The 143,165-nt window shown below is 45.2% G+C and overlaps 3 protein-coding genes and 2 pseudogenes across 3 annotated transcripts; all 5 read left to right on the forward strand.

The window, feature by feature from the left end:
* The first annotated feature begins 963 nt into the window (after positions 1 to 963).
* Positions 964 to 41,096, forward strand: CSNK2A2 (casein kinase 2 alpha 2). Its single transcript, XM_030796188.1, has 12 exons — positions 964 to 1,431; positions 2,219 to 2,330; positions 12,146 to 12,247; positions 14,724 to 14,774; positions 24,520 to 24,579; positions 30,374 to 30,457; positions 31,274 to 31,384; positions 31,764 to 31,865; positions 32,388 to 32,488; positions 33,373 to 33,521; positions 34,943 to 35,036; positions 40,650 to 41,096. Exons 1-11 carry the CDS (start codon positions 1,328 to 1,330, stop codon positions 35,017 to 35,019), a joined length of 1,053 nt encoding a protein of 350 aa, XP_030652048.1. The 5' UTR covers positions 964 to 1,327; the 3' UTR covers positions 35,020 to 35,036; positions 40,650 to 41,096.
* Positions 41,097 to 48,358: 7,262 nt separating this feature from the next.
* Positions 48,359 to 48,538, forward strand: LOC115830883 (embryonic testis differentiation protein homolog A-like). Its single transcript, XM_030796195.1, has one exon. The coding sequence runs from the start codon at positions 48,359 to 48,361 to the stop codon at positions 48,536 to 48,538; it is 180 nt and encodes a 59-aa protein (XP_030652055.1).
* A 10,448-nt stretch (positions 48,539 to 58,986) lies between these two features.
* LOC115837041 lies at positions 58,987 to 74,171 on the forward strand (annotated as a pseudogene).
* CFAP20 (cilia and flagella associated protein 20) lies at positions 73,901 to 88,381 on the forward strand. The gene is made up of 6 exons (XM_003263110.3): positions 73,901 to 74,295; positions 84,992 to 85,071; positions 85,791 to 85,902; positions 86,493 to 86,681; positions 87,030 to 87,140; positions 87,936 to 88,381. The coding sequence occupies exons 1-6, from the start codon at positions 74,212 to 74,214 to the stop codon at positions 87,939 to 87,941; spliced, it is 582 nt and encodes a 193-aa protein (XP_003263158.1). The 5' UTR covers positions 73,901 to 74,211; the 3' UTR covers positions 87,942 to 88,381.
* Positions 88,382 to 109,318: 20,937 nt separating this feature from the next.
* Positions 109,319 to 110,254, forward strand: LOC100595485 (annotated as a pseudogene).
* Positions 110,255 to 143,165: the final 32,911 nt, after the last annotated feature.

Raw genomic sequence — 143,165 nt, forward strand, 5'->3', positions numbered from 1 at the left:
TGTCGATAAAGGATGAGGGATGGGAAACGAAGACAGAAGAAAGGCCTAGATGATCAAAGAAGAAGGGTGTTCAGGGCTGCAGGCAGCCCTGGAGGCCAGGCCAGCTCAGTTGACCACCTACTCTCGGTACATCCCCAACCCCAGCCTGTCCCTTCAGGTCGGATTTGCAATTCTCCTGCTCTCCCTCCTCCTAAACACAAACAGGAGATTTACAGTCTCAAAGTCTCTCCCCACGAATGACTTATTAATCACAAAGGGAAAAATTGTAACTTTGCAGTGGCACAACCTGGCCAACGCCAGCTTAACCAAGTGACCAAAGTGGATATTCAGGGAAGGCTCTGGAAGGGCATCTGGGGGAAGTGTAGAAAGGTTTTGTGAGGACCACTCTGAATGACGGGGGTAGGAAGACTTGGGGACTGAGGAGTCTACCCTAACAGGGCAGGGTCCAGAGTGGGAAGGAGGGGTATGTCTCGGGGGAAGGGAGAAGTATTGAGGTGGGGAGGTTCTGAGGTTTGAGTGAGGCCCTGGGGAGGGACTTGACAGTTTGGGTGACAGGAGGGTCAGAATAGGGTCGGTATGGGAGGTGTTGGGTGGGTAAAAGCTGGGTGAGTGCAGGGCTGGGGGTAGGGTCTCCAACGACAGTGAACTCGCGGGACTCGCGGGCGAGGGCTCTAGGGCAACGGCCAGTGGAAAGGGGGCTCCTGTAGGGTGAAGTCAGGCCAGCCCGAGGATGAGGCGATTTGGACAGTCCGACCTATGGCGGCGGGAGGGCGAGGGTGGCGGAGGGCGCGAGGTAGGCGGCGGGGCGTGCCGAGGCGGGGCCGGGGCGGGGCCGGCACCGCCCGGCGGGTCCCCCCGCGCTCCAGGGGGCGCTGTGAGCCTGGGCGGCCCCAGGCCGGGCGGCGGACGCTCCCAGTGAGCGCGGCCCCTTTTCCGGGTTTCCTCCTCCTCCTCCTCCTCTCCTCCTTCTTCTCCGCTGCCGCCGCCGCTGCCCCTTTCCCGGCCGGTGGCTGCCGCTGCCGGTGCCGCCGCCGCCGCCTCCTGGGGGCCGCGAGCCGAGCGGAGACCGCCGCGGAGCGCGAGCGCCGCCCGCCCCGCCGTCCCGCCGGCCGCTCCAGGGCCGGGCCGGCTCGGCCGGCGCCCCCCGCGCCCCCAGCCCGCCCGCCCCCGCGGGCCCGGCCTGGCGCGGCCGCCCGCCGCCGCGCTCCTCCTCCTTCTCCTCCAGCGCCCGGCGGCCCGCTGCCTCCTCCGCCCGCCGCCCCGCGTCCCCCGCCGCGCCGCCGCCGCCACCCTCTGCGCCCCGCGCCGCCCCCCGGTCCCGCCCGCCATGCCCGGCCCGGCCGCGGGCAGCAGGGCCCGGGTCTACGCCGAGGTGAACAGCCTGAGGAGCCGCGAGTACTGGGACTACGAGGCTCACGTCCCGAGCTGGGGGTAAAGCCGCCGCCGCCCCCCGCCGGGCCCGCTGACCCCTGCCCCCCCCCGCCACCCCCTGCGAACCGCACTCGGGCCCGGTGGTGTCTCCCGCCGACCCCTCTGCGGGCCCGCAGGGAGGCAGAGGTCCTGCTCTCGCACATGTCCTCGTCTTCCTCTTCCCTCCTCTTTACCCCCGTTTCGTCCCTTTCTCCCCGCTTTGCTCACCCCTTTCCCCCAATGAATGCTTTTTTACTCGGGGAGAATTGTGGAGTCCAGGGATCGACGCCGGGTGGAAGTGAGGGAGCAGCCCTTCCTCACACTTCTGGGTTTCCACTGGGGTGGGAAGTCAACAGCTGTCCTTTGGAGCTATTAAAATTCCCTGCCTTTTAGGTTTTCCGAGATGAGGTGGTGGGAGGAAATTTCTTAAAGACGTCCAGATTTTTAAAACAGGCACTGTCTACCTTTAAGATGTGAAACGGGAAGCAGGTGCTGGGGAGCCGCGGGGCACAGGGGGCACCCTCTAGGCCTTCAGGACGGGTGCTTTGCTCGCCCCTCTGGATTGGCTCAGAGCGTTGCCTTCCTGCCCCATCTTCCCAAGTTAGGAGAGACCAATTAGGTTAGGAGCTCTGCAGAGTGAAGGGAGCCAAGATTACGTCGTGGCTTTCATTTAGGGAATGAGTTGTGACGTGATGTATAGACACTTCCAAGTGTTTGCCTGGTGGAAGCGGCTGAATGACGTGTACAGTGGGCATAGGCTTGGTTAACCCCCAGTCCTGGCATTTATGTGTGTGTCTTCCTTTTACAGTAATCAAGATGATTACCAACTGGTTCGAAAACTTGGTCGGGGAAAATATAGTGAAGTATTTGAGGCCATTAATATCACCAACAATGAGAGAGTGGTTGTAAAAATCCTCAAGGTGAGTGTCCTATGAGTGGTATGTAACATTTTTCTCCCTACAGGGCAAAAGGTTGTAAGCTACCCCAGTCACATTCTATAATGGGCAATGCAAGCTTGAATTGAATTTATTTTATTTGTTTGGAGTCAGAGCCTCTGTCACCCAGGCTGGAGTGCAGATCATAGTTCACTGCAGCCTTCAACTCCTGGGCTCAAGTGATCCATCTCAGCCTCCCAAGTAGCTGGGACTACAGGTGCACGCCCAGCTATTTTTAAAATTTTTTTGTAGAATCAGGGTCTGGTAATGTTGCCCAGGCTGGTCTTAAACTCCTGAGCTCAAGCAGTCCTCCAAAAGGACTCCTTGCAGGCCTCCTAAAGTTGCTGGGGTTAGAGGCATGAGCCACTGTGCCCAGCCCACGCTCAAATTTTATTTATCTGATCCGATGTACCTTCATTACTTCTTTTTCCACCCCATTTTCCTGTGAACTTTCAAGAAAATGTGCAGACATCACAAATCTAAGTTCAAATCTAAGTTCAGTAAAATGTTTGTTCTAAAATGTAAATTCCCTAAAGCAAAAATTCCAAAAGGGCTCCATTTGTTAGAAAATAAATAGGTATTCAAAAGACAGAAAAGCCATTCTCAAATTAAGAGCTCCCTGAGCACTGTGTTTGTTACTCTTGGTGCATGCTCTACGTTATTCCAGAAAGAAAGTTGGAAAAAATTGGAGCGACTTCAGAAATGTATTTCAAGCCCAAGTGGAAGGAAATTCCTTAGCGGATAATCACTTGTTTTTTTCCTTTGGCAGTAGTTTCAGGTGGGATGGATATAGTGCACCAGTAGTGCGGAGAAGCCTTGTTGGGAAGCCAGAGAGCCATTGTTGCTTATCAGCTAGTAAAAATGTAGAAGAGTTCATGTATAATTACTAAAGTAATAATTGGAACAAAACTATCTTAATGTGTGGTTTAGCAATCAGTTTGATAATGATATGCCTTTTGTTATCTCTTTGATGAAGATGATTTTAATGAGCATGAAGGGTCGGCCAAATTTTCCTTCTGGTAACTGCTTAATTGTGTAGCTTTAATAATGTTTCATAGGGTATAGTAAAAAGTAGTTCTTAGAATCTGTGATGAGTCCTCGTTATTGCCGGATCATTTCATGTGGGTACATGTCATTTAGTGAGAGATTGAGAAGACGGAAGAGTGATGTAAGCACTTTGCATACATGTGATTTCCAATGTGGCCCTTCTGCAGAGGTTCTGTGGACTAAGAATGTGGTATTGAAAAGCTGTTTCTGTGTGTTAGGGCAGCTGGTGTAGGTAATCCCTGTTTAATGTGAGGGGTCAGGCTTATGCTTTCTGGTAATCATCTTTCAGAAGAAATGATTAACTCCATCACTCAAAACATCCTAGCCTAGTGATGAAGGAGCAGAATTGCAGTAAAGGGAAATAGACAAAGTTATTTGTGTTCTCAGACACACTGGGGATGAGAAGTGAGGAATTGATGTTGAAGATACTGAGTGTGACTCCTCTCTTCCCTAAATATGAATTGCATTTATGAAGTCACAAGGTGGTTTTTTTTTTTTTTAAGTTACAGGGGAATTACCTTAGAAAGCCATACATTAGCTTTATGTACATAAGCATAAGTTTTTAATAAGCTGCCTCAAATCTAAGAAATAAGCAAAACGTAAATTGAAGTTAGGAATATCCATATTCCACTGCTGTATATTCAGAAGAATGAATTGCTGACTCTAAAGCAATTCCAGAAAAATGTCTGAACTTTTGTGCTATGGCAGCAGTTTTAGAATAAGTGTACGATTTTTTGTGGTGCTTTTTTTTTTTTAAAGGAACAGCATTCAGGTGTATGTATAAATACCAGCATGTTCATTTAGGAGAGCATCACATTGCTGCTTCATCATCCAAAGAGCTTCATAGGCTCTAGCTTTCCCCCTACTCTAAGGATTCTTGGCATATATTAGGAAACCCAGTATGTAAGCTCCTGCGGGTTATCTTTACAAATGGGAGACCTAGGCACAAAGAAACTTACCTAATGTCATTATGTTGAATGACCATTAGCCAGAACTCCTGTTTCCTATTTCTTCATATCTCTTACTGTTCATTTTAGCATTGGATTGTAGGATCTGAACGTTGAGCACAGAAGCAGGTGCCAGTGTCCTGGAATCAGACTTGGGAGGCCCCTAGTTAATGAAATGTTTCTTGTTTCTTCTTGACGTTGTTTGTTTTCACAGTGCAGCCTAAACCACTAGTGAAAACTAGACTCACTCCTATATGTTTTTTAAAGCCCGGTGGCATTTCTATCCAAATTTTGTTCCTGTCTGAAGGATGGAGTAATATATCACTAATGGCATGATTGTGGTTTTGTTGTTTTGTGAATTAAAAGTATTACTTTTTAAAAAGAACAGGGTCTTTAGCCAAAGTTGTGTTTCTTTATTCAAAAAAGTTGAAGTTATGACTAATAGCTACTATTGTGGTGCTTGGTCATAGGAAATTAGGTCCTTAACAGACTACCAGCTGCTCATAACTTGGAAGAATCTAGAACAGCCTTCCTTTTTGTATAAGCCTGCTGTATTTTAGCTGCAGGATTGTATTATGCACATAGTGACCAAGATAGAGGGTGCCTTTCTTGAGGACAAGCGGTCTTACTTTTGTAGTCAGTAACATTTCATATCAATTCTTTCCAATATGTGAGAACAGGTGGATGGTGAGTGACTACAGAGGAATTTTATATCGTTTAATTTGCATTAGTAGATTTCCAGGTATTGATCAAAAACGAGCCACTAAGAAGTTTTAGGAATTTAGAAACTGGTGAGCAAAATTATACTGTCTATCCCCAAGTGGTATTCTGTGGCTAAAATCTTAAAAAGTTTCCAATCAATAGAGAGGTTGTATCTTTTTTTGACAAATTGTTTTGAGGAGAAGAGAGAAAAAGGAGGAGGAAAACGGTAAGGGTTTATATGGCAGGGCAGAAAGCTACATTAGTGCCAAAAGTTTCATCTTTTGATTTTGAAAAATCAATTCTTCATTTCCTTTGTAGTACCTCTTAGAAAAGTGTACACAGAAGTAAAAGTGGCCACCTCTGACAACTTTTAGCATTTTATGAACACTGCCTGTGTGTGTAGATTTCAGTACTTCGTGGGGTCCTTGGGATCTTTCAAATTAAACTGCTATTTCTTGAATAAGAGTTAAGAGCAACACTATTTTTAAAAAACAGCATTTTGAACCAGTGCTAAAATGACTTGGAAATTCCCATGTAAGGCTTCCTCTTAGAGGTCTTATTTTATAAACAGATTGACTATCCATTTTCCCCCAGATATTATTTAGCTTTAAACAAAGGATGGTGGTATTAAAATTTTGCTCTTTAAGCATGTTTAGCATATTTGCAGATATTTTTTAAGTTCTGTGTTGTCAGTAGGTAGTGTTAAAAGGATGGGCGTTGGTTATACATCTTCGTTAGTAGCTTCATCGTGAGCTGGTGATCTTTATATTATATCAGAGTGGTGCTTTCCTCTTTATTTCCTCTTTACTTCTCCTGTGGTAGGTTTTTTACCCTCCTAAATTTAGGCATGTGTATGAAGACATCTTCCTGAAACAAAACATTAGTGGTATTTATCTAAGTTTTTGGTACATTCTGTTTTTCACTAATGTCTCATGGTATAAAAGTAGTGAAAACAGTATTACCAAAGTATTGCTAACATTAAAAATAATGTTAAAAATTGTATGTGAACTAGGCCGTTTCCAGCATTGTAGTGGGGAGTCACAGATTAAGAGTGTAGTTAACCTGTGTCAAACAGAATCACAGAGTGCGGGCACTTAGAAACCATTAGAACCCAGGCCCTTTTACAAGTCAACCAAGACCCAGAGAAAGGATGTGTATGCTCAGCGTCATGTAGTCTGGGTGGAAGCACTCGGTGTAGGACCCTGTGTACCTGTCCTGAAGTCTTGGTAGATGCGAGGAGCATAATTAGGACATTAGCTGGATATTTGACTTTGTGATGTACTGATCTATACTGGAAGAATTGAGGAACACTCACCAGGAGTCAAATGAAGTTAATTCGTTTCTAATGATTTTTGGAGTTATTTTTCTCAAAGGAAGTGTTTGACTTTGGTAAGTTGCTAGTTGAAGTGTGGAATCCAAGAGTCCTAGAGGGCTACAGGGACCTAGGCAGGTGTTCTCTGTGATTAGTATCCACAGCAGCATGTTTAATGCTTAAATGAAATGCTACTTTATTCTCTTGAAGCCTCAATAAGTAGTGTTTTTATGCTTTTTTTTTTTTAACCCATAGAGTTCCTCCAAGTCTCAGCATGATCACTTGGCAGATTTGGGGATTAATAGTTTAATAGTTTTATCCCTTTAATATATGAGTTTATTTGAGAGCAAACCACGTGTGAAAAGAATATATTGATATAGTGTGCCCATTTTCATGTATAAAGCAGGGCTCCAGATAGTTTCTAGAGTTTAATTTCAGGATCTGCCATCTCATCATCAGGGTGGTGTAGTGTAAGAAGTGCTGTAAATGAGAGGGCAGAAGACTTGAGTTCCAGAACTAGCTTCTTCATTGATACCCACTTGACTGTTTTCTCATCTATGAAATAAGCATCCATTTCCTGCTTAAGTCACAGGGTTGTTAGGAAAGTCAGATAAACTATACAAAGATGGGTAGAGAGATTGATTATCATGTTTTATTAATCTACAAAATGCTTTTCTTTCCTGAGAGAGTATGGCCTAGGAAGTGGTCTGCCTGGTTTCACGTGTTAGTTCCAACTATAGACGCTCTGTGATGTCGAACAGTTACTTAAGTTCTCTGTGCCTTGGTGTCCTTCCTCAAGTAAAACTGTTAACAGTGCTCATCTAAGACAATTAAATGTGCTTAAAACAGTGCCTGGCCTGAGAGATCAATAAAGTATAGTAGTAATAACAATATTACATTTGGGTCATGCGAATGATTTTAGAGGCAGAACCAATAGTAGAAAGGGTTGTAGTGTTCTGTTAAGGAGATTCAAAGGGTCTGCTCTATGCCTTGCCTTTTAAAAAAAAAATTGTGTTAAAATACATGTAACATAGGCTAGGTGCGGTGCCTCATGCCTGTAATCCCAGCACTTCGGTAGGCCGAGGTGGGCGGATCACCTGAGGTCAAGGAGTTCCAGACCAGCCTGGCCAACCTGGTGAAATTCCATCTCTACTAAAAATACAAAAAATTAGCTGGGCTACTCAGGAATCTAAGGCAGGAGAATCGCTTGAACCCAGGAGACAGAGGTTACAGTAAGCTGAGACTGCACCATTGCACTCCAGCGTGGGCAACAAGAGTGAAACTCATCTAAAAAAAAATAACATAAAATTCACCATCTTAACCATTCTTAAGTGTACAGTTCAGTGGGTAATGCTGTGCAACCATCACTACCATCCATCTCCATAACTCTTCATCTTGTAAAATGGAAACTATCCATTAAACAATAACTACCCATTTCTCCCTCCCCCATTTCCTGGCAACAACCATCTTACTGTTTCTGTGAATTTGACTACTCTAGGTACCTCATATAAGTGGAATTGTACAGTATTTATCCTTTTGTGACTGGATTATTTTGCACAGCATAATGTCCTCCAGGTTTATCACTGTTGCATGCGTCAGAATTTCCTTCCATTTTAAGGCTACATAATTTTCCATTGTATGTATATACCACATTTTGTTAGCCATTCATCCATCAGTAGATGGGTTGCTTCCATGTTTTAGCTATTGTGAATAATGCTGCTTTGAATGTGAGTGTACAAATACCTCCTGAAAACCCTGCTTCACTTCCTTTGGGTATAGACCCAGAAGTGGAATTGTTGGATCATAAGGTAATTCTGTGTTTAATGTTTTGAGGAACTTTCCATAGTGGCTATACCATTTTACATTCTGACTGCAGTGTACAAGTGTGGCTGTTTCTCCACATCCTCGCCAACACTTCTTTTCTGGTTTTTTTGATAGCAGCCATCCTGACTTGTGTGAGGTAGTATCTGATTATCATTTTGAATTTATGCCTTGCCTTTTTAAATAATTTTTTAACTCCTGAGAGTAAACAATTACCCTTAAGGAGTAGATAATGTAATTGGGGTGATGAAACTTGAAAAATGAGAGGAAAAGTTTTCTGTGATGAAATAACATTGCTCAGATAATATTTTTATTTAGGTCAAGTGCAGTGGGTTTTAGGGATGCCACCAGGGTAGTGAATTACATGCCATCATCCAGGGTGAAATTTCTTTTTACTCTGTCCTTCTACATTCCTGGCAACCATTGTTTATTGTAGGTGATGATATTAATATCTTGGTGGAGCAGTTGTTAGTTTGGTAGTAGAGTAAAAGTAACCCCAAATTTGAGAGCTAGGAGCTGTAGATATGTTCCTGCCTGTCTTGAATTTGTCAATTCAGTTGTTGTTTTTTTCACCACTTTGTCTACTAGACTTCGAGTTAAAAAAAAATTTTTTTTTATTGGTTTGAACAATAGCTAAACTGATTGAGTTTGAATCTTTTAAACAGATAGTCTCTGAATTGGAATAAATGAACCCCAGATGGAGACTTTTTCTAGCATGCAGAGTGAAATTGTGAGATCGTTGTGGAAGTATATGTATTTTCTCCATTTTGTGTAACTGGTGGTGAACGGCTACAGGCTCTGGACAGGAGAGTCAAGGCATCCTTATTTCTGTAAAACTAGGTTTATTTTCCTTAGGATACCAACAATCCTCCCTCATAAATCCTAACTTTTTATCTCTGATTCACATTAAAAGGATCACTTTCAGCTCCTCAGAGCTATTGGTTTAGTTTCTCAAGCGTCTCTCCAGTTCAGAGGAATAAACTGAGGCTGAAGGGATCTACCTGTAGCTTAGTTTTTGATGGTTTGGAGGAAAGTGTCCTGGACTGTGGGTGTCACCTTCCTTTTTTATCATTTCTTGGTCTTTTGTCAGCATGTGAGGACTCTAGCTGCGTTTGTGACTTGGGACTCCTTTGTGCCACCTTCAGAGTTGCCTTGCTATTCCCAGTCTCTAGTTTGGGAAGTTTAAGTTAGACACCTGCTGGGCAGCAAAATACGCTTCAGTTGCTGTGCCAGATACCTTTAGATGTGTTGAGAGATAGGTTCATCTTAACTGGGTTGTCCAGGCCTGACCTGTTGCCGAATAACCGGAGAGCAATGCAAGACTTTGCATGAGGCAGCGTCATAAAGGCAACTAATGGGTTGTCCCTGTAAGGAGTTAGGAGTACTGTTAGGATTAGAAGAGGGTTTTTGGTGGATATAGGCCTCTGGCTGTGGGTTTTTTTCTTCTCTTTTACCACTCTCACAGATCTATAGCTGCTTTCCAGTATTGGATGACAAATCTAGAATTTTCTTACATTGAAAGGCATTGACTAAATTGGTAGCATTGGCTGAATTTATAAGATAGCCGGCTTTGGCCAGGCACAGTCGCTCAAGCCTATAATCCCAGCACTTTGGGAGGCTGAGGCAGGCGGATCACCTGAGGTCAGGAGGAGATCACCCTGGCCACCATGGTGAAACCCCGTCTCTACTAAAAATACAAAAAAATTAGCTGGGCGTTGGGGTGCACACCTGTAGTCCCAGCTACTTGGGAGGCTGAGGCAGGAAAATTGTTTGAACCTGGGAGGCAGAGGTTGCAGTGAGCTGAGATTGCGCCACTGTGCTCCAGCCTGGGCCACGGAGTGAGACTCCGTCTCAAAAAAAAAAAAAAAAGCCAGTTTTTATTTTTCTTTTAACTTCTTAACATAATTTTGGACTTAAAAAAAGTTGCAGGAATTCCCATATCTGTTTCACCCAGACTCCTCAAATGTTAACATTTGCTTTATCCTTCTCTTTCTCTCTCATATACACACACATATATGTACATATATACACACCTATATAATAACATTTATGTTGTGTATTTCTTTGTGACGTGGCTTGAGAGTAAATCATAGTCATCCCTAAATACTTCGGTGTGCATTTCCTAAAAATAGTTTCTTATATAACCCTACAATGCCATGTTAAAAAATTAGAAGGTAACCATTGATGCATTGCTGTTAGCTAACCTACAGCTCTCATTCACATTTGCCAGCTATCCTTATAATGTTCCTTATAGCAAAGGAAAATCCCAGATTACATGATTATATTCAGTTGAAGTCATGTGTTACATTCAGTTGTCACATTTTAAAAGTCTGGAACAGTTGCTCAGTTTGTTTCGTGACATTGACATGTTTGATCTTACAGGCCGGTTATTTTGTAGTGTGTCCTTCCCTGGCTATTTTTTAATCGGATTGTACAGTGCTTTTTTTCCCCAAAGTTTGAGCTCCCTCGTTAATGAAAAAGGGACTAAGGAGTAAGGTTTCTAAGTGGAGTCGGGGAACATGCACAGCAGCCACATCTGCTCTCCTGGGAACCCTGGCACAGTGGGCGGAGAGCGGGTATCATCGTGGCAGCTGGCTCACAAGGACGCAGCGAGAGCCCAGCCTCTCAGTCGAGCCCCCTGTTATAGGTGATGCAAGTGCTCTGTGTTTCATAGTCCTCTCCTTCTCTGTTTTGTTATGTGTTCAAAGCTGTATCTTAGTGACCAACAAAAGATGAAGGTTTCTCTGGCATGTGTGTATGTTAATATTTTCCCCCTCCCCTCCCCTTCCTCACCCCACACACAGGCAAAAAAAAAGTCTTGCTTTATTATTTTTTGGCAAATCCATTGGCCTCTCTTTGCCTCTGCTATTATAACAGTGTCTCAGTGATAAAATACTCTTTTTCCTTAGTTACGTTTCTCCCGTTAGCCACACTTGGGGAACAAAAGCACTGTGGCAGGAGTATAGCATGCAGTTAGACTGCCCAGCTTCCGGCTTTGGTTCCTGCCCCTCTCTGCCATGGGCTCTGTGATCTTGGGCAGATAGCTCAACTCTGCTACATAGGGACTTTGTGAGGATTCACAATGACTTATTAAATAATAAATTACTAAAAATATGAAAATAACACTATCATTTATTAGGTGCTTACTGCGTTCCAGTCACCATTCTGAGTGCCTTATAAAGCATACTTGATTATGATAGGCTTGCTTTTTCAGAACGGTTTCTATTCTTCAAACTCTTTAGCTCATTTAAGATAAAGAGTAATATGTATAATGAGAGTAATTATTTTTAAAGCCTTTAACCTTTACAGCAGACTGAAAAGTTAGAAGTGTTCAGTCACTGTTGTATCAGATTGATTTCTCCTTTCCTGATTCAACATTTCTTTCTTCAGGAGTGGGATCTGTTGGAAAACATTAACTGGCTCTGTGCTGATTTCGGATTCTAGATATTAAGGAAATGGGAGTGGTGACAGGAAATGAAAGCCAGCAGCTGGGAAGCAAGTTTGTAACCTGATGTCAGTGAACTGGTCTTTCACTCCTGAAAGACAAAATTACATGTAACTCATTGGAAGAGCAGGTGTCTCACCATTTTGTTTCAGTTTTTCCATTTGTGAGTGCGTGATATACAGCTGTTCAGAGCTATATTTTCCACTTGGCAGTTATCTAGTAAGCACAAGTTTTATTTTTAAAGTGTGATATGGGTATTCAAAATTTTTAAGTGCCCTCAGTGTAACTACTTAAAGATCTTGACACATAAGCTGTATGAGTCTGTAAATTATTTAACTTAATGTTAAAGGTTCTTATGGGCAAGCCCATTCTATTTCAGTTTTTTCTCTTCAAATTTAGGCACACTCTTTAACACAGCAGAGTGTACAAGATAGTGTACTATCCATCTGATTGGCTAACATTGTTTTAAATTTTATTTATTAACTTCAAAAGGAGTCTCACTTCTGATTACTCTTGTGTATTTAAGCCAGTGAAGAAAAAGAAGATAAAACGAGAGGTTAAGATTCTGGAGAACCTTCGTGGTGGAACAAATATCATTAAGCTGATTGACACTGTAAAGGACCCTGTGGTAGGTGCCAAATGGTTGGGGGAGTATACTAGTAGACCGGGGTGTGGATATGGGGGCTGTTTAACACACAGAACCTCACGTAATGATACAGTGGGGATGGTGGTGTTTGTCTTAACTACTGACTGGTTTGAAAACCAGAAAAAAATCATGGTGGCCCAGTGATAAAACAGCTACTACCACTGCGATGGAACCTAAAAGTGTACAGAGAAAAATCCCTTTTCTGGGTTTGTACTTCACTATTTTGATTCAGCCCACAAATGTTTGCTGAATGTCTCCTTTAAGCCCCAGCCTCTTTCCAGTTTTTAAAGTTCGTTACTGCCAATTTGTGTTACTCTGCCACACTTAAGTAAGCATGACATTTGAAAATCTGGGTTTACACAAGGAAAGAATGAATATCTCCATGTGGACACCTGGCATAAAGGCCTGAGCAGGTCCCAGCTCCACTGACCCTTTGAAGAAGCCTTCTTCTTTCCCTTAAATCAGCATGTGCCATTAGGGCTTACGTCGCATATGTAGATAGACTAAAATATTTTGTCAATGCTTAGTTTTTAGCCATTTTAAATGTACTGTTTAATTTCGTTTTCTCTCCCTAGGGAGTAACTTAACCTTAGGTGTTTTTGATTAGCTAAGGTTGGAGACACCTCACGTCCCCACTTTTGTACCCCTTCTTGTCCCATTGCTGTTCTCCACCTGCTCTACCTCAGATATTTCCCTGTTCTCCTCCCATGATAGTTTTGTTTATTAAAGAAATAGGTTTTTGCCTCTGGCTGCTAAAGACATCCTCATAATAATATAGTAGCTAACATGCATTGAGTGCTTACTATGTGCTGGGCACATTCCAAGTGCCCAACTGTGCCATGTCACACAACAGTCTTCACAACAGTCCATTGAGGTGGGTACCATTTATTGTTTACATTGTACAGATGAGAAAACCATAGTTTGCATAGTTTGCAGAGGTTAAAAAATTCACTCAAGATTACACAGTATTGTTGAAGCATAAGGAAAGTTTTTCCTTCTGGACCCTGAGAAGACTGAGAAGGGAAGGGATGGTTGTATGCCAGATTGTAACTAATTGGCCTTTCAGATATCCTGTCCTTTTAGCACAAATTGATTTTATAATGACTAGTTCTAGACTGCCTCATGTTTGAAAATGGGCTGCATTAGAAATGAGTACCCATTGAAAAAATGAGCACCATGTAAAAATAGGAATTTCAGAATAATTTTTAAAATGTGAGTCAGTATGTGGTATACCAGGAACATCGTTGTTTTGCTTTTTCTTTTTTTAAGTTAGCAGAACTTAGTGATACATCTTATTATTTTTGTAATTTGTTAAAGTATGTGTATGTTTTACATGGTATCTAAGACAAGTAAATTGAAGTTGACAAAAATCAACAGGGACCCCTTGTCTATTAGAAGGTCAGGCTTACTCCACAGCCTGTAGAGAGATGTGGTAATATTGATGAAACCCTTACAGCTTCGGGCTGGTGAAGAATTTTTAATCATGGCTGCTACTGGGGCTGCTGTTTGGACTCTGAGTTGTCCTCACAGAGATCTGCATGCTGCCCTGTGACCTGTTTCCTAGGTAACTTTCACATGGTTCTTGAGCAAAAGATTTCTAGATGATTTTTTTTTCTATAACCCCTTAAGTCCCTACTTTCTCCCAATTTTGAAAGCTTATTACTGCCAGTTAGCGTTATTTTACTTCAATTAAGGAATCCTGTTATTTGAAAATCTGGATTTACACAAGATAATATTGAACATTTTTGTACTCATTGGATTAAAGATTATAGTGCTTTAAAAATATTTGATTATATATGAGATTTTAGGAACAGATCTGCTTGATAAGAGGAGACAGTCTTTAATGGTCTCTAGCCAAGGCAATAATATTATAGTGTAGCTTATTAGTAATATCACGGATGGTTATATTTTCCTTTTGGACCCCCAAAAGACCTATGATACATTCCCACAACCTATGATAATTCTGTCAAGTGCAATTCTGGCTTGCTAAACTAAGATGAAAATGTGTCACTTTTTTTGTATATGGCAGACTGGAACACTGCAGGGTGTAAATCCTCACATAACCTTTGAAGATTGGTTAAGGCCATTGGTAGGTTATTTGAAGAATACATTCCTCTTAAAACTTTTTATTATGAAAGTTTCGACCATTTTCAAAAGTAAATGAAAAACGTAATGAACCTTCCTTCACACATTACCCACCTTTAGCGGTTAATCAGCTGTGGCCAACCTTGTTTCATCTATACTCCCACCACTTCCCACCTCCCACTATCCCCAGTTATTTTGAAGCAAATTCCAGACATCATAAAATTTCAAGAGAATACTTTTCTTGATAGGCTGTCCCTGATGAGTGAATCCCTATGTTACCTAAGTAGGATTTGGGGATAGGCCATTTTGGCAGAAGCAGATTACATTGATTATTGTTTGGGTACTTAAAAAGCATTAATATTCTCTTTTACAGTCAAAGACACCAGCTTTGGTATTTGAATATATCAATAATACAGATTTTAAGGTGCGTATGCTTTTCTTTCTGGCATGGGGTTAACGGGGTGAGGGGGAGCTGGTGGTAAATACTGTGTACTCCAGAACCCAAGGGGCCAGGGCTGTCATTGGTGAGAGGAGGAAATAACAAATTGGGTTCCTTAAAGCATGAGTGCAGGATGCAGAAAGTGGCTAGGGTTCTTGCATTAGGTGAAATTACTCATCACCCTTTACCTTGCCTACTCCAGGAGTAGCTGCTCGGCTGGGTCTAAGCTAATGCCTCATCTGTAACACTCCTGTTTTAGACAGCATAGCTTTAGTTGTATGTTAACTTTGACTTTTGTACGAAATCTTACTTTGCCGAGAGGAAGGGATAGACCGATACAAGGCCCTTGTGAAAAGAAGCAATGCGTTGGATTCAGTGCTGTCAAATAACAAGTGTGTGTTTGTGCATGTGACGTACAAAGAAATGATTCAGAAAAACCAGAGTCAGTGCTTTAGAAGAGCCCTATCGGGTTTTTTACATTTTCTTACAATGTAAATTATTTTAGACGTTGAAGTGTTCTTTTAAAATCATGGTTTTAAACTGGTTTTTCACAAATTTTATTGTCGAAACTTTAAAACCTCAATATCAAGGTTTTTGGGGTTAGGCGTACTAGACATGGTAGAAAGCTTTTTTTAGCGCATAATTTAAAAACCAATATACAAACAAAATAGTAGTGTTGATTTTCAGGGGCATTTGGAGGACTTGTAGTTGATTGTAACTCTGAATAAGAGACTTGTGATTTTGTTGTGATGGGCTAGAGACAAAACTAAATCAGCAGTTGAAAGATGTTGGTATCAGGACGAATGGTTCTGGGTGAAAGTAAGAGAACCTTATTCTCACACTTTTTTTTGAGAGGGAGTTTCGCTCTTGTCACCCAGGCTGGAGTGCAATGGCATGATCTTGGCTCACTGCAACCTCTGTCTCCCAGGTTCAAGTGATTCTCCTGCCTCAGCCTCCTGAGTAGCTGAAATTACAGGCATGCACTACCACCCCCAGCTAATTTTTTTTTTTTTTTTTTTTTAGTAGAGACGGGGTTTCACCATGTTGGCCAGGCTAGTCTTGAACTCCTGACCTCAGGTGATCCACCCGCCTCGGCCTCCCAAAGGGCTGGGATTATAGGTGTGAGCCACTGTTGCGCCCGGCCTAATTTTTCTTAATCACTCTAAAATGACTAAAACAAGGTTAATTAGTGAAAAGTAGCAAAAGAAGATATTTTGACTTATAAAACAATAAGGAAGTTTTATGTGTAGTATAGCACTTCCCACATGTGACAGATTTTCTTGTTAATGTGACTCCTTACAGGTGAAATTAGCAGTGAACTCTAAAAAACGGGGTGTAAATTTTTTCATTCAGTAGCATAACAGCACTTAGCTGGTAGGGTACTATGCTGGTATGTGTAGCTGATCCTATGAATCACCCAGATTTATCCTGATATATGTGAGTGGGAATGTGTGTGCATGTCTTAGAAAACCAGATAGACTTTAATGAAACCAAATATTTTCCTAATGCAAAACTTGAAAGGCTTATCTGAGTGGAACTTCATAGTGTAATTCCCCAAGTTTTAAATGCCTGTGCCTTGTTAATGAGTTTTTACCAATTGTCTAGTAGCTACATGTGCAAAATTTCACCTCAGCATTTTGTGTTTTTTTTGTTGTTGTTGTTGTTTTGAGATGGAGCCTCGCTCTGTCGCCCAGGCTAGAGTGCAGTAGCGCAATCTCGGCTCAGTGCACCCTCCGCCTCCCAGGTTCAATCAATTCTCCTGCCTCAGCCTCCTGAGTAGCTGGGACTGCAGGCATGTGCCACCACACCCGGCTAATTTTTTTTTTTTTTTTTTTTTTGTATTTTTAGTAGAGACGGGGTTTTACCAGTTAGCCAGGGTGGTCTTGATTTCCTTACCTCGTGATCCACCCAACTCGGCCTCCCAAAGTGCTGGGATTACAGGCGTGAGCCACTGCGCCTAGCCCATTTTCTGTTTCTTAAAGTGTCATCTGCTCTGTTGATTTAACAGCTGCTGACGATCAGTTAGTGGGAATTCTGATTTCTTAGATAAATTCTTTCTGGGGTCTTAACCCTCAAAGGGGATGTTTCATACATTCTCTCGTAGCTTTCTTTAAAGGGATTATGGGAAATTAATGTTTTTTTGAAGCTTGCATACCTGAAGTCATTTTTATTTTGTCCTGCCAATTAATTTGCCAGGGTATGGAATTCTAGGTTATAATTCATAATTTCCTTGATTTTGAAGAGATTGTTCCAGTATTACCACTGAAGCCATTCTAGTTTCATCTTATGTGACGATTTTGTTTTTGTTTTTTTCCTCTGGAAGCTTTTAGGATTTTCTCATTTCCAGTCTTCTGAAATTTCACAATGACGTGCCTTCGCATGGGTCCCTTTTATCTTTTGTTCTGCATCCTTGCTGGGCTTTTTCCCCTGTGTTTTGGAAAAATATTTTTAATGTTCTTTGATTTTTCTCCCCTTTCTTCTTTGTTCTCACTTTCCAGAACTCATTCAAATGTTAGACTTCACATCTTACAGCTCCATTTTGGTCTCAGAACTTTTTAAAATAGTATCCTGTTCTTTTATGTTTTATGTAATACCTTCTATTTTCTCACTAAGAATATTGTATTTTTTCCCTTCATACTTTTTCTCTATTTTTCTTTGTGTGTGAGTTTTTGTTATTTTGTTATTCAGTCTCTGAAATATCATGGTTTTTGAATGTCTGCTTATTGCTCTAAAGAACCATCAGCCCCTGTCTCAAGGATGCAGGCTTGGCTGCTGGTATTTTAGCCTTAAGTTGAGGAGAACCATGGGGAGTGTTGTGCAGACTTCACCTAATTCTCCAGTTTTCAGTGTGGTATCTTAAACTCATTTCCCGTTTCCAGTGCACTGTGTTTCCTCTCTTAGACCAACATCGGAGGTCCCCTGTCCTGAGCCTTTCTGAGGTTGTTCAGTTGGAAGCTGTTTGCTTCTGGCCCCCCTTTCGCTGTTGGCAGAGACATGTTTTCTAGCTTCACAATGTTGTTTCTCCTATCCTCTTAGTTCTTACGATTTAATCTCCCTGCTCCTTTTACGGTTATTTTAGAGGAGTTTCAGGTAGAGCAGAGGTGTTTCATCTGCCTTGTGTAACTGGAGGTCCCCTTTGAATGTTCAAGCCATGACATTTTAATCAAGAGATCATTAAATATCAGGTGGCAGATGTGTATTTTTGAAGAGCAAATCATGGCAGGAAAATTATATTCTTTTCCAGATGGTATGGCAGGCCACAAACAGAAGATCATTTAGTTCATCGTCATGGTGTCCTTTAGTCTTTTTATTTTGTCCTGTGTCCATCTTATTAGGAGAGTTTGTTTTATCTTTTTAATTTTAGTGTAAAGTATGTTAATAACTGGTTTTAAGGTTATCACCCAGAGAGTGTTTGTCCCTTGTTAATACCAGGGTGAATTAACAGTGATGCAGCCCGCAGCCCATTCTTTTCAGTGTTTTATATTTGTGCAATGGATTATAAATTTTGATCTATAATTTTATTTTGTCATAGGGTCCTTCTTTAAATTTGCTATCAAGGTTATGCTATATAAGATAGATTGAGTAGCTTTTCCTCTTCCTATTCTCTGAAAGTTTATGTAAGATAGGTATTATATGGGTAGATGTCTTTCAAGGATGGGAGGAAGACTTTGAACTATACTTTCCTTTTTAAAACATAGGTTAAAGTTTATCCAGGTTTTCTGTCTCTTCTTGAGTCTATTTGGATAATATATATTTTATTCACCTTCAATTTGATTGACATAAAGAATTCTGTTAGGACTTAGAAACTATACTGTTGACTGGTCACAAAAAAAAAACAAAACTCTGGCATATCTGTAGTTATCCTTTCCTTCACATTTTTAAGTAGTATTTGTGCCTTTACTCTTTTTCTTTTTAAATCAGTCTTGCTAGAGATCTCTCATTAATCCTTTAAAAGAACCAGCTTTTTGTTTTTATTGCTCAGTTATTGTTTTTGTTTTTCTCTTTCTGCTCCTATCTTATTTTTCTTCTTTCTTCCTTCAACTTTGTTGGGCTTTCAGTGGTTTTCTTCTTTATTTCTTGAGTTGAATCAAACTCATTGGATTCTGTTTTTCTGTTTTTTTTTTTTTTTTTTTTTTTTTTTTTTTTTTGAGACAAAGTCTCTCTCTGTTGCCCAGGCTGGAGTGCAGTGGCGCAGTCTTGGCTCACTGCACCCTCCACCTCCCGGGTTCAAGTGATTCTCCTGCCTCAGCTTCCTGAGTAGCTGGGATTACAGGTGTGTGCCACCATGCCTAGCTAATTTTTGTATTTTTTGGTACAGATGGGGTTTCACCATGTTGGTCAGGCTGGTCTTGAACTGCTGACCTCATGATCCCACCTACCTTGGCCTCCCAAAGTGCTGGGATTACAGGTATGGGCCACCGCGCCTGGCCTTGATTTTGTTTTTCTTGACAATACATGTGCTTAAGTTTGTACAACCCTAAGCATCATTTTACCTGTATCCCATGGTTATGGAACTCACTTCTGGATAGTTTTCAAACTAGAAGTGCAAACTGCAACATTGTGAATTTGAGTTTTTCTCCGAATACTTTTCACTTGGAAAATTGGAAAGAGTAGCACAATCAGTATATATCCTTCACCTAGATTTACCAGTTGTTTTGCCACGTTTGCAGTTATTTCTCTGTCTGTCCCCTAACCCTCTCTTTTCTTTCTTTTTTTTTGAGACAGAGTCTCGATCTCTCACCCAGGCTGGAGTGCAGTGACCTGATCTTGGCTCACTGTAACCTCTGCCTCCTGGGTTCAAGCGATTCTCCTGCCTCAGCCTCCTGAGTAGATGGGACTACAGGTGTGCACCACCACACCCAGCTAATTTTTTGTATTTTTAGTAGAGACAGGGTTCCACCATGTTGACCAGGCTGGTCTTGAACCCCTTACCTCAGGTGATCTGCCCACCTTGGCCTCCCAAAGTGATGGGATTACAGGCGTGAGCCACCATGCCCAGCCTCTCCTTTCTGTTTTATCTTTTTGCTGAGTCATTTTAAATTAAGTTTCAGACATCATTATGATACGTCACTTGTAAATATGCTAGCACTGAAACTAGGCTGTTTCCCTGTGCAAACCGCAATACTCTTAGTACACCAAAGAAATTTAATATTTATACAATAATGCCATCTAAGATAAGTTCATACTCAAAAGTTTCTCTATAATCATTGTTTCAGTAATGTTCTTTATAGCTGTGGGTTTGTGAATGTATGATCCAGGATCCAGTTGAATTTTTTAAAAATTTGATTGCACTATGTTCAGAGAACATGACCTATATAATGTTAATTATTTGGAATTTGTTGATGGTTGCTTTGTAACTTTAGTACATGATCATTTTTTATACCAAGTGTGTTAATTTAGTTCAGAATTGGCCTACCAATTTTTTTCCTTGTATTTCACTTTATGGTAGAGGTATTGGTTTGGTCAGTTTCTCCTTAAAATCAGCAGTTTTTATGCTTCATATATGCCAAAACTGTAATAAAGATATTTTAGAACAAGACAAAACTTTGAAATGAATGAATGAGAAAAGTCAGTCTCTTAAGAGTTGGAATGAATAATTGTAGCAACCTCCCATACTTTAAAGTGTCTCAGGTCGGGTGCGGTGGCTCATGCCTCTGTAATCTCAGCACTTTGGGAGGCCGAAGTAGGCAGATCACCTGAGGTCAGGAGTTAGAGACCAGCCTGGCCAACATGACGAAACCCCGTCTCTATTAAAAATACAAAAAAATTAGCCGGGCGTGGTAGTGCACGCCTGTAGTCCCAGCTACTCAGGAGGCGGAGGTAGGAGAATCACTTGAACCCCGGGGGATGCGGAGGTTGCAGTGAGCAGAGATCTTGCCATTGCACTCCAGCCTGGGCAACAGAGTGAGATTCCATCTCAATTGAAAGGAAAAAAAAAGCGTCTGAAGAGAAGCTAAGGTACTATTTTGAAATACAAAAAAAAAAAGATTTCGATAAGACACCCCAAATGGGCTCCATCCTAAGAAGCTGGTAGAATCATATTGATATTTGGAGAATTTCTAAATCACTCACATAGAGGTAAATCACCACTTAGTAAATAATGTGAGGCCTTGTTAATTCTGTTAGAGGTTGAGTTTACAGACTAAATAGTTTCCTTAATTGGGGAAACAAATTGTACTTTCATATTACGTCATGTGTGTTATAGGTCATCAACATTATTTTATCATTTCCTTGTAGGAAAATAAGTGACATTTTCAGGGGATTTGTAATAACTTTGATCTGCTTGATTAAAGATTTATTCTACTTCCTTAAATTTCTAAAAACGTTGACCTAGGTTTTATTCTGGAACTTAGAGGTTACATGTAAACAATTCTTAAACTGGCGACTGCTACAGTAAATACCTCTTTTGCTTGGACTTTATATATCCCACCACTTTTTCTTCTCTACACATGACAGGGATTTATTTATAGGCATAGACTGAGCTGTGTATATCAGGGAATGTGCACACACTGTGTGGCTTGAGAGTTTGGTGTGTCGGTGATTCCCACATCTGGCAGGTGACCAGAGCTGCCTAGGAAGCTTTCTTATAAAGTGTAAATCTTCCTGAAGGTCATGGTTGGGAATGGGGTCTTCGAATCTGTGGCTCATGGTGATGCAGCTGAATCACACTTGGAGTCTGAACGGCTGTGTGTATGCCTACCGTAGCAGTGAGGCCCACCTGTGGCCATGCCTTTGTGGGTGTCTGTGGTTTTACACCATGGAGGCCCTGAGTCTGATGACCAAATTACAATTCCTGCCATTCTCCTCCTCAGACTTTTTGTAGCTAATTAAAAGGCCCAGGAAATTTCCACCTTTTAAGTCATTTATTTTTTGAAAATGTAACCAAAGCTGACTTCCTGCCAGCATTTTGTAGTGAATTGTTTAATAATGTTCTCCCCATAGCTGGCTAAGAAGAAGCGAGGGAAAGTGTGGTTCTTGTGACATTTCTCTTTCTAATGTGTCATGGACTCTTGGTACTTCTGTTTCTTGGAAGAGTGCTTCTGTTTTGTTCCATTGACTGTGAACATTGTAAAAACATGTATGCAAGACAGAGCTGCCATACATGGTGTTTGGTGTATGAAGCACTTGCTCTTCTGCTGTGTGAGGACTTCATATGTGGTTGGAGTTCAGTGTAGGAAATGGGTGTGGTACTGAGTGAGTTGTTCAGTGGGCCCTTGGCATACTTGGGTGGTGGGGACAGTTCAGAGATCTTTTATCACCAAATTTGATGACTCTGCCACCAGCCACTGTACCCATTTCTCCCTGTCATGTGTATGCCACGAAGCGCAGGGAATGTTGGCATGAGTCTCTTGGGGTCTGGACAAAGCACATAGCAGAATGAAGAGTCACCCTGAGAACCTGAGGTTACCACCAGTCCCTGTGTGAGGAATGTTAACTCTGGGGACGCTGTGTTCTTAATGGTGTCCTGTGCACATACACGTTGGAGAGTCAGTGGCATGGAGATAGAGGAGGGAGGTATCATTGTCAGCTCTATAGAAAGCAGACAGGTTGGTTTTGGCTTTACAGGCTAAGGTGGAGTGGGGCTAGAGAGGGAAGAGTGGAGGCAGGAAACACGGGCTTGTTTTGTGAGAGTTGGGGACGCCTGGGGGTGCAGTGAAGAACAGAGCTACAAAAGTCGGAGGAAGCCAGACTGTGGACCCTGCATCGTCTTGAATTTTAGGCCCAGGCGGTTAAATGTTACAGATGTAGTTTGGTCTCCTCCTACCCAGAGATCCTGAGAAGTGAGGGTGAATGGCAGCCAGTCACTTGGAACTTTGTAATATCTTAGTCCTATACACTAGTGTACAACTGGTGTCTTTTGAATTAAATTGTTAATGGTTTTTGTAGCTAGAAATACTGTGTTAGCAGTCCAGAGACATTTATTTGTATGGCTTATACCATTTATACAGATGCATGGTGTAGGTACCACATGATAAGGAAAGCCTTCTACAGATAAAAGTCCTAATAAGATAGCCCATGTTAGTTTTCTGGAAATAAAATATTCCAGCCCTCTAAGGGTTAGAAAATTAGATCTTTTCTCTTACATAGCGTATTTATTGACTTGAAGTTCAATTTAGCATAGTCTCTGTGAGTGATTTCCTTAACTCACGGAGGAGCTGCTTTGACACTCAAGAGATGGCATCTTAAGCCTCTGTCTTTACATTCAAGCTGTCAGTGTGCAGCCAAGTCCTGGCTAAGAAGCCTTCTTGCAGCAGAGCTGGGAGAAGAACAAAAAGCTTGGGTGTGTGTTATGTAGCTGAAGCTCTCCTGAGCAGAAGTGGTGGCTTGTTGGTGCTGTTCTGCCTGAATGGGGGTCGGCTGCAGCCAGGGCCAGCCACCCAACCCCACAACACCATGTACTGGCCTGTGCATTTCATTCCCTGCGCTGCCCTGAGGTTGATGAGATCAAATATTTTTCTTAAGCTGGAAGAGGGAATTACTCTTACCTAAAGGGGGAAACTTGAGAAAGCAAAGACCTGGTATTCTTAGAAAATGTTAAATTTGGTTCTCGGCAAATTTGATGTTTTTATTAAATTTTTTTTAACATTATATGTGGATCAAAAATATAAAATGGTAGATAGTGAAAAGTCTCTTTTATTCCCCTGTATTCCAGCTGCCTATTCCTTTACACATCTATACGTGAAACCAGTTTTTATTACTTTCTTCTATATCATTTTTGCAGATACAGAAAATATGGATGTATAGTTTTATTTTCCCCCCATTACACAGACACATTGTATACACTGTTCTGTGTTCCCTGGAGAGATTCCCTACATTGCTTGAGTCTCTCTTCCAATAGAAGAACAAGAGAAGTTTAATAAAGGTGTGTTTCTTAATTTTATAGAAAGCGTGGCTTGGATGGGAAAACAGATTTACGTGGATTTGATTGGATATCAAAGATAATGAAAGTTCCTGGCAAGGGTTTATGATGCTTTTAATGAAGCTTGTAGCATTAATGTATTCTGACTCTTAGAAATTTTTTAAAAACTCTCAGTGGGTCTTTGGATTATCAATAATGAAAACTTCCATTTGCCTATCAGTTTGGCCAGTGATCATTTTTGATACCCCTGTCTTTTTTCACTCCTAAGACATCAGTTGTTGCCTGTGAAATGTACTTTTTTTCCAGCCTGGAATTGGTTTCCGGGGAGCAGAGGGTATAGATTTTTTTTGTAAGCTCTTGCCATCTGCAAATGCCATAGCACCTCCTTTTTCCTTTTTTTTTGGGAACAGCCTGTCTCGCCACTGTTTTACCACAGTAGCCCATGAAGTTCTTCAGAGCTCTGCCATCCACTCAGAACCCACTTCTCTAGAGTATACTGTGGTGTTACAGTGGGGTTAGTTTTCTTGATGTTCAGTAAGAATGTGAAGACAGACAGTTTAGACTTCACAGTGGTGTAATTGTGGTTAATAATTGTAATTGGCAAAATCACAGAGCATTAAATAGGAAAGATCTGAGTTGGCTTAAATGTTTTTCTCCCTTGGAATTCCTTCCTTTTTTTTTTTTCTTCTGATGATTAAAATATAAAACCTTCATCTTTAGTCTTCCCATTTATTTCAGATCAGGTAGTAAAAAAGTCATGGGATTCCTTAGTCACTTAAGTATCAAATAAGCTTAGAGAATGGCCTGCACTGAGGATGACAAGATGCAGTGAGACTAAATTAACTTTCTGTTTTCTGGAATCTGTTTCAGCAACTCTACCAGATCCTGACAGACTTTGATATCCGGTTTTATATGTATGAACTACTTAAAGTAAGTGGTATTCATAAACCGTTAATTTTTTTCAGGCCTGTTAATTAAAAGATAAGTTTTTGAGAGAACAAAGAGAACTCAAGCAGAATGTTTCTTGATGCGCAGAGGATTTAATGAAGTTTTTAAACTTATATTGAGGCCTCCATCAAGGAATCTTCACATAGAAACTTTCCAGTGGAACTGGGAAAAAAGTGGCCAAGTCAAGGGGTACAGGGACATTATACCTTAGAACCTCCCATAGCTCTTGTTGGGCCATATGTTTTCTCTTTGCTGCTTTATTAATACCTACTGTGAATATAACAAATCACCCCAAACCTAATGACTTTTAAAGAATGATTATTGTTTCTTATAATTGAGTTAGCCAGGTGATTCTTTAGGTCTCAGTTGACTTGACTGGGGCAGGATGGTCCAGGATGGCCTCATTCACAATTTAGGACCACAGGTCTCATCCTCCAGCCCGTGAAGTTCATGCTGCTCCCCATGGTGGTCCTCCTGGGGTTCCTAGCGGCAGAGAGAGGGAAACCTCAATGTATAGGCACTTTTCAACCCTCTACCTGTGTCATATTTGCTAATAACCCTATTGGCCAAAGCCAATCACATGGCCAAACCTAGCTTCAAAGGGTGGAAAAACCAACTCCACTCTTGATGGGAAAAGCATTGAAGTCATATTGTAGAGAGATATGCCTACGGGGTGGCAGGCATTTGCAGCCATCTTTCCTTGCCATGTGTCGTCATCCCCTTCTTGCAGGAGTCTTCCTACCCTACCCCTGTAGCCCTGGCTCGTTAATGCAGGGAGAAGTGATGGATAGAATGTCTAAGAGACTTACTAATCCCAAGCACAATGAAATTTGAAGAATTACTGATTGGTGGAGGAATGATCATTTTGTTTGTCTAGATAAACACATAAAGGAATGCTCAGTTTGTAAAATGGAGTACACCCATGGGTCCTAGATTTTTTGTGTCCTGGATCACTAAGAACCTAATGAAAACTATGAACTCCCTCCAAAAATGCATATATTAATATGCAGTCTTGTGAAAAGTTTTAGGGTAGTTGTAGATCTTAAGAACAGTTCTATGAAACGAATGTGTTTTTATAAGAATTTGTACGAACCACTTTTTCTTAGAGAAAGCTGAGGTGGTGGATTTAAGGTTCACTCTTACGACTAATGGGTCTTCCTTTTTGTCAGTAAGATCAGAAAGACGAAAAAGGTCGAGCTTGATTTATCCCACGTTTCTCCATGTCTTCTCCAGACTAAAATTGAAGCATTGGTGTGGATAAAATTTGCAGTGCCATGATCCTGTGAACTGTCAGGCTAGCTGCTTTTCTGGAGGTGCTTCCCGAGTAATCCCATGCACTCTCACCCTATGAGAGCTACAATTCAAATCTCACAGTTGATTATTTTTAAGTAAGATGGTATTGAGATTTTGTGTTATTTAACCAAATAACACAACTAAAGTTGTATAAGCTTGCCTGCCCTTAGGTCCCATAAAGACATCCAACAAATGCAGGTCTTCCCAGGTGGACATGTGGGTGTCACTCAATGTCTGATGTCCTTTCTGCTTTCTGGAGGTAGCAGCTAGGCAGTAAGGGCATATACTTATTTTTGCTAATGAGACGTAGAATCCCAGATGAAACTTGAAAAACGTCTTTCATGCTTAATGGTCAGAAACTGTGCCAGATTTTAAAACTGAAATAATTCCCCAAAGAATTTCAAAGCATGTCAGTAACTCCATAAGGAGTCCAACTAGGAAACTTGGCAAAAGAATTAATTACCTTGCTGTATTTGTTCAGCCTTTGCTTTCATTGAGTATTTTTCACATGCCAGGTATTGTGGTCTTAATTAGTTTATTCCTTTGGACAAAGTAGGCAATATAGCAGAATCAACACTTGGTAAATTTTCTCTTTGAAAAGAAAAAATAGGAGCGGGAAAGAGTAAATATTTAACTCCTTTGAAAATGTAGAAGCAACTGAGGCTGAGGGCTGCAGTGTGATGACTCAGTGACTTAACCTGATCTCCTGATTCAGATTCAAGGAGGTCTGCCCTCACGACCCCTGGTTTCATAAAGCACTGCCACAAAGGCACTTGGAATCTTGCTACAGTTATTGTAAAACAGAGGAAAAAAATTGAAGTAGAATGTAAGCTAAGTAAATAAATCTTAAATGTACAGTCTTTTGGATGTTTGTGTATGTGAAACTCTCAACCGGATTTACACAGAACGATGATATCCAGTATAGTTAGTAACCACTGCCCATAGGTAGCTATTTAAATTAAGTAAACTTCAAAATTTAGTTGCTGGCCAGACTCGGTGGCTCATGCCTGTAAATCCCAACGCTTCAGGAGGCCAAGGCAGGTGGATTGCTTGAGCTCAGGAGTTCAAGACCAGCCTGGGCAACATGGCAAAGCCCCGTAGCTACCAAAAATATATATATATGTGTGTGTGTGTGTGTGTGTGTGTGTGTGTGTATATATATATATATATATATATATATATATGCATGCGCCAGGTGTAGTGGTGCATGCCTATGGTTCCAGCTACTCAGGAGGTGGAGGTGGGAGGATCCACTTGAGCCTGTAAGGCAGAGGTTGCAGTGAGCTGAGATCATGCCACTGCACTCTAGCCTGGGCGACAGAACAAGGCCCTGTCCCAAAAAATAATAAAATAAAATTTAGTTCCCTAGTCACACTAGGCACATTTCAGGTGCTCGGTGGCCTCATGTGGCTAGTGGCTACCATATCATAGAGTGTAGGAATAGAATATTTCCGTCATTGCAGAAAGTCCTATTGGACAGGGCTGGTAGAGGATATTGTGAACATCCTGCAGGGCTCTCTTGTGTTCTTCTGTTCAGTGTCTCCTCTGAAGATTATATCCTTATATGTATCCCCATAGTTTAGTAGTGCCTGTTCTTGATCTTCAAGTAACAAGCATTCTTTCTTTCTTTTTTTTTTTTTTTGGAGATGGAGTCTTCTGTCGCCCAGGCTGGAGTGTGGTGGTGCAATCTCGGCTCACTGCAACCTCTGCCTCCCAGGTTCAAGCAATTCTCCTGCCTCGGCCTCCTGAGTAGTTGGGATTACAGGCGTGCACCACCACACCTGGCTAATTTTTGTATTTTTAGTAGAAACGGGGTTTCACCCTGTTGGTCAGGCTGGTCTCAAAACTCCTGACCTCGTGATCTGCCCTCCTTGGCCTCCCAAACTGCTGGGATTACAGGCATGAGCCACCACGCCTGGCCATAACAAGCATTCTATATTGTATACTCTTGGTTCAGGGAAAAGCACAGATCGGGGGAGCTTATTCCTGGAATGCTAATCCTAGGGCTCATTCTCTGCCTTGTGTACTCCTCCAGCATGAAGAAGTCCATTCCAGTGTCCTCGAGAGTCTAGTTTGTTGCTTCTCATCCAGGTCAAGCTTGTCCCCCAGGGGACATTCGGCAAAATCTGGAACCATTTTTGGTTGTTAAAACTGGAGCTCTACTGGTAGGTAGAGGACAGGGATTCTACTTGAGGAGTATTTCATTGACCTTGTGTAGGATTCAGGTGTTTGCTAAGATTAGCCAAAGGTCCTGAATTTGAAGTTTATGAAGATAGTTATTATGTTAGGCAAGGGAGATTTAGAAGCAAATTTTTACGTTAAAAAAATGGAGCTTAACAATCTAATAAATGATTGAAAGAGTTGAATCAGCATTTCTCCAAAGAAGATTTAGAATGGCCAATAGACACGTAAAAAGATGTTCCACTTCATCACTCATTATGGAAATAAAAATCAAAACCACATGGAGATACCACTTTATACCCACCAGAAAAGCTATAATCAAAAAGTTGAACAATGACAGGTGTTGATGAGAATGTGGAGAAACTTAAACCCTCAGGTTGCTGTTGGGAGTAAAAGTGATGCAGCCACTTTGGAAGATAATTAGGCAGTTTCTTAAAAGTTTAAACACAAACTTAGCATACAACCCAGCACTTCCACCCCTAGGAATCTACCCAAGGGAAATGAAAGCATGAGTGGAAACAACCCAAATGTCCATCAACTAGTAGTGGAATACTACTCAGCAAGGAAAAACAACTTGGATGAATCTTAGAAACAGTATACTGAGTAAAAGAAGGTAGACAAAGCACTATACATCTATGATTTCATTTTATGAATGTACAGAAAAGGCAAATCTATACCAGCAAATAGCAGGTCAGTGGTTGTGGGCAGGGCACGGAGGGGTTGGGAGAAGTTAGGAGAGAGGACTGACTACAGACAAGCTCAAGAAAACTTTTAGGAGTGATGGAGATGTTCTAAAACTGGATTGTGGTAATGGTTGCACAGCTCTTTAAATTTATGAAAAACCATTATATATGTAAAATCTTATCTGCATATCAATCATCTTATACAAAGCAATTTTTTCCTTTGGAGTAATAATGTAATGATAATTCTTTTTTTTTTTTTTGAGACCCACTTTGTTGCCCAGGCTGAAGTGCAATGGCGCCATCTCAGCTCACTGCAGCCTCCGCCTCTCAGGTTCAAGCAATTCTCGTGCCTTAGCCCCATGAGTAGCTGGGACTAGAGGTGCCCACCACCTCGCCTGGCTAATTTTTTGTATTTTTAGTAGAGATGGAGTTTTGCCATGTTGGCCAGGCTGGTCTTGAACTCCTGACCTGAAGTGATCTGCCTGCTTCTGAAAGTTCTGGGATTACAGGCATGAGCACCATGCCTGGCCTCGTAATGTTAATCCTTAAAGGCTAGCTGGCTCAGCAATTATATTAAGGAAAATACTAACGCTTGGTCATCTAGAAAACCCATGTGGGACCCTTGTGTACAAAATAAGCCATACTGAAAGATGTATTTGAATGTCATTCTTCATGTCCACATAGATGCTGGTCTGTCCTTTGAACCATTATGAGAGGTGACTCCAGTGAGGTTCCAAAGTCTGGTTTATCATCCCACACACACACCACACCCCTCCCCACTGCCCGCCTTTTTTGCCCAGGCTGGAGTGCAGTGGCACCATCTCAGCTCACTGCAGCCTCCATCTCCCAGGTTCAAGCAGTTCTCCTGCCTCAGCCCAGTCGAGTAGCTGGGATTACAGGCGCGCACCACTACGCCTGGCTAACTTTTGTATTTTTAGTATAGCCGCGTTGCCCAGGTTAGTCTTGAACTCCTGACCTCAAGTGATCCACCTGCCTCGGCCTCCCAAAGTGCTGGGATTACAGGCATGAGTCACTGTGCCTGCCTTCATCCCCTCCTTTTTAAAGAAATCTTCCTCATCTGGGCGCAGTGGCTCACACCTGTAATCCCAGCACTTTGGGAGGCCAAGGTGGGCGGCTTATGAGGTCAGGAGATCGAAACCATCCTGGCTAACACGGTGAAACCCTGTCTCTACTAAAAATACAAACAATTAGCCGGGTATGGTGGCAGGCGCTTGTAGTCCCAGCTACTCGGGACCCAGCTGAGGCAGGAGAATGGCGTGAACCCGGGAGGCGGAGCTTGCAGTGAGCCGAGATTGTGCCACTGCACTCCAGCCTGGGCGACAGAGCGAGACTTCATCTCAGAAAAAAAAAAAAAGAAGAAAGAAGTCTTCCTCATAGCCCTTGCCATTCCCTTCATACCCCCTTTGTACCAGCTGTAGTGTGCAGAGAGAGCAAGGGGTGCCTTCTGAAGCACGCTTTTTTTCTCCTTCATTACAGCCAGCAAGCTGCCCCTTGGGGGACTGTATTCAAGTCAAGGTGTCACAAACAATAAGACTATGCTTGTGTTGGGGGATGGTAGAGGGGTTGCTTACTATTATCTGTGCTTTCTTACCTAATAGGCTCTGGATTACTGCCACAGCAAGGGAATCATGCACAGGGATGTGAAACCTCACAATGTCATGATAGATCACCAACAGAAAAAGGTACCATTACAGCCAGGCAGCAACAAGCTTGATTAAAAGGCTTAGAGCAGACCAAAAAGCTGTCCAGTGCCATGATGGTTTCTGTAGACCCATGGTGGGTTTTTTGGCAAACTTTTCGTTACTGTGATTTCTCTCATCTCCATTGTTGATTTCTACTTTGTATAGCGTAGTACACAAGGAAAGTAGACAGTTTAACTACAGTAACTAACTATAGTCACTTGTTTATTTTGGTCATAGTTTTCTGGAGGGCCTCAGAAAGAAATTACAGCTGGTGGTTTCTGCTTCATTTCTTGATGACCTGCAGACCAATCTGCCTGGCCTTAAAAGAACACTTGGGTCCCTCCTATTTTTGATATCCAACTCTGTTGGCCCTAATCAGTGAGTAAATGGATCATCTAGTATTAGACGAATAAATCATTAGAGCAGTGCTTCAGTCCTGGAGTGGGATGTGTGTCCCCAGCCCTTTCACTGACGCCTGGAGCTTATAACAAAAAGCTATGAATGATGGGAGAATGTGTTACCAAGTGTAACTGCCTACAGTTTCTGAATGTAGGCAGAAAAAAAGGTTGAGCTCTGTTGATCTAGAGAAGAGAGATGAACCAGGATAATTTAAAATTTTTTCAAAAAGTATTTCAAGTGTTCTGCTCTAAAAATGACCTCTTGCACAGTTGCTGAAAATGTAATTTTTAAGCCAGTGCACCTGCTCACATTTTTTGTGTGGCCAAATGATCATTACCTAATGTGATGTGGCCTTGTTCTAAGGCATAGGCGTCTAGAAACACTCCTTTCACATGTGTTTTTCTGTCCTATTTGTAGCTGCGACTGATAGATTGGGGTCTGGCAGAATTCTATCATCCTGCGCAGGAGTACAATGTTCGTGTAGCCTCAAGGTACTTCAAGGGACCAGAGCTCCTTGTGGACTATCAGGTAAACTTGTTAGCAGAGCTGCTCTGGGTTATTTATACTTGCTTACGGCTTTTTCTGGTTTGCTGTTTATCTAGTCAGTTTGGATAACACTCAAAACCCAGCCATTATTTCACCCTAAAATGCTGATTTTAGTTTTTTCTCAGCTAGTTTTTTGGGGGGACAGAGAAGTTTTTAAATCTAGAATATCTGCAAAGGTTAAATGAAGACTAGAAATTCAGATCATTTCCAGGAGCCAGGAAGTTAAAAAAAATTTTTTTTTAAATAAATTATCTATGGCCATACGACCCTGAACACGCCCAGTCTCATCTAAAAAAGAAATTTATATCAGAAAAATGGATTTCTAATACCTTTGGCTAATGGGTTATCCTTATTGCCTCAGATGTATGATTATAGCTTGGACATGTGGAGTTTGGGCTGTATGTTAGCAAGCATGATCTTTCGAAGGGAACCGTTCTTCCATGGACAGGACAACTATGACCAGGTGAGCAAACACTATCTGGTTCTTATTTATTTGGGGGTGAATGCCAAGAAAATAGCATCCTTAGATAGGAATACTATCCTTGAGCCACTAAATGTCACTCAGTGTCTGCATATGAGCTTTTCTTCAAGATAAAGATTGCACAGAATTTTGTGTTTACCAGGTCTGCAGAAGTAGAGGCAGATAATGCTATCTATGCCAAACTTCCAAAGTGAATCTGTGAAGAAGTCAGGCACCTCCTTGTCTAATAAAACTAGGTTTTAGTCATTAGATTGTGATGTCCTATACTGGTCCACCTCTAGAAGATTATTATCATAAGTTGTGTTATTTTAAAGGCAGTTTGGAAATTTGCATTCATGTGAACTTCTTGTCCTTGGGTCTGTCTGCCTGCCCTGGACTCGGGTTTGTATCTCGTTCCTAGAGGTTTAGTGGTGTGGAAGTCTTCTGATTCCTTGGTACAGTGTCCTCATGGGCTCACAGTGTGTTCTGTGCTCAGTGATTTGGTCAGTTTGTTTTGTGTTTCAGCTTGTTCGCATTGCCAAGGTTCTGGGTACAGAAGAACTGTATGGGTATCTGAAGAAGTATCACATAGACCTAGATCCACACTTCAACGATATCCTGGGACAGTAAGTAAGAGAGAGAGAGAGAGAGAGTGCTTTACATTACCCCGTTTCAGAAGTGGAAAGGTTAGCCAAAATCACTTTCTTTTCCTGTTCTAATTATAGTAAAATGGAAATAGCCGTCTTTTTTCCTATGCATATTTTCTTTTAACTTACTGAGATATTTGGACTTTATGTCTTTTAATCATTTTACTTCTCTGAGAGATAACCTATTAATAGAAAAGATAAAACAGAAATCATGATGTTACAGAAAAAAGTTTTCTGGTACAGCATAAGCTTATTTTTAATGGCCAAACTTGGAGAGCGATGATTCTTTGAATAAGAGACTTTGTTTTTTATTATATTTTATTTTATTTTATTTACTTCATACCTCTTCAAGGTGGAGAGACTTACAGTTTCTTCTTGTTCTCTGTAATGGATTTTCTATACATTAGCAAATTTTAAAGCACATTGAGTTTTCAGGTACAGTGCAATAATGTTGAGAAGTAAACATTTTGTTAACAGTTTTCAAACAGTATTTTATGGAACCTCCCTGTTTCTGAGGCTAGCCCTGGGAAATATATCTGCTGACCAATAAAAATTACCCACTCTTCTGCATGCCACCCAGAATTGACTAAAAGTCTACAGCATAAAAAATAATCTAGAAAGGTTCCACATATTCTAAATCAGATACAGAAGTTTTACCTAGTTGTGTTTATCTAATCACAGAGCACCATTGTGTTTCAGGATGCTATGCGGTAACTATGGGGCAGTAGGGCAGGCACCAGTTAGAGATTTAACAAACTTGTAATCAGTACATTATTCTGAGATTTTGTTGGCTTTAGCCCTAGTAGATAAGGATTCTTGTTGAATTTAGTCTCTGATTACCAATGCTTCATTTTTCTTCTCAGACATTCACGGAAACGCTGGGAAAACTTTATCCATAGTGAAAACAGACACCTTGTCAGCCCTGAGGCCCTAGATCTTCTGGACAAACTTCTGCGATACGACCATCAACAGAGACTGACTGCCAAAGAGGCCATGGAGCACCCATACTTTTGTGAGTCTCCAGGGACTGTGTTCAGGGAGTAATTCATTCAAGAGAACAAATCTTCCACTCTTTGAGACCAGTCAGGAGAATTCTAGGGTGTTTGGATTGGATTATTCCTAGAATTTGGCCTCATTTATTGTAGATGATTGAGACAACTTTGCAGATCCGTTTCTTGATCACCAAAGGTGTTTGCTTATTCACTGAATGATCTCCCTTGAATTCAAGCTGTTTGACTACTCCCTGTTACCCTGAGTTAACAGATCACAAGTTTCTAAAATTTGTTTTCAAACATACATATATATGTGTGGAAACCTAACTGAAGATTATTTCTCCCCTCAGAAAACTAGTAATTCGTTAAAAGTAGTAAGATAACTATTGTATGTTTTGAAAGAAGGAGATGAACAGATGGATGGATGAAAGGAATTTAAGGAAAGGGAAGTAGGTGTGGAGAGGCCTCACTGAAATCTTGAGTGAACTTGGCCTCACTGAAATCTCACTTAGAAGTGTGTGCGCATTCACTTTGCATGGTTGCTTATTGTTCTGCATGTGTATGGTTCTTTCCACTGATAACGTGTGTTTCAAATAAACTTCCTGCTATTATCAGTCTCCTTCCTGGGGAGCAGGGAGGTTGAGAGACTTACCTCAGTTCGCTTTCTGAATCAAGATGGAAACGTTCAACCCTTAAAGTCGTTGTCTCTGGCTTAACAAACATGCTGTCTTTCCCTCTCCTTTGATTTCCTCTGGAGATGAACTAAATTCTTGCCTGAAGAATATGTCGCTGTGGTCTTGAGCCTGTGGCCAATATGCATAAGAGAGACTGCAAATGGAAAAGCCTTCAGCCTCCTAGACCTCAGCCCCAGGGAACTCAGATGTCCCCGCCCCAGTGTCTGGCACAGAAAGCTGTTTTTACCCGAGTTAGATCAAATTAGGAATACTGATGTTTATGACATGTCATTAATGATCTTTCTGCTTTTCTGAATATATGTCATACTTGAATTTTAAAAATTTCAAACTACGGTTGCTTAAAATGGATAGGTCTTCTGATGGCTCTTTTTACTCACCTTTCCTTTGAAGTGCTTATTATTCTACATGCTTTGAAGAAATTAGGGGTTAGAGATGATATTAATATTGAAAGAAAATGAATGTAGAAATTTGAACAGTGGGAAATTAGGGTTTCTATGCCTCTTAGCAGTTGAGTCTGTACTCCGAGGAAGTATAAGAGTTGACTGCAATAACAATTTCCCTGATCATTTTTCAGTGTTTGGTTTTCATATGGCTGGAATTCCGTGATTTCCGTCTCTCCTGTTGCCCCCCTGACCCTGGCTTGCCCATCAGTCTGTCTCTCTTTCAGTTGAAAGGGTGGGTTTGCCATGGGCTTCTCTTGACACTCACCACCCTGATTGCCTGACTTTCCTCCTGCTTTCTTGCAGACCCTGTGGTGAAGGAGCAGTCCCAGCCTTGTGCAGACAATGCTGTGCTTTCCAGTGGTCTCACGGCAACACGATGAAGACTGGAAAGCGACGGGTAATGCAGCATTGATGCTTGCCAATAAAACCAACCAACCAAACACAAACCTTGAAGGAAAACTACAGTGTGATAAAAAGAAATTCTTATCATTCCTTCTAAATGCAAAGAAGAGTAAAGACCTAAAAGTCTGTCAAAAAACAAGAAAGAAACTCCCCAGTGCTAGTCTCCAGGGAGCTGTCACTGTGGCAGCATGGGGACGCACCTAGTTCAGGATCTGAAGGAGCTCTGCCTTTGGAATGCATGGGAGATAGAGACTCGGAGTTGTTGTACATTTACCTTTGTTTAACAGGGCACCACTGTTGAATTAACCCATTCAGTCAACAAGCTCTGAATGTCTGACTTCCTATCTATTCCATTGTGGTCTGGGTTTCCTTTGGTGAAATTCAGGCTCAAGTCTTAGCGAAATGTCAGCAGTCTATACTGACACACCAGCCTCATTTACAAAAAGGAGATATTAAAACAGTGACGGTATTTTTTTTTAAGCTCTTTACAAATCCATGTTTTATGTATTTTTTAATGACATGAGCTCTCCAGGAAATGTACCTCATCCCCGCAGTTTTCCTCCAAGTGGATTCATTTGGGAGCAAACTGCAGTCACTTTCACAAGAGTCCTCTTTGATGTCAGGAGGGATCAGGAAACCTTGCAATGCCATGAACTGGTCCATGGTTATCATCAAAAGTTCCATGCTAAGTGCATAACTTGGAGCTCACTGTAACCTTTGTTGATTTGCCTAACCATAAAATCTTGTTGCTATTTTTCTGTTGCTTTTTTTTTTGGAAGCCTTGTAAGGAGAACTTCACCATTTCCCAGCACATCTCTATGTGTGCACCTATTTTAATGCACCTCTCTGAAACAGAGACCTTTTTGTTCACAACCATAACTAAAGCTGGAAAGTCAGTCTTCAGGCAAGGCGAGGGAGGAAAACATCCCATTAGAATTTTTTCAGGAAAGACTTACCGAAAAAAATATCTCTCTCCCACCTCCTTTTATCCCCATGAGACACAGTTTCCCACTGTAATCAGGGTAATATGCATTTGTAAGTTCTGATATGTGATACATTTATGTGATGGCAAAGATAAGTCTGTCTTGCATGCAGGTACTAGAGTTGTGTGGGCAGGGTCATCTGAAACTCAAGCAACTGAGAGGAGTATACAAGGGGCTTGGGGAAGAAAATGGTGCTCCCGGAGCAAGTGTTGGATCCATTGTGCAAACCTTCATGTTAGCAGAGAAAGCTAGAGTTTGTTTAAACAAAAATAGGGCTGATTTCATTTTGGGGACTCAGCAGCAACATGGTTTGTAGGCAGTCCCCTCACCCCAGCTGCAGGGCCATGCCACAGCTCTGGGGACTTCACACAGCTAGACTAGAACTAGAGGTGTCTACCACATCACCCTTTAGGATTTCTTTATTAACTATTTAATAATGCCATACATTTTTATAAGGTTAGATGTTTGTTTGAAACATTTGTTTACATTCCATATTCCAATAAAATCTTATTGGTATTGGTAGCAGGTCCTATCTCTAAATGTAGATTCTATTTTTGTCGTTTGGTCTGTGGGAACTTAAAATACAAATGAAACTCTTCTCTTATTATAGAGTTGAGTTTATAGAGTAAAAAATAAATAAGATCCCAAAGCCAAGAAATGCATTCAGTTAAGGTTCTCATACCAATGCTGCCTGCTTGCATTGCACATTCTGTATACTAATGTAAACATTTGTTCTACCTGAAAATCAAAAGCAAGATGTGAGCTCTTGGCTAAACCTATATTGATATGTCAGGCAGCAAAACTCAGTGTTTGAGATTATCAAAAGCCTTCTAATGTGCCCTTACAGGCAATCCTGAAGCATTGGTTATCATCAGGGAGATGTGCCACTGCGTGTCTTTCCTGCTCCCCCTCTAATCTCCTTTATCACCCTACTCCTCAGCCCTCCCTTTTTTTTTTTTTTTAAGTTGCCTGTCTGGACCAGGCAAGAGGAGCCTACTGGAGGGTCTTGGTGAAGTGGTAACTCCATTCCTTTCCCTTGGGTCCCCCAAAGGTAATAAAAGTACCTGGAGGAGAAGAGTCAGGTGATTGACCTCTGCCTGTCTCTTTGACGATGATGTAGGTGCAGACACCGCCTGCCTGCCTTGTCCTGGGGATTTCTAACTGCAGCTTTGACACAGGCATTCTTCCTTTGAAGCACACAGCTTGCTTTTCCAACACCTAGACTTTTACCTCTCTTCATGCCTTAGACTTAGACCATAACTGGGCTTGAAATGCTCACCCCTTCCTGGGTCTGATCTTGGTACCTAGGCCATTCTTTTCCAAACTGAAGTGAGTCCAGTTTCAGACCATCTCTTTTCTTGTCTCCAAAAACCATTTTTGTTTCCAAACCTAGCTCCCCTGAAATTTTAAGACTATTTACCTAGATTCAGAGATGGTCTTGGAGAGTTCCAAAAGGGGTGTGTGTGTGTGTGTGTGTGTCTGTGTGTCTAATATTTAGACTAAACCATGGTAAATGTACGCACCCAGTATTCTTTTCAGTTAGCATATTCTTTCTTAAACTCATCTCAGTACTTTTCATTTGTTTGCTTCATTATCTTAAACAGGTTAAAAGTGCCTATGATAAGGACTTAATTATTTCCTAAAGAAAAGCAAAAAATGTGGGGAACAGGGTAGTGTTATACTATCATCTCAGGTACTGCCTATGTTCAAGAACATAGACCTGGTATGGTGAGAACAAAAGGTTCCTATGCCAAATCCAGATGGCTATATCATTTGTTGGCTACAAGTGAGCCTGACTGCAAGGTTTGCTTCTGCTGAGAAATCCCATGGTGAGAGTAGAACTCATGAAGTGCTGAGTCATATTTGCACCTCTGGTGTGGTGGCAGTTCACTCTCCCCTGGATGCTGTCAGCTGGCCTCGCTTTCGTCCTATCCCTGTAGGCAGGGTAGGTGGCTGGGTAGGAGAAGCTATTGAGTGTATGATGCAGACCAAGCTTTCCTGGGCCTTCTCACCAACTAGAGAAGCGCTGATGTCATTCATTGAGGCACTTAAACACCAGTCACTCAGCTAGGCCTCCTCCCAGACATTCTGTAACATGTCAGCACTCACAAGGTTTAAAGCAAATGTGTTCCCTTGCAGAGAGGAAGGTGCTCTCAGACTGATAGATTAGAGGAGACAGACAAACTCGTAATCCTTGGGGACTTGAAGAAAGTGGCTAGGGGAGGGGCTGTTAAAAGAAAAGGGACCAATAAGAAAAACCATCTAAAGGTAGCTCTTGAGGAGGAAATGTACTTCTTGAGGGGATAAATTAGAGGGTACCAAGTTTATGTTCTGGAATGTACCCTGGGGAGGGCGCTGCCCGCTGGATTGGTCCCGGTGGACTGAAAGGTGGTGCTCTCGAGTCAGGTGCTAAGTCCCGGAGAGAGCTGGGTGCCACGGGGCTCATGGTCTGTGCCTACTCAGGGAAATGACTTAGGTTCTCCCAGGTGCTCTGTTGATAAGGATGGAAGCAGAACTACTTTGAGACACAAGCAACAATTGGACGAGTTTTTTTATATGAACTGAAATAGATCTAAGAGAGCCCGGTTAACAGTTTCCTTTAATGCCAGTTCAGATTAAATGGTTACTTTAGGAACCTGTGTTACTGTGTGAGCACCCACAGGAACAAGCAAACTTATTTCCTACAAATAAATGAGGGGATAATAACTGATCGGAGTCACAGTCATTTCAATATAAACCCTTCCGAAAGCAAAAGCAGGGACCACATGAGCACACAAGAAGCCAAAGTTTGTCAGTGATCTTAATAAATTAAGACTGAGTAACATCCTGCCTTTAGAAAAAAATAACCCCGAGGTGGAGACCAGGGCAGGGGAGGTGGCGGAGAAGCATCGGGCCAGATCGACCGCTAATAACATGCTTCTGAGCTATGTGGATGTGTAAATGAAAACACCCCCAACTAGGTATTGTAGAGGCTGGAAAAAGATGTGATGGGATTATACAGGTGATGCATATTTTTGTGTTGAGACTCAACAATGTGCTACAAATGTGATACTTAACCCTGAACTGCATGTATTGGGGATTGTTTTTTAAAAAGAAAAAAAACAACTTTGAATCAATAAATTAACAGTTTTTCACTTGCTGGCTCTTCTTGCTGTAAATGGTGACTAAGAGGTTGGGACAGAAATCTTGACAACTAGTGGAAAACTTGGATAATCTTCAAGGACCATGGAGCCTTCTGTTTCCTTCTGTTTGCAGAAAAGCAACACTGCCTGGGTTGTGATCTTTTACAAGTGACTACTTCAGATACAATTGGCCACCTCTTTGTATCACTGGATGACTGATGTATGATTTATGTGCTGCTGCCCTTAGAGGGAAGAAAAATGCCATGTTAAATCCTGTTTTCTTAAATAAAAATGTTGACAATAACCAGCCTTCCCAAGTGGGAGACAAACCATTGCTATGAGGACCTTAACTTGTATTTCCTGTCTCTTTGGGGAGAGGGGAGGGATAAACCTTGAACTGCAAAGATGTGTGTTACACCTTGATGTGAAAACTTTCCTTTGGCAGAAGTGGGGCTAGAGTGGTGTCCTGGTGGGAGTGTTCTGTTTTTATGTACTCGCTTCTGAGTCGTGCCACTCAGACACCTGCTTCTTGGGATTGACACTTTTAGTGCATGACTTTAACCTTGTGGCCTGGTGTTCTGCGTTTGTGAAACACTCTCCCTAGCCCCATTCCTTGCAGCACATGCTATTATTTGGCAGGTGGTGGTATCTTTAATTAGTGTGCTTTCTTCTCATTGAGCCTCTGAAGTTGGGTGCTTGGAATCAGCTGAAGTGTTTAAAGGCAAATATAGTCATTTCTTTCTTAACCTTATGCACCATGCAGCCCTTCTCAAATACTACGCAGTGGAACCCTTCCTTTACCCAAAGAAAGTTTTCATGAAATGATTTTGTGTGTGTGACAGCTTCCCAGGTGCACAGTCCTTTCTCAGTACTGTAGTGCTGTTCTGGGGGGCACTGCTTCTAGAATTCCGCTGCCGCATCTCACCACCCACTTGCTATGCTGGACCTGGAGGAGAAATGAGGTTTTCAGGCCATGCCAGGCAGCTAGCTGTTTCCAGGGGACAGTTAAAAATATTTGAACTCACTTACTGCTCTTTGTTTATTAGTGGACTCAGCCCTTTTTCTGAGTAAATACAGACCCCGTCTTAGTCCTAAGACACCTCAGATAATCAGGTCAGGTCTGAGGGGGACCTAGAGCTGACTGCTGAATTTGTAGCTTGACTGGCACAGAATGGTCAAGAGTCTCTGAGGCTTCTCCATCAGCACCCTGGACCTGAGGGATGGGGTAGCGTAGAAAACCTGGTCACAACACACGTGGTGCCCAGAGCACCCGTCCTGTGACAGAAGGCCGTGCCAGAGACCATCTCTGTCATGATAATCAGAAGAGGAAGGCAGAGGGTACTGTTGGAAACCTGAACTCTGAGTTCTCACAGGGTTCTCCACCAAGTGGCATGGGAGGGCCGAGCTTGCATTCTAGCACGGGCCCTCCCACACGTGGAGGCCTCCCCTCACCCACTCAGGTTGATTAATGACGTCTTTCCCTCCTCCCGTCTCTTTCCCCAGGTCTGTTGCGGTTCTCCCACTTTTCCATAAGCAGAACAAGAACCAAATCAAACGTCTTAACGCGTATAGAGAGATCACGTTCCGTGAGCAGACACAAAACGGTGGCAGGTTTGGCGAGCACGAACTAGACCAAGCGAAGGGCAGCCCACCACCGTATATCAAACCTCACTTCCGAATGTAAAAGGCTCACTTGCCTTTGGCTTCCTGTTGACTTCTTCCCGACCCAGAAAGCATGGGGAATGTGAAGGGTATGCAGAATGTTGTTGGTTACTGTTGCTCCCCGAGCCCCTCAGCTCGTCCCGTGGCCGCCTGTTTTTCCAGCAAACCACGCTAACTAGCTGACCACAGACTCCACAGTGGGGGGACGGGGGCAGTATGTGGCATGGCGGCAGTTACATATTATTATTTTAAAAGTATATATTATTGAATAAAAGGTTTTAAAAGAAACGTATGGAGAGTTTTCAGTATGGAAAAGGTCATGAACTGAGACCTGTGACTCAGGACAAGACAAAAGTGCATTCGTGCCAGGTTCTAACCAGACGCAGGGGAGGTCCTGGGGCAAGGCGGGCCAGTTTTCCTTTTTGTTTTTAAACAGAGTCTTGCTCTGTCATGGAGGCTGGAGTGCAGTGGTGCAACCATAGCTCACTACAGCCTTGGCCTCCTGGCCTCAAGTGATCCTCCTGCTTCAGCCTCCTGAGTAGCTGGGATTACAGGTGCATGCCACCACACCTGACAAGTTTTCTTAAGTTTTTTTTTTGTAGAAATGGTCTCACCATGTGGCCCAGGCTGGTCTCAAACTCCTGACTCAAGTGATCCTCTCTCCTAGTCCCCCTAAAGTGCTGGGACTACATAGAGGTGTGAGCCACCACACTCAGCCAAGGAGGGCCCGTTTGTAAGGACTCTCTTCCAGAGCTGAGTGGTGTTAAGAGGTACACAGTGAACCAGTCCTAGGAATGGGGACAACATGGATGGCTGAAGTAGATTCAGCCAGGAAAGTGGGGCTTTGCCTTGAACTCGTTCCAACTGGCCAGCATCCTCCCTGGCCTCTCCTTCAAATGAGAGTCGCCTCCTGTGAATGCAGGAAGATGCCTTGGCCCTTTCTTGGTTGCCCCTTTGCTCTCGTCTCCACATTTCATCCCATCTCAATCCTGTCCCCTCAGCACCCACTACTGAAGAAAGGCCCCATCTTGGAGGCTGGTTGAGTCTGCTGTCCTGAGGCAGGAGAGGGGTAGGGGTCTTTGATCTGAGGGCTGCTTTTGACCACACATTCTGAAGCACCCATGAACTGGAAGGAAAAGCGGACACTCAGGGAGCTAGAACAGAAGCACTGGTTCTATTTGTTAAATGGGAGAAACCCAGTGCTACAAATGAGACTTCGCTGGCCCCCATGGTCCTCAGCTGAAGACAGCGGTGCCACGGCAGGTGAAAGCAGTGGCCATGACCTTGTCCTGGCTGCTGGTTTGTGTCCTCCCACTGCCTGTAGGACAGCAGAAGCTATGGGCAGATCTAGACCCCCAAGCCACTGGATGGTGCGCCAGCTAGGTCTCCACAAAAGCAACTTGGTCCACACAACATTCTCTGTCCTCTGCGGCTAGTTCTGGCCCATGGTGGGAACCCAAGTGTGGATGTTCACAGTTTTTGAAGTGACTATGGAGGAAAGCAAAGTGGCCCCTTTCAGGGCCACCACAGCATCATGGTGTCCTTTGGACCAGCTTCTGTGGCATCTAAGCTGTTGCTCAGGTGTAGGAGCTTGAGACTGTGCATCCCCCCTGGACACCAGCAGGTGAGGACCCATAGGCCACCACCTGTGGGACACTGAGCAGATAGACTTGGTGCTTTCCAGCCCCATCACTGGCCTAATTTTCTCAAGCTGGCTGTCTCGTGGGGCTCTTTGTAACAAGGCTGTGCAAATTTCTGTGAGTCTCCCAGATCTCTGGGACAGCATCAAAATACCTTGTTATTTTGTTGTACCTTGTTGTACCTAGGAACATGCTTCATGTGTGCATGTTTATCTCCACAGCACGTATCTGTGCTACTTAGCATGACTTACTGCCATTTCAGGTCTTTTCCAGACCTGGAGGGTCTTATTCGAATAGAATCATTTGATTGGCTTGCATCTTTAGATGTCATGTAGAACTTGGAACCATAACTCTGTCCTCCAATTTCCCCCCTCAACCAAGCCTCTCTTTAACTGCTCCGTGTGGAAATCATGTTTCACAAATAATTTTCAGTTTTGTGGGTGATTACGGTTGGGTTGAGAAAGTGTGTGGTTGTAGAAAGAAGGGAAAGGAGGTGATTTTTGAGTAGGTTGTTTTGACTTTTGAAAGCAGGGGACATGTCCTAACACCTGCTACCACAAAAACCGTCTTCAGCTCCTCCTCAATGTGCTTGGAGATTCAGAACATCAGCTCTCATCTCCCAGTGGTCCTGGTTGTGTTCCAAACAATATTGATAGCATTTTCCTGATTACCAAAATAATACATGTTTGTGGTAAAAAAAAAAAAAAAAAAAAAATTCAAATGCTTACAGAGAAGTAAATAACGAAAGCCCCCGCCCCCAGCCATACACACACACACACACACACACACACACACACCATGCTCACACGAAAGCCTCTTCCTCTCTTAGAGATAATCACCATTAGATTTTGTGTATATCTTCCCATTTTTTTCCTATGCACTTACTATTTTAAAATTATAATTTTCATTTTTACATAAATGGTAATCAGACTATGCATTCTTATTCTGCAACTTGTATTTCCACTTAGTTGTGAAAATCTTACTGCATTAGCATGTATAAATCTACCTCACCCCTTTTCGTGGCTGCATGGTTTACCATTGCGTGATACACCACAGTTGAATCAATCTGTTACTCATAGACTTTGGATTGTTCTTAATTTTTCAGTATTACCAGTATTGCTGCAATAAACAAATTTGCACATACATTTTTGGACAGTATGTATGTGGAATGAAATCTTTAAAAATAATTATGCTATATGATGTTTTTAGAAAGGGTATTCTTATGATTCTAGAAAGCAGCCTCCCATCCCTTCCCTCACTGGTGCAGGCTGGAACTGTGATGACTTTGGCCATGGGATTCTTGCAGGCCTCTGTCAAGCACGTGGGGCATGGGCACAGTATCTGCAGCCTCTCAGCTTTCCAGAGTACTACAGAAATGTTTGAGACCTGAATAAAGAAAAAGTGTTGGCTCTAACCTAAGAAAGTTGAAAGTAAATATTAATAAGTGGAATTAAATGTCTTAATATACAACCTTGTGAACATCACTCATTAAATTCAATAAATTGATTTTAAAAATATTTTTCTCATGATAAATTAGTGAAGAGTCACAGAATTGTCAGATAATTTCAAAAGCAAATTCTAAGGATTCTTCTCAAAAATCACAGAAGAAAAAATATGAAAAATGGTTGCATTTTAATGTATTTGAAATGCCATGGGAAAGAATTCATAAGTAAGCACAACGGCAGGGCACGGTGGCTCATGCCTGTAGGCCCAGCACTTTGGGAGGCCGAGGTGGGAGGATCGCCTAAGGCCAGGAGTTTGAGGTTGCAGTGAGCTATGATCACGCCACCGCACTCCAACCTGGGTGACAGAGTGAGTCCCTGCTTTAAAAAAAAAAAAAAAAAAAAAAAAAGCATGCTGAGGACTAGCATGTTTTAAAATAGCTCTGGCTGTAAGGGGCCAGGTGGCAGAATGGATGAACAATCTTTTTCAGAATATTATTCTACAGACTGTTAATGTGCATCCTAAATGCATTGTGCTAAGCGAAGAAGCCAGATCCGTGTAGAACAGATCTATGGTTGCCAAGGGTTAGGGATGACTGCAAAACATGAGTATGAGGTAATTTGGGGGGATGATGGAATTGTTCTGTGTCCTAAATGTGGTGGTGGTTATATGACTTGGTGCCCTTGTCAAAACTTTACACCTAAAAAAGAGTATATTTTATTGTATGTACACTTAAAAAGTTCATTTTGAGACAGGGTCTTGCTCTGTTGCCCAGGCTGGAGTGCAGTGGTGTAATCATAGCTCACTGCAGTTCAACCTCCTGGGCTTAAATGATCCTCCCACCTCAGACTTCTGAGTAGCTGGGACCACAAGCACACACCACCACGCCTGGCTAATTTTTTAAAAGTTTTTAATAGAGACAAGGGCTTGCTATGTTTCCCAGTCTAGTCTCAAACTCCTGAGCTCAAGCGATCTTCCTGCCTCACCCTCCCACAATGTTGGGATTACGGGTGTGAGTCACTGGGCCCAGCCTAAAATTCATTTTTTAAATAATAACGTGCAGGGCCTCACAGACTCCCATTTAGCCTCCACTCTCCAATGAGCAGGAACCTCATCTGCCCACCATGACTCTTCCTGATAGGCTTGATGGCTATCACAGCTGGGGCTGGGATACAGTTGTCCTTTGCCAGCTAGACACTCCAGTCATTTAGGGCACCCTTCCATCTTTGCTCCCAGCTAAGGGATACAGCTCCTCACTTCACTGCTATACCTCCGCATCCCCATCCCCATCAGAAAAGAGAGACGGGGAGTCAACTCTGCCTTCCAGTGTGTGGCAAGCCCCTCGTATTTCCAGGGCAGATGTTCTGAATTTCTGGGCTTGGACTAACATGAAGAGACACTGTCCACTGGGTATTGGCATCTGACTAGGGCTTTTGTGCACTGAAAGGATGCTTACAGTTACTCGTGTTTTAAACAATAGTTATTAAAGCTGTACATTTAATTTGCCTCATGTCTTCAAGATCAGTTTATAAATCTAGCTACAACTAGCTACGAACAAATTGATTTTGTATATAGATAGAAATGCTTAATCTTTAATGTTCAATTAGTTCAAAACCTAATGAGTTAAAATGAAAAAATTGCTTGCATGCTTAATTTAGTTTCCTTGGCCATTTTAAGCTCAATTACACATTTAAACTGTTTGATTTGCACACACTTCCAATAACTAATATGAAAGACCTAAAATCTGATGAAATCTTCCTAAGCATTCAAATACTAACCTAAATCTACACTCATAAATTTAACATATTAAGGTCTTGTAAACATTCATTATTTATGAACTTGTTAAATTTTCTTTTTTCTTTTTTTTTTTTTTTTTTTTTGAGAGGAGTCTCGCTGTGTCACCCAGGCTGGAGTGCAGTGGCACGATCTCGGCTCACTGCAAGCTCCGCCTCCTGGGTTCACCCCATTCTCCTGCCTCAGCCTCCCGAGTAGCTGGGACTACAGGCGCCCACCACCACACCCAGCTAATTTTTTTGTATTTTTAGTAGAGACGGGGTTTCACCGTGTTAGCCAGGATGGTCTCAATCTCCTGACCTTGTGATCCGCCCATCTCGGCCTCTCAAAGTGCTGGGATTACAGGCGTGAGCCACTGAGCCTGGCCTCAACTTGTTAAATTTTCTTAGACATTTTAAAATTAAAACCACAGATCTAATTTCAAATTCCTTTAAGCATTTTGAATTAAATTCCAAGTGTCTGATCTTCTAAGATATTAGGTCCTCTTAAATATTTCAAATATTGGCTGGGCGCGGTGGCTCATGCCTGTAATCCCAGCACTTTGGGAGGCCAAGGTGGGTGGATCACGAGGTCAGGAGATTGAGACCATCCTGGCTAACACGGTGAAACCCCGTCTCTACTAAAAATACAAAAAAAAAATTAGCCGGGCGTCGTGGCGGGTGCTTATAGTCCCAGCTACTCGGGAGGCTGAGGCAGGAGAATGGCATGAACCCGGGAGGCGGAGCTTGCAGTGAGCCGAGATCCCGCCACTGCACTCCAGCCTGGGCGACAGAGCGAGACTCCGTATCAAAAAAAAAAAAAAAAAAAAAAAAATTTCAAATATCTTAACAGTATCACCATAATTGGAAACATTCTTCAGTATAACCCGGATTACTGAGATCATGGGTTGGATTTACTTGCCACAATCTCTTGTGTGTTTTAGCACTTGCCCCACCAAGGTGACATACTCTGCCTCAGCTCAGGACTGCAATATGTTAATGGTTAGAGATTCTGGGCCAGGCACAGGACTTGATACTGCTTCTGTAATGGTTCTACCCAAGGTGGAAGCTAAACGTCTTATAGTAATGGGTTTTTTTCTTTTTTCTTTTCTTTTTTTGAGACATGATCTCACTCTGTTGCCCAGATTGGAATGCAGTGGCGCAATCTCAGCTCACTATTGCCTTCACCTCCGAGGCTCAAGCGATCCTCTCACCTCAGCCTCCTGAGTAGCTGAGGCCACAGGCATGTGCCACCCCGCCCAGCTAATTTTTTGTATTTTTGGTAGAGACAGGGTTTCCCCATGTTGCCCAGGCTGGTCTTGAACACCTGGCCTCATGTGATCCACCAGCCTCAGCCTCCCAAAGTGCTGGGATTACAGGTGTGAGTCACGGTGCCTGGCCAGTAATGGGATTCTTAAGACAACTTGTATCTTGTTTCTGGTGCCTTACTTTACCTTTTGCACAACTTTTAACTGCCTGATTTGCATCAGTTGAGCTTCTGCACCCACTGCCCAGGTTGCTCTTACTTTACTGCCTCATTCGATTTTCCTCCCTTTTTATTATTATTTTTGTCTGACTATGCCATTCTTTTAAAAATTATTTTTGACCAGGCGCAGTGGCTCACACCTGTAATCCCAGCACTTTGGGAGGCCAAGGCAGGCGGATCACGAGGTCGGGAGATTGAGACCATCCTGGCTAACACTGTGAAACCCCGCCTCTACTAAAAATACAAAAAATTAGTCAGGCTTGGTGGCGGGCGCCTGTAATCCCAGCTACTTGGGAGGCTGAGGCAGGAGAATGGCATGAACCTAGGAGGCAGAGCTTACGGTGAGCTGAGATCGTGCCACTGCACTCTAGCCTGGGCGACAGAACAAGACTCCGTCTCAAAAAAATACATATATATATTTTTTCATGTAAATTTTTTTTCTTGTCACTCAATTGGATGGCTAATCCATTCTAATATTGACAGCAGCAATTTTTTTTTATTTTTTATTTTTGGAGACAGGGCCTCACTCTGTCACCCAGGCTGGAGTGCAGTGGTGCAATCATGGTTCACTGCAGCCTCAACCTCCCAGGCTCAGATGATTTTCCTCCTCAGCCTCCCAGGTAGCTGGGACTATAGGCGTGTGCCACCACGCCCAGCTATTTTTGGAGGTTTTGTTTTTTGTTTTTTGAGATGGAGTTTTGCTCTTGTTGCCCAGGCTGGAGTGCAGTGGTGTGATCTCAGCTCACTGCAACCTTCGCCTCCCGGGTTCAAGCGATTCTCCTGCCTCAGGCTCCCGAGTAGCTGGGATTATAGGCATGCATCACCATGCCCAGTTTAACTAATTTTGTATTTTTACTACAGACGCGGTTTCTCCATGTTGGTGAGGCTGGTCTTGAACTCCCAACCTCAGGTGATCCACCTGCCTTGGCCTCCCAAAGTGCTGGGATTACAGGCGTGAGCCACCATGCCCGGCCCTGTATTTTTTTATTTTTAAGAGACCATGTTGGAGACGGGCCTGGCCTTCTAGTCTACATCTTTCTCCCCTGCTGGATGCTTCCTGCCCTTGAACATCAGACTCCAAGTTCTTCAATTTTGGGACTCAGACTGACTCTCCTTGCTCCTCAGCTTGCAGACAGCCTATTGTGGGACCTTGTGATCGTGCTTTCTTAGTTGAGCTGTCTTCCTGAGGTTGTTTGGAGCCGCTGCATCATGGATAAAGAACTCCCTAAAGCCAGTCCCAACAAGCTTGCACTGAACATCAGGAAGCCTGACAAGTCCTTCAGATGCAAGAAGCCCACCAAAAATGTGCTGGTCTTTTTAATCAACAGACAACTGGGCAGGCACAGAAGTGACATCGACCTGTCAAGGTGGCTATGGGTGCTGTCATAAAGCAACTCCAGGGTCAACATGGCCTTGGACAAAAAGTCATGTGGCTTATGTGCTGAGGCCTGCCCAGAATTTTGAGACATTAATTATAATTAGAACAAAAAACTCCTCCCATGTTTGAGCCATTAAAAAAAAAAGAGAGAGACCATGTTGCCCAGGCTCGTCTCAAATTCCTGGCTTCAAGCAATCCTCCTGCCTTGGCCTCCCAAAGTGCTGATATTATAAGCATGAGCCATCATGCTGGCCTGACAGCAGCAGTTTACTAGCAAGGTTTTTCTTGTACAAAGGAACTTCAAAAAGTTTGTGAAAAATTGAATTAAAAGATAAAAATTAAAAATATGAATTTTATTTCTCAACAGAATCTTCATCAAGTTCAAGACAATTTTGTAAGTGACATCAAGCATTTAGTTCTTCCCTAAAGAACTGAGGGAGGCTGGGCACTGTGGCTCACAGCTGTAATCCCAGCACTTTGGGAGGCTGAGGCGGGTGGATTACTTGAGGTCAGGAGTTTGAGACCAGCCTGGCCAATATGGTGAAATCCCGCCTCTACTACAAATACAAAAAAATTAGTTGGTGTGGTGGCACGTGCCTGTAATTCCAGCTACTTAGGAGGCTGAGGCAGGAGAATCACTTGAACCTGGGGGGTGGAGGTTGCATTGTTGAATCTGGGGGGCGGAGGTTGCAGTGAGCCGAGATTGCACCACTGCACTCCAGCTTGGGCGACACAGTGAGACTCTGTCTCAAAAGAAACAAAAAACAAACAAAAAAACTCAGGGTCCTAAGAATTTAACCACGCCAATGTAGTCTGTCTTGCTTGATTTATTTATTTATTTATTTATTTACAGACGGAGTCTCCCTCCGTTGCCCAGGCTGGAGTGCACTGGCATGATTTTGGCTCATTGCAACCTCTGCCACCTGAGTTCAAGCGATTCTCCTGCCTCAGCCTCCCAAGTGCTGGGATTGCAGACACATGCCACCATGCCCGGCTAATTTTTGTATTTTTAGTAGAGGGTTTTGCCATGTTGGCCAGGCTGGTCTTGAACTCCTGACCTTAGATAATCCACCCACCTTGGCCTCCCAAAATGCTGGGATTACAGGCACGAGCCACTGTGCCCAGCCTCATTATTAACTGAAGAAAAATGGGTGCCCTTTAAAGAACTGGTCAGATTAGGAAACAAAAAGAAGTCAGAAGGAGCTAAATCAGGACTGTAAGATGGATGCCTAATGATTTCTTGCTGAAACTCTTGCAAAATTGCCCTCGTTTTTCATGAGGAGTGAGCAGGATCATTGTGGTGGTGAAGGAGTCTCTGGTGAAGCTTTCCCAGGCATTTTTCTGCTAAAGCTCTGGGTAACCTACTCAAAACACTCTCATAGGAAGCAAATGTTATCATTCTTTGGCCCTCCAGAAAGTTGACAGCAAAACGCTTTGAGCATCCCAAAAAACTGTTGCCATGACCTTCGACTGGTCTACTTTTGCTTTGGCCAGACCACTTCCGCCTCTCGGTAGCCACTGCTTTGTGCTTTGTCTTCAGGATCGTACTGGTGAACCCATGTGCCATCTCCTGTTACAGTTTTTTTTTTTTGAAGAAATGCTTCAGATTCTTGATCCCACTTATTTAAAATTGCCATTGAAAGCTCTGTTCTTCTCTATAGTTGATCTGGGCAAAGCAGTTTTAGCACCCATCAAATGGAAAGTTTGCTTAACTTTATTTTTCATAATTTCTTAATTTTTCAAAATTGTGTAAGCCGAACCAATTGAGATGTTTGTGCTGTTGGCTATTGTTTGTTTGTTTGTTTGTTTTTTGTGACGGGGTCTTGCTCTGTTGCCCAGGCTGGAGTGCAGCAGCGTGATCTCAGCTCACTGCAACTCTGCCTCCTGGGTTCAAGCAATTCTCTTGCCTCAGCCTCCTGAGTAGCTGGGACTATAGATGCCTGCCACCGTGCCTGGCTGATTTTTGTATTTTTAGTAGAGACAGAGTTCCACCATCTTGGCCAGGCCGGTCTAGAACTCTTGACCTTGTGATCCACCCGCCTCGGCCTCCCAAAGTGCTGGGATTACAGGCATAAGCCACTGCGCCCAGGCTCTTTTTTTCTTTTTTGAGACAGAGTCTCACTCTGTCACCCAGGCTGGAGTGCAGTGGCAAGGTCTCAGCTCACTACAGCCTCCGCCTCCCAGGCTTGGGTGATCTTCCCACCTTAGTCTCCTGACTAGCTGGGACTACAGGAGGCGTGCATCACCATGCCAGGCTAATTTTTTATTTTTTTATAGATACAAGGTCTCATTATATTGACTAGGCTGGTCTCGAACCCCTGGGCTCAAGCAGTCCTCCCGTTTTGGCCTCCCAAAGTGCTGGGATTACAGGTGTGAGCCACTGTGCCCAGCTATGTTTTCATTTTAATTGAGAAAAATGCGTAGTTACTGAGAGAAAGTTACAAGAACAACACAACGCAATAAGAGACCACAGAGCTTTTGTGGGCAGGCAAATGGGCTCAGTGAGCCTGGATTCCAAGCTCAGGAGGGTCTACACGGACTGGGTGGGTCTGGAGCTGCAGAGACCAGGAGACACAGAGCCTGTGCTGCGCCTTCAGTGGCCAGGAGCCCCAAGCGTGTGATTCTGATTCACTGATTCAACGCATACTGCATACCCACTTAAAAATGCAAGCACTAGGCTTGAGTACTAGGAATACATCTATAAGCCAGACAGACCAAATTCTTTCTCCCAGAAGCTCAGAACTGAGTGATGGGCAAGACAGATAATAAGCAAATAACTATTTCGACTGTCAAGTGGTAATGAGTGCAATGAAAAAGAATCAGGCAGAGCAGTGGGAAGACAAGTGTCGATAGGGTGTGGAGGGGGTGCTGTTTTTAAGACTGGGTTGTCAAAGACATCCTCTCCAGTAAAGCAGTATTGCGGGCTGAGTAATATCCCCTCAAAATTCATGTCCACCCAGAACCTCAGAATGTGACCTTATTTGGAAAGAAGGTTTTTGCAGATGTAAATTAGTCAAAGATCTCAACATGATGTTATGCTGGATTCAGGTGTGCCCTAAATCCAATGCTGAATATCCTTATAACGAGAGGAGAGGGCACAGAGAAAAGGCGGCCACATGGAGATGGAGGCAGAAATTGGAATGACGCTGCCACAAGCCAACCAGATTGGAATGCCTGGGGGCCACCAGAAGCCAGGAAGAAGCAAGGAAGTACCCTGCCCCAGAGCCTTCAGAGGGAGCATGGCCCAGTGAACATCTTGATTTTGGACTTCTTAGCTTCCTGCACTGTGAGAGATTACATTGCTGTTATTTTACATTTAAATTTTATTTTGAATTAATTTTACTTTAATTTTATTTTGTTCAATTGCCACCATACCCAGGTTGTGGTCATTTGTCGTGGCATCCCTAGGCAGCTAATACAGACAGCGCCTGAATGGAGCTCCAAGTGAGGAAAGGAGTGAGCCAGCAGAGCAGGACCAGCCGGGGCAGGGACAGAGGCAGAGGGAAGCCAGTGAGAGAAGGGTGCAGGGTGCAGGCAGCACTGAGGGAGGAGTGTGTGAGGAGAAGGATGTGGGAGAGAAGGCCAAAGTGGTTTCAGGGAACAAGATGGAGGAGACCAGAGTAAGGATTTTTTTCTAATATGTGTGTGTGTGTGTGTGTATGTATATATACACACATATATTTTTTATACTTATATACTTTTAAAAAATATTTTTTATATTTTATATACACACTTTTAAAATATGTATATTTCTCACTCTGTCACCCTGGCTGGAGTGCAGTGGCACAATCTTGACTCACTGCAACCTCTGCCTCCTGGGTTCAAGTGACTCTCGTGCCTCAGCCTCCCGAGTAGCTGGGATTACAGGTGTGCACCACCATGCCTGGCTAACTTTTGCATTTTTTTGTAGAGACGGAGTCTCGCCATGTTGCCCAGGCTGGTCTCAAACTCCTGGGCTCAAGCAATCTGCTCACCTTGGCCTCCCAAAGTGCTGGGATTATAGGTGTGAGCCTTAGTTTTATTCTTAGCAAAATGAGTAGCTATTAGAGCAAAGAGCCACTAAGAGGATCCTTCTGGCTGCCATGTGGAGAGTGGACTACGGGATGGCAAGAGTAGTTGTGAGCAATCAGGAGGAGGCTGTCTTGGGTGTACAGGGAAGAGGGGCTGCATTAGCCCTTCTTGCGTTGCTATAAAGAAATGTCTGAGGCTGGTTAATTTATACAGAATAGAGGTTTCATTGGCTCACAGTTCTGTAGGCTGTACCAGCACGGCTCCAGCATCTGCTTCTGGTGAGGCCTCAGGAACCTTACAATCATGGCACAAGGCAAAGGGGAGCAGGTGTGCCACATGGCAGGAGAGGGAGCAAGAGAGTGAGGGGGCAAGTGTCACACACTTTTTTTTTTTTGAGAAAGGGTCTCACTCTGTTGCCCAGGCTGGAGTGCAGTGGTATGATCTCAGCTCACTGCAACCTCCACATCCTGAGTTCAAGTGATTCTTGTACCTCAGCCTCCCAAGTAGTTGGGACTACAGGCACGCACCACCACGCCCATCTAATTTTTGACATTTTTAGTAGAGATAGATTTCACCATGTTGGCCAGGCTGGTCTTGAACTTCTGGCCTCAAGTGATCTGCCCACCTCAACCTTCCGAAGTGCTGGGATTACAAATGTGAGCCACTGCACCCAGCCAGTGCCACACACTTTTAAACAACCAGATCTCACGTGAACTCAGACCAAGAACTCATTATCACAAGGACAGCACCAAGCTATTCATGAGTGAGGGATCTGCCTCCTGACCCAAATACCTTCCACCAGGCCCCACCTCCAACACTGAAGATCACATTTCAACATGAGATGTGGAGGGGACAAACATTGAAACCATATCAGGGGTTGATGTTTGGACCAGGGCAGTACCCATAAAGGTAGGGATGTGATTAGATTGGAGAGATATTTTGAAGGTAGAGCTATAGGATTTGCTGATGTGGGCTGTGAGAAAAAGTGGAGCTCGAACTGACTCCAAGGTGTTGGGTCTGAGCAAGGAATCAAGTTGTCATTTACCAAAATGGGCAAGACTTGGGGTAGAGCAGGCTTGGGTAAGGGCTGCATGTGGGATGTGTGTGAGGGGAGAGGGTGGAGAAACGTAAAGCTCTGTTTGGGCCATGTTAAGATCCAAATGCCCATGATACCTCCCAAGGGAGACATCAAATAGATAGTTGGATATATGCAAACGGAGCCCAATGGGGCAGTGGGAGTGGAGATAGACTTTGGGAATAGGGGTGGAAAGAATCAGCATATATATAGGGAGGTATTAAAGCCATGAGACTAGCTGATATTGGAGGGAGTGGATTTTGGGAAGAGTGGAGTTTGCAGATGGCACCTGGAGCCCTGTGAAGCTTAGACATGGAGGAGATGAAGATGGACTAGCAAAGAAGACAAAGAAGGAATAACTGGTGAAAAGAAAAAAGGAGGAAACCAGAAGAGTATCATGCCTGGAAGTCAGGGAAAAAATGTACTTCAAGAAGGTGGAAGCAATGACTGGCTGCTGAAAAATCAAGTCATGTGAGGTATGAGAAATGGCCACTGGGTTTGCCAACATGGCGGTCACTTGTGAGCATGAGGAATGAGCTTGCAGAGTGGTGTGGCAGAAGGGGGATTGGAATGGATTGAGGTAGGGACAGGAGAAAAAGAAGTGGAGACTATAAGACAACTCTTTTGAGAAGCTTTGCTATAAAAGGCAGCAAATTGAGCTATAGGGAGAAAGAGGTAGTGCCAAGGGAAGGGATTTATTTTTAGATGGGAATATTACAGCTGTTCATAGACTTATGGAAATGATCCTCTGCAGAGGGAAAATTGATGGTGTGGGAGCATGAGGGCATTGTTGCAGGAATAACATCTGTGATGAATCAGTGGCTTTGGGACCTGGTGCCCAGGTACAAGGGCTGGCCTTAAATAGCACAGGTGGTTCTCCTGTGTAATGGGAGGGAAAGCACAATACCTGGATGTGTACACATCCGGGTTGTGTGTTTCACAGAAGGGACCTATGGAAGCCCTGTTCTGATTGCTTCAGTTTTCTCAGTGAAATAGAAGCAAGCTTATACTTCCTTAATGGGTACAGAGTTCCTGTTTGAAATAATTAAAAAGGTTTGAAAATAGATAATGGTGATGGGGAAGAAGGAGAAGAAGAAGAAGAGGAGGAGGAAGATGGTATTTATCCAAAAGGCACTGGGTTTGGAAATGTTGAAACTTGAGGAGAAGAGGGGAAGGTGATAAAAGAGGGTGTTCTGGTTTGGTTGTGTCCCCACCAAACCTCATCTTGAATTGTAGCTCCCATAATTCCCATGTGTTGTAGGAGGGACCTGGTGGGAGATAATTGAATCATGGGGGGTGGTTTCCCCCATACTGTTCTCATGGTAGTGAATAAGTCTCACAAGATCTGATGGCTTTATAAGGGGAAACCCTTTTGCTTGGCTCTCATTTCTCTCTTGTCTACTGCCACGTAAAACGTGCTTTTCACCGTCCACCATGATTGTGAGGCCTCCTCAGCCATGTGGAACTGTGAGTCCATTAAACCTCTTTTTCTTTATACATTACCCAGTCTCAGGTATGTCTTTATCAGCAGCATGAGAACAGACTAATACAGAAGAGCAGGTGCCCAAGAAATGTCAGAGAATTGCTGAGCTGCACTAAGTGTCCACTGGAGGTCCATGGTTATGAATTTGATGCAAGATGAGTCCTCATGGCTGTGAACCTTTCTCCAGCCACATCTAACTGCCTGGGGATAAACAGACTAGACCCAACCACATTTAACCTGGCTTGGGTTTTGCCACATGAATCCATGTGCATACCAGGAGGAGAGGGTGAAAATGTTGTGGAGGATGTACTCAAGCCAATGAGTTAATAATGGGCTGTGAAATCTAAGCCAGGACAAACGAAAGTGAGGATGTGACAGAAGTGAGGGAACATCCAACATAAGAGAGTAGTATGTTCAAAGTCCCAGTGATGTTGCACAACATAAGGACTCAAGGACTCAGAACATGAGAAGAAGGCAGCCTGAATAATAATAGGAAGAGGTAGTGGAGTGGGATGCTTGAGAGAGAGGTCTTTCCACAGGAGCAGGTAGCTGGGGTGGAGTGAAGTCCTGGATCATCAAAAACAATGATAGGAGCTGGTGATGATGTGGAGATACTGTAACTGTCATACATTGCTAGTGGAACTGGAAAATGATGCATTCACTTTGGCAAACAATTTGGTAGTTTCTCAAAATGTTAAACATAGAATTGCCATAGGACCCAGTAATTTCACTCTTAGGTATATCATATGTCATCATAAAGACTTATATGTGAATGTTCATAGCAGCCTTATTTATTTATTTATTGAGACAGAGTTTTGCTCTTGTCACCCAGGCTGGAGTGCAGTGGCACGATCTCAGCTCACTGCAAGCTCTGCCTCCCAAGTTCAAGTGATTCTCCTGCCTCAGCCTCCCAAGTAGTTGGGATTACAGGCACACACCACCATGCCTGGCTAATTTTTGTATTTTTAGTAGAAACAGGGTTTCACCATGTTGGCCAGGCTGGTCTCGAACTCCTGGCCTCAGATGATCCACCCACCTCAGCCTCCCAAAGTGCTGGGATTACAGGCATGAGCCACCATGCCCAGCCTCATAAGAGCCTTATTCTTTACAGTCAAAAAGTAGAAATGAGCCATATGTTTGTCAGCTGATGAATGGATAAACAAAAATGTGGTACATTCATACAATGGAATGCCCTTTAACAACAAAAATGAACAGAGTCCTGATTGCTGCAGTGTGGATGAACCTTCCAAACATTATGCTAAGTGAAAGAAGGCAGGCACAAAAGACCACATTTTGTACAATTCTATTTAGATAAAATATTCAGAAAAGGCAAATCTATACAGAGAGAAGCTAGATGAGAGACTCTTTTTCAAGTGATGAAAGTTATGGAAAATTTGTGATGGTGTTTGCAGAATTCAGTAAATACAAGAAAAATCATTTTGCACTTAAAATGGGTGAGTTTTCTAGTAAGTAAATTACATCTCAATGAAGCTGTTGCACACATATCAGAAACAGTTATTCATGAGAGCCACGGAGAGAGACAATGGGCCAGGCATTAAATATTCAAGAGATGACCCAGGGATCTGAGATGGCTGCAATGAGGGAGGGGTAGTGGGTAGCAGAGGCTGATGGTATGAGTTTCAAAGGAGCTGCAGGTTTTTGGAATGAGAGAGAGGCAATGGTCTGGGAGGAAATATGAAGAAAAAGGAGGACCTACATCCCACCTCTAGACCCAGTGGTTGAGGGGTACAAAGGAGAGCCTACCTCACTTTTTTTTTTTTTTTTTTTTTTGAGATGGGGTTTTGCTCTCGTTGCCCAGGCTAGAGTGCAATGGCACAATCTCGGTTCGCCGCAACCTCCGCCTCCTGGGTTCAAGCGATTCTCCTGCCTCAGCCTCCTGAGTAGCTGGGATTACAGGCATGTGCCACCACGCCCAGCTAATTTTGTATTTTTAGTCAAGATGGGGTTTCTCCATGTTGGTCAGGCTGGTCTTGAACTCCTGACCTCAGGTGATCCGCCTGCCTCAGCCTCCCAAAGTGCTGGGATTACAGGCGTGAGTCACCTCGCCCCGCCGCCTAACTCACTTTAAGAGGGTTGAAGGGAAAGCCATGCCTTCTGGGAATAAGCAGACAAGATGGAGGAGGGAATGGTATGGGCAGGAAATGAGGTGGGAAAGTGCTTATTTATGGGAAATGGCAAAGACCAACCTGGCTGAATAGAGTATCAGTCAGGGAATGATACTCTTCCAGAAGAAACTCAAACTTCAGGGACCCTCACTTGCTGGGCCCCTTCCAAGCACTTGGGAGGTGACTTAGTGATTTATTCAAGTCGTCCACATGGATTTGTAAAATTTGTAAAGGTAAGCAGAGGATTTGGGTCTCAACAAAGCTGAGCTGGTGAATCTCTTCATAGGGTATTTTTTAAAAGCTGAGTCAAAATGGAACTTCCCTCCCATCAGAAATAAAGGCAATAGTACAGAGTATATAGTGATAGCTGGGCGTGGTGACTCACGCCTGTAATCCCAGCACTTTGGGAGGCCAAGGTGGGTGGATTGCTTGAGCCTAGGAGTTCGAGACCAGCCCAGGCAACATAGCAAAACTCTCTATCTACAAAAAATACAAAAATTAGCTGGATGTGGTGTGTGCACCTGTAGCCCCAACTACTGGGGAGGCTGAGGTGGGAGGATTGCTTGAGTTCAGGAGGAAAAAAAAAGGGCTTTTCTTTTTTTCTTTTCCCTCTTTTAAAACAGGACTCAAACACAATAGAATTAATCAGGATTTGGAAGGCACAAACAAGTGGCAGTACCACCAATAGCAGCACATATTCGGCAAAGTTATTGTGAGGAGAATATTTATTATTTTCATTGTTATAGATAATTTCATTGAATAAATACATGAAAATTTACCTATTCCAATGTTGATGGACATTTGGGATGTTTCCAGTTTGGAGCTATTATAAATGCTGTTGCTATGAACATTCTTTTTTTTTTTTTTTTTTGAGATGGGGTCTCGCTCTGTCACCCAGGCTGGAGTGCAGTGGCACGATCTCAGCTCACTGCAAGCACCACCTCCTGGGTTCATGCCATTCTCCTGCCTCAGCCTCCCGAGTAGCTGGGACTACAGGCGCCTGCCACCATGCCTGGCTAATTTTTTGTATTTTTAGTAGAGACGGGGTTTCACCGTGTTAGCCAGGATGATCTCGATCTCCTGACCCTGTGATCCGCCTGCCTCGGCCTCCCAAAGTGCTGGGATTACAGGCGTGAGCCACCGCGCCCAGCCATGCTATGAACATTCTTGTGCAGGTATTTTATGGATATAAATATTTTTGTTTGAATATACCCAGGATTAGAATTTCTCAGTCACAAAGTATGCATATGTCTAACTTTAGTAGATGTTGTCAGTTTGCCCAAACGGCTATATCAATTTAGACTCTCACCAAGAAAGTATGAAAATTCCAGTTGTTCCACATCCTCTTCAGCACTTGATATTGTCAGTTCTTAAATTTTAGCCATGCTGGTAGAGGTGTAATAATATATCCTGATTTAAATTTGCCCCTCTCTGATAACCAGATATGATGAGTACCTTTCCATATGCTTACTTGCCATTTGAATATTCTCTTTTGTACAGTGCCTGTTTGTCTTTTACCAATGTTTCAAAATTGGAATTTGTCTTTTTTGTATTAATTTATGGGAGTTCTTTATATATTCGGGAAACAAGATTTTTTTTTAATGTATATATGGCAAACATCTTCTCCTAAGTTGTGGTTTGCCTTTTTACTCTGATAATGTTGACTTTTAATTAACCAATTTTTAAAATGATAACAATTGTGCTTCCACCATCTTTCCAGCCCAGTCATATTGGTGTGGAGATGCTTCTGGAAGCAATATGACGATGGCTGCCCAAGGAGAGCCCCGAGTCCAGTTCAAACTTGTACTGGTTAGCGATGTTGGTGCTGGAAAAACTACACCCATGAAACATCATTTGGCTGGTGAATCTGAGAAGTATACCTTGGGTGTTGAGGTTTATCTGCTTGTGTTTCACACCAACAGAGGACCTTTTAAATTTAATGTATAGGCCAGGCACAGTGGCTCATGCCTGTAATCCCAGCACTTTGGGGGGCCAAGGTGGGAGGATCACCTGAGGTCAGGAGTTCAAGACCAGCCTGGCCAACATGGTGAAACCCCGTCTCTACTAAAAATACAAAAATTAGCTGAGTGTGGTGGCAGGTGCCTGTAATCCCAGTTACTCGAGAGGCCGAAGCAGGAGAATCGCTTGAACCCGGGAGGCGGAGGTTGCAGTTAGCCGAGATCATGCCATTGCACTTCAGCTTGGGCAACAAGAGCAAAACTCTGTCCCCTCCAAAAATATAAATATAAATATAAATATAAATATAAATATAAATATATACATACATACATACATACAACTGGCCAGAAGAAATTACGTGGACTGAGAGATGGCTATGATATCCAATCCCAATGTGCCATTATAATGTTTAATGTAACATCAAGAGTTACTTACAAGAATGTGCCCAACTAGCACAGAGATCTGGTATGAGTGTGTGAAAACTCCCCATCATGTTGTGCGGCAACAAAATGGATATTAAGGATAGAAAAGTGAAGGCAAAATCTATTGCCTTCCACCAACGTTCAGTACTATGACATTTCTACCAAAAGTAACTACAACTTTGTTTTTTGGGTTTTTTGTTTTGTTTTTTACTTTTTTTTTTTTTTTTTTTTTTTTTGAGACAGGGTCTGAGTCTGTCACCCAGGCTGGAGTGTAGTGGTGTGATCTCTGCTCATTGCAACCTCTGCCTCCTGGGTTCAAGTGATCCTCCCACCTCAGCCTCCTGAGTAGCTGGGACTACAGGTGCTCCACCACACACAGCTACTTTTTGCATTTTTTGTAGAGACAGTGTTTTACCATGTTGGCCGGCCTGGTCTCAAACTCCTAGGCTCAAGCAATCCACCTGCCTTGGCCTCCCAAAGTGCTGGAATTACAGGCATGAGCCACTGCACCTGGCCAAAAAGTTACTACAACTTTGAAAAGCCCTCCTCTGGCTTGCTAGGAAGCTCTTTGGAGACCTTAAGTTGGAGGTGGTTGCCATGCCTGCTCTTGCCCTACCACGGGCTGTCATGGACCCAGCTGTGGCAGTACAATATGAGCCCAGATTAGAGGTTGCTCAGACAACTGCTCTCCCGGATGAGGATGATGGACGGCCTGTGAGGATGAAGCTGGAGCTCAGCGTCAGAGTCTGGTTTTATAGGAAGCTGTCCTGTCAGTGGTGCAGCGTGTGTGCCACTTTATTATCACCTGTGGGATGCTGAAGGACATGAATATGGCTTCAGAGTAAATGTGGCAGTTCAGAAAATACCTTCATTGTTTGGACCTGCATCTTTCACTGTTTTGGAACACAGTTGATTTCTTCTTGAGTTTCAAATATGAGACACTACAGTCACACCACGATATTCAGTGGTGAAATCTTGTTTGTTACTATCATTCCCATTCCTTTTCGTTTAGAATCAGAAGAAAGTTGTATTTCAAATATCTAAAAAAAAACAATTATAATAAAATCAAAATTTTCAATATTTTCTTTTAAGTGAGTGGGTTTGTTGTCCTATTTAAGCAATCTTGGTTGGATGTGGTAGCTCACACCTGTAATCCCAGCACTTTGGGAGGCCAAGGTAGGAAGGTCACTTGGGGCCAGGAGTTTGAGACCAACCTGGGCAACATATTGAGACCCTGCCTCTATTTAAAATACAAAAGGAAAGAGAGAAATCTTTATCTACCTCAAGGCTTTGAAGATATTTCTCTAGGTTTTTATCTAGAACTTTATTGTTTATTTTTCACCTTCAAGTCCACCCTCTACCTAGAATTAATTTTGTGTGTAAGGTAAGAATCAAGCTTTAATTTTTTACAATACGGATATCAGCACCACTTATTGAAAAGATTATCATTTTTCCTACTGAATTTCTTTAGCATCTTTGTCATAAATCACATAGGTTGGTTTCTAGTTTTTGTTTTTGTTTTTTTGAGACGAAGTCTCACTCTTGTCGCCCAGGCTGGAGTGCAGTGGTGCCATCTCGGCTCACTGCAACCTCTGCCTCCCAGGTTCAAGCAGTTCTACTGCCTCAGTCTCCGAGTAGCTGGGATTACAGGTGCCCGCCACCACACTTGGCTAATTTTTGTATTTTTAGTAGAAATGGAGTTTCACCATGTTGGCCAGGCTGGTCTCTATCTCCTGACCCCAGGTGATCTGCCTGATCCTAGAGTGCTGGGATTACAGGCATGAGCCACTGCGCCTGGCCAGTTTCTAGATTTTGTTCCATCAGGCTATTTGTTTATCCTTGTGCCAATACTAACTGTATTAAGTTTTAATATCTGAAAGTGTAAGTCTCCAGTTTTGTTAACGGTCTTGAAGATTGCCTTGGCTATTCCAGGTCCTTTGCATTTACATGTAAAATTTAGAATCATCTTGCCAGTTTTCACCAAAAATCCCATGGAGATTTCAATTGGAATTGCATTAAATTTATAGATCAAGTTGTTAACATCTTAATACTTGCTCTGTCACTCTAAGCATATAGCATATTCTTCCATTTATTTACATCTTCTTTAATTTCTCTCAGCAATATTTTGTAGTTTTCAATGGAGGAATCTTACCAAACTTTCATTAGGTTTATTTCCAGGAATTTGATATTTTGGTTCTATTTGTAAGTGGTGTCTTTTTTAAATTTCATTTTCTAATTGTTTGTTGCTGTTACATAAAAAATATAATTGATATTTTGTATATTGATTTTATATCCATTGAACTACCTAAATTCATGTATTAATATTAACCATTTGATTGTAGTTATGTATACTCGTAATAATGTCATCTACAAATAATGACTCTAATTTTTTTTTTTTTGAGACGGAGTCTCACTCTGTCGCCCAGGCTGGAGTGCAGTGGCATGATCTCAGCTCACTGCAAGCTCCGCCTCCTGGGTTCACATCATTCTCCTGCCTCAGCCTCCTGAGTAGCTGGGACTACAGGCACCCGCCACCATGCCCGGCTAATTTTTTGTATTTTTAGTAGAGATGCGGTTTCACTGTGTTAGCCAGGATGGTCTCGATCTCCTGACCTCATAATCCGTCTGCCTTGGCTTCCCAAAGTGCTGGGATTACAGGTGTGAGCCACTGTGCCTGGCCGACTCTAACTTTTTTCTTTCCAATTTTATACCTAATAATTCTTTTTCTTACCTTATTGCACTGGCTATGACCTCCAGTACAATGTTGAACAGAAGTGATTAGAGTGAACATCCCTATCCGTCTCCCAACCCCAGGGGGAATGTGCTCAATTTCACCATTAAGTGTGATGCTAGCTGAGATAGTTTTGTAAATAGCCTTCTTCAGAATAAGAAAGAAAGAAACTGAAACTGGGTATGGTGGCATACACCTGTACTCCCAGCTACTCTGGAGGCTGGGGCAGGAGATCCCTTTAGACCAGGAGTTCGGGCTATAGTGTACAGCATGATTGCATCTAGGAGTAGCCACTGGACTCTAGTCTGAGCAACACAGCAAGATCCTATCTTGGATCTTGCTATCCAAGATAGCAAGGAAGGAAGGAAGAAAGGGGAGGGAGGGAAGAAGAGAGGGAAGGAGGGAAAGAAGGAAAGAAGGAGTTTGCTGAAAGTTGTTTCTTTTTCTTTCTTTCTTTTTTTTTAAGAGATGATGCCTTGCTCTGTCACCCAGGCTGGAATGCAGTGGTACCATCATAGCTCACTGTGGCCTCAAACTTCTGGGCCCAAGAGATTCTCCAGCCTCAGCTTCTTGAGTAGCTAAGATTACAGGTACAAGTCACCACATCCAGTTCTTTTATTATTTTAAGTCATAAATGAACATTTAAATTTTTTTCCTACATCTCCTGAGGTAATTATATTATCTCTTTTATTCTGTTAATGTGGTAAATTACACTGATTGATTTTAATGTGTAAAGCCAACCTTGCATTCCTAGAGTAATTCCTACTTGTTCATGATATATTATCCTTTATTTATATTTTGCTGAACTTGATTGCTAGTCTCTTATTTGGAATTTTTGCATCTATGTTCATGAGAAATATTGACTTGTAATTTTGTTTTCTTGTGATTATTTTGTTAAGTTTTGGTATCAGGGTTATACTGATTGGTAGAAGAAATTGGGGCCAGGCCTGGTGGCTGATGCCTGTAATCTCAGCACTTTGGGAGGCTGAGGTGGGATGATTGCCTGAGTACAGGAGTTTGAGACTGGGCTGGGAAACATAGCAAAACCTTGTCTCTAGAAAAAAATAAAAAAATTTAGCTGGACATGGTGGCATGTGCCTGTAGTCCTTGCTACTAGGAAGGCTGAGGTGGGAGGATCACTTGAGCCCAGGAAGTCGAGGCAGCAGTGAGCTATAATCATGCCACTGCACTCTAGTCTGGGTGATAAAGCAAGGCCCTGTCTCAATTTAAAAAGGAAGGAAGGGAGGAAGGCAGGAAGGGACGGAAGGAGGGAGGAAGGGAGGAAGGAAGGAAAGAAGGAGGGAAGGATGGAGGGGGAGAGAAGGAAGGAAAGAGGGAAGGAAGGAAGGAAAGAAGGGAGGGAGGAAGAAAAAGAAATTGGAAAATATTTTCTATAAGAGAATGTGAAGATAGTATTATTTCTTCTTTAAATATATGGAAGAATTTAATAGTAAAGCCACCTGAACCAGAAGGGTTCTTTGTGGGAAGGATTTTTATTTTGCATTTAATTTCTTTAGTACATTTGGACAATTCATGTTTTCTATTTCTCCTTGTAAGTTGTATTATTAGGTACATACACATTTATAATTGCATCTTCTTAAAGAATTGACTGTTTTGTCATTATGAAATGTCCCTGTTTATCTATGGTAATATTTCTGTGTTGAAGTAACCTTAGCTGACTAATAATACAGCCACACCAGCTTCCTTATGAGTAGTATCTGCATAATATATCTTTTTAGAATTCTTTTACTTCCAACTATTGTGTGTCTTATATTTAAAGTATGTTTCTTATTTTTCAAAAAAAAAGGAAACATATAGTTGAATCTTACTTTGTTTTAATCCACTCTGCCAATCTAGATATTTTAACTGCATATTTAGTTCATTTACACTTAATGTAATTGCTGGCATAATTGGGTTTAAGTCTATTATCTTGCTGTTTGTTCTGTTTTATCCCATTTCTTCTTTGTTCCTTTGTTCCTCCTTTCCTGCCTTCTTTTAGTTTAATCAAGTGTTTTAAATCTATTTTGTCTCTCTCTTATCTCTTTAGTTATACCTATGTTTGCATTTTCTTTTAGTAGTTATTCTAGATTGCTATGTGCGTGTTTAATTTATTATAATCTACAGATGTTCCTCAACTTATGATGGGGTTATGTCCTAATATGCCCATTGTAAGCCGAAAATATTGTTAAGTTGAAAATGCATTTAATCATCCCAATGAACTCATTGTAAAGAGTTGAAAAACTGTAAGTCAAACCACTGTAATCAGGGACTGTCTGTGCTTTGATTTAGTATTTCACCACATCTTATACCATGTGTAAAATGTCTAAAACCTTACAATAATGTCTTAGTCCTTTCGTGTTGCATGAAAGAATATCTGAGGCTGGGTAATTTATAAAGAAAAAGGTTTATTTGGCTCACAGTTCTGGAGGCTCTCCAAGAAGCATGGCGCTAGCATTTGCTTCTGGTGAGCACCTCAGTCTGTTTCCACACATTGCAGAAGGTGAAGCTAGGCTAGCATGTGCAGAGATCACATGGTGAGAGGAAGCAAGAGAAGAGGAGGGAGGTGCCATGCTCTTTCTAACAACCAGCTCTCACAGGAACTAATAAAAGCTCCCCAGTCCCAAGAGGGCGTTACTCTACTCATGAGGGATCCCCCAACCATGATCGTAGTACCTCCCATTAGGCCTCATCTCCAACATTGGGGATCAAATTTCAACATGAGGTTTAGGAGAACAAACATCCAAACTATAGCAAATGATATAATTCCATGCCCCCCATTATGCTATTGTTATCATGTAATTTTACTTTTATTATGTTATAATTATCACAATTATTGTTGACTTAAACATATAGTTTAATCTTAAATAATTTGACATTTACCTTTACCAGTGCTCTTCATTTCTTCTTACAGGTCTGTGTTTCTCTTTAGATCATTTTCCTTCAGTGTGGAGAACGTCCTTTAGTATTCCTTGTAATGTGAATCTGCTGGAAATGAATTAACATTCATTTGTGTGAAAATGTGTTTATCTTCTTCAGCTATCAAACGTTTGAAGACCCTTTTGTCTCAGTATAAAATTCTGGGCTGTAATTTGTTTTTCAGTATTTCAAAGATGTTATTCCATTGTTTTTTGGTTTCCATTGTTGCTGTTGAAGAGTAAGCTGTAATTTTTCTTATTTGTTCCTGTGAATTTAATGTGCTTTTTCCCTTTAGCTGCTTATAAGGTTTTTTTTTTGGTTGTCTTAGGTTTTCAGCAGCTTGACAATACCTAGGTGTTCTCTCTCTTGCTTTCTCTCTTTTTCAAATCTGCTTGAGGGCTTCTTGAATCTGTAGGTTAACATTTGTAATCAATTTTGGAAAATTCTCAGTATCTTTTCAAATATTATTTTCTGCCTTATTCTCTCCTCATAGAACTCAAACTACAGATATGTTAGACATTTTGCACATGTCTCTCACACATTGTTCTTATTTTTTTTCTTTGTGCTTTAGTTTTCAAAATTTTTATTGACATGTTTTAGAGCAGCAGTCCCCAACCTTTTTGGCACTATGGAATGGTTTTGTGGAAGACAATTTTTCCACAGACTGGGGACAACAGTTGGGGGGGTTGATGGTTTCAGAATGATACAAGCTCATTACATGATGAGGGATGAGAAAGGAATTCAATTACATATTTTTCCATATGGTTGTTCAGTTATCCCAATACCTTATTAGCAAGTCCCTTGCCCCATTTTTTCTTATTGTTTATTCTTAGTAAGATGAAAGCTGGCCTGGTGTGGTGGCTCACACCTGTAATTCCAGCACTTTGGGAGGCCGAGGTGAGTGGATCATGAGGTCAGGAGATCGAGACCATCTTGGCTAACATGGCAAAACCCCATCTCTACTAAAAATACAAAAAAAAAAAAATTAGCCAGGCATGGTGGTGAGCACCTGTAGTCCCAGCTACTCGGGAGGCTGAGGCAGGAGAATGGCGTGAACCCAGGAAGCGGAGCTTGCAGTGAGCAGAGATCACACCACTGTACTCCAGCCTGGGCGACAGAGTGAGACTTTGTTTCAAAAAAAAAAAAAAAAAAGATGAAAGCTATTGATTTCTGTATATTATTTTTATATATTGATACTTTATTATCTATTTATAGAAATTTCCTATTTTTTCTGTTGAGTTTTCCAGTTATATAATTGTATCATCTGCAAATACAGTTTTACCCTTTCTTTTCCAATTCTTATGACTCTAATTGCTTTTTCTTCTGTAATTGAATTGGCTGACACCTCAAATACAATCAGTATCTATTCATGATAAACATTTCTGTTGTTGCAAACTAGAAGTAGAAAGTAACTCCTTCTTTTGACCAAAGGTTATATACCAGAAACCCAAAGGAAACATCATATTTAGTGGGGAAACCTTAGAAGCATTTCATTAGAAGGAATAAGGCAAAGATGCCAACCATTACCCCTAATGTTTAACATAGTCCTGAGGATGCTGGCCAACGCAATAAGGACACCAAATAAGAGGTATGAGCATTCAGAGAAAAAGGATATAGCGGCCAGGCGCGGTTGCTCATGCCTGTAATCGCAGCACTTTGGGAGGCCAAGGAGGGCAGATCACCTGAGGTCAGCAGTTTGAGACTAGCCTGGCCAAGATGGTGAAACCCTGTCTCTACTAAAAATACAAAAATTAGCCAGGCATGTTGGTGCACACTTGTAGTCCCAGCTACTCGGGAGGCTGAGACAGGAGAATTGCTTGAACCTGGGAGGCGGAGGTTGCAGTGAGCTGAGATCACACCAGTGCACTGCAGCCTGGATGACAGACTGAGACTATCTCAAAAAAAAAAAAAAAGGAAAAGGGATATAGCTTTTATTTTGTGTAGTGATCTGATCATCTACATAGAAAAATCAAGAAATCACAAACTATTAAAACTAATAATTTAAAAGTTCAACAAGATGCCTGGATACAAGATTAACTTTGAAAAATCTGTGGTAGTTTTCAACACCAGCAATAACCAACTAGAAAATATAATTTAAAATAAGATATTATTCCAAATATCAACAAAAATTTATATCTAAAAAAGGTAGGTATAAAATATATCTAAGAAGACATAGATATAAGAAGATATAAAAGGTAGATATAAAAATATCTAAGAAACAATTTAATATAAGACCTCTATGGAGTAAGTTTTAAAGCATAAAGACAGATGATGACCTTAATAAGAAATGGAGAGGGCCGAACGTGGTGGCTCACACCTGTAATCCCAGAACTTTGGGAGGCTGAGGTGGGCAGATCACGAGGTCAGGAGTTCAAGTCCAGCCTGACCAACATGGTGAAACCCTGTCTCTACTAAAAATACAAAAATTAGCCGGGCATGGTGGCATGTGCCTGTAATTCCAGCTACTCAGGAGGCTGAGGCAGGAGAATCACTTGAACCTGGCAGGCAGAGGTTGCAGTGTGCTGAGATTGCGCCACTGCACTCCAGCCTGGGTGACAGAGCGAGACTCCGTCTCAAAAAAAAAAAAAAAAAAAAAATGGAGAGATAGTACATATTTTTTTCGTAGGGATGACAATATTATAAAGATGTTAATTCTTCCTAAACTAATTTATAATTACAATGCAATCACAATCAAAACTAGTTAAATATTTTTGAGAAAGTCAGCAAACTTACTGTAAAATCTAAATGGAAGAATTTAAGGTCTGTGAATATTAGCCAAATTAGACTTGAGAAAAAAGAGAGAGATTCTCCTGTCAGATACTAAGACACGCCATAGGCCAGATGTGGTGGCTCACGCCTGTAATCCCAGCACTTTGGGAGGCTGAGGTGAATGGATCACCCAAGGTCAGGAGTTTGAGACCAGCCTGGGCAACATGGCAAAACCCCATCTCTACCAAAAATCACAAAAATTAACTGGGCATGGTGGGGTGCACCTGTAGTCCCAGGACGCTGAGGTGGGAGGATCACTTGAGACGGGTAGACAGAGGTTGCAGTGAGCCAAGAGTGTACCACTGCACTCCAGACTGGGTGACAGAGTGAGACTCTGTTTCCAAAAAAAAAAAAGATACACTACAAAACAATACTAATAAAATCTAATAATCTGAGTCTTACTGGTGTAAGAATTTTTAAATAGACCAGTGGACTAGAAGAGAGTTCAGGAATAGATACATTGTATATATGGAAACTTAATATAAAATAAAGGTGGCTTCATAAACCATTCAGGAAAAAATAATTTACATATGACATTAATGAAACTGGCTTACTCTAAGGAGAAAAATAAAACTGATTTCCTACCCATGCCACATGCAAATACTATCTTTGGAAGGATTGAAACATAAATGCATAATATAAATCTATGCAGTTAATTTGCAAAGGTGACCTGAGGGTGGGTAATAACTTCTTTAAACCTCTAAGCACAAACCATAACACAAGAGAGGAAACAATTAAGTAAAAATTAAGACTTCTGTTCAATGAAGACATTGATAAATGAAATTAACAATTGACAGACTGGGAAAAGATGTTTGCAGTGTCTAAAACCAGTGAGGGATTATTACCACCTAGACATACTATTTACTATTGCAAATCAATAAGAAAAAGAAAGGAACCTCAATAGAGACTTGGGCAAAGGATACCAAATGGCAATTTTAAAATAAAGAATGGCCGGTGCTGTGGCTCATGCCTGTTATGCCAGCACTTTGGGAGGCCGAGGCGGGCAGATCACTTGAGGTCAGGAGCTCGAGACCAGTCTGGCCAATATGGTGAAACCCAATCTCTACTAAAAAATACAAAAACTGGCCGGGCGCGGTAGCTCATGCCTGTAATCCCAGCACTTTGGGAGGCCAAGGCGGGCGGATCACCTGAGGTCGGGAGTTTGAGACCAGCCTGACCAACATGGAGAAACCCCGTCTCTACTAAAAATACAAAATTAGCCAGGCTTTGCGGCACATGCCTGTAATCCCAGCTACTCGGGAGGCTGAGGCAGCAGAATCGCTTGAACTCAGGAAGCTGGAGGTTGTGGTAAGCCAAGATCACGCCACTGCACTCCAGTCTGGGCAACAAGAGCAAAACTCCATCTCCAAAAAAAAAAAAAAAGTACAAAAATTAGCCAGGCATGGTGGTGGGCACCTGTAATCTCAGCTACTCGGGAGGCTGAGGCAGGAGAATCATTTGAACCTGGGAGGCAGAGGTTGCAGTGAGCTGAGATTGCACCATTGCACTCCAGCCTGGATGATAGAGCAAGACTCCGTCTCCAAATAAAATAAAAATAAAATAAAGAAACTTAAATGCCTATGAGGAGATAAGCCAGCATGTTAGTAATCAGACAAATGATAAATAAAATGAATTATCATTGTATACCTATCAGACTGGCAAAGTTCAAAAGGTGAAATAACATCCATTATTGGTGGTTGGATGTGACTGCAGAGATCCTCATGCATTGCTAATGTGAGTGTAAATGGGTACACTATTTTGGAGAGCCATTTAGTCACATTACACATTGTATATGCATAGATGAATACCTAGAAATTCTGTTACTGCCTGTGTATGCAAAAGAAATTCTCGGCCAGGTGCGGTGGCTCATGCCTGTAATCCTAGCGCTTTGGGAGGCCAAGATGGGTGAATTACCTGAGGTCAGGAGTTCGAGCCTGACCAATATAGAGAAACCCCGTCTTTACTGAAAATACAAAATTAGCTGGGCACGGTGGCACACGCCTGTAATCCCAGCTACTCTGGAGGCTGAAGCAGGATAATCGCTTGAACCCAGGAGGCGAAGGTTGCAGTGAGCCAAGATTGCGTCATTGCACCTTGCACTCCAGCCTGGGCAACAAGAGTGAAACTCTGTCAAAAGAAAGAAAGAAAGAAAGGAAAGAAAGGATAGAAAGAAAAAGAAAGAAAGAGAGAGAGAGAGAAAGAAAGAAAGAAAGAAAGAAAGAAAAGAAAGAAAGAGAAAGAAAGAAAGAGAAAAGAAAGAAAGAAAGAGAAAGAAAGAGAGAGAGAAAGAAAGAAAGAGAGAGAGAAAGAAAATTCTCATATAGGTCCTTAAGAGGACAGGTATAAGGACGTCCATTACTGTAGGCATGGACGAATAAAATGTGGTTGGGGCACACCTGGAAAACTGAGCAGCAGTTACAAGCAATGGACTAGATGCACACTGGTACAATGGATGGATCTTAAAAGCCACAGTGCTAAAGAATGTGCTCAGTATGTGTCTATTGTATCTTTATACATATATTAATATTAGAGATGGGCTAGAGTGCAGTAGCTATTCACCACCTCCATTATAGCAGCACTGCAGCCTCTACCTCCTAGGTTCATGAGATCCTCCTGCTTCAGCCTCCCCAGTAGCTAGGACTACAAGTGAGCCCAGTGGCACGATCTCGGCTCACTGCAACCTCCACTTCTCAGGTTCAAGTGATTCTCCTGCCTCAGTCTCCCTAGAAGCTGGGACTACAGGTGCCCACCACCACACCTGGCTAATTTTTGTATTTTTAGTAGAGGCGGGGTTTCACCATGTTGACCAGGCTGGTCTCAAACTCCTGACCTCAAATGATCCACCCACCTCGGCCTCCCAAAGTGCTGGGATTGCAGGTGTGAGCCACTGCGCCCAGCCGGTTTTTTTTTTTTTTCTTTGTAAAATGTGTGCTGCTTATTTTTATTTTATCTTACTTTTTTGAGACAAGTCCCACTATGTTGCCCAGGCTGGTCTCGACCTCCCAGGCTCAGGCGATGCTCCTGCCTCAGATTCCCAGTTAGCTGAGACTTACAGATGCCGCCACCGCGCCTGGCTGTGTCTATCTTAAAACAAAACTTCCATGAATGTCTGTATGTATTTTTAAACAATTCAATGAGGAAGGAGAATGAATTAAGTCAAATGGATGGGTGAGGATGGCAAGACAGGAAGACATGAACAGACAATACACAAAAGTACACAATTATTTCTGAATAATGGCATTATGAGTGATCATAATGTTATTTTGCACAGTTTCCTCAATGAACTTAATATTACATTACATTAATCGGAAAAAAGTAAACTTGGCCGGCCGCAGTGGCTCACGCCTGTAATACCAGCTCTTTGGGAGGTGGAGGGTCACGAGGTCAGGAGTTCGAGACCAGCCTGGCCAACATAGTGAAGCCCTGTCTCTACCAAAAATACAAAAAGTTAGCTGGGCGTGGTGGCAGGTGCCTGTAGTCCCAGCTACTCGGGAGGCAGAGGCAGGAGAATTGCTTGAACCCGGGAAGCAGAGGTTGCAGTGAGCTGAGATTGCGCCATTGCACTCCAGCCTGGGCGACAGTATGAGACTCCATCTCAAAAAAAAAAAAAAAGAGAGAGAGAAAAGAAAAGGAAAAAAAAGTAAACTCACATAAAGTAATTAGACTTAGAACCTTTCTGAAGGTGAGCAATCACAACCTTTATCTTCCTCTATGATTATTGTTCATGTGGTTCTCTAGTTCTAGACTCAATATTGGCCACTTTTTTCCTAGAAAATAATTTATCTCATATAGATTTCCAAGGGGGTAAAGTTGTGTGTAGTATCTGAATAATCATCATAATAACTCTTCTATAGTCAATTCTTTCTTTAATGTGTCTGCTTTTCTTAACTGGAGTTTTTGCCTAAGATATTTTTAACAATTTAATAACAATCAAGGGATACATTGTTCATCAGTCTAAGGTATAGCCTCTCCAGAAATCATCCAAAAATGACAGTTTCATATAAAAAGTTTTTGACTTTCTACAGTAATAAGATTCATATATTTTCTTACTATGTCCAGAAATTCTGGCTGGATTATTTAGGGGGCTGATGTGAGGACTGAATGAGTTAATACATGCTAGGGTGTTAATATATAGTGCCTGACACATAGTAAATGTTCAATTTACTGCTATAAAGGACAAAAACTGCTAATAATGATGATATTAGCTACAGACTCCTTTTCTATCAGCCATACCACCCAGCACAGGCCTAGGCACAAAATACAATATTTAGGTAGATGCTCAGTGACTAATGTATGTCAACATTTGAGATTTCCCTTTACCCTCAAAATGTAGCTTACTTTATGTGTTTTCTAAAATATTTTAGGTATTAATTAATTAATTTATTTATTTATTTTGAGACAGAGTCTCGCTGTCACCCAGGCTAGAGTGCAGTGGCGCGATCTCAGCTCACTGCCAGCTCTGCCTCCCGGGTTCACGCCATTCTCCTGCCTTAGCCTCCCGAGTAGCTGGGACTACAGGCGCCCGCCACCACGCGCAGCTAATTTTTTTGCATTTTTAGTAAAGATGGGATTTCACCGTGTTAGCCAGGATGGTCTCGATCTCTTGACCTCGTGATCCGCCTGCCTCAGCCTCCCAAAGTGCTGGGATTGCAGGCGTGAGCCACCGTGCCCAACAGTATTTTTATTTTTATTCTTCAGAGACTGTGTTGCCCAGGCTGGAGTGTAGACTGGCCTGAGTTTAAGACCAGTCTGAGCAACATAGTGCAACCCTGTCTCTACAAAAACAAAAAATTAGGCAGGCATGGTGGCCCAGGCTTGTAGTCAGCTACTCTGGAGGCTGGGATGGAATGATAGGCTGAGCAGGGGAGGTCGAGGCTGCAGTGAGCCATGATCGCGCCACCGCACTCCAGCCTAGGTGACAGAGCAAGATCCTGTCTCAAAAATAAATAAACAAATAAATAATAAAATAAAAATCAGCTGTTGGTTCAACTCAACTTTCTTAATTTTGTTTATGTATTTCTGCCTTTATCTTAATGTTCAGGATTATTTGTTTATTTATTTGAGACCAGGTCTCGCTCTGTTGCCCAGACTGGAGTGCAGTGGCGTGGTCTCGGCTCACTGCAGCCTCCGCCTCCTGGGCTCAAGGGATCATCCCACCTCAGCCCCCCAAGTAGCTGGGATTACAGGCGCGCGCCACCACGCCCGGCTAATTTTTGTATTCTTTTGTAGAGGAAGGGTCTCGCTTTTTTGCCCAGGCTGGTCTTGAACTCCTGGACTCAAGCGTTCCGCCTGCCTCGGCCTCCCAAAGTGCTGGGATTTCGGGCGTGAGCCACTGCGCCCGGCCTAATAATGTTCGGGCTTTCTTATTTTCTAATCAATGTATTTAAGGCGATACATTTTCCTCAGAGTGTCCCTTTGACTGCATGCCACAATGTGAATAATGACAGGCAGGGATGTATATTAGGCGCTCATCACAGTTAGTGCTGAATATTAGTTAGTTCCCTTTAACCTTATCCTGTACTTGGCCGACAAGCATTTGTTGGGCGTCCGCCCGACGCCAAGAAGCTCTTCTTTTTCAAAGCCTCTTACCCTGCGCTGCACCTTTTCTCCCGCGCGGGCAACTCCTCCCGGCCTGGCCGTCACGCCCCCTCAAGTCACTCACCGCCCCGCCACGTTCCCATGACACCACGCAGGCGCCAGCAACAAACGCCAGAACCCTCCGTGCCCTTCCGCTTTTCCAAAGGCATCTCTGCGACGACAGCAAGAAAAATAGTTCCTTGACAACTGAGCTCTTTTCAGGAGGAGGCGGGACCAGGCGGGGCTTACAAGCGGAACGAAACGGAAGTCCGTGGTCCTTGTAACGGGATTGGGCCCCGCCCGATGGGCGGAGGGATTCATTTTAAGCAACGGGCGGCCCTCCGCCTCCATTGAAGGCGGGGAAATACCGCAGCGCTGGCGGTAGTTGCTGTGGTTTCCGTTCTGAGCTCGCAGCTTAGGAGCTGAAGATCGCGGACTTAGCGTTCCCGCGTCCGAGTCCGGCCATCAGTGGCTGCAGATCCGGAGGCCAGGAGCTCAACCACCCTTCTTCGGAACAGGGCCGGCCCGCTGCTGTGCCTTGGACGCTCGGTGCCTGTATCTACTCCGGGGCCTAGGTCGGCTCCGGGGGCGGCTTAGGAGAAGGCCGCTGGCGAGATGTTCAAAAACACGTTCCAGAGCGGCTTCCTCTCCATCCTCTACAGCATCGGCAGCAAGCCTCTGCAAATTTGGGACAAAAAGGTAGGGCTAGGGGCGGCGACGGGGCGAGGTGGAGGGGCTGCACCCCCTCCTCGTCCGGGGGCTGGGGACGGGGAATGGTTGTGTCGAATTGGGGCCTGGGAGAGGCCGAGAGGACGCTGCTGTGCCTTGTCCCCAGCCTGGCGGGACTGGGGCGCGAGGTGGGGGCGTCGTGTAAGCAGCGGAGGAGGTGGGGGGGCGGTGCATGTGGGTGGGCTTGGCTGAGATCTAAGTGTCCTGCAGCTGTGGTGTGGTTAGGGCCACGACCCTCGCTGCTGACTTGACTTGGTCGGTCAGTCCATTCTTTTGAGCCACTGTTTCCCCACCAGTATAATGGGGTTGATGGTGCCCATCTCCTACCATGAAATGCACGAACTTATCTGAGGGAGCTTTGGGGATGTAAAGATGAAAGGACCTGCTATTCACGGATTCCAAATATTTACGGATATCCTGTTTTGTGCCAGGCATGGTGCTGGGCACTAGACACAGAGCCTTTGTTCAGGCACCCTTACAGAGGCGCAGACAGAAAGGCTCCGGCCAAGCCAGTGATGTTTAAATTTCATTCATTTGCTCCCTTCCTCCCACTGATCCCAAATAAGTCAGAATTCAGTGGCCCTTGGCACCTGCTCCACACTCACTGTGACTTGCCTGTACTATGCCCTCGGTGCCTGATTTCTCCATCAGGAAAACTGCAGAATGCTGACAGTCAAAGTCTTGTTTGGATTAATAAACTCAGAGCCAAGTAGAGGCCTCATCTTTATTCAGGCATCCACTAGATGATACTGTGTTTGGCCCCACGAGATGATGAATCTATTTTTTGCAGATGTGAAGAAAGATCTAGCTGTCTATGAATTGGTCTGCATTTTATTACTTTGGTATTTCGTTCTTCATGCAAATTCCCAGACAATCAGCTGTACTATTTCTTGAATATAAGTTACGGGAGGCACTCCAATGTGGAATTTAAGTCATATTCTTAGTACTGCTGTCTGGGAGAATGGCGAGTGTGGGTATGCTGAATGCTGCTTTTTATAGAGATGCATGTGGAATAATCTCAGCAGGATTTATTGGTAATGAAGCCAAGAATTTTGGATTTTATCTCGGAACAAGTCTCTGTATTCCCTTATCCACAGATGAGAGCTCTGGGCCACATAAAGTTGGGAGAGAGCATGAGCAGCTTTCTGCCTGTCACCATTAGGGAACTCTGCGTTCTGAGGGCAGCTTTGAGGATGGTGTGTTCATAGTGTTACTTTCATAAGATAGTTGAAAAATCTGAATATAATGAAGTTGGGCCTTTGTGTATGTAAAATCTGCCCATCTCTTCTCTTTCAGATGATTCTATCCACAAGCTAGAACTAGTGCCAGAGTACAGGAAAGCAGTTCCTTAACGTTGCTGCGTTACTGAGGTTTTTAGTTTCATGTGTTTTTTCACAGTGGAATAAAGCATTGTAAACTGTAAATTGCATCTGTACAAAGAGAGCCCAGGGTGCCTGGGAACTCTGTAAGGAGGTTGGCTTCCCAGCTGTCACTTGACTCAGTTATGGGCTGTCAGAAGGCCTGAAGAGGGGGGCCCTCTGTGCCAGTGGAATTTGGAAACTGAATTGTAACAAAGTGTCAGTATAAGGCAATTGAAATCGAGAATGGGACTTGACCTAGGAGGAGAGGTTTTCAGAGCAGATAGAGAACTTACTAAAGCTGAAAGAATTCCAGTAGTAGGGAGGCCTCAGAATTTCTGTTACAAAACTTGTATCGGTTTTCCATTTTAACCCTTCTGGGCTTGATCTTGTGTGCTGTGTTTTATTTTTCAAATGCAGCTTTTTGACTAGTCAACATGTTTACCCAAGAATATAAAAGCATAGTAACCATGGCGCACTGTGTCCCTTAACAACACCACTAGAGGTCGGATGGTATCCTAATGACATAAACACGTGTGAAAACGTTGTTAAATCGATTGGCACAGTTACTTGGAGTAAATTAAACAGACATTTTGGCAAAACCTTTAGAACACTCATTTCAAGCAAAATCTTCACAATGGTAAAAGTTAATTTTGTGTTTCTAACTCTTCTTATTTAGACTCAATTGAAAAATGTTTAGGATTTGAGGTTTTTTCCCCTCTTGGGGCAAGGGAAGGAAAGAGAAGAAAAGGGAAAGTTTGGGGCCGTATCCCTCAGCTTTGTTGTGTGTGCTTTTTCTCAGCTGTAAGTCCGCATAAAGTGCTGGAAATCCAATCCAGTAGGGGGAACACTGGGAATTGATGTACTTATCAAAGATTTATTGAGTGACAGCTGAGTGACAGGCTTTGTGTAGACTTGGGAAGATAGAAAAAGCATTTTTCCTGCTGCCAGGGACTAAGGCAAAGTTGTAATAAGGACAGAGTTTGTGGGGAGGTGAGGACTGTCTACATTTAGCTAGACATGACCTTGACTTTTGCCAGTAGGTATATATTGACTGTGGTGCCTATTTATAGTTTTTATTTCAGAAAACTTTCCTGTTTTCTTTCCTGAGTATATATAGAATTTCTGTTCGGTTTCTATGAAGAATCTTGAGAAATTTGGTTTGACTTTTGTTTAGGCTCTGTCTGCATAGAAGTGAACGCTGTATTCACAGTAAATTCACAGTGAATTTGCAAGCTTCCCTTTTGTGAGGATGGCTTGCTCGTTAGTGTTTGTAACACCAGCAATTTATTTGACTCTCTGAAGCTCACAGCCCCTCCCCTCCATCTCATCCTTCCGATCTCAACTTAAACATTCTTTTCATTGAGAACTTGAGTTAATAAGCCTCATGGGTGTGCCTGTGGCTGGCGGTTTTCTATTGTAGATCGTGCACTGGACTGCAGGTTCCTTAAGCGGAAGAACAGTATCTTACCTAAAAACCTCAGCGCTAGGACATGGTCAGACACCTTGGATTTGCATCCTGGCTGTGCTGTGTTCCAGTTGTGTGACCTTAGCTATGTCCTAACCATTCAGTTTTCTCATCTATTTCTCACGGTTATGAAGATTCAATGAAGCTGTATATAAAGTCCTTAGCAACAGAGTTATAGTATATGCAGTCATGCACCACATGATGACGTTTCAGTCAATGACAGACCTTACACATGACAGTGGTGCCATAAGATTATCATGGAGCTGAAAAATTCCTGTCGCTTAGTGACATAATAGTTGTTCGTTAAGTCAAATGCATTACTCGTGTTTGTGAGTAGGTGTAAACCAACCTACTGCACTGCCAGTCATGTAAAAGTATAGCATATACAATGATGTTCAGTGCCTAACACTTGATGATAAATGACTGTGTTACTGGCTTATGTATTTACTATACTCTTTATCATTATTTTATTGTATTTTATCTTTCTGAGACAAGGTCTTGCTGTTGCCCAGGCTGGAATGCAGTAGCACAATCAGGGCTCACTGCAGTCTCCATCTCCCGGGCTCAAGCAATCCTCCCAACTCAACCTCCCAAGTAGCTGGGACTACAGGCCCTCACCACCACACCTCGCTAATTTTTGTATTTTTGTAGAGATGGGGTTTCTCCATGTTGCCCAGGCTGGTCTTGAATTCCTATGCTCAAGCAGTCCTCCTGCCTCAGCCTCCCAAAGTGCTAGAATTACAAGCATGAGTTCCCGTGCCTGGCCTTATCATAATTTTAGAATGTACTCCTAGTTACAACAACAACAACAAAAAAAAGTTAACTGGAAAAATAACCTTAGGCAGGTCCTTCAGGAGATATTTCAGAAGAAGCAGTGTTGTCATAGGAGATGACAGCGCCATGTGCGTTATTGCTTCTGCAGACCTTCCAGTGTGACAGCATGTGGAGGTGGAGACTGTGATTGATGTTAATGATCCTGACCCTGTGCGGGCCTGGGTTCATGTGTGTGTTTGTGTCTTAGTTTTTAACAAAAAAGTTTAAAAAGTTAAAAAAAGAAATAGGAAAAACCTTATGGAATAAAGATATATAGAAAGAAAATATTTTTGTGCAGTTGAACATTGTGTTTGTGTTTTAAGCTAAGTGTTAGGTACAAAATAGTCTAAAAGTTTTTAAAATTTTTAAAGTTTATAAAGTAAAAAAGTTTCAGTAAGCCAAGGTTAATTTATTATTGATGAAAGAAAAATATTTTTAATAAATTTAGTGTAGCCTGGCCAGGCACAGTGGCTCATGCCTGTAATCCCAGCACTAAGTAAATAACTAAATAAAATAAATGTAGTGTAGCAAAGTATTCAGTAATGTTCTAGGCCTTCACATTCACTCACCACTCACTCACTGACTCAACCCAGAGCAACTTCCAGTCCTGCATGCTCCACTCATGGCCAGTGCCCTATCCAGTTGTATCACTTTTTATCGTTTATACAGTACTTTACTGTACCTTTTCTATGTTTAGACACAAATGTTTACCATTATGTTACAGTTGCCTACAGTATTCAGTACCATAGTATGCTGTACAGATTGTAGCCTAGGGGCAATAGGCTATACCATATGGCCCAGGTGTGTAGGATGTTGTACTGTCTAAGTTTGTGTAAGTACACTCTGATATTCACACAGCCATGGAACTGCCTAATGAGGCATTTCTCAGAACGTAACCCCATCCTTAAGCAATGCATGACTGTAGTTAGTACTTTATAAGTAATGACATATAGTATTAAATATGGCAGGGACTGAGGAATTTGCTCAAAACTAAAATAAGATGTTTAAACCGAGCTCACCATCCAGATTTCTAGGAATAGGAAGTACTGTAAAACCAGACTTCTGAAGTGAGAAGAATTTAGTTGTTGCACCATGGCTTGCCCAGCCCTAAGCCCTTAATGTGGCTCTAAGGCCACATAACCCATGCTCTGGCACCTGCTTCACTTGTTCTCCAGGCGGGGCTCGCTTCACCCGGTTCCCCCTCTTAGTAGTAGCCTCCTACTGAATTGAAGGAAGTCCTGTTCTCTCACTTTCAAGCTTTTGCACTTCCTGGTCCCTCTGCTGGGCGCTGCCCCTCACCACCCCACAAGCCTCACTCCCATCTTTTCATTAGTCTCCAGTCACAGTTCAAAGGCCTTTCTCAGAGTGACCTTCCTTGACTCTTCAGGGTATGTTAATTTCTTTTTTATCACATTTGACATTATTAGCTTCTTAAGGTCTGTATTCCTGGCTATAGTTTCCTGATAGAAGCTTTTGTAAGTTTCTAAACCAACAGCTTAGAAGAAATTAGGGGTTTCTTTAATGTTACCTTGACATCTGGCACCAGCAAATCATATTTATTAAAAGACTCTTATGTTTAATGTAAACATTACTTCTGGTTGTAAGGAAAATACCAGGAGGTTCTGTTCCCACTTATACTTGTGTAAAACAGGCTATAATTTTCAGCCTTTTTTTTTTTTTTTTTTTTTTTTGAGACAGTCTCGCTCTGTCCCCCAGGCTGGAGTGCAGTGGCACGATCTCGGCTCACTGCAAGCTCCACCTCCTGGGTTCATGCCATCTCCTGCCTCAGCCTCCTGAGTAGCTGGGACTACAGGCGCCCGCCACCAAGCCCGGCTAATTTTTTGTATTTTTAGTAGAGACAGGGTTTCACAGGTTGCCCGGGCCGGTCTCAAACTCCTGATCTCAGGTGATCCGCCCACCTCAGCCTCCCAAAGTGCTGGGATTACAGGCGTGAGCCACCGCGCCCGTCCGAAGGCATGGATTTTAATTACACTTGCCTTTTCTTAGCTGTGCACATAATTGTCCTTACGCTAACTTGGGGGTTGTTGGTGTATGCCCAGAGTTGCTTGTCTGCTGTCTGGATAGCCCCTGTCAAGTACAGCGAAGGGAGTGAAGCCTTTGACCCTTGGAGCCTGGGAATCTGAGTCGGAGCTATGCCCAATTCTCCCCACAGGGGTCTCCCTCTGCCTAATTTCTGTCTGGGAACCTGGCCCTTAACCCAGTGCAGGAACTTTCCTCCTGAAATGGACAGCTCTAATGGCTTAATGTAAATTAGAACATGTGTCATTAAAGCTAGGATGCCAGATGGCCGAGGGTTCAGCTGCCTGCCAGGCTGAGTGGGTGGGGCCAGAAAAATGAAAGTTGGGGGAGGGAATGGATACAACTCGTGTTATTTTTAAAGCAATCATAGAAATATACAGCATCCACCAGCTCCCTCCCTATCCCAGTAGTAGTATTTTTTTTTTTCCCTCAGCTTGACCCACCTCCCTGAGGCTTACATTGCGGGGAGGGAGAGAAGTCGGTGTTATTAGTTGCCCTAGCAACCATGGAAAGCCTGGGAGAGTGATTGTAAGACTGGCCTGAAGCTTTGGTCACCTCTGTTGTCTGCAGAGGCAGAGAACCACTGTGATCTGTAATTGCCAGTAACTGGGTTCTGAAGCTCTTTGAGTATCTCCAGCTCATGGGCAGGGGAGGGGAAATTAATGAAATAAAACAATATTGGCTTTAGATTTTTTTTTTTTTTGAGGAATAAAGCACTCATAGGCCACACTGTGATAGTGGGAATGTGTCATGAATGAAAAAGAATTAACAAATCAAAAACAGTCGGCTCTTTGTGATCTAGAGAGGGACAGAACATGTTAAAACCTGCTTCCGCCATGAGCAATAAATGCTGAGCAGTTCATTTTATCTTCATCCCAAAGCCAAGCCCGCCCAGTGACCTCTGAACTGGAAGGAGCTAAGGAAAGGACGTTGATACTTTCTGAGACATGTATCTTCCTGTATGCTGTTGTCAGAAGCTGGTTTTAGGAGGGGGTTGCTTTCCTGGAAGACCTTTATAATATTAGGCAATGACAGCCACATTTAAGGTGGTGGGGAGCCTTTGCCCCAAATTGCCTGTCACCTCTCCCCTTTGATCCTAGTTTTAGAGCCTAGAGAAGAGGCTTTGGGAAACTACCCTCTATGCACATATCTGATTCATCGCCCTTACTACCTCCACCCTACTCTTTTCCAGTGAGTTTGTATTTGCAGCCCTTTAAACTTAATAAAGGAGAAAAATCATAATTCACTAACAAATCCACTTAATTTGATTTCAAACCTCTGGAGACTTGTCACATGGGGATACTTGTGTTTTTCTTCTTTGGGGGTTAAACAGTCTCTTGGGGAAAAGCTCTGTTTAGTTTGTCTTACCACCAGCCAGGTTCAAACTCTAGAGACTGGTGGGCATTCCTTCAACAAAGTTGCCTTGACCCTTCCAAGTTCCCTTGTTTTGTGGAATACATTCATTCATTTTGTAAAACTTAAATTTGTGAGTGTGTTTGTTATCTAGTAACACTGGGAGAAAAAGAAATCTCTTTAGTAATTTATTGAAATCCAAATAAAAGTTAGCTTGCCTTCGGGCAGAAGTGTAGGAATACTACAGTCTATCCGGCTTCCAGCCTGCATTGGCTTCTGTGTGCATTGTACGGCTTTGTTTTCTTCTGTAAAGACCTGAATAGGTCATATCTGCTGGAGTTCCAGGGAAGTCGTAAACTTTGAGAGGGGCAGAAGGCAGATTCCCTCACATTTTCTCCCTGTGAGATCTGGCTGGTCTTTCTGGAACTGAGGGAGGCCTCTTGTTGACTCTGGCCAGAGAGAGCTTGAGGGATGTGAAATTTGAGGGCATGCTTTAAATAAGGGTGGGTCAATAGCAACATGTTGCTTTTTAGCAATAGCAGTTTTCAGGCCCAAGTTACTTCTTAATCCTGTCAATTTAACTGTCTATTTGATCTTTGCAGTTTGTCCCGTTTTAAAGAATGGTTATGTTATTGAGAATAATTAGTGGTGTGTTACAAAAGTAGTGTTTGCATCTTGTTGGAATACTGCCAGCTCTTATCAGTAGGGCTGCTCACATTAGTTGGAAATGATTTCTTCATTAATTCCTTCTTCACTGAATCTGCCTGGTTTTCCACAGAAAAAATAGGAGGAATATTGCCACTTAGGTTGGAAACATTAGATGGCGAATGAGGTGGGCAGTGGTGGCGTGTTCTGCACAGACCCAAGCCTTTGTGCTCTTAATCTCCTTGGAAAGGGGCCCAGAATTCAAAGCAGGAGGGCATTGAACATTGCCAGCTTTGTTTGAGAATCATTTCAATGTGACGTTTTGTGTCTTGAGAGCCTAAGAAATGCTCCATTGGCAGGGATTGGGATCCCGTCTAGCCCAGCATTCTGTCTCTGACAATGGGCACCCATTTGTGGAAGCATTCTTCATGCTGGCGGCCCTGTGGGCTTTGTGATATGCCCCAGCATCTCTGGCTTCCTATAATAGTCCACGGGGGATGTGTTATCCAGGAATTTTTAAAACCCTCCTTGAACCTATTCATATGTGCCAACTCTCAGGGTGACAGATTCCAGAAGTCAGCAAATATTTGAACTCTTAGTTTATGGCTAGCACTGTGCTAAGCATTGTCGCAGATAGAAATGATGCTTCATAACTGGTCTTTGCTCTTGCTTGAGCTTATTCTTTTTTAAGGAGACGAGACTTGGTTGCAGTTGTGAAAAAGGTGGGCAGTGACATCAGATGTCACCTTTAGAACACCAGGCAGACCATGAGTGGATCAGACTCACAGTGACAGAGCTCACAGAGACTAATGTCTAAAAACAGAAACATATTATTAATAATTTATGTTGAAAAATAAAACTACCAGACTCAACACTGATTTCTCCCCATATGCAAGTCTAATAGCCAAATTGTAATCAGAAGGCTGATGAGTGAACAAGAGGAGCTTTAGTCAGTGTGATTGAGTCATTGATTATGGCAGCCTAAGACAGCCCTTTCCACAATACCTAAAGAAAGACTGTATGTTTGTCTTTCTGATGTCTCCTGTTCTAAACCTAGTTCATCTTTTTCATATGCTATTCCATTCAGCCCTAATAGTCCAGCCTTGTTTTTTTTTTGTTTGTTTGTTCATTTTTGAGACAGGATCTCACTCTGTCGCCCAGGCTTGAGTACAGTGGCACAATCACGGCTCACTGCAGCCTCGACCTCCCAGGCTCAGGCTGTCCTCCCACCTCAGCCTCCTGAGGAGCTGAGACTGCAGGCATGTGCCACTACACCTGGCTAATTTTTTGTAGAGGTGGGGTTTCACCATGTTGTCCAGACTGGTCTTGATCTCGGAGCTCAAGCAATCCTCTCGCCTCGGCCTCCCAAAGTGCTGGGATTACAAGCGTGAACCACTATGCCCGACCCCAGCCATGTTTTTTTGGTTTGGTTTGGGTTTTTTTTTTTTTTTTGGAGATAGGGTCTTGCTCTGTCACCTACTCATCTAGGCTGGAGTGCAGTGGCACAATCACAGCTCACTGCAGCCTGGACCTCCTGGGCTCAAGTGATCCTCCCACCTTAGCCTCCCAAGTAGTTGGGACTATAGGCGCACTACAGGTGCACGCCACCACACCTGGCTAATTTTTTGTAGAAACAATGTCTTACTATGTTGCCCAAGCTGATCTCGAACTCCTGAGCTCAAGCTGTCCTCCTGCCTCGGCCTCCCAAAGTGCTGGGATTACAGGCATGAGCCATTTTGCCTGGCCCCAGCCCTGTTTTGAAAGTACCTTTGCATATCTCTGTTCTGTCCATATTAGTTGCTTAAAAGTTTAATGCTTGAAGATAATTGCTCTTTCCTAAATATTTTGAGAGGAGGAATCTGTATTGAGTATTGATTCCTCCCCATCGTCTACCTCCTACATATGCAGCAAACAATACAAAACAATGTAGGATGAGGTGCTAAATTATGTCATCTAGACAACATGAGCCAGAAAAACAAATCAGAGAAAAGAGAGGTCAGTGTGGGCTGAAAATGCTAAAGAAGGCATCTGTGTGTGGCACAAATGGGAATTGAATTCCTGCTTTAAAAAGTAGAAAATTAGGGAAAAGCAGACAGGGAAGCATGAAGCAGGATAACTCCAGGGGAGGAATGCTTTCACTTTTTGTTGCTGCCCTCCTCAGTAACACTCAGCTTTGGTTTTTCTGGCCAAAGAAATATACAAGGCAGGACGGGCGCGGTGGCCCATGCCTATAATTCCAGCACTTTGGGAGGCCGAGGCAGGTGGATCACAAGGTCAGGAGTTCGAGACCAGCCTGGCCAACATGGTGAAACCCCGTCTCTACTAAAGATACAAAAAAAAAAATTAGCTGGGCGTGATGCCGCATGCTTATAATCCCAGCTACTCAGGAGGCTGAGGCAGGAGAATCGCTTGAACCTGGAAGGCAGAGGTTGCGGTGAGCCAATATCGCGCCATTGCACTCCAGCCTGGGCGACAGGGCGAGACTCCGTCTCAAAAAAAAAAGAAAAAAGAAAGAGAAAGAAAGAAATCTACGAGGCAGTATGAGGCAGTGGAAAGGCTGCTGAATCCTTAGTCTCCTACTTAGGGTTTGGCATTTGCAGTTCCGGGGTGCCAATGTCCACATTTGTAAAATGGAAACAGTATCACCTGCCTTGTTGTTTTTATTGTGTGAGGCTTAAGTGAGAAGGGAACGTGTGTGATATTTCTGGTGCATAGTAGGCATTCGGTAGATATTAGCTGAATCTAAATTGAGTTGATGTATTTGGGGAGAAGTTTCCCCTGGTTTAGGGATTGCCAAATTACCTGGGATTCCCATGGTGGTTGATGTGACCCTGTCTAGAGGTAATAGCATGGCTTACTTACATATAAGCTTCAGTGTACTGTGTCACAAATTTCTTTGTACGCCTCTTGGGCTACCATGGTTTTCTTTAAATAGTCCTATTCAGCCTTGTCGGATATTTCAGTACTAATCGAATTTTCTTTCTTGTAGGTACGGAATGGCCACATCAAAAGAATCACTGATAATGACATCCAGTCCCTGGTGCTAGAGATTGAAGGGACAAATGTAAGGTAGGTTGCCACCTCTGTTCTCCCAGAGACATCATATACGAGGGAGGCTGTATGTCATAGAGGTTAATAGCACAGACTGCAGTGTCAGAGTGCCAGATGTGAGTCCATCTCTGCCACTTAGAGCTTACCATGGGCAAGTTACTGCATCCCCCAGACCTTAGCATACTCATCTGTACAATGGGCAGAATAATAGTACATTTTCCTTATAGGGTTATTGTGAGGAGTAAATAAATGAATATATATAAAACACTTAAAGCCTTGCTTAGCACATAGTAAGTACGATGTCAGTATTAGCTATATTATTAACCAAAGTGTCTGCTGGGGTGGGGAGTGGGCAGTGTTGTACAGCTCATCCAGTGGGTAGACAGTGTGGTTTTCAGTGCCATAGAGGTTTCAGTTTTGGTTTTCTGTCATTCGATAGCTCCCCTAGACCAGAATTGAGGTCTTCTCTCACTGGAGGAGCTTCTAAGATCCACTGTCTGGCTTTGTTTTTCAGATATTTTATTGCTGCTGTCTAGTCCTGTGTTAAGCTTTTGTTTCTGGGTCCAGCATTTGTTAAAGCATCCGCTGACTTAGGGCTGAGGGATTCACTGGGTGGCATGTCTGAATCTTTTAGATCTGCTTTCCAGTGTATCCTCTTGGACCGTGTGTTATTGTTGTGCATACCACAAAGGAAGAGAGTCCAGGAGTGTGTTTATTAGTATTTCCTCTCTCTACAGCACCACATATATCACATGCCCTGCAGACCCCAAGAAGACACTGGGAATTAAACTTCCTTTCCTTGTCATGATTATCAAAAACCTGAAGAAATATTTTACCTTCGAAGTGCAGGTAAGTATGTGTACATGAATGTGTCCACTCTTGGCTATACCAAAGAGATAGCCTTTGAGCTCATGGGAAAAAGTGGCCCTACAAAAGTATCTTTATCCTTTTGCATGTATTCTTTTCTGCTTCTAGTGTAAGCCCAATGCAGTCCTTGTTATGTAAATTTGATATTAGTAATGAAATTTAATGCCAGGTTTTTAAAGAAACAGTAAGCACGTAGAAAATCTAGTAATTTCAAAGCGTCAGAGTTAGCGTGGTATCCATTTGGGGAGTGATTATTTAATAGTGGGTGGCTGTTCTGTTTTAGTATTTCTGATTTTTCAAAAGGAAGAACATTTATATACTCTATGGTCTGAGAGCCTGCTGACTGTGTTACATGTCATAAGCAGCTGGTGTTGTCTTGGCAACAAACAAGATAAACTTGCTACTTCCGGGCCATCTGCATGCAGCGTATGACCTGTGTCTGGTCTGTTTATTTTCCTCTAAGTCTCAGCCTTGGGAAAGCAAGCTGTGGGAATTCAGGTCCTTGTCTGGACAAGGTTGTGTGTTTCTTCCAAGACAGAGCTAGTGTGACGCTTCTTCTCTGTATTTCACAGGTACTAGATGACAAGAATGTGCGTCGTCGCTTTCGGGCAAGTAACTACCAGAGTACCACCCGGGTCAAACCCTTCATCTGCACCATGCCCATGAGGCTGGATGACGGCTGGAACCAGATTCAGTTCAACTTACTAGACTTCACGCGGCGAGCATACGGCACCAATTACATCGAGACCCTCAGAGTACAGGTACTGCTCCTTTCCCAGATAGAGCTCTGGGTTGGGGATAGGGCACACTGCGTCTAATATTGGCTTGTGGCCCATGTAGCAGAACAGTGTGGGTTTCTGGCTTCAGTTGCCACACTGTCCAGGGAGCTTTGGCCTCACAAAGGTCCAGGAAATATTCAGAAGTCGGGTCAGGTATAGAGGTGAACGCAGCAAGTAAGACCTCCCTCTTGCCAGAATCCATCCCTAAGACAAGCCAAGGAGATGCTGGAGATGAAGTGTTTCCAGTCCTAGAAGAGGGCCTCTAGAAGATTCAGGAAAAGGGGGAGAACAATCACATTTAGCCTCTCAAAAGAAGCATTGCCTTGACAGATCCATGCAAATTGTCGCATCCGACGGGTTTACTTCTCAGACAGACTCTACTCAGAAGATGAGCTGCCGGCAGAGTTCAAACTGTATCTCCCAGTTCAGAACAAGGCAAAGGTAAGCCAGTCTTCCCCACAGGAAGGCCCACCAGTGAGTGGGGGGAGCTGTGTTCCTGGAAGGTGCTCTGGTCTAAGAATTCAGCTGCAGAGCCTCTCTGTGTTGACACTTTGGGGTGCCTTTATATCGCAAGATCTTAGGTCTCCTTCCAGCATCAGCACTGAATCAGGAATGCTCCTGTGAAATATTCTGTTACTGCTGTCTCCCCTCTCCACAGTGAGAGGGAATGAGGCACTTCCTACTACTGGCTCACAGAACTTCAGAAAATATCTTCAATCTTAACTCTTTTTTTTTTTTTTTGAGATGGAGTCTTGCCCTGTTGCCCAGGCTAGAGTGCAGTGGCACGGTCTCAGCTCACTGCAACTTCTGCCTCCTAGATTCAAGGGATTCTTGTGCTTCAGGCTCCTGAGTAGCTGGGATCACAGGCGCCCGCCACCATGCCCAACTAATTTTTAATTTTTATAGAGATGGGGTTTCACCATGTTGGCCAGGCTGGTCTCAAACTCTTGACCTCAAGTGATCTGCCTGCCTCGGCCTCCCAAACTGCTGGGATTACAGGCATGAGCCACCGTGCCCAGCCCCATCTTAACTCTTAATCAGCCCAAAAGTATTATCAGCTGATAGGTCCCTGCTAACACAAGGGTGGGTGCTTCCCTGCCTGTGTGCTGCAGATGTGTGTCCATTCTCCACAGTCACTGTCCACTCAAGTGTCACCAGGGGCAGGGGGCCTGTGACGCTGACCATCTATTTTCTAGTAACTTAAACTGATGCCTCTTCTCTGTTTTTTCCCTTCAGCAATAACTGGAATTGTGACTCAAGGGATAGACCCTGGATGTGACTCTTCTTTTTAGAAGGAAACTATGTGGAGGACGATGCAAAAACATATTTATCTTAGTTCGCTCTGCTGTAGTTCTGTAGTTCTGTTATTTATACTTGGTGTTACTTGTCATGGACACCGGTGAACATGCCGTAACTCTGTGACTGCATCGTAAGTGCAGTGGGGGTAAGCAGTCCTGTGAGTGGCGCATGAATGCTGGAGCTTATTCTGCCGCCTGCCCCAGTGAGGCGGGAGATACCTTTATCATGAACTTACAGAATTGAAGATGGCCCATAAGGAATTCCAGACCAATATTTCTTCCTGCGGTTTATTCTGTGTTTTATATATTATCTAAATATATGTATATGCTGTGTCATACTCATAATCTGGAAATGAATAAAATGATATATTCCTGGTTTGTAAATTTGTTCCTAGTTTGTCTTTTTTCATGGTGACGTTTCTGTTTCCTTTGTAATATGAAAAGAGAACTATTTCCATTGAACATCTTGTACATTTCATGCTGTGAAATGTCTTGTATTAAGTATCTAAAGAAAAAGACATATTATGCAGCTGACCCTTGAACAACACAGGTTTGAACTGTGCGGGTCCATTTATATGAGGATTTTCTTCCACCTCTGCCACCCCTGAGACAACAAACCAGTCCCTCCTCCTCTCCCTCCACCTCCTCCTCTTCCCCTCCTCATCAGTGTGAAGACAACAATGATGAAGACCTTTATGATGATCCACTTAATGAATAGTAAATATATTTTCTCTTCTTTATGATTTTCTTAATAACGTTTTCTTTTCTGTAGCCTACCTTATTGTGAGAATATAAAATACGGTATGTAATTCATACAAAATATGTGTTGAATGGCTGTTTATATTATCAGTAAGAGTTCTAGTCAACAGAAGGCTATAGTAGTTAACCTTTGGGAGAGTCAAAAGTTATACATAGATTTTTGCATAAGGGGGTCGGTGCCTCTAACCTCTGAGTTGTTCAAGGGTCAACTGTATAAACTGGTTCAGAACAACTTTAAAGACTAAATGGGAAAAAAAAATAGTATGTGACCAGTGGAATCATCTTGCTAGGGGTTGGGTCCTAGGTTGAGCTTAAGACAGAATGACATAGTCTAAATTGCACCTAAAGCATTGGAGCAGATCACCATTTCTCTATTTGAGTTCCTGCTGAAGTACTACTGGCCTTGAGTGTAGGGACTTAAATAAAAATGTTTCTTTTTTTGAAACAGAGTCTCGCTCTGTCGCCCAGGCTGGAATGCAGTGGCAACATCTCAGCTCACTGCAAGCTCCTCCTCCTGGGTTCATGCCATTCTCCTGCCTCAGCCTCCCGAGTAGCTGGGATTACAGGCGCCCGCCACCACACCCGGCTGATTTTTTTCTATTTTTAGTAGAGACGGAGTTTCATGTTGTTAACCAGGATGGTCTCGATCTCCTGACCTCATGATCCGCCCGCCTCGGCCTCCCAAAGTGCTGGGATTACAGGCGTGAGCCACTGCACCCGGCCAGAAAAATGTTTCTTTAAACGCTGGAATTGCATGAGGGAACTGGAACCTTACACCACTTTTCCCACTGTGCTTATTCTGGGCTCTGGGCAGATGCCTGTTGAGTGGAATGACACTGGCACTATTGCCTGCCTTTTTCTTTTTTTTTTTTTTTTTTGGTTAGGCACAGATGAATTTGCAAAAGTTAAGCACTGTATATGATGCAACTCTACCACATGCAACATTTCTGAGGGGAAAGCAATTTGAGGGCAGAGAAGAGCACATATCAGCATCCCCCTGTTAGGTGGTGTCCTATATGATCTTGAAGGACACACAACTAATACAGTGATTACCTGGGCAGAAGGATTTTGTCGTTGTTTTTTTTAATTACTTGTATACTTTCTTCTACTATTAAAAAAAACCAATGTTTTTGGCCGGGCGTGGTGGCTCAAACCTGTAATCCCAACGCTTTGGGAGGCCAAGGCAGGTGGATCACTTGAGGTCAGGAGTTTGAGACCAGCTTGGCCAATATGGTGAAACCCCATCTCTACCAAATATAAAAAATTAGCTGGGTCTGGTGGCACGCTTCTGTAATCTCAGCTACTTGGGAGGCTGAGGCAGGAGAATTGCTTGAACCTGGGAGGCAGAGGTTGCAGTGAGCTGAGATCATGCCACTGTACTCCAGCCTGAGTAACAGCAAGACTCCATCTCAAAAAAAATTTTTTTTGGAAAGACATTTTTGTAATAAAAATTTCAAAGTTAATGCAAGAGCAAAAGGCTATTCCAGATTCTGTGCCCTCCCCCAGTCACTCTCTGGGGTTTGCTGTCATTGCACAGACTGGAATTGTGGGCACCTGCCATTTTGACTTTGGTTAGAGGTGAAAACATTAAGTTCTGGGATTTGTCATTTCCATTGCTGCTTTCTGAGAAGTTAAATGACAGGAAGCATGCTTTCCCCACATCCGTATCCTCTAGAGTATGCTGTGGGGAAGCATGGCCAAGTCTCTGAGGAGGCAGGGGCTACAGGAGGGGGAGAAGTGGAGGGGAGGGTGCTCCACAGCTACGTGATGAGACAGTTGTCAGGTGCCTGAAACTCAGGTGGGCGCAGTTAAGACAACTTTCCCCTTTCTCCTTCTGCCAGTGACCAGCCTGGAGCCACCTTCTGGAGGATGCTGCCCCTCTCCTTTGAGTCCCTAGTCGTCAGCATCACAGAACACCCCCTCAGCCCACGTGACAGAGCCTGCTCTTGCAGGGCCAACTTCGGTCAAAACTGAACGTCGTCCTGCTTCCCTGTCCTTAGCATATCAGCATCCCCCTGTTAGGCAGTGTGCCTGTCTCCACTTTCTCGGCTACAGTAGGAATCCTCAAATGGCTGAGTGGGTGGAGGGGTGGGCAGTGACCAACAGAGTGTCTAGCCTCTGGCCACTGTCTAGTGAAATCTTCAATCCAGACTCGATTATGGCATGAAAGATGCTTTTGTGGTGACAAGAAAACTGGGTTAACTTCTCATCTCTTCTGGGTGCCAGGATATCAGTGAAGTGCTCCTGGGGGTTCAGAGCAACACAGCGAGGCACTCTCCTCCACACAGAGCCTCTTTCACCCCAGGCACTTGTCAGACCGTGTCTGGGGATTACCTCACCACCCTCTTTGGGGTGGTAGGCGGCGACTTCCCAGATGCCTCACATACCCATCCCAGAGGAAGAAGGAAGCGAGGGGCCCCGGGGGTGATGAGAGGTATTATCTGAGCCGGCCCCAGGCCAGGGTGAATAGTGGTGTCATGACTGCACAGCCCCTTGCCTGCAGCTTTCCAGCTCACCAGGAAGACGACAACCTCCAGTGAGCCTGAGGGAAGAGGGAATGACAGGCTGCTGGGCTGAGGCGCCCTCATGGAGTTTGGGCCCGGGTGATCTCAGATCATGGTAATTGGAGCAGGCAGAATTGCATTATCCAGCTCCTTGGAAGTCATGGTGTGTTTTAGAAGGAATTGCCCTCTAAATGAGAGAGTGTTAGGTAATTGGCATGAACTTGGAATAGCACATAGCCGTTCCCAACAGGGCTGATTCTGGGGGAGAGTCGATTTACTCTGGCCCTTAATTGCCCCTGGCCCGTTGATTGCTTCCTCTATAGCCAGGCCAGAAGACTGGCCGGCGCCACACCAGTCCCTTCCTGGGGCATTTCTGAAGGTTGCAAGAATCCCAGAGAACAACCCCAAACCGATATCCCTAGCCCCTCAGCGGCTTCAGCCAGAAGCCCTAAGTGTCAGGAAATTCACTGAAAAAGATCTTGGAGCTCTTGTCCACATCCCCATCCCCCTCATTTTACTGATCAGGACACTGAAGCCCAGAGAGGGATGGGCTAGCCCCTCTAGAAGCGACGAGATGGAACGAGGACCCAATGCACCTGATGAGACCCATATCCTCTTTTATGTTGGCATCCCTTTGCCTCAAGGACTGGAGTCAGCTCTGCCTCAGCAGTGAGGGCTGGCCTGGTCAGTCACTATGTGGTCACATATTAGTTGAACACCAGGGTCTGAGGCTGACAGTAAAAATCTCATTTGTGTTTAACCAGGGAATCATAAAAGTAATACATGCTCATGGTACATTCATGAGCTCATGGTCCAAAGAATATGAAGGGCTGGGCACGCCTGTAATCCCAGCACTTTGGGAGGTCGAGGCAGGTGGATCACTTGAGATCAGGAGTTTGAGACCAGCCTGGCCAACAGGGTGAAAGCCTATCTCTACTAAAATACAAAAAATTAGCCGGGCGTGGTGGCGCACACCGCTAATTCCAGCTACTCGGAGGGCAGAGGCAGGAGAATGGCTGGAACTTGGGAGGTGGAGGTTGCAGTGAGCTGAGATCGCACCACTGCACTCCAGCCTGGGCAACAAGAGTGAAACTTCATCTCAAAAAATAATAATAATAATATAAAGTAAGATATAAGTCCCACTTCCCATACTTCCCATTTCTGAAATGACAGCACCCGAATGTATTAACAGAATGTAGTTGCCCTTTCTTCCTGCACCCAGCCGCCTAGCATGAACAGCTTTTTCAGTTTCCTGATCCCTGTCATGCGTGTTCACTCAGGAGCCTGGGAAGGCCTGGCACTGCAGGTGACTTCTAAGGAAGGAAGATGGAGACCCGCGCGGTATATGGCAGTGCTTTTCAGAGGCAGCATGCTTTCATAGCCATTGCATGTGGCGCCCTTGGGATCCTGTCTGGAAGGTTACGTGTGGCGCTGCCCCCATCTATGGACAAGCACGGAAGTTAAATAGCTCACAGTGGCTGCATAGCTCACATGGGCCAGAGCTGGGAATAAAGCCTAGGGCTTCCTGCTAGAAGGTCAGGCTCCTGCTGCTGAGCACAAGTGTCTGCTCATAAGGCATCTAGAATAGACTTGAATAGGCCGGGCACAGTGGCTCATGCCTGTAATCCCAGCACTTTGGGAGGCCGAGGTGAAAAGATCAACTGAAGCCAGAAGTTTGAAACCAGCCTGGCCAACATGGTGAAACCCCGTGTCTACTAAAAACATAAAAATTAGCTGGGCATGGTGGGCAACTGTAATCCCAGCTACTCAGGAGGCTGAGGCAGGAAAATCGCTTGAACCTGGGAAGCATAGGTTGCAGTAAGCCAAGATTGTGCCACTGCACTCCAGCCTGGGCAACAGAGCAAGACTGTCTCTAAATAAATAAGGATAGACCTGATTTGGGGGCGGGGGGTGCACAATGTACCTTTCCCACAGGAAAATGAATCTGCTGAATTTTAATTCATATTCTTAAATTATGTTGCTGGGCCAGGCACAGTGGTTCATGTGTGTAATCCCAGCACTTTGGGAAGCCAAGGCGGGATGATCACCAGGGGCCAGGAATTTAAGACCAGCCCAGGCAACATACCGAGACCCCATCTCTACAGAAAATAAAAAACTTAGCCAGCCATGGTGGCATGCATCTGTAGTCTCAGCTACTGGGGAGTCTGAGGGGGGAGGATCACTTGAGTCGGGGAGGTGGAGGCTGCAGTGAGCTATGATTGCACCACTGCACTCCAGCCTGGGTGACAGAGCAACACTCTAAAAAAATAAATAAAAATCCAGCAAATTCAGATTCCTTGGCCCTGGCCTATTTAAAATGCATATTTCTGGGGCCCAGCTTATTAAAATGACAATTGTCCCCACCCCAAGAGATAACATTTTTATTCTCTCTCTGTCTAAATCCAACCCAGAAATCTGCATCTTAATACCTTCTCCTGGTGTTTTTTGGTGATTCTGTCATCTGAGAGCGGCTCCACATTGGAGTGAGCGGGTGGATATGATACATCTGAGCGTAGAGAGGTCAGACACTGCTGGGAGAGAAAAGAAACATAAAACACCGCCCTCCCTGCCCCCGCCCGCCACCCAGGCACATCTGCAGATTGCAACCTCCTCCCACAAAAAACAAACAAAAAAACCCTTAAGTTCCTCCTTTTATACAGAATTCTAATATGTCACTGACGTCTCCATACATTTTCCATAACCTGAAAGTGTGAGGTCCTGTAATGCAAACCACGAGTGCCTCTGGGCTGTGATAGAGGCACTCCAAATTGTAAATCCACAAGACGTTGAACATCTGGATAGAGCATGAGCCTTGGAAAAATCGTACCTCTTGGTATCCATGGTGTCTGAATCAAAGAAAAACAGTGTGCAAGGGGTGGATATGGAAAGGGATTGAACAGAACCCCTCGTTAAAGGGGTATAAAAGGTCACCAAGCACCTCTACTCTTCTATTGAATGACACCAATAAATATCAATATGAGCCTCCATGGGTTCTCTCATCACTTGGGTATCCCCCAGCTCCTGCTTCCATAAAGTCTTAAATTGTAAATCCTGGTATTTTGGAGGGAAGACAGTAAGATCAATAAATACAGTAAAATCGGGCCATAAATACACTAGCCTTTGGGTTCCAAGTCACTCTCCAAAGCTCCCTCCCATCCTCCAAGACCACCCTCATGTGTACTTGAACCTAAAGCCTCTTTACAAGCCCGAGACCTCTTTTCTTGGTATCAGAAACTGACCTAAGCCCCCAGCAGTAAAAGGCAGGGAGAGCTGTAGTTCCCATTCCCTCCACCTGACTGCTGGTAGTGTGCTACAATGAAAGCAAATCTCAGCCCACAAGGAAGGAGAAAAAAAATTATTAGTGAGCATGCAAAATAGGTTCATGCCACCTACACCTAAAGCTCAGTGGAAGTGCATGTTTTAGGATGTATGATGATATGGTTTGGCTGTGTCTCCACCCAAGTCTCAACTTGTAGCTACCATAATTCCCCTGTGTTGTGGAAGGGACCTGGTGGCGGGTCTTTCCCATGCTGTTCTTGTGATAGTGAATAAGTCTCATGAGATCTGATGGTTTTATTTATTATTATTATTATTATTATTATTTTTTTTTTTGAGATGGAGTCTTGCTCTGTCGCCCAGGCTGGAGTGCAGTGGCGCGATCTCGGCTCACTGCAAGCTCCGCCTCCCGGGTTCACGCCATTCTCCTGCCTCAGCCTCCCGAGTAGCTGAGACTACAAGCGCCTGCCACCACACCCAGCTAATTTTTTGTATTTTTAGTAGAGACGGGGTTTCACCGTGGTCTCGATCTCCTGACCTCGTGATCCGCCCGCCTCGGCCTCCCAAAGTGCTGGGATTACAAGCGTGAGCCACCGCGCCCGGCCTTATTATTATTATTTTATTATTATTATTGAGACAGAGTCTTGCTCTGTCACCCAAGCTGGAGCGCAGTGGCATGATCTTAGCTCACTGAAACCTCCGCCTCCCTGGAGTGATTCTCCTGCCTCAGCCTCTGGAGTAGCTGGGATTACAGGTGCACACAACCATGCCTGGCTAACTTTTTTTGTAGTTTTAGTAAAGATGAGGCTTCACCATTTTGGCATGGCTGGTCTAAAACTCCTGACCTCAGATGATCCAGCAGCCTTGGCCTCCCAAAGTGCTGGGATTACAAGCGTGAGCCACCATGCCCTGCTAGTCTGATGGTTTTAGAAAGGAGAGTTCCGGCCGGGCGCAGTGGCTCACACCTGTAATCTCAGCACTCTGGGAGGCCGAGGCAGGTGGATCACCTGAGATCAGGAGTTCAAGAGCAGCCTGACCAATATGGTGAAACCCCGTCTCTACTAAAAATACAAAAATTAGCCAGGTGTGGTGGCAGGCGCCTATAGTCCCAGCTACTCAGGAGGCTGAGACAGGAGAATCGCTTGAACCCAGGAGGCAGAGGTTGCAGTGAGCTGAGGTCGTGGCATTGCACTCCAGCCTGGGTGACAGAGCAAGACTCTGTCTCAAAAAAAAAGAAAAAAGAGAGAGTTCCCCTGCACGTGCTCTGTCTTGCTTGCCACCATGCAAGATGTGACTTTGCTCCTCCTTTGCCTTCCGCCATGATCGTGAGGCCTCCCCAGCCACGTGGAACTGTGAATCAATTAAACCTCTTTCCTTTATAAATTACTCAGTCTCGGGTATGTCTTTATTAGCAGCATGAGAACAGACTAATACACATGGACAGCAGGATGGGATGAGAGAACAGTACCAGGCGGGAATTCTTTCTTAAGTGTGTGGGTGGGTGGGAGTGAGGGGTGAGTCCTGCAGGAGTTCTGCACTAAGATGTCCCAAAGCTTTTACAAGCCTGGGCTCACCCAATTCTTATGCCCCATTTTAATGGCGACAGAGGTACCTATATAACGTTTCTAGCCAGTCATTTATTTTGAATTTGACTCATTTCACTAATGGAAAGGTATTGCTGAGATCCCTGTACTAATGATAGGGGAGCAGAGATTCATTCCCAGAAGGCTGTGATCACTTTGGTCAGCATGCTGGCAGAGGGGCAGGAGGGAGAGAGATGCTCTGTACCCAAAGCCCCTTTCCTAACTCCACTCCAAGGCCACCACCACCGCAGGAAATCCCAGCAACCTCAAATAAGGATGTGGAGGAGGTGGAGCTTCCTGAGGCTCTGTGGCACTCAGTGACACAATCTTTCCTGCCTTGTCTGTAAAACCGTAACAAGGAGTACAGGGGCCATGCAAATCCCCCTGCAAACAGAGGAGGGACCAAGCTGCTGGCAATTTTCTTCCTTTCTTCCTTTCTTCTTTTCTTCCTTTCTTCTTTTCTTCCTTTCCTTCTTTCTTTCTTTTCCCTTTCTTTCTTTCTTCTTTCTTTCTTTCTTTCTCTTTTTTTCTTTCTCTTTCTTTCTTTCTTCCTTTCTTTCTTTCTTTTCTTTCTGACAGAGTCTCACTCTGTCGCCCAGGCTGCAGTGCAATGGCGTGATCTCAGCTCACTGCAACCTTTGCCTCCCGGGTTCAAGTGATTCTCCTGCCTCAGCCTCCTGAGTAGCTGGGATTAGAGGCACGCACCACGCCTCTAACTTTTTGTATCTTTAGTAGAGATGAAGTTTCCCCATGTTGGCCAGGCTGGTCTCGAACTCCTGACCTCGTAATCTACCTGCCTCAGCCTCCCAAAATGTTGGGGTTACAGGTGTGAGCCACCACACCCAGGCGGTTTATGAGCCATTAAAACACAAAGTAGATTTTTTTTTTTTTTGAGACAGAGTCTCGCTCTTATCACCGAGGCTGGAGTGCAGTGGTGCCATCTCGGCTCACTGCAACCTCCACCTCCTGGGTTCAAGTGATTCTCTTGTCTCAGCCTCCCAAGTAGCTGGGACTACAGGCGCTTGCCACCACGCCCAGCTAATTTTTTGCATTTTTATTAGAGACAGGGTTTCACCATGTTGGCCAGGATGGTCTTGATCTCTTGACATTGTGATCTGCCTGCCTCGGCCTCCCAAAGTGCTGGGATTACAGGCGTGAGCCATCACGCCTTACCAAAACACAAAGTAGATTTTTAATTCATGCCGTCTAACATGGTAGCCATTAGCTGTGTGGCTACTTAAATTAAAATTTATTTTCATTTATTTATTTATTGGAGATGCAGTCTTGCTCTGTCACCCAGGCTGGAGTGCAGGAGCGTGATCTCTGCTCATGGCAACCTCTGCCTCCTGGGCTCAAGCGATTCTCCTGCCTCAGCCTCCCAAGTAACTGGGTTTACAGGCGCCTGCCACCATACCCAGCTAATTTTTGTATTTTTAATGGAGACATGGTTTCACGATGTTGGCCAGGCTGGTCTCGAACTCCTGACCTCAGGTGATCCGCCCACCTTGGCCTCTCAAAGTGCTGGGATTACAGGCGTGAGCCACTGCACCCAGCCTTAAATTAAGATTTTATTAATTAACTTTAAATAAAATTTAAGATTCACTTCTATCATACTAGACACATTTCAAGTGTTCTGTAGCTACACATGGCTGGTGACCTCCACATTGGGCAGTGCAGGTAAAGGCAATTTCTACTGGACAATGCTGTTTTAAATGCTTGCATTGAACAAAATAAGATGTTATCACTACCACCAAAAAAATTCAATGTATTATAATGGTGACTTTAATAAGCTGATTTGAGCAGGCTTCTCAAACATTAATGTGCACAGGAATCACCTAGGGATGTTATTAAAATGCAAATTCTTATTTTTTTTGAGATGGGGTCTCACCCTGTTGCCCAGGCTGTAGTGCAATGGCATGATCTTGGCTCACTGCAACCTCCGCCTCCCAGGTTCAAGAGATTCTCCTGCTTCACCCTCCTGAGTAGCTGGGATTACAGGCGCCTGCCACCACAACTGGCTAATTTTTCGTATTTTTAATAGAGACAGGTTTCACCATATTACCCAGGCTGGTCTCGAACTACTGGCCTCAAGTGATCCACCCTCCTCAGCCTCCCAAAATGTTGGGATTACAGGTGTGCGCCACCATGCCTGGCCTTAAAATACAAATTCTGACTCAGCAGGTCTGGGATGAGACCCTAGATTCGGCATTTCTAATGAGCTCACAGGTCATACCCACACTGCTGGTCCATGGACCACTCTTTAGAAGGGAGAGATTAGAAGATTCATTGAAAAACAAGAGAGCCAGACATGGTGGCACATGCCTGTGGTCCCAGCTACTCAGGAGGCTGAGATGGGAGGATCACTTGAGCCCAGGAGTTTGAGGCTCTAGTGAGCTCTGATCGTGCCACAGCACTCCAGCCTGGGTCATAGAGTGAGATCTCATCTCTAAAAAAATCAAAACAGGCCAGGAGTGGTAGCTCACGCCTGTTATCCCAGCACTTTGGGGGGCTGAGGCAGGTGGATCACCTGAGGTCAGGAGTTCGAGACCAGCCTGGCCAACATGGCAAAACCCCATCTCTACTAAAAATATAAAAATTAGCCAGGCGTGGTGGCGCATGCCTGTAATGCCAGCTACTTGGAAGGCTGAGGCAGGAGAATCGCTTGAATCTGGGAGGTGGAGGTTTCAGTGAGCCAAGATCGTGCCACTACACTTCAGCCTGGGAGGCAGAGTGAGACTCTATCTCAAAAATAAATAAATAAGTAAATAGATAACACTTAAGGTGCATTATACGCATTGAGCCTCAGGAATGGGGCCCGAGTTGAGACCTATGTGACGAGTGACGCACATTACCTTCTTTGGCTTTGACAGGATGCCTTGGCCACTGAGTAACCTCACTCAGACACAATGTCTCATATCAGGCCTGTTGTGAATGACAGGCCCAGCACAAGGGCCCCTTTGCCACCCTGATAGGCCCTGACAGTCAGGGACAGCTCCCCTGCCCTCTCCCACGTTGGGGCCCCAGGAGGCCCTAATTCCTCAGGGACCGAGGGGGCCTGCAGTGACAGCTGCCTGAGACAGCTCTGCTCAGACACTGAGCTGGATGCCTTGTTTCAGCCTCCCCTTTATTTCCTGTCTTTTTTCAAATGTAAAAATAGGAAAGCACAAAGTACCCTTATTCCCACGGCCCCAAATTACCATTGTTAGAATTTTTCATGCACCGCTCAGTTCTGTGTATGTCACTATAGTCTGTCAATTTGTTGACCCCCAATGAATGTGGCCTCTTAGTATTCATGTCTTGCCTCATGTATTTCCCCTTGAGCTTGGGCTGGCCCCATGACATGCTTAACTACAGAACGTGGCAGAAGTGACATTCCGTGCCAGGTCCCAGCCTAAGCTGTCAGGAGGCCTAGCAGCTCCTGCTTTTGTGTTCTCAGAAGCCCTGAGCAGCCACATCAGAAGTCTGGCTAGCATAGGCCGAGCATGGTGGCTCGCACCTGTAATCCTAGCACTGTGGGAGGCCAAGCCCGGAGGATCACTTGAGCCCAGGAGTTTGACACAATCCTGGGCAACATAGGGAGACCCCTGTCTCTATAAATAATTTTTAAAATTACTATTTTTTTTTACAAAAATTAGCCGGGTGTAGTGGTGCACTCCTGTGAGCCCAGCTTCTCCGGAAGCTGAGGCATGAGAATCGCTTAAACACAGTAGGCAGAGGTTGCAGTGAGCTGAGATTGCTCCACTGTACTCCAGCCTGGGTGACAGAATGAGACTCTGTCTCAAAAAAAAAAAAAAAAAAAAAAGGGCCGGGCGCGGTGGCTCACGCCTGTAATCCCAGCACTTTGGGAAGCCGAGGCGGGCTGATCATGAGGTCAGGAGATTGAGACCATGCTGGCTAACATGTCTTTACTAAAAATACAAAAAATTAGCTGGGCATGGTGGCAGGCGCCTGTAGCCCCAGCTACTCGGGAGGCTGAGGCAGGAGAATGGCATGAACCCGGGAGGCAGAGCTTGCAGTGAGCTGAGATCGTGCCACTGCACTCCAGCCTGGGCGACAGAGCAAAAAAAAAAAAAAAAAAAAAAATTAGCCAGATGTGGTGGCATGCGCCTGTAGACCAACTACTTTGGAGGCTGAGGTGGGAGGATCACTTGAGCCTAGGAGGTTGAAGCTGCAGCGAGCCATGATCGTGCCACTGCACCCCAGTCTAAACAACAGAGTGAGACCCTGTGTCTAAAACAAACAAACCAACAAACAAACAAACAAAGAAGTCTGGCTACCTTAGACTTACCCTAGAGATCATGTCAGGAGACCACAGGGAGAGGCATGTGGAGAAGAAGAGGGAGGCCTGGCTTCAGCTATCCATGAACACAGGTACACAGGTGGTCACCAGCCAGCCCAGCAGAAGGACTGCCCAGAGAGTTCAGCCAAAAGTGAACTGGGCATGGTGGCTCACAACTGTAATCCCAGCACTTTGGAAGGCCGAGGCGGGTGGATCACTTGAGATCAGGAGTTCGAGACCAGCCTGGCCAACATGGTGAAACCTCATCTCTATTAAAAAATACATATATACAAAAATTAGCTGGGCGTGGTGGTGCACGTCTGTAATCCCAGCTACTCAGGAGGCTGAGGCAGGAGAATCGCTTGAACCTGGGCGGCAGAGGTTTACAGTGAGCTGAGATTGCATCACTGCACTCCAACCTGGGTGACAGAGTGAGACTCCGTCTCAAAAAAATAAATAAATAAATAAATAAAACAACAACAAACAAGGCCGGGTGTGGTGGCTCACACCTGTAATCCCAGCACTTTGGGGAGGCCGAGGTGGGCAGATCACCTGAGGTCAGGAGTTTGAGACCAGCCTGGCCAACATGACGAAACCCTGTCTCTACTAAAAATACAAAAATTAGCTGGGCATGGTGGCGTGCGCCTGTAATCCCAGCTAGTTGGGAGGCTGAGACAGGAGAATTGCTTGAATCTCGGAGGCGGAGATTGCAGTGAGCTGAGATTGCTCCACTGCGCTCCAGCCTGGGCAACAGGAGCGAAACTCCGTTTCAAAAAAATAAAAGGGGAGAATTGGGAGCAAATACGATGGTGGTGGCTTTAAGCCATGAAGTTTCAGGTGGTTCCTCAGGTAGCAGCTGATCACAAAAACCTGAGTGGCTCAGGTCCTAGAGGAGCACCCAGTCGCTCTGTCTCAGTACCTGCCCCTTCTCCTCAGACCCCAAGTGCCCTTGAGGCGAGGACAGGAAAAGATACATTAAGGCATAGTCTGGAGAAAGCAGGTAATATTTATTCATTTATTAATGTGTATCTCATCTCAGTTCCTAAAAGGATATGAGGTTTACCAAAACTGCGTATAATGTGAAGTTTTCCTTTTTTAGAGACAGGGTCTTGCTCTGTCACCCAGGCTAGAGTGCAGTGGCACGATCACAGCTCATTACAGCCTTAACCTCCTAGGCTCAAGCGATCCTCCCACCTCAGCTTCCTGAGTAGCTGGGACTACAGGCACGCACCACCATACTTGGCCAAGTTTTTTAAATTTTTTTGTAGAGATGAGGTCTTGCTATGTTGACCAGGTTGGTCTTGAACTCCTGGCCTCAAGCAATCCTCCTACCTCGCCCTCCTAAAGGGCTTGGATTATAAGCAGAAGCCACGTCGCCCAGCTGATGTGTTCTTAAAGCTAGAAGGATGAGGGGGAGGAAAAAGGCTCAGTAAAGGCAGGAAGGTCAAGGGCTACCTGCCAGGAGGAGGTCTGTTTTGATGCCACCTCTCTTCATATGTGCTTGGGAGGTGGCCTGAAAATGTTGCCCTGAACACCCTTGTGACCTGGAGGGAGAAAGTGATCAAGCTTTCCCAGGAAAGGGACAGGGGTGTCATCCTCACCCAGGGAACTGTTCCCCTCTAGAAATACGGTTAGAGAGAGTGTGGGGGTGGGTGAACTGTGTGATTCTGGATTTTGGGGGGTGGTGTGGAGGAAGGCTTTGTGGAGGAAGGACTAGGAGGTGTGGCACCAGGCTGTGAGGGGAAGGAGAACCAAGTGGAGCGAATCAAGAGGCCCAGTCTCAGGACAGCCAGCTTTTGGGTAAGCAGGAGCACGTGGTTCCCTCCCATCGATTTCCAGGCTGCAGCCGCAGGCTTGGAGGCGGGCAGGTTCCAGCCACACATGGGCCAGGCTGGGGTGCTAGGGTAGGGGAGGCTGCACCTTCCAGATCCCCTCTTTCACCTTCTCCAGCTCCGGGGGGAGAGGAACTTATTCCAGAAGACAGGGCAGCCCTAGACGCAGGCTCTTCACCCCATGCCGCTGCCACCTGCTCCAGCTCCATGGGCTTGGGGCTGTGGGTGAGGGGTTCTCTCCTTCCATCCCCAGCTCTAATCCCTTGCAGCTGTCGTCCTTCTGGGGAAGACAGTTGTGTCAGAGTGGAGGGGAGTAGTTATTTTGAGTTGATCACTAGCTTCCAACTGGGACACATGGATGGCCTTGTCGGGCCCGGCAGTGGGGTGAGCCTGATGAGGGCAGCCCACATGGCCACAGGGAGTGCTGGGGAACAGGAGGCCCCCCTGGCTGCAATGGGGGCTGCAGAGGATAGAGATGGGCCAGGGAAGCCAGAGGCCAGAGGTGTGGGATGCAGGAAATAGAGCTGGTGTCCTGAGCATGGGATGGTAAAGTGGGCACAGTTCCCCGCACTGGCCCCTGTGCCACTGGCAACAGTGGAGAAGGAAAAGAGATCCCTGAGACTGAGGCTGGGCTGCTGGGGGAGGGTAGTGTCTCTCCTCCTAAGGGGCTGGATAGGCAAGGGTGGTGATTGTCCCCCTCTTCCAGGCAGGCCCTGCCCAACACCTTCTTCCGTCCAGAAGGCAGGCTTAGTGGAGGTGTTACACCTCTGATGGTGCAGGATCATTGCAGGGCAATGAACCAATGGATGTGCCCTTCTGAGTGGGAAAAACCAAGTGGCTCAGTGGCTCAGCCCTTCCCTTCAGGGTGTGATGACTTGGACTAAACCTGGCTCCAGTGTTTACCAACCTGAGCTCTGCGACCTGAGGATGTGACATTAACCTCACTGTGCTTTCCCCTTTCACAGAAATGGGAATAACAGCCATGTGCACCTTCCTAGGGTATGGCAGGGATTCACTGATAGCAGATGGAACAGGCTTGAGGCAGGACTCAGCCCACAGTGAGTGTTGTCATGGTAACCGTAGTTGTCATTGTCTTAGGGTCCTCATGTGGTCCTTGTGGTTGACCTCCTTCTTGGGTCCCCAACTGTGTCTCAGCTGCATAGAAGGGTTTTGTGGCGAGGAGAGGAGAAATGAAGAAATCTTTACCAGGTGGGAAGTCTGAGGCTTCTATAAACATGGGGAGGAGAGAAGAGTCTCCCTGGACTGTCTGCCCCGGGAGGGCAGGGCCCCATCTGTTTCTTCCCTGCTGGATCCCCTGCCCCTAGGACAGTGCTGGGCACAGGGATGAAAGAATGAGTGGATTTCTGAGTGAATCACCCTGGGGTGTGGACCTGCCCCGGGCTGCTGGCTGAAGACGATTGCATGATGATCTCCTGGGCCGGCCAGTGCCAGGCCACGGCTGTTGGATTCCTCTCTCTGGAATTTGAAGAGGAAAATAGAGAGTGAAGAAGAGGTGAGCTGCAGGGGCTCTGGAGCAGAAGTGAGAAAGAGTCTGACAAGCAGAGGGTGGAGCAGGCACTTCCAAGGGGAGGCCAAAGACAGGGTGAAAGTGGCAGCTCCTGCCCCTCTCAGTCTCCCTTCCAGCTCCCCAGCATCTGGAGTGGCCAGAAGAGGGAATGGGAGAGGAGGGGATTGCACCGGCTCTCATCTTGGAGCCCCTCCGCTGTGAGTGTCCATTCCTTGTTGTTCACTGGTCCCCTCAGTGAGCAAACAGTGAGCCACTGCTGTGTACCGGCTGTGCTGCTAGGATCTGGGGCTAAGCCATGGGCCCTGCAGAGTAGCTTTCCTGTTGAGTGGGAGTCCAGAGAGGGGTTTGTAACCCCACCTTCATGGGGGCAGGTGAGAGGAAAGAGGGAGCGCTTCTCGGAGGAAGCCATGTCTACTGTCTGCACTGAGAGCTGAGGGATGGGTACAAGCTGACCAGGGAAAGGAGGAGAAACACATTTCTAGGCAAAAGAAACATCATGGACAAAGGCCTGGAGGGGCTGGGTGCTGTAGCTCATGCCTTTAATCCCAACACTTTGGGAGGCCAAGGCAGGTGGATCGCTTGAGCCCAGGAGTTCAAGACCAGCCTGGGCAACATGGTGAAACCCCATCTCTACAAAAAATAAAATAATTAGCTGGGTGTGGTGGCACGCCTGTAGTCCCAGCTATTTGGGAGGCTGAGGCGGGAAGATCACTTGAGCCTGGGAGGTCAAGGCTGCATAAGCAGTGATCATGCCACTGCACTCCAGCCTGGGTGACAGAGCAACACCCTGTCTCAAAAAAAAAAAAAGAAAAAAGAAAAAAAAAAAGAAACGAAAGAAAAAAGAAACGAAAAGGCCTGGAGCTGGAGAGGCTGGAGACCGCCTGGCCAGTTTGAGGGAACTGCAAGAAGTTCCTGTGGCTAGAGCAAGCGGTGGTTGGGGGCTGGTGAGAGATCGGGTGAAATGGGGTAATGAATGGTGTCCCCACTCTGGGGTCAGAGCCTGCCTGTGCCAGAGGGTCCAACCCAGCAGCACAGGGGGCGTATGCACCTGAGTGAGTTGTCTTCAGGGCAGAGCCAAGGGCCAGGCCTTGGCAGCAGACCCAGGCAGCTCAGTGCTGCCCCCTGTGGCGATTTCCCCATCTGCACCGGGAAGGAACTGTTGCTATTCTCTGAAGTCCTGTTCTTGGCTCAGAGGGGCCCTTTGGGCACTGTGGCAGCTGCCGGGGGATGGGGCTGGCAGGATGGAGGGGGCCATGCAAAGTAGTCTGAGAGAAGGGGGTAGGTAGCCCCCAAGGGGGCACCAAGCTTGGCCTTTGTAAGGAAACCTTTTCCAGGGGCCAGTGCAGTCCAGCCAGCTGCTGTCAGCATCACTCTAGACCCTTCCATAGGCTTGGGAGAGATGAATTCCACATGGCTCCTGGCCTGGGTGGCTTTGCTGTTCCCCAGGGAGACCCTCCCCACCCATGGAGGAGGACCTGGGCCCCCTGCCTGGCTTTTCAGGGGAGGCTGACTCATGGCCTTGGTGGCCCCTGGCTCAGCCTTTTTCTCCAGCTTTGGGGGAGTGGGGCAGGGGTGAGCTCTTTTCTGGCATTCCCATTCCTCACTTCCTGCCTGCTTCCAGCCTTGGCAGCGGGGCAGGGGTGACATTTATGCCTGCAGCTTTGCAGCTCAGGTCCTGGGAGCCCCTTCCTGTACATTCTCACCTGTTCCTCACAGATGCACCTGCTGGACAAGTGGTACTGCCCTATTTGACAGGTGAGGTGCTAAGGTTGCAGAGAGTCGAAGCCTGGCCTGCTGGTACGAAGCTTGGTAGTGTCAGGCTTGCAGGGGTGAGGTTGGGGAGGGATGCGGCTGCTCTCCTGTTCTCCTAGGAAGGGAAGGTTGCAGGCTGGGCTCTGCCTGAGGACCTGGGGTTGGGATCCTTTCACCCTGCAAGGGAGGGATTGGGTGGTCCTGAACTTCAGAGCTGCCTCTGATAGGCATCCTTGGGAACATTCCTTTAGGGACAAGCCCTTCTACCTTTGGAGCCTAGCCAGGCAGGGGGGCATGGTGTGTGTGGGTGGCTGTCACCAGGGAGGTAGGAAGCACATTGGTGAAAGCCATGTGGGGTGGGGGGGGCAGACAGCCCCAAATCTGAATCCCAATACTAGCTCTTTCTCACTGTGTAACCTGGGAAACATCCTTCAGTTCCCAGAGCCTTCATCTGTAAATGAATCAGTGTGCCTCCATCTCAGGGTGGGAGAAAGGATTAATTAAAGGACATGATCTCTTTGTAATTCAGACAAATGTTCACTGGGAACCCACTGGATGTCAGGCCCTGGGACATGAAATAAGTGAATGGAAATTCCCTCATTGAATTTCTAGATGGGGGATGACGGGCTAGGCACTATCTATGATATGGTAGGCTGGAAGGTGATAGGGCAATGGAAAGAGCCAGGAGGGAGCATCGGATGGGGAGTGGGCTGAGCAGGCCCCTTTGAGAAGGTAATGAGCAACTCCAACTCTCAGAGAATAGCATTCTAAGTAGAAAAAACAGCATTTGCGAAGTCCCTGGGGGTGGGCATGTGCCAGCTGATTCAAGAAATAGAAAAAGTCCATTGCAGTGGCACGTGCCTGTAGTCCTTGCTACTCAGGAGGCTGAGGTGGGAGGACCACTTGAGCCCGGGAATTCGATGCTGCAGTGAGCTGTGATTGTACCACTGCACTCTAGTAAGACTCTGTCTCTTAAATACAAAAACAAAAACAAAAACAAACAGCATGGCCGAATGTGGTGGCTCATGCCTGTAATCCCAGCACTTTGGGAGGGAGGCTGAGGTGGGAGGATTGACTGAGCTCAGGAGTTCAAGACCAGCATGGGCAACATAGCAAGACCCCATCTTTGGAAAAAACAAACAAACAAACAAATAACGAAACATAGTGGGTGAGGGGAGAGTAGGTGAGAAGGAGGTGGGGTGGGCATCGCCTCCTGTGTGACCAATTCCACAAGGAACTCACTCTGCAGTAGCTGCTAAGAGACCAGGGCCGGTTTGGACCTAGGCACAGCAAGTCTAACCCCACTCCTACATGCTGCGGGGGGCGTGTCCTCTCTCATTTCCTGCCATCAAATGGCCTCTTCCTCAGGTCTTAAGGCTCAGAGGCCTCCCCAACCATGGCCTGTGACCTCACCCGGACAGAGCTCCCCCAGCTGTCTGCCACCACCCCCAACTTGGGGAGGGCTCTGTGTCAGCCCTGGCCAGACTCGGGAGCCTTACAAAGAGTCCTTTCACCAGAGGTCATCCTGGGGGGACCAGGAGGGGAGTGGTGCCCTTCTGCCTGTGGGGCATAAAGACCCCTTTTCTCTTCTGCAGCACCGGCTCCTTCTGGCAGGGGAAGCGGCTGAGTGCAGGGAGATTATCATCCTTTTCTTTCAGTGTATGGGCAAGATGGTCCAGACAATTGTGGAGACTACAGGCTACAGGCCTTGGACTGCCTGCGGGGTGGCCCAACCAGCAGCGGCGCTTCCGCCTCAGGGAGTGCCCCACAGCAAACAGCCCAGCACCCGTGGGTCTGGGGGTGCCTGCCTAGGATCTTGGGATAGGAGATAAGCCTCCCCAGCCAGGGCTTGAAGGGGTTGGGCTTGTAATGTCAGAGACCTCCCCAGCTCCGCTCTTCTGGGGTTCCACATCGGTGGCCTCTTCTTGGCTCTGTTAGGGATTCCTCCTGGCCAGTCTTTACCTGGATTTTTAAATTATTATTTATTTATTTATTTTTAGAAACAGGGTCTCTCTCTGTTGCCCAGGCTGGAGTACAATGATCATAGCTTACTGCAACCTCCACCTCCCAGGCTCAACCGATCCTTCTACCTCACCCTCCCGAGAAGCTGAGACTACAGGTGTGCACCAGTGCACACAGTTAATTTTTTTTTTCTTTTTTCTTTTTGGTAGGGATGAGGCTTGCTATGTTGCCCAGGCTGGACACGAACTCCTGGCCTCAAATGATCTTCCTGCCTCAGCCTCCCAAAGCACCGAGGTTACAGGCATGAGTCACTGAGCCTGGCCTTTACTTGGATTTCTTACTTCTAACCTGGGCCAAGTCCCTCACACTGCAGTGTGACATTCTATGCTGGACAGGGACCTGCCCTTGGAGGGAAGCGGGCAGGAAACGGGGAGCACAGAGGGACAACCCAGTGGCTATTGAGAGGGGAAGCTCATGGTCCGCCGAGTTGCCTGGGACAGAATGTGTGCCTATGACAGGGGTGAGAGGAGGGACAGGGCTTCCCAGACAGAGCAGGCAGCGTGTGCAGAGGCCCTGGGGAGGCCAGGCCCTACCACAGACATGCGGGAGTGATGAGGATGCTTGGCCGGGTGGGGAGGGGCCAACAGGTCTTGCTTGAGAGCAGGGGCTTTATCCAGAAAGTACCAGGCCCTCACCCAAGGTCCCATGTCGGCTCTTAGGCGGTGATTTTTGGGGAAGATGGGAGCCAGGAGCAGGGGCAGGAAGAAAGCAGCCAGCGGGGACCTGGGGAAGGTGAGGAGGTAGATGAGCCTGGCCAGTAATGGGTCCAAGGGTTGAGTCAACTGACCAGCTCAGGATGAACCCTGGGTTCTGACTTGAGCAACGGAGGAGGCTGGAGGAGCCACCAACAGGGCTGGGAGCACTCGGGGAGGAGCAGGGTGGCTGGGGGGCAGTCTGAGGAGCTGGTGGAACAACTTGGGGAGATGCCCACAGGTTGGGTATGAGGCTAGGAGTACTGGAGAGCTTGGGGAGAGAGTGGGACGAGGGTGGGAGGAAAGGAGGAGGAAAAGTAAGGGGAGATGGAGGAAAGGAGAGAGAGAGAGAGAAGAGAGAAGAGAGCAAGAAAGAAAAGGAGAAGTTGGGCGCAGTGGCTCACGTCTGTAATCCCAGCACTTTGGGAGGCTGAGGTGGGCAGATCATGAGGTCAGGAGTTTGAGACCAGCCTGCCCAACATAATGAAACCTCATCGCTACTAAAACTACAAAACTTAGCCGGGCATGGTGGCACACACCTGTAATCCCAGCTACTTGGGAGGCTGAGGCAGGAGAATCGCCTGAACCTGGGAGGCGGAGGTTGCAGTGAGCCGAGATTGCGCCATTGCACTCCAGCCTGGGCGAGAGAGCAAGACTCTGTCTCAAAAAAAAAAAAATCAATGGAGAAAGTGAAGGAAAGTGAGGCCAGGCGTGGTGGCTCACACCTGTAATCCCAGCATTTTGGGAGGCGAAGGCGGGCAGATCACAAGGTCAGGAGTTTGAGACCAGCCTAGCCAATATGGTGAAACCCTGTCTCTACTAAAAATACAAAAATTAGCTGGCTGTGGTGGCGGGAGTCTGTAGTCCCAGCTGCTCGGGAGGCTGAGGCAGGAGAATCGCTTGAACCCGGAAAGTGGAGGTTGCGGTGAGCCGAGATCGCGCCATTGCACTCCAGCCTGGGCAACAGAGTGAGACGCAAGACTCCGTCTCAAAAAAAAAAAAAACAAAACAACAACAACCCAAAGGGGAAAGTGTGAAAGTGAGAACCCTGGAGCTCCACGCTGTGGCCTCTGCTTTCTGCGTGAGAGGAAAAGATGATAGAACCACAAGAGAATGGCATGATTGACCTACCTGATTATGAGCATGTAGAAGATGAAACTTTTCCTCTTTTCCCACCTGCAATCTAGCTCTAGAGAGACAAGATGATGAAGGGGCTGAACCTGATGAAGAGTCAGGAAGCAGAGCACCTGTTCCCGTACCTCCAAAGAGAACAGTTAAAAGAAATATACTGAAGCTGGATGCTCAGAGATTAATTTCAGAGAGAGGACTTCCAGCCTTAAGGCATGTATTTGATAAGGCAAAATTCAAAGGTAAAGGTCATGAGGCTGAAGATTTGAAGACTCTGATCAGACACGTGGAGCACTGGGCACATAGGCTATTCCCTAAACTGCAGTTTGAGGATTTTATTGACAGAGTTGAATACCTGGGAAATGAAAAGGAAGTTCAGACTTGTTTAAAACAAATTCGACTTGATCTCCCTATTTTACCTGAAGATTTTATTAGCAATAATGATGAAGTTGTGGAAAATAATGGACATGATGTAACCGCTACTGAATTAGATCCCTTTCTGACAAACTCATCTGAAAGTGAGATATTTGCTTCTGAGTCAAGTAGAAGCCTAACAGAAGAGCAACAACAGAAAATTGAGAGAAATAAACAAATGGCCTTAGAAAGAAGGCAGGCAAAGCTGCTAAGTAATAGTCAGTCCCTAGGAAATGATACGTTAATGAATGCACCCAGGGCATAGACAGTTGAGGTTAATACTTGATGAGGATCAAAAGGAGGAGTCAATTGGATTAAGGGAAGACATGCTAGACAATCCATGTAATGATGCTCCTGCTAATACTTCAAATGAAGAGGAGGAATTAAAATTAGAGGACACACTACTGGATCAGTCTTTCACAAATGTGCAACAGTAACTTGAAGCTTCATCCAGAAATGTTACTGAATGCTACATGAGTTTCCATTAGGATAAAATGTATTTGTTAGCTCACCATCCTGCAAGCTTGGTGTTACTATGTTTTTGTTTTTTGTTTTTTGTTTTTGGAGATGGAGTTTCACTCTTGTTACCCAGTCTGGAGTGAAATGGTACCATCTCTGCTCACTGCAGCCTCCACTTCCCTGGTTCAAAGGATTCTCCTGCCTCAGTCTCCTGAGTAGCTATGATTACAGGCGTCTGCCACCACGCCTGGCTAATTTTTTGTATTTTTAATAGAGATGGAGTTTCACTATGTTGGCCAGGCTGGTCTCAAACACCCGACCTCAGGTGATCCACCTGCCTCAGCCTCCCAAAGTGCTGGGATTACAGACATGAGCCACCGTGCCTGGCCATATTTTTTCTTCTTTGAGTGAAAATCCTTAGGTAGTAAAATTTTTACAGATTCTTGTTTAAAATCTGGTATTTATTTACAATTATTCTTGTCACTTTAGTTAGATCTATTTATTCTCTTTAGTGTTTGTTTTTATACAGATATGACTTTATAAAATGATTAGGGCCGAGCGTGGTGGCTCAAGCCTGTAATACCAGCACTTTGGGAGGCCGAGGCAGGCAGATCACTAGGTTAGGAGATCAAGACCATCCTGGCTAACACAGTGAAACCCCGTCTCTACTAAAAATACAAAAAATTAGCCAGACGCGGTGGTGAGCAGCTGTAGTCCCAGCCACTCAGGAGGCTGAGGCAGGAGAATGGTGTGAACCTGGGAGGCAGAGCTTGCAGTGAGCCGAGATCGTGCCACTGCACTCCAGCCTGGGCGACAGAGCGAGACTCTGTCCCCCCACCAAAAAATAATAAAATAAAATAAATAAAATGATTAGTAGGTAATAAGCAGTTTCTGCTGTTGATCTATCATTGAATGCCTTGTTTTCACTAAGTTGGAGGCTTTGTTTGTTTGTTTGTTTGTTTAGATGGAGTCTCACTCTGTTGCCCAGGCTGGAGTGTAGTGGTGAAATCTCGGCTCACTGCAACCTCTGTCTCCTGGGTTGAAGCGATTCTCCTGCCTCAGCCTCCCAAGTAGCTGGGATTATAGGCATGAGCTACCACACCCAGCTAATTTTTAAAATATTATTTTTTTTATTATATTTTACATTCTAGGGTACATGTGCACAACGTGCAGGTTTGTTACATATGTATACATGTGCCATGTTGGTGTGCTGCATCCGTTAACTTGTCATTTACATTAGGTATATCTCCTAATGCTATCCCTCCCCACTACCCGACCCCACACCAGGCCCTGGTGTGTGATGTTCCCCATCCTGTGTTCAAGTGTTCTCATTGTTCAGTTTCCACCTATGAGTGAGAACATGTGGTGTTTGGTTTTCTGTCCTTGTGATAGTTTGCTCAGAATGATGGTTTCCAGCTTCATCCATGTCCCTGCAAAGGACATGAACTCATCCTTTTTTATGGCTGCATAGTATTCCATGGTGTATATGTGCCACATTTTCTTAATCCAGTCTACCATTGATGGACATTTGGGTTGGTTCCAAGTCTTGGCTATTGTGAATAGTGCCGCAATAAACATATGTGTGCATGTGTCTTTATAGCAGCAGGATTTATAATCCTTTGGGTATATACCCAGTAACGGGATGGCTGGGTCAAATGGTATTTCTAGTTCTAGTTCCTTAAGGAATCGCCACACTGTCTTCCACAATGGTTGAACTAGTTTACACTCCCACCAACAGTGTAAAAGTGTTCCTATTTCTCCACATCCTCTCCAGCACTTCTTGTTTCCCCACTTTTTAATGATCGCCATTCTAACTGGTGTGAGATGGTATCTCATTGTGGTTTTGATTTGCATTTCTCTGATGGCCAGTGATGATGAGCATTTTTTCATGCGTCTGTTGGCTGCATAAATGTCTTCTTTTGAGAAGTGTCTGTTCATATCCTTTGCCCACTTTTTGATGGGATTGTTTGATTTTTTTCTTGTAAATTTGTTTAAGTTCTTTGTAGATTCTGGATATTAGCCCTTTGTCAGATGTGTAGATTGCAAAAATTTTCTCCCATTCTGTTGGTTGCCTGTTCACTCTGATGGCAGTTTCTTTTGCTGTGCAGAAGCTCTTTAGTTTAATTAGATCCCATTTGTCAATTTTGGCTTTTGTTGCCATTGCTTTTGGTGTTTTAGACATGAAGTCCTTGCCCACGCCTATGTCCTGAATGGTATTGCCTAGGTTTTCTTCTAGGGTTTTTATGGTTTTAGGTCTAACATTTAAGTCTTTAATGCATCTTGAATTAATTTTTGTATAAGGTGTAAGGACAGGATCCAGTTTCAGCTTTCTACATATGGCTTGCCAGTTTTCCCAGCACCATTTATTAAATAGGGAATCCTTTCCCCATTTCTTGTTTTTGTCAGGTTTGTCAAAGATTAGATGGCTGTAGATGTGTGGTATTATTTCTGAGGGCTCTGTTCTGTTCCGTTGGTCTATATCTCTGTTTTGGTACCACTACCATGCTATTTTGGTTACTGTAGCCTTGTAGTATAGTTTGAAGTCAGGTGGCATGATGCCTCCAGCTTTGTTCTTTTGGCTTAGGATTGTCTTGGTAATGCGCACGTCCAGCTAATTTTTGTATTTTTAGTAGACACGAGGTTTTGCCATGTTGGCTAGGCTAGTCTCGAACTCCTGACCTCAGGTGAGCCACCCGCCTCGGTCTCCCAAAGTGCTAGGATTACACGCATGAGGCACTGTGCCCAGTGTTTCGGTTTTTACTGCTCCTTGCAGGGCAGGGTTAACCCATGGACAGTGTGCCCAGAGTAGCCTGGGTGAAGTTTTAAGAGGTACATGTATATTAAATATTAATGGCTGGGTGCGGTGGCTCACAACTGTAATCTCAGCACTTTGGGAGGCTCAGGCGGTTGGATCACGAGGTCAGGAGATCGAGACCATCCTGGCTAACACGGTGAAACCCCGTCTCTACTAAAAATACAAAAAATTAGCCGAGTGTGGTGGTGGGTGCCTGTAATCCCAGCTACTCAGGAGGCTGAGGCAGGAGAATGGCATGAACCCGGGAGGCGGAGCTTGCAGTGAGCCGAGATCGTGCCACTGCACTCCAGCCTGGGCAACAGGGCGAGACTCCATCTCAAAAAAAAAAGTGGGGATGAGCTACAGCCAGGAGACTTAGTTGGACACAGCAGGAATTTCTCAATTAAACAGCAGAGCATGGGCTGGGTGCCGTGGCTCATGCCTGTACTCACACTCATCCCAGCACTTTGGGAGGTTGAGGCAGGAGGATTGCTTAAGCCCATGAGTTTAAGACCAGCCTGGACAACATAATGAGATCCTGTCTCTACAAAAATAAAATAAAATAAGCAGCAGAACAGTCCCATAGGGAAGGGGCCTCCTCATAGGAGCCCTGGCCTTACCCGAGGCAAGGGACTGACCACCATGACCTCTCAAAGGGCACAGGCTGCATGGTGTTTCGCTGGGTTGATGGAACCCCACGGGGAAGGTGGGTTTGCTGCTCTGTGCCTCAGTTTCCCTCCATAAGGCCGAGTTGTGGTTAGTGGCCTGGGTTCAATGACAGGGCAGGGTGGGGGCTCTGTAGCCCAAGCCTGGCTGGTGATGTCGTTGCGTGTCCATGTCCAGGTGGGCCCTGGGGCCTCCTCCTCCCCACCCCCAGCCTTTGTTCCAGGAAAGGCAGGAAAAGGCAGCTGGAGGAGAGGGGTGGAGGGCTGGAGCCCGCAGAGTGTTTCCAGGGAAAAAGTGATCCTTCCACAGAACAGCCAGCCAGTGCCACCTCCCCTACTCCACCCCACTCCCACCCTTCCCCCTCCCGCTGCCGCCTCCATTTCTTCCTCCCTCACTTTCTGGCAGAAGGAGCCCAGCAGCTGGAAAAACCATGCTCTGCTCCCAACTCCCATCCTTAGCACTGCCCAACCCCAGGAGCCTGCAGGCAGGGCAGGGGTGTGTGAGGGTGTATGTGTGCAAGTGTATGAGAGTGTGTGTGTGAATGTGTATGTGTGTTTGAGAGTGTGTGTTTGAGTGTGTGTGCATGCGTGAGAGTGAATAAATGTGAGTGAATGTGTGAGTGTATGTGAGTGAATGTGTGTGTGGTGTGTGTGTGCATGATTGTGTGTGCATGAGTGCGTGGATGCGTGTGTTAGAGAATGTGCATATGTGAGCATGTATGTGTGTGTGCACATGCAGTGTAGTTTGTGTGCAGTTGCGAGTGTGTGCATGGGTGTGACAGGATGAGCATGCATGTGTGAACATATTTGTGTGTACTTGTATTTGAGTGAGGGTGCATATGTGTTCGTGCCTGTGAGTGTGCCTGTGTGAGTGTGCATGTGTGTCAGTGCTTGCATTTGTTTGAGTGTGAGTGTGCATGTGTGTTCACGTGTGTGTGAATGTGTGTTAGAGTGTGAGTGTGCATGTGTTCGAGTGTGTGTGTGTGTTCAAATGTGACGGTCCGTGTGTGAGTGTGAATGTGTGTTAGAGTATACATGTGCATGTGTTCAAGTGTGTGTGCGTGTGTGTGCGTGTGCATGTGTGTATGAGTGTGAGTGTGTGCGAGTGTGTGTTCAAGTGTGATTGTGCGTGTGTGAATGTGTTAGAGTGTGAGTGTGCATGTGTGTGTTCGAGTGTGTGTTCAAATGTGAGGGTGCATGTGGGTGTTTGAGTGTGAATGTGTGTTAGAGTGAGTATGTATGTGCGTGTGTTTGAGTGTGAGTGTGCATGTGTGTGTCTGAGTGTGAATGTGTGTTCGGTTGTGAGTATGCATGTGTGTTTGAGTGTGTTTGAGTGAATGTGTTCGAGTGTGAGTGTCCATGTGTGCTTGAGTGTGAGTGTGCATGTGTTTGAGAATGTGTGTGTTCGAGTGTGTGTGCATGTGTGTTTGAGTGTTAATGTGTGTGTTTAAGTGTGAGTGTGCATGTGTTTGAGTGTGAGTGTACGTGTGTTTGAGTGGGAGTCTGCGTGTGTGTTTCAGTGAGTGTGTTTCAGTGTATGTGTGTTTGAGTGTGCATGTGCACGCATGGCTGCCGCTGACGTAACCCAGGTGCATGTGAGGACATGGGAGTAGCGTGGCCATCACATGTAGTCGTGGATGCTGGAGAGAAGCAGGGTGCATAAAGGGGGAAAGAAACCGGCCTGAATCGACCCCCTGGAGCCTCAGTTTTGCCACCTGCATGTGGGGTGGCACTGGCCCTGCTTCCCTAGGGCTGATGTGTCACAGAGAAGCCAACCTGGAAAGGGGCAGGAACATGTCTTGGTTCTCCTAGCTACCAATTGCGCTCATAGCAACCTTCGAGGCAGGTGCTGCTATCGTCCCCGCATCCCACGAGGGGAGCCCGAGGCTCAGGGGTGTAAAGTGGCTTACAGCTGGCAAATAGCTGACTTGAGACCAGAACCCAGGTCTGCCTCACTTCAGGGCATCTCCCCCAACCCTGTGCTGCTGCCCCACGTCACACTGAGGCCTGGCCACCTCATCCTCCCTCCAGGCTCTGGGACTCAGTTCCTGTCCCCAGGGCAACTAGCTGCTCCCCCTCTGCCTGCAGGACCTGAGGCACTTCCTTGCCTCAGGGATGTTCAGCAGGTTGTTCCAGGCCAAAGAATCCCATCAGGTCACCTGGTCCAACCCCTTGTCATTCATTTGGTGAGCCCGAGGCCCCAGGCCTAGTGCTTAAGGTTGCAAAGCACATCCGGCCAGAGCTGGGGCTCCAGCCCCCCGCCTGGTGGTCCAGGAATGGGCTGTTTTTCTCCCTTCCTTCTCCCAGGCAGACTGGCTCCTGGAGGGGCTATCAGCACAGACACACCCCTCTTCCTCTCTCTCCTCCGCCGTCCCCAAGCCCCACCGCCATTTCCCTGCCCTCCTTAAATGCGGGGCTCAGCTGCGGGGAGAAGCTGAGGTTTCCGGACATCCCTCCCTGCTGCTGGGCATGGATCCCTGTTCGGATTCATGGATCCCACAGGCTGCTCAGAGGGACCCAGGCCTTCCCCAGCCCCCATCTCTGCCCGCTCCTCCCAGTATAAACACCATGGTTAATAATGTATATTTGCCCAGGGGCACGCAGCCTCTCAACAGCAAGCCCATAACTTCCAACCAGCGCCACACGGAGGATGTCAGAGGACCGCCAGGACATTAGTGCCCGCGCCTGACACGGGCCTCACGGGCCAGCACGCCCCAGGTGGGCCAGCCTCACTGCCTCACGCGGCCACAGCAGGTCTACCTACCTTTATGGTGTATGGTTGTAAAAATGGGTGACCCAGAAAAACTCCTTTTAGACTATTTTGAAACTTCTAATGTTGAGGCTCCTGCATACACCGTCTTCCATAGTGTAAACCTGGGTACCTGAAACCAGCCCCTTGGTTGGCCTGGCTGGAGGCCAACCCAGCACCACTGGGGGTGAGGGGGGATGCTGAGCCAGCAGGAAGTGGCAAGAACCGTGGTGCCCAAGGGCCAGGTGCGGTGGCTAACGCCTGTAATCTCAGCACTTTGGGAGGCCGAGGCAGGCGGATCACGAGGTCAGGAGTTCGAGACCGGCCTGGCCAACAGAGCGAAACCCCCATCTCTACTAAAAATACAAAAAAAAAAAAAAAAAAAAAAAAAAAAAATCAGCCAGACGTGGTGGCAGGTGCCTGTAATTCCAGCTACTCAGGAGGCTGAGGCAGAAGAATCACTTGAACCTGGGAGGTGGAGGTTGCAGTGAGCCGAGATTGCTCCATTGCGCTCCAGCTTGGCGACAGTGCGAGACTCAGTGCAAGCCCATAAAACAACGGGCCAGCACCACACAGATTGTGTCAGAGGATGCTGGGCGGTTGCTGCCCCTGCCCGACACCGGCCTCACAGGCCAGCACGCCCCAGGTAAGCTGCCCTCACCACCTCGCGTGGCCACAGCAGGGCTATCTACCTTTGCAGTGTATGGTTGTAAAAATGGGTGACCCAGAAAAAAGCCTTTTAAACTATTTTGAAACTTCTAATATTGAGGCTCCTGCATACACATAGTCTTCTATGGTGTAAACCCTAAAGCTGTCACTGGGGTGGGAAACGGAGCTGAGCAGTCCCTGGGCTGAGCCATCTGGGGAGGCTTCCAGGAGGAGGGGTTTTGGGGAGCTGTGTGCCAGTCTAGAGGTGACTTGTTTAGGGATGATGCCTAAGGCAGGGAGGGGAGTGGAAGGTGGCTGGGGCCGGGGAAATATCGCAAACCAGAACATCTGCCCAGAGGCCCACCACCTTCCCAGAGCCTGCTGGACATCCAGCCAGGCTGGCCAGCACAACCAAGGGCCGGGAGAATGGGACGCAGCCACAAGATGAGGCCCCAGTCTTGCTGGGAAGGTACTAGGGTGGAAGGGGGCCCCCACCAGCCAAAGAGTCAGCCAATACTGTAACTGCCCCAGGGGTCCATCTTGCCTGCTGCCCAGACAGAGCTGATTGCAACAGAGAAAGAGTAATTCACGCAGAATCAGCTGTGCGGGAGATCAGGGTTTTATTATTACTCAAATCAGTCTGCCCGAGCATTAGGGAAGCAGAGTTCTTAAGGGAAACTTGGTGGGTAGGGGGAAGCCAGTGAGCCAGGAGTGCTGATTGGTCAGGGATGAAATCATAGCGATCAGATCAGATGAGCCAGTTTATTGATCTGGGTGGTGAAAATTGATCCATCAAGTGCAGAGTCTGCAAAATATCTCAATCATTGAGCAGATTAGGGAAGGTCAGAATCTTGTCAGAATCTCCAGCTGTGTGACTCCTAAACCATAATTTCTAATCTTGTGGCTAATGTTAGTCCTACAAAGGCAATCTAGTCCCCAGGCAAGAAGGAGGTCTGTTTTGGGAAAGTGCTGTTACCGTCTTTCTTTAAACTGTAAACTATGAACTAAGTTTCTCCCAAAGTTAGTTCAGCCTACGTCCAGGAATGAACAAGGACAGCTTGGAGGTTAGAAGCAAGATGGAATCAGTTAAGTTAGATCTGTTTCAGTCTCAGTCATAATTTTGCAAAGGCAGTTTCAATAGCAGCCCAGAAGCTGTTGCCCTCCTTGGACTCAGCTTAGCTCATCAGACGCTAAACTCTGTGCTTTCTGGTGCCCAGTCTGAGCTCTGCGGACACCGTACCTGCCCTGGGGAGTTGACACTTGGTGGGGACACGGACACTGCCCCCAGCTCCCCGGGTTGGTGCCGCCTTCCCTCAGCCCCTGCAGCTGTGAGCTGACAGCAGCTAGACGCTCTCCAGAGAACGCCTTTGGCTGATGGGAGCCAAGCTACTGGACCTGCCCAGGAGGTTATGAGTGATGGTTGAAGGCCAGCAGCGTGGGTGGGGTGGGGGTGTAGAGCAACCCAGTCCCCTCGCCTCTTGATTTCACAGCCTCTTTGGTGCCATTCGTGCCCTGAAACTCCCCTTCATATCAGGCTGGGGCGAGATTTCTCCCAAAACCACATCTTGGCCCAGCCCTGCCCTGCTTCTCACTCTCACAGGTTTCTTGAGATCTCAGTAAAACTCCTGCACAAGAATTCCCATCTCTGGCTCTGCTTCTGGGGAGCTCGATGCCCACAAACTTGGCAATCTCTCCCACTGAATGTACATCAGAGATGGGGGAGAGTGGCCGGGCGCAGTGGCTCACGCCTGTAATCCCAGCACTTTGGGAGGCCAAGGCAGGTGGATCACGAGGTCAGGAGATCGAGACCATCCTGGCTAACATGGTGAATCCCTGTCTCTACTAAAAATACAAAAAAAATTAGCTAGGCGCGGTGGCGGGCACCTGTAGTCCCAGCTACTCAGGAGGCTGAGGCACGAGGATGGCGTGAACCCGGGAGGCGGAGCTTGCAGTGAGCCAAAATCATACCATTATACTCCAGCCTGGGTAACTGAGCAAGACTCCATCACACACAAAAAAAAAAGAGATGCAGGGAGTGTGGGGGAGTGTGGCCCAATCTTGAGGGCACAGGAAAGCCTCCCAGAAAAGGTGACATTTGAATTGGGGTCTTGAAGGTTCAGTAAGAATTGCCCAGTTGGCTGGTCCAAGTCCAGTGGTGTTTACAACTAATCGGTCACAACCAGTAGCAGATTTCTTTGTTCCTTCTCTACTCTCACTGCTTCACCTGACCAGCTTTAAAAAAAAAAAAAAAAAAAAAAAAAGGCCAGGTGCAGTGGCTCACGCCTGTAATCTCAGCACTTTGGGAGGCTGAGGTGGGTGGATCACCTGAGGTTGGGAGTTCAAGACCAGCCTGACCAACATGAAGAAACCCCGTCTCTACTAAAAATATAGAACTAGCTGGGCTTGGTGGCTCATGCCTGTAATCTCAGCTACTTGGGAGGCTGAGGCAGCAGAATCGCTTGAACCCCGAAGGTGGAGGTTGCGGTGAGCCGAGATCGCGCCATTGCACTCTAGCCTGGGCAACAAGAGCGAAACTCCGTCTCAAAAAAAAAAAAAAAAAAAAAAAAAAAAAAAGGAATTGCTCAGTTGAAAGTTGCCTGCTGCGTTAGATAAAGCTGCCTGCTGTAATTGCTGAAGATGAGGGGAAGGACAGGTTAGGAAAAGGGGCAGCCTGAGCAAGGGGCCTGAGGCAGGGAGAGGTAGGGCACAGACAGGAAGAGATTGGACCTGTGGCTGGAGGGCAGGGATATGGAAGGGAGGCAGGAGATGAGATTAGAAAGGAATTTAGGCTGAGCACTGTGGCTCAAGCCAGTAATCCCAGCACTTTGGGAGGCTGAGGTGGGTGGATCACTTAAGGCCAAGAGTTGAGATGAGCTTGGTCAACATAGTGAAACCCTGTCTCTACTAAAAAATACAAAAATTAGGCCGGGCATGGTGGCTCACACCTGTAATGCCAGCACTTTGGGAGGCTGAGGTGGGCGGATCACTTGAGGTCAGGAGTTTGAGACCAGCCTGGCCAACATGGCGAAACCCCATCTCTACTAAAAATACAAAAATTAGCCAGGTGTGTGTCAGCCTGTAGTCCTAGCTACTCGGGAGGATAAGGCAGGAGAATCGCTTGAACCAAGGAGGTGGAGGTTGCAGTGAGCCAAGATCGCGCCACTGCACTCCAGCCTGGGTGAGAGAGCGAGACTCTGTCTTAAAAATAAGGAAAGAAAGGAATTTAGTGCCAGCACAGAGAGAGAATGCCTGTTACCATGTAAGCCAGGGGCTGTGAGTTCACACCACCCACCACCCCTCTGTCTTGCACACACACACTCATGGCTGATGGACCGTCACACTCTTTCTTGTAGAGCCCAGACAGAGCCTCAGAATCCTCAACGTTGCGCCTTGGCAGGTTCTAACTACTGATGGAACTACCACATGAGGTGACACCCATTGACTATCCCTTCCCCAGGCCAAACCCAGGCTGGACCTGTGAGATGTGGGCCGAGTCCAGAGGCCTCCTGAGAATGGGCCTGAGTACAGTAGGGGTCTCCCTGGGGAAGCAACCATTGTGGCCCATAAATAGGTTAGGCGGTCAGGAAACGGGAAATCCTGAAACACAATGAGCCCTGCTGTGCAGGGGTTTCCTCCGGGCAGAGGGCCGGACTGAGGATGCTTCTTGGGCCAAAAGCCTTGCTGAAGCAAGACTCCTGTTTGCTGGCCCCAGGCACTGGCTCTTCCCCTGGCTCTCAGGGGGACTCAAGGCCCAGCCTCACCCCACCCAGCCCAGCGAGGGGCAGCTCAGGACAGCCCAGGATGAGCCAGGACAGGCAGTGTTCCACTGAGGGGACAGCGATTATCCACCCGGCTCCCAGCTGAGCCCTGGCACTAGGCTCTGGTGGGGGCTGCCGCAGTAGCCAGGTGGGGGCCAGGGAATGGATGAACCCCCTCCAAGATCAGTGAGTGCTTCTGCCAGGCCTTCCAAGCCCAGGGGGCCCGCACACGTCTAATATCTGTGTCTGTGGACCTGTCTCCAACCAGGGCTCCCCAAGGGCACAGTAAGCCCCAAGCTGACCCTCCCTGGACCCCAACAACAGAGACGTAACGTAGTCTCTCTATAGAGAACCAGGTAGCCTGTAAAATTATGCTTTAGAAAAATTCTATTAAGTAGGCAAGTAACAAAACACAAAATCCTATAGGATCCCAATGCTGTTAAAATGCAAACAGCAGGCCAGGCGCGGTGGCTCAGGCCTATAATCCCAGCACTTTGGGAGGCCGAGGTGGGCAGATCACAAGGTCAGGAGTTCGAGACCAGCCTGGCCAATATGGTGAAACCCTGACTGTACTAAAAACTACCAAAAAAATTAGCCGGGCTTGGTGGCAAATGCCTGTAATCCCAGATACTCGGGCTGAGGCAGGAGAATTGCTTAAACCCAGGAGGCAGAGGTTGCAATGAGCCGAGATCACGTCACTGCATTCCAGCCTGGATGACAGAGTGAGACTCTGTCTCAAAAAAAGAAAAAAATAATACAAACAGCAATCTGTGTTCGTGTGTCCACATGCATGTGCATGGAAAAAGCAGGAAGGAGAAGCGTCATATGTCAAGGTGGTGGGGATTTTTATTTTCTTCTTTGTGCTTTTCTGGACTTCCTAAATTTTCTACAGTGAACTTTGTAATCATTTAAAAAAAGGAAAAAAAAAAAAAAAGGCTGGGTGTGGTGAGGTGCGCCTGTAGTCCTGGCTACTTGGGAGGCTGTGGTGGGAGGATCATTTGAGCCCAGGAGATAGAGGCTGCAGTGAGCTACGATCATGCTACTGCATTCCAGCCTGAGCAACAGAGCAAGAGTGTCTGGTAAAAAAAAAATATACATATATTAAGTTTTTAAAGAAAAAAACAACACCCAGATCCTACAGTACCTGTTTTCTTTTAAGTACCATGTTTACAAAGAATTTTTAAAGCAGTGGGGAAATAAATACTGATAGAAACTGTAACACTGAGGGGAAAACAGGATGCGACATTGTATACATAGTATGTAAAGCGGGGGATGCTCAGGACAGGAAGGGACAGGAAGGAAGCAAACAAGATTAGAGCTGCTGACTTTAGTGGGGCCATCGCCACAGGCCCCGCCATCTATAGTATAGGACAATGCCCACACCCTTGCATACACTGCATACCACTAGTTTTTAACAGTTTTGGCAGGCCAGTGCATGGAACACAGCGTCTTCTAATTTGCACGTCCTTGATTACTGAGCCTCGTGTTTCTTCTCAATGCTTCATTATGAAAATTTTCAGCATATAGAGAAGTGGAAAGAATTGTACAATGGGCCGGGCGCAGTGGCTCACACCTGTAATCTCAGCACTTTGGGAGGCTGAGGCAGGTGGATCATGTGAGCCCACAAGTTCGAGACCAGCATGGGCAATGTGGTGAAGCCCTGTCTCTACTAAAAACACAAAAAATTAGCCAGGAGTGGTGGTGTGTGCCTGTAGTCCCAGCTACCAGAGAGGCTGGAGTAGGAGAATCATGTGAGCCCGGGGAGTCGCTGCAGTGAGCCGTGACCACACCACTGCACTCCAGCCTGGGCGATGGGAGTGAGACTCTGTCTCAAAAAAAAAAAAAAAATTGTACAGTGAACACCCATCTACCACCATATGGGTTCTGCAACTAATATTTTACTAGACTTGCTTTAGCACATATCTATCTATCCATCCATGACTACTTTTTAAATGTATATTTCACTGTAAATTACAGATATCAGACACTTCATCCCTAAACACTTAGGCATGCGTATTATTCACTAGAATTGAATATTTGTTCATAGTTCTTCCCCCACCCCAGGTAAAATTTACATATGGTAATGTAACAATTTTTTTCTTTTTTCTTTTTTTTTTGAGACGGGATCTCACTATGTTGCCCAGGTTGGTCTTGAACTCTTGGCCTCAAGAAATCCTCCCACCTTGGCCTCCCAAAGTGCTGGGATTACAGGCATGAGTCACTATGCCTGGTCTGGTAATGTAACAATCTTAAGTATGTCAGTTGATTAGTGATGACAAATGCATACACTTGTGTAACCCAGTTCCCTGTCATGATATAGAACATGACCCCCAGAAAACTGCATCCCCATTGCCCACTACCTAGTCAATATCTAACCCTCCACTCTCCTGAGGCAAGCAGGAATGCCTAATTGCTCTTACGTTTTCATCATAGATTAGTTTTGCCTATTCTGAAACTTCCTATAAATGGAATCACACCACTTGTGCCTGTTTGTGTCTGGCTTCTTTCATTCAACATTATGTCTGTGGGGTTTATCCATTTGTGATAGTCATTGCAATAGTTAACTACTATTGTTATAGTACAGATAGACACATTCTTTATTCATTCTCTTGTCCATGGACACCTAGTCTGCTTACATTTTTACTTATTATTAATAAAGCTGCTATATGCACATTCATATACAAGTCTTTGTGAGCACATTTTTGTATCTCTTGGAATGCAATTTCTCTAGGAATGTAATTGAGCCAGACTCTTTTCTTTTCTTTTTTTTTTTTTTGAGACAGAGTCTCGCTCTGTTACCCAGGCTGGAGTGCAGTGGTGCAATCTTGGCTCACTGCAAGCTCCACCTCCTGGGTTCACGCCATTCTCCTGCCTCAGCCTCCCAAGTAGCTGGGACTACAGGCGCCCACCACCACGCCCGGCTAAATTTTTTTGTATTTTAGTGGAAACGGGGTTTCACCATGTTAACCAGGATGGTCTTGATCTCCTGACCTTGTGATCCCCCCGCCTTGGCCTCCCAAAGTGCTGGGATTACAGGCATGAGCCACTGCGCCTGGCCAAGCCAGCCTCTTTTCATGTTTGTTAGACACTTGAATTTCTTTTTCTTTTGCCTATTTTTTTTTCTTATTGATTTGTAGGAGCTCTTTGATTGTTAGTGTTGGACCCTAAGGATGCAAAAGAAAAAATCTTAAGGCATAGCCCCTGCCCTCAGAGCACCCATGGTTTAGCAGGGTAGACAGATGTGATGGGGTGGCTGCTGTGCACTCATTTATTCCTTTGTTTATTTAAGCTGAAAGTCTAACCGTGTCATTCATCTGCCGCACCTCACTCCAGGTAAAAGCCAACAAGGCTCTACAGGATCTCACATCATCTGGTCCCCGGCAGCCCCTCTGACCTCACTCCCTGCCACTGTCCCCGTTCAATTGGCTCCAGCTGCTGTGGCTCCTTGCTTTTCCATAACTCACCAAGCACAATCCCTGCCTCAGGGCCTCTGGCTGTGCCAGTTCCTCTTCCTGGAACATTCCTCCCCAGAGGGCCACATTATTTTCTTCCCATACTAGTCTCCCACAGCTGCCATAACAAATGACACAAACGTGGTGGCTCAGACAAAAGAATTTCATTCTCGTACAGTTCTGGAGGCCAGGGGTCCAAAATCACTCCCCTTCCAAAGCCTCCAAGGGAGAATTCCAGCATTTTCCAGCTTCTGGTGGCTCCATGTTCCTTGGCTTACGGCTGCCTCCCTCTGTCTTCACATGGCCCTCTCCTCCCCATCTGTCTTTCCTTTGTGTGTTTCTTATAATGATACTTGTTGTTGGATTAGGGTCCACCTGGATAATCTACCATCTAGAGATCCTTAACTGCAAGAACTCTTTTCCCAAATAAGGTTACATTCACAGGTTTTGGGGACTAGGACACTGACATATCTTTCTGGGGGCCACCATCCAACCCACCACAGTCCATTCTCAAGTGCCCCCAAATTCATGGGTGAAATACATTGACCCCATCACAACATCCCCTAAGTCTCCATCCATTAGTTTTTTGTTGTTGTTGTTTTCAGATGAAGTTTCACTCTTGTTTCCCAGGCTGGAGTGCGGTGGCATGATCTCAGCTCACTACAAACTCCGCCTCCCAGGTTCGAGTGATTCTCCTGCCTCAGCCTCCGAAGTAGCTGAGACTACAGGCACGTGCCACCATACCCAGCTAATTTTTGTATTCGTAGTAGTGACGCGGTTTCACCATGTTGGCCAGGCTGGTCTCAAACTTCTGACCTCAGGTGATCCACCAGCCCTGGCCTCCCAAACTGCTGGGATTACAGGTGTGAGCCACCACATGCGGGCCCATTACAGTATTAACTCAAAATCCAAAATTTCATCTAAAGATAATTATCTCAAAAAAGTCCCATGTCTCATTAGGAAATTAGGAATGAGTGAGAACTGGGATATGTTCCATCCTAAGGCAAAATTCCTCTCCACCTATGGACGTATGAAACTAGGAAAAAAATTACATGCTTCCAAAATATCATGGGGGACAGGCATAGGACAGATATTTCCATTCCAAAATGGAGAAAGCAGAAGGAATATATGGGTTATGAGTCCCAAGCAAGTCCAAAATCCATCAGGGCCAATTCCGATAGGTTCCAAGGCCTGAGGATGATTCTCCTTGGCTCAATGATCCACTCTCAGCAGCCCTGTCCAGCCCAGTTGCTGTCTGTAGAATTCTGCAGGTCTGATAGCCTTCTTTCATTTTGTCTTGTCTCCATCCCTTTCCGTCTAAGCTGGCAGTGTTTCTGCTGGTATAATACTTTCAAAAACTTTGTGGGTCTCCCATGTATTTAACAGGGATTCATGCCATTAGACAAGAGGCACCTCCACATATATTTCCTGGTTGAGTTCATCTCTATTTTATCCCTGGCTTCTGTGAAAATGATTGAGTATATCCGTGCATAAGTCACACACCAAATCTCTTCAGCACAAAGTTGTCTAGATATATTTTTGTTTCTCTCTCCACAGCATGCTTTTCCAACAGTAAATTTCCTCATTTTAACATTCTTTGCAACCTGGATAGGCCAAGAAACTTTTAAATCCACAAGCACTGTTTCCTTTTTGCTGAACAGTTCCTTCCTCAGTTTATTTCTTTCATCTCATATTTTACTATAAGCCACAAGGAGAAATCAGGCCATATCTTTAACACTTTGCTTGGAATTCTCCTCACTAAATATCTAAGTTCATTGCTTAACAAGTTCTACTTTCCACACAACAGTAAAACACACTTCAGCCGAGTTTTCTGTCACCATATAACCAGGATCTCCTTTTCTCCAGTTTTCAATAACATGTTCCTCATTTCTTAGCTGGGCACAGTGGCTCTTGCCTGTAATCCCAGCACTTCGGGAGGCCAAGGTGGGAAGATTGCTTGAGGCCAGCAGTTCAAGACCAGCCTGGGCAAAATAGCTCTACAAAAATAAAAAATTAGCCAGGCATGGTGGTTTGTGCCTGTAGTCCCAGCTACTCAGGAGGCCGAGGTGGGAGGATTGCTTGAGCCCAGGAGGTTGAGGCTGCAGTGAGCTGTGATTACACCACTGCACTCCAGCCTGGGCAACAGAGCAAGACTCTGTCTCAAAAATAAAACAAAACAAAACAGAACAAAACCATGTTCCTCTTTTCCTTCTGAACTCTCACCAGAAATGCCTTTAATGTTCATATTTCTATGAACATTCTTGTCATAACTATATATTATTTAAGTTTATGGAAGTTTTCTCTTCCATGCTCCTAATTTCCTTCTGAGCCCTTAACATCAGCATCTTTTTTTTTTTTTGAGATGGAGTCTAGCTCTGGCACCCAGGATGGAGTGTAGTGGCTCCATCTCAGCTCACTGCAACCTCCACCTCCCGGGTTCAAGTGATTCTTTTACCTCAGCTGCCCAAGTAGCTAGGATTACAGGCACCCACCACCACGCCTGGCTAATTTTTTGTATTTTTCAGTAGAGACGGGGTTTCTCTGTGTTGGTCAGGCTGTTCTTGAACTCCTGACCTTGTGGTCCACACACCTCGGCCTCCCAAAGTGCTGGGATTACAAGTGTGAGCCACTGCGTCCACCCAGCATCTTTATTTATTTATTTTTATTTTATTTTATTTTATTTTGGAGATAAAGTCTCGCTCTGTCGCCCAGGCTGGAGTGCAGTGGCGTGATATCAGCCTCTGCCTCAGCCTCCCCAGTAGCTGGGATTACATGCGCCCCCACCACGCCCAGCTAATTTTTGTATTTTTAGTAGAGGTGGGGTTTCACCATGTTGGCCAGGCTGGTCTCAAACTCCTGACCTCAAGTGATCCGCCTGCCTCAGGCTCCCACAGTGCTGAGATTATAGGCATGAGCCACCACACCCAGCCAACATCAGCATCTTTAATATCTATCTATCTATCTATCTATCTATCTATCTATCTATCTATCTATCTATATATTTTTTACCAACAGTCTACTCAAGGCAATGTAGGCTTTTTTCTATTATGCACCTCCAAATTCTTCCAGCCTCTACCCATTATCCAATTCCAAAGCTATTTCCTCATTTTAGGTATTTGTTACAGCAGCAACCCACGCCTAGTACCGAAATCTGTGTTTGTTTCCAGGACTGTGCTGTGGTTGGGTATGGTTTATTTGGCTCTGCCTAGTCTCATGTTGAAATCTGATCCCTAATGCTGGAGGTAGGGCCTGGTGGGAGGTGCTTGGATCACAGGGGTGGATCCCTCGTGAATGGCTTGGTGCCATTCTTTTTTTTTTTTGAGACAAAGTCTTGCTCTGTCTCCCAGGCTGGAGTGCAGTGGCGTGATCTTGGCTCACTGCAAGCTCCGCCTCCTGGGTTCATGCCATTCTCCCACCTCAGCCTCCTGAGTAGCTGGGACTACAGGCTCCCGCCACCACGTCCGGCTAATTTTTTTGTGTTTTTAGTAGAGACGGGGTTTCACTGTGTTAACCAGGATGGTCTCGATCTCCTGACCTCGTGATTCGCCCATCTTGGCCTCCCAAAGTGCTGGGATTACAGGCATGAGCCACCGTGCCCAGCCTGGCTTGGTGCCATTCTCATGGAAGTGGGTGAGTTCTCACTCAGTTCCTGTGAGAAGCGGTTGTTGAGAAGATCCGGGCACCTCCTTCTCTTTTTCTCCGTTTCACTTTCACCATGTGATCGCTGTATGCTGGCTCCCCTTAGCCTTCTGCCATAAGTGGAAGCAGCACAAAGCCCTCCCCAGAAGCTGAGCAGAGGCTGGCGCCATGCTTCTGGTACAGCCTGCAGAACTGTCAGCCTAATAAACCTCTTTTCTCAATAAATTACCCAGCCTCAGGTAATCCCCTATGGCCACACAAAGGGACCAAGACAGGCTGCCATGTCAAACTACCACAAACTTGGTGACTTAAGAACAGAAATTTATTCTCAGTTTTGGAGCCCCAAATTCCTAGATCACGTCCTCTGAAGTCTCTAGGGGAAAATCGTTCCTTGTCCCTTCCAGCTTCAGGTGGCTCCAAGTGTTCCTTGGCTTGTGGCTGCATCACTTCAATCTCTGCCTCCACCTTCACCTGGTCTTCGCCTTTCTGTGTATCTCTGTGTGTGTGGTGGTTTTTTTGTTTTGTTTTTGTTTTTAAAGATGAAGTCTTGCTCTGTCACCCAGGCTGGAGGGCAGTGTTGAGACCTCAGCTCACTGCAACCTCCGCCTCCTGGGTTCAAGCAATTCTCATGCCTCAGCTTACTGAGTAGCTGGGACTACAGGTGTGCGCCACCACGCCCAGCTAATTTTTGTATTTTTAGTAGAGTCAGGGTTTCACCATGTTGGCCAGGCTGGTGTCGAACTCCTGACCTCAAGTGATCACCTGCCTTGGCCTCCTTACAGGCGTGAGTCACCGCACCCACCCCTCTGTGTGTTTTTCTTGTAAGATACTTGTCATTGGACTTAGGGCCCACTTGGATAATCCTGGATGATCTCATCTTGAGATCCTTAATGACATCTTCAAAGACCTTCTGTTAAATAAGGTTACATTCATAGGTTTTGGGTAATAGGATGTGGATGCATCTTTTCAGGGCCACCATTCAACCCACTACACTTCCTAATCTCCTGCAGGTCTTTACTCAAAGGTGACCTTCTAAGGAAGACTTTCTCTGATCACTTTATTTATTTAATTTATTTATTTATTAATTTATTAATTTATTTTGAGATGGAGTCTCACTCACTCCGTTGCCCAGGCTGGAGCACAGTGACACAATCTTGGCTCACCGCAGCCTCTGTCTCCCAGGTTCAAATGATTCTGCCTCAGCCTCCCAAGTAGCTGGGATTACAGGCACCCACCACCATGACCAGCTAATTTTTTTTTCCTTTTTTGAGATGGAGTCTTGCTCTGTTGCCCAGGCTGGAGTGCAGTGGCATGATCTCAGCTCACTGCACCCAGAAGGCAACCTCCGCCCCCTGGGTTCATGCTATTCTCCTGCCTCAGCCTGTCGAGTAGCTGGGACTACAGGCATGAGCCACCACGCCCAGCTAATTTTTGTGTTTTTAGTAGAGATGGGGTTTCACCATATTAGCCAGGCTGGCTCGAACTCCTGACGTCAGGCAATCCACCCACCTTGGCCTCCCAAAGTGTTGGGCCTCCGAGTAGCTGGGACTACAGCCGTGCACCACCACGTCCAGCTAATTTTTGCATTTTTAGTAGAGATGGGGTTTCACCATGTTAGCCAGGCTGGTCTGGAACTCTTGACCTGAGGCAATCCACCTGAGATGATCCTCCCAAAGTGTTGAGATTATTTTTCGTAGAGATTGAGTTTCACCATGTTGGCCAGGCTACTTGAAATCCTGAGCTCAAGTGATCTGCCCACCTCGGCCTTCCAAAGTGCTGGGATTACAGCCATGAGCCACTGTGTGGCCAAACACATTATTTCAAAGCGTACCCTCCCTCCACAGTCCAGCCCTCCCTGTCTATACTAGTTTGTTATCATGCTGCTAATAAAGACATATCGGAGGCTGGGTAATTTATTAAGGAAAGAGGTTTACTAGACTCACGGTTCCACATGGCTGGGGAGGCCTCACAATCATGGTGGAAGGTGAAGGAAGAACAAAGGCACGTCTTACATGGTAGCAGGCAAAAAGAATGAGAATCAAGTGAAAGGGGTTTCCCCTTTCACTTTGTGAGACTTATTCACTACCACGAGAACAGTATGGGGGAAGCCACCCTCATGATTCAATTATCTCCCACTGGATCCTTCCCACAACAGGTGGGAATTATAAGGGCTACAATTCAAGATGAGATATGGGTGCGGACACAGCCAAACCATATCACTGTCCTCTCTCCTTGCTTGATTTTTCTCAGTAACACTTACTCTCAGGCACACCATGTGTAGTTCACTGATGTATTGATTTTTATGTCTGTTTCCCTACTAGAATATAAACTCCATGAAAATAGATTTTCTCTATGTTGTTCTTTTCTGTATTCCCAATGCACAAAACAGTCTTGGGAACACAGAAGACACTCAGTAAATAAAAGGAAGCAAGAAATAAATGACTGATCATAGTGAGTGCCAAGTTCTGCATTAAATAAAAGGATACAAACAGTGCAGTAGGAACACAAAGGAGGGATCAGTGGTTCTGGTTCTGTCTGGGGGTATTGTCTAGGTAGACATCACAAAGAGGACATATCTGAGCTGAGTCAAGTGGGAATAGGGAGTGTTGGGGCTCTCCAGAGGCAAGAAGAGCATAACCAAGAACCAGAATGTGTCTGGGTGAGGATAGGGAGGCTGCTGCCACTGGCCAATGGCCTGTAGAGAAAGAAGGAGAGAAAAGGAATGGTGCAGGTGAGGCAGGAGCCTCTTTGGCCTATGGGCTGCCAGTCTCCCCAGGCTTTGCTGCATGCTCTCCATGATGGGGGAGAACATCCAAGTCTGGGCACCTCCCAGTAGAAGATGCAATTTGATGATTCCTCCCCAAAAATATCTGAACAAGGGAAGCCCCACAATTACTCTCAGTGACCACATATGTCAAGGTGCCTTGGTGCACTGGTCAGCCCTCTGTTGGTTGCAAGCAACTGAAGCCCAACTCAGACTGACTTAAGTTTAAAAGGGCACTTATTGGTCCCAGTATCTGAACAGTGGCAAGGTAGATCTCACTTTAGGCCTAAGTGCATCCAGGGTTCAGTGTCACCAGTAATCCATCTCACTTCCCCTGCAGGGACTCTCAGGCAGGCCACATCTCTGCTGAGCACACATGCACACCGCTCAGCCAGGTGGGATGGCATCCAGCAGCTCTGAATCCACAAGCCTATCAGAAAACCACCTTTCTGGCTGGGCCCGGTGGCTCATGCCTGTAATCCCAGCACTTTGGGAGGCCTAGGTGGGTGAATCATCTGAGGTCAGGAGTTCGAGACCAGCCTGGTCAACATGGTGAAACCCCATCTCTACTAAAAATACAAATATTAGCTGGGCATGGTGGTGGGTGCCTGTAATCCCAGCTACTCAGGAAGCTGAGGCAGGAGAATCGCTTGAACCCAGGAGGCGGAGGTTGCAGTCAGCCAAGATTGCGGCCATTGCAAGGTTAGCTTTGATGGGCACGGCAACCTTGGGTCATGCAGTCATCTCTGAACCAATCACTATAGCCAGCAGGGTGGAATCTGCTGATTGGCCAGGCCTGGATCATGTGACCAGCCTTGCATCTGAGAGGTCAAGCCAACCCTTCCCCCAACCAAGGGGACTGAAAACTGAGCATGGCTTTAATTCCTCCAAGGAAAATCCAGGTACTGGTATGAGAAGAAGGCAGGATGGGTTCTGGAAAGCCATGAGCCAGAAACAGCTCTTGTCACTGGGCCTGTGGCTAATGTGAAATGAGCTGCTGGAACACACTTCCTATACCAGCTGGCTCTCTCATTCACTCAAGAAGACACACTGGGGAGACATGATTTTAGGATGTGGCAGATGCAGTCAGGCCGCTGCCTTTACTGGCCCAGGTGTGCTGGCCCAACTCCCAACTGCCAGCTCCTGCATTTCTTTTTATTTGTATTTATTTATTTATTTAGAGACAGAGTTTCACTCTGTCACCCAGGCTGGAGTGCAGTGGTGTGATCTCAGCTCACTGCAACCTCCACCTCCCAGATTCAAGCGATTCTCCTGCCTCAGCCTCCTGGGTAGCTGGGACTACAGGCCCATGACACCAAGGCCAGCTAATTTTTGTATTTTTTGTAGAGATGGAGGTTTGTTGTGTTGGCCAGGCTGGCCTTGAACTCCTGACCTCAAGTGATCTGCCCGCCTCAGACTCTCAGAGTGCTGGGATTACCGGCATGAGCCACCATGCCCAGCCACATATATACTTTAAAATCACATATTAGGTACAACTTTAGAAATGTAGCTTTGTCCCCTCTGTCATATTCCATTAAATGAGTATGTCTACATTTTACGATACTCTGCACATGCATCTGCCTCTCTTCGTCATTGTCACTGTGCTCACTCTCTGAGTGTCTCTCAGCTTTCCAGTGTCACTGCCATCTAAGTGTTTGTAACACCTAAGATGTTGTCCCTGGAAATTTAACACAAGTCACAATTATCTACTTGCAAAATATTACGTCCTGCAGGTATATTTCATTTTTTTCATATATACAAACCATTTGATGAATTTTCACAAATAGAACCCATTCTCTGGGCGAGGTGGCTCACGCCTGTAATTTCAGCACTTTGGGAGGCCGAGGCGGGTGGATCACGAGATCAGGAGATCGAGACCATCCTGGCTAACACGGGGAAACCCCGTCTCTACTAAAAATATAAAAAAAAATTAGCCAGGTGAGGTGGCGGGTGCCTGTAGTCCCAGCTACGCGGAAGGCTGAGGCAGGAGAATGGCATGAACCCCCGGGGGGCGGAGCCTGCAGTGAGCCGAGATCGCGCCACTGCACTCCAGCCTGGGCGACAGCAAGACTCCGTCTCAAAAAAAAAAAAAAAAAAAAAAAAAAAACAAAAAAATTAGCCAGGCGTGGTGGTGGTGGTGCCTGTAGTCCCGGCTACTCGGGAGGCTGAGGCAGGAGAAGGGTGTGAACCAAGGAGGTGGAGCTTGCAGTGAGCCGAGACTGCGCCACTGCACTCCAGCCTGGGGGACAGAACGAGACTCCGCCTCAAAAAAAAAAAAAAAGAAACAGAACATGCCCAGTTCACCAGAATGCCCCTCATGCTCCTCCTGGTCACTATCCCCCACCACAAGGGGAAACACTGTCTTTACTTCTAACATGACTGGTTGGTTTGGCCTGTTGTTTTTCCGTTTTGACTTCATTTCTTTCTCTTTCATTCTCCTTTCTGTCTTCCCCTTTCCTTCCTTCCTTCCTTCCTTCCTTCCTTCCTTCCTTCCTTCCTTCCTTCCCTCCCTCCCTCCCTCCCTTCTCTCTTTCTATTTTTCTCTCTTTCTCTTTCTTTTTTTTGAGACAGGACCTCACTCTGTTGCCCAGACTGGAGTGCAGTGACGTGATCTCGTCTCCAACTCCTCATCTCAGGTGATCCATCCACCTGGGGCCCACATAGTACTGGGATTATAGGCGTCAGCCACACCTGGCCTTGACTTCATTTCTTTCTTTATGATATAAAGTTTTGTTTTGTTTCTTTCTTTTTTTTTTTTTTTTGAGACAGAGTCTTGCTCTGTCGCCCAGGCTGGAGGGCAGTGGCGCGATCTCGGCTCACTGCAAGCTCTGCCTCCCGGGTTCAGGCCATTCTCCTGCCTCAGCCTCCCCAATAGCTGGGACTACAGGCGCCGCCACCACGCCCAGCTAATTTTTTGTATTTTTAGTAGAGACAGGGTTTCACCGTGTTAGCCAGGTTAGTCTTGATCTCCTGACCTCGTGATCCGCCCACCTTGGCCTCCCAAAGTGCTGAGATTACAGGCGTGAGCCACCGTGCCCGCCCTTGTTTTTCTTTATTTTTTGTTTTTACATAGATTTCTCTTAAAAGATGTTTTAGATTGTGGTTTTTATATATTTTAAGAGTTGCAATTTTATCCATTTTTCGAGTGAATTTAGTGGTGTTAATTTTGTTCATAATGTTGTACAACCATCACCACTATTTCCAAAGCTTTAAATCACCCTAGAGACTCTTTAACCATAAAGCAATAACTCCTTATTTCTCCATAATCCCAACCCCTGGGAACTTCCAATCTCCTTTCTACATGAATTTTCCTATTCTAATTAATTTTTTTTTTATAGAGATATGGTTTCACCATGTTGCCCAGCCTGGTCTTGAACTCCTGGACTCAATTGATCCACCTGCCTCGGCCTCCCAAAGTGCTGAGATTACAGGCATGAGCCACCACACAGGCTGAATTTGCCTATTCTAGGTAGTTCTCACAATATTTGTTCTTTTGTGTCTGGTGTATTTCCCTCAGCATAATGTTTTCCAGGTTCGTCCATGTCGTAGCATGTATCAGAACTTCATCACTTTTATGGCTGAATCATATTCCATTGTATGGCTAGATCACATTTTACCTGTTCATCTGTTCATGGACACTTGGATTGTTTTTACCTTTTACCTAATTTAGTCTGTTTTTTGTTTGTTTGTTTGTTTGTTTTGAGTCAGTCTTGCTCTGTTGTCCAGGCTGGAGTGCAGTTGCATGATCTCGGCTCACTGCAACCTCCGCCTCCCAGGTTCAAGCGATTCTCCTGCCTCAGCCTCCTGAGTAGCTGGGATTACAGGCACCTGCCACCATACCTGGCTAATTTTTGTATTTTTAGTAGAGATGGGGTTTCACCATGTTGGTCAGGCTGGTCTTGAACTCCTGGCCTGAAGTGATCCACCCTGCTTGGCCTCCCAAAGTGCTGGGATTGACAGGTGTGAGACACTATGCCTGGCCTAAAGTACCACTTTCAAAGTAATCTTTAAAGGACTTGTTTACAGTGTTATTTAACACTTGCAATTGTGAAGTCATATCCCCAGGAAAAATTACTAAATCTGCATTAAATTTGCCTCTTTTTTGCCCCAACTAATTCTTTTGGATGACTGCCATAAACATCCCAAATTAGAATTCTCTGAGGTCATTTCAGGCTGTTGTGTGTCCCCAAATAGTACTTCCTTGTTTAAAATAATCAGAAAACATCAGGTAATGCAAGACCTTTTATGAGAACTTGTACATACAGGGACTCTCTCTTTTCTGAGTAATTATTTTGGAAGGGGAAAAAAAACATGCCTAATATTCAGGAATAGCTGGTCTGTACAGAAGTATTTATTGTTCCATTGTTGTAATAGAAAACAATTGGAAATGCCCAAATATCCTAATTGAGTTATTTGATTCAATGGAATACTAAAGAGCCATTTAGCAAAATCAAGGTGAATTTCTGCATAAGACTATAGACTTAAGAAGTATGCATCTCTTTTTGTATATACACAATCTATTTGGAAGGAACTGTAGTCAGTGATGGGAAAGGGAGGGGTTGCAGAGGTGGGAGGGAGAGTTACCTAGCTTTGCAGATAATTTAGGGCTTTCAAAACATGTTTTTACCCACATACATTTATTATTTATTCCAAAAAAACTAATCTAAAATGTAAAAGACTGGACATGGTGGTTTACGCCTCAATCCCAGCACTTTGGGAGGTCAAGGCAGGAGGATCGCTTGAGCCCAGGAGTTTGAGATCAGCCTGGGCAGCAAAGTGAGCCCTCATCTCTACAAAAGAATTTTAAAAAATTAGCCAGGCATGGTGGCACGTGCCTGTAGTCCCAGCTTCCTGGGAGGCTAAGGTGGGAGGATCGATTGAGTCCAGGACTTCAAGACCGCAGTGAGCTGTGATCATGCTGCTGCACCCCAGCCTGGGTTACACAGGGAGACCCTGTCTCAAAACATTTTTTTTAAATTATGAAATGTAGGCATTTGAAAGAGAATTAAAATTTTCATCCCAAGAATTGTATGCAATCATTTTGTCTAAGCCCTTAATGGTTCCCCTCAAAGCTGTCAAAATTTTCCCCTGCCCCCTACTATTGGGATAAGGACTAAGGAGAGGGGGTAACCACAGTGGGTGTCTCCTTTGGGAGCTCTATTCTCAGCAATGGGAGGACCCCTGTGTGACAAACTCAGGGCTCACTTCTCCATGAGGCCCAGCAGGCCGAGTGCCTAGGGCCTACAATATTTCTAGGAACCCACACACACGTTGTAATTTTTTTTTTTTTTTTTTGGAGACTGAGTCTCGCTTTATCACCCAGGCTGGAGGGCAATGGCATGATCTCGATTCAGTGGAAACTCCGCCTCCCTGGTTGAAGCGATTCTCCTGCCAAGTAGCTGAGATTATAGGCACACATTACCATGCCCGGCTAATTTTTATATTTTTAGTAGAAACAGGGTTTCACCATGTTGGCCAAGCTGGTCTCGAACCCCTGACCCCAAGTGATCTGTCCGCCTCGGCCTCCCAAAGTGCGGGGATTATAGGTGTGAGCCACCACTGTGCCCAGCCTGTAATGTCTTTTTAATCAGCTAAAAAAAAAAAAAAAAGAATCCAGCCGGGCACAGTGGCTCACGCCTGTAATCCCAGCACTTTGGGAGGCCAAGGCAGGCGGATCACGAGGTCAAGCAATCAAGACCATCCTGGCCAACATGGTGAAACCCCGTCTCTACTAAAAATAAAAAAATTAGCTGGGCATGGTGGCGCACACCTGTAGTCCCAGCTACTCAGGAGGCTGAGGCAGGAGAATTGCTTGAACCCGTAAGGTGGAGGTTGCAGTGAGTGAGCTGAGATTGCGCCACTGCACTCCAGCTTGGTGACAGAGTGAGACTCTGTCTCAAAAACAAAACAAAACAAACAAGAATCCAATCCAGGCTGTAATTTTTTTTTTTTTTTTTGAGACAGAGTGTCTTGTTCTGTCACCCAGGCTGGAGTTCAGTGGCACGCACTCGGCTCACTTCAACCTTCGCCTCCCAGTTTCAAGTGATTATCCTGATTCAGCCCCCTGAGTAGCTGGGATTACAGGCACGCGCCACCATGTCCAGAGAATTTTTGTATTTTTAGTAGAGACAAAGTTTCACCATGTTGGCCAAGCTGGTCTCAAACTCCTGACCTCATGATCCACCTGCCTTGGCTTCCCAAAGTGCTGGGATTACAGATGTGAGCCACTGTGCCCAGCCTGGGTTGTATTTGTTTTGATATCAACACAGTTATAACATATAATTTTGTTTGTATATGCATACAAAAATTATACAAATTGTAAATATTTATATCTATATATATATATATAGATAGATATATATATTTTTTAAATTTGAGACAGAGTCTCGCTCTGTTGCCCAGGCTGGAGTGCAGTGGCACAATCTCGGCTCACTGCAACCCCACCTCCCAGGTTCAAGCAATTCTCCTGCTTCAGCCTTTTGAGTAGCTGGGATTACAAGGCGCCCACCACCACACCTGGCTAATTTTTTTTTGTATTTTTAGTAGAGACAGGGTTTCACCATGTTAGCCAGGATGGTCTCGATCTCCTGACCTTGTGATCCGCCTGCCTCGGCCTCCCAAAGTGCTGGGATTACAGGCATGAGCCACCGTGCCTGGCCGTAGATATTTATAATTTAAAAATTATACAATTATATATATAACATATATTACATATATTTGTAATTTTTTTTTTTCACAAGGAAGGGCTCATGAAGACAAAATGGCCTAGAAAATCATAATGTGGTTCATGGGCAAATTTTTTCTGCAAAGAGACAGATAATAAAGTTTCAGGCTTGGGAGCCAGATGGTCTCTGCTGCAACTCAGCTCTGCCCTTGTAGCAGAAAGCTGCTATAGACAATACACAAATGGGTGGGAGTGATTGTGCTTCAATAAAACTTTATAAAAGCAGACGGCCGGGTGTGGTGACTCACGCCTGTAATCCCAGCACTTTGGGAGTCCGAGGTGGGTGGATCACGAGGTCAAGAGATGGAGACCATCCTGGCCAACATGGTGAAACCCCGTCTCTACTAAAAATACAAAAATTAGCTGGGCGTGGTGGTGCGTGCCTATATTCCCAGCTACTCGGGAGGCTGAGACAGGAGAATCACTTGACCCAGGAGGCACAGGTTGCAGTGAGCTGAGATCGCGCCACTGCACTCCAGCCTGGGTGACAGAGTGAGACTCCGTCTCGAAAAAAATTAATAAAATAAATAAAAAATAAAAATAAATAAAAGCAGACAGTGGGCCCAGTTTGGTCAGAGGGCCATAGTTTGCAGCCTCTGCAGCTGGTGCTCAGTAAATGCCAGCACAGTGTTTGTTGAATGCATGAAGGAACTGGAGAGAGAGGTCGATCCCTGTCCGGTGGCTGAGTTAGGAGAGGGAGGAGAGTAACAGGGAGTGGCTACTGGGCTGGAGGTCAGTTTTCTTTGTGTTTCTTCAGCCCCTAATTTGCTCTGTGACCTTGGGCAAGCTGTCGCCCCTTGGTGGGCCTCAGCCTCTGTCTGTGGGATGAGGGCAGCACCTCTCATTTGCTGGACTGTGTGAAGGGGATAAAATGTCACGGAGGATGTGGAAGTGCTTGGAATAGGAAGAGGAGATTCCCTGAAGCACAGGGCAGGAACTGCCCGCTTCCTGGAGGCCTCGCAGCCTGGGGAATGTCAATTTGGCAGAGGAAAGAAGGGGGTGGGGGCAGCCAACAGTGTGACCCGAAACGCAAACAGTCCCCAGAGAGGGGCCGAAACTCTCAGGTTGGTGAAAACACCCTTGTCAGGTTTCTATCCTGCCTCTGAGCAGGACAGAGGAAGGTGCCTAGTGCCCCGGTGTGAGGACTGTTGATTGGCCCGGACACCCGCTTAAAGCTGGAGTTTGCTTCTTAGCAACCAGAGTCCCAGCCCCATGGAGGAAGCTCCATGTCCCCATCTCACCACAGGGCCACCCGATGACCTGGTCAGGCGAGCTGTATTGTGACCTGGACGGGCAACCTGGAAGCATGTATTGAAATTGACAACACACCAATGTCAGGTGTATTAGATTCCTGGCAAGTTACACAATTCACTCCAGGTGGGCCAAATAAACAGTAGAGTTTTCATGACTTGTGTAGTGTAGGCAGCGTCACCAGACCCTGCAAAGGTTGTCAAAGTACCTACCCCCCCCCCAGTAAGCACAGTGGGGTGCCATTGTCACCCCAGGCTTAGAGGGCAAGTGGAGGGGAGACCCCAGTGGGAGCTGCCGCTGGCTGTGGGCTAGGGTCTGCCTGCTTGGAGCTGTACTCATGGAAGGCATAGCCACTGCCAGACTCCGCAGGGAAGCAGTGATGACCTCCCTCTCCAGCCTTCCAGTCTCCTGCCGGCACTTCCCACTGGTAGAACCCAACAGAAGCCAGAGGGCAACTGAGCTGGCAGGAAAATGCAGCCCACAGGGGCCAGGCCTCCAGGATGGTGGAGCAGAGCAGAGATGCATGCAGGGATGTAAATGGAAAAAAAAACTAGAGAAAGGCACTTGAGAATGCATGAGGTGGCGCAGACAGGAAGATTACTTGTACCACTGTCTGTAATGGTAACAGGAGCAACCAATCGGTGAAAGGAATTGTTTGAAAAAACGATTACACCCAAAACTGTGTCAGTCAGGATAGACAAGGTTAAACTGCACAAACAACTTAACTCTGAAATCTGCATGGTGTAACACACAAAGTTGTATTTAGCTCAGGCTATGTATCCAGCTCAGGCTGAGGCAGTCCCTTCTATCTCATAATGACCCACCATCTCAACAAGAGGCTTTAGGGGTAAGGAGACAGGAAAAGCCTCAGGGGAAGAGGAGGGGCTTGAAACTTGCCTTTCTTGTGTGTGTCTGTGTGTGTGTGTGTGTGTGTGTGTGTGTGATGGAGTCTCACTCTGTCGCCCAGGCTGGAGTGCAGTGGTGCGATCTGGGCTCACTACAAGCTCCACCTCTGGGGTTCACGCCATTCTCCTGCCTCATCCTCCCAGTAGCTGGGATTACAGGCACCCGCCACCATGCCTGGCTAATTTTTTTTTTTTTTCAGACAGATCCTCACTGTGTCGCCCAGGCTGGAGTGCAGTGGCACGATCTCGGCTCACTGCAAGCTCCGCCTCCTGGGCTCACGCCATTCTCCTGCCTCAGCCTCCTGAGTAGCTGGGACTACAGGCACCTGCCATCACACCTGGCTTGTTTTTTGTATTTTTAGTAGAGGCGGGGTTTCACCATGTTAGCCAGGATGGTCTCGATCTCCTGACCTCGTGATCCACCCGCCTAAGCCCCCCGTAGCGCTGGGATTACAGGCGTGAGCCACCGCACCCGGCCTAATTTTTCTGTATTTTTAGTAGAGACGGGGTTTCACCGTGTGTTAGCCAGGATGGTCTCGATCTCTTGATCTCGTGATCCACCTGCCTTGGCCTCCCAAAGTGCTGGGATTACAGGCGTGAGCCACCGTGCCTGGCCATAAACTCGCCTTTCTTTTAACTGCCTTTCACTAGAAGCGACCCTTGTCACTTCTGCTGGTAGCCCATTGGCCAGATGTAGTTATTTAGCCCTCTACAAAGGAGGTGGGATGCCTTCCTGTGTACTCAGGGAGGGAGAAGAACTTGCTACCTTTATCCCTAGTAACCTATTGCACAAAACAGGTAGCAGCTAAAAACAATAAGGTAGGGGCTGGACATGGTGGCTCACACCTGTAATCACAACACTTTGGGAGGCCGAGGCAGGTAGATCTCCTGAGGTCAGGAGTTCAAGACCAGCCTGGCCAAGATGGTGAAACTCTGTCTCTACTAAAAGTATAAAAATTAGCTGGGTGTGGTGGTGCACACCTGTAATCCCAGCCACTCAGGAGGCTGAGGCAGGAGAATTGCTTGAACCCGGGAGGGGGAGGTTGCAGTAAGCCAAGATCATGGCACTGCACTCCAGCTTGGCGAGAGAGCGAGACTCTATCTCAAAACAAACAACAACAAATACAATGAGGTAGATCTTTAGGTGCTGACATGGAAAGATATCCAGAATAAAATATTGGGTGAAAAGATAAGTTGCAGAACACTGCACACAATGATAATATTTCTGTTAAGCAAAAAATTGAGTCACAAAACAAATGCTATGTACGTTATGAATATATAGATACATAATATTTAATGAATAGACAGGGTCTGGAATGATGTATTGCAAACTGAAAAAGGGGTTACTTCTGGTGAGTGAAAGGGGATCTGGGTTTCAGCCTTCTCTGTAATGTATTAACTTTATTTATTTTTATTTACTTTTATTTTTTTGAGATGGAGTCTCACTGTGTTGCCCAGACTGGTGTGCAGTGGCACAATTTTGGCTCACTGCAACCTCTGTCTCCTGGGTTCAAGTGATTCTTCTGCATCAGCCCCCTGCATAGCTGGGATTACAGGCGCCCGCCACCAGGCCTAGCTAATATTTGTATTTTCAGTAGAGACGGGGTTTCGCTATCTTGGCCAGGCTGGTCTGGAACTCCTGACCTCAAGTGATCTACCCGCCTCAGCCTCCCACAGTGCTGGGATTACAGGTGTGAGCCACCGCATCCAGCCTCTGTAATGTCGTCACTTTAGACACACAGAATGTATGCATATACTACACTTGAGTAAGGAAGAGTGGCAGGTGCACCCTCCTCGGGGCCAGAGACCAAGTCTGAATCTAACTCTGCCACTCACTTTCTGAGTGACCCTGGGAAAGTCATGGGCCCCTTTTGGACCTCAGTTTGCCCAATTAGGAAAGTGGACCAGGTGCTCTCGAAGGCCCCTTTCCACTTAGAGCCCCCGTGGTGCTCATTTCCCATCTCCTCTCCCCTCTGTCCTCTGTTAGTCGGCAGCAGAACCCTCCTGCCCTGGTGGCCACTTGGCATCACACACAGCCCAGGCACCAAGCACCACTGTGGGACTGTCTGGGATGGGCCTTCACCTGGCCCACTCCTGCGGGGCCCTGGGGTCTCCCTCCCTCCCAGTTTCTCTCCTTGGCTGTTCAGGGAGTGAGCCCCAATCAGGGCTGTGCTGCACACTTCTGAAAATGCAGGTGGAGCCGGGCGCGGTGGCTCACGCCTGTAATCCTAGCACTTTGGGAGGCCGAGGCGGGCGGATCACAAGATCAGGAGATCAAGACCATCCTGGCTAATGCGGTGAAACCCCGTCTCTACTAAAAAATACAAAAAATTAGCCAGGTGTGGTGGCGGGCACCTGTAGTCCCAGGTACTCAGGAGGCTGAGGCAGGAGAATGGCGTGAACCTGGGAGGTGGAGTTTGCAGTGAGCCGAGATCGCGCCACTGCACTCCAGCCTGGGCGACAGAGCAAGACTTTGTCTCAAAAAAAAAAAAAAAAAAAAGAAAAAGAAAAACAGAAAATGCAGGTGGGAGTGGCTGGGGGCTGGCACAGCCTTGAAGACCCTGAGTACTTTGGCCTAACTTTACATGTCCCAAAGTGCCTCTGATACGCACACAGCATGAGCACTGGGTCACATGCAGCCAGGCTGCAGATCCCCCATTCATTCCTGCCGCCATGCACTAATGTGCGCCATTCTTCTACCTGTCTTGCCTTTCTCCTTAACCTTCCAGATCTTTCCACTGTAAGACTCAGGCCATGAAGCCCTTCTATAGGGCTTTCTCACACCAGAAACCTCCCCGCTTGATGGCCTGAAGCACAGATTGACCGCCCTGAGAACTTTGGTCTTCAGTTACATCTATACTTATCAGTCTTTTTGTTTTATTTAGATATATATTTCAAAGTATTTATGCTGTCTCGTTCCATGAAAGAATTGAAGCATCATTTTGCTGATATGTCTGTATGAAAGGCCTAATTATAACTAAAAAATTGAAACAAGTGGACTTTTTCTGTAGTAAAAGCAACAAAAGCACATTATTAATAGTTTGGAAAAGATCAAAGAGAGAAGAAAAGCGACCTATTATCCCAGTGCATCTAATACAAAATCTAACACTGCCAGCAATTTTTCTTCCCAATCTTTATCCTGCTCATTTGCACTTTAAAGACCACCATTTTTCAATTTCTAGCCTGTTTTTTTGCTTAAAGTTGTATCAAATTTATTTCCATGTTGTTGCATGAACTAATTCCAGATAAAATTGTTGTATGGGGTTGGGCAAGGTGGCTCATGCCTGTAATCCCAGCACTTTGGGAGGCTGACGCCGGTGGATCACCTGAGATCAGGAGTTCAAGACCAGCCTGGCCAATATGGTGAAACCCTGTCTCTACAAAAATACAAAAATTAGCCGGGCATGATGGCAGGTGCCTATAATCCCAGCTACTTGGGAGGCTGAGGCGGGAGAATTGCTTGAACCTGAGAGGTGGGGGTTGCAGTGAGCCAAGATCGTGCCATTGCACTCAAGCCTGGGTGATAGAGTGAGACTCCATCTCAAAAATAAATAAGTAAATATTATTGTATGGTATTTCTTTCCTTCTTTT

This window comes from Nomascus leucogenys, chromosome 2 (genome assembly GCF_006542625.1).
Source record: "Nomascus leucogenys isolate Asia chromosome 2, Asia_NLE_v1, whole genome shotgun sequence".
Lineage (NCBI taxonomy): Eukaryota > Metazoa > Chordata > Mammalia > Primates > Hylobatidae > Nomascus > Nomascus leucogenys.

What these genes read in the sequence shown, in the direction of transcription:
- CFAP20 (XM_003263110.3), top strand. Translation starts at nt 74,212, where the DNA reads ATGTTCAAAAACACGTTCCAGAGCGGCTTCCTCTCCATCCTCTACAGC. An exon ending in ATTGAAGGGACAAATGTAAG is followed by an intron (nt 85,072 to 85,790) that starts GTAGGTTGCCAC and finishes CTCTCTCTACAG; the next exon opens with CACCACATATATCACATGCC. An exon ending in ATTTTACCTTCGAAGTGCAG is followed by an intron (nt 85,903 to 86,492) that starts GTAAGTATGTGT and finishes TGTATTTCACAG; the next exon opens with GTACTAGATGACAAGAATGT.
- CSNK2A2 (XM_030796188.1), top strand. Translation starts at nt 1,328, where the DNA reads ATGCCCGGCCCGGCCGCGGGCAGCAGGGCCCGGGTCTACGCCGAGGTG. An exon ending in GCTCACGTCCCGAGCTGGGG is followed by an intron (nt 1,432 to 2,218) that starts GTAAAGCCGCCG and finishes TTCCTTTTACAG; the next exon opens with TAATCAAGATGATTACCAAC. An exon ending in AGCTCCTTGTGGACTATCAG is followed by an intron (nt 31,385 to 31,763) that starts GTAAACTTGTTA and finishes TTATTGCCTCAG; the next exon opens with ATGTATGATTATAGCTTGGA.
- LOC115830883 (XM_030796195.1), top strand. Translation starts at nt 48,359, where the DNA reads ATGGATAAAGAACTCCCTAAAGCCAGTCCCAACAAGCTTGCACTGAAC.